At 44.8% G+C, this 142769-nt stretch overlaps 1 protein-coding gene across 1 annotated transcript; it reads left to right on the forward strand.

The window, feature by feature from the left end:
• The first annotated feature begins 17153 nt into the window (after window positions 1-17153).
• Window positions 17154-110613, forward strand: LOC309811463 (zinc finger protein-like). Its single transcript, XM_082634227.1, has 4 exons — window positions 17154-17184; window positions 19284-19329; window positions 21207-21333; window positions 110342-110613. The coding sequence occupies exons 2-4, from the start codon at window positions 19315-19317 to the stop codon at window positions 110425-110427; spliced, it is 228 nt and encodes a 75-aa protein (XP_082490353.1). The 5' UTR covers window positions 17154-17184; window positions 19284-19314; the 3' UTR covers window positions 110428-110613.
• Window positions 110614-142769: the final 32156 nt, after the last annotated feature.

Genomic DNA, 142769 nt, shown 5'->3' on the forward strand with positions numbered 1-142769 from the left:
GTGGGGAAGACCCGGCAGCAGGCCATGCACCTGAAGCCGGTCTGCATGGTCAGCATCCAGTCCGCTGTCTTGGCGCTGGGTCTCTCCTCGACGGCAGGTGGCCCTGATGGGCTGCCTGGCTCTGCTCTTTCCTCATACTCTTTCTCCTCCCCAGTGGGCTCACTGTCAGACAGGAGGCTTTCGGTGGACACATCAGAAGAGGGGTCAGTGGCTACTGCACACACATCCTCAGGAAGGGTCACTTCTTCTATCGTCAGCTGCTTTTCAGGCAACTCCAAGGGTTTCTTTGTCTTCCAGGAGACAGCGACACCCTTGTTCACTTGTACCTGCATGTAGTATATTTTCATGCCCCTTTCCTCTTTGTCTGGGTGCAGATAGTTCTTACAGGGTGAAGAGGGTGAGGAGGAGACACAGTGTGATGGGGAAGCGGTCTCTCCTTCTTCCTGATCCTGGGCTAGGGGTGGTCTAGGCTGGGCAGTGTCTCGATGAAATCTCCGGATTCCTGAAAAAGGAAATTAAAATCATAATAACATGCATGGGCCATGCCGGAAGCTGAGGGTGCAGGTGTGGGAGACGAGAGAGGGACATTGGCACGACATAGCTATGTCATGAGCTTGGTGTCTGTTGGCCGTAGGACGGAGTGGTGTATCTGGTGTCATCTGTGGGCTTTTCATGTGCATGGAGGGGGGATACTGGAACGGTGTCTGTATACAGGGGTGTGGAGTATGGTGGTGAGGGCTGTAGTATGTGAGGGATGCGGCTGGATGCGTGTATGACGAGGAGTGTGATTTTGGTAATATCGGTGGTGCATTACTTGTGGAATGGGGCTGTGGTGCTTGGGGTTTATGTGTGCTCTGAGAAGGGCGGTGCCTGGAGGGCAGATGTATGTGTGAGCTGTGTGGACCTGAGCTGGATGGTCCTGCTCTAAGGCTGGAGGTGTATGATGCAGAACTCTGTCCTTCTCTGGAAGCAAAGGCAAAGACAAAGCCTACATTTTCCTCTGAGGATGCTTAATCTGGTCCCTCTTCCCTCCACCTCAAGCCCAGACCTTTCCGGCCCCTCCTCCTTGACTTCCCCTCCATGGTAGTAGCAGTATTCACACCGCCCCCACAGACTCAGCTGGCATCCACACCCTCGGAACAGCTCAGCCATCCTGCCCAGGCTCCTCCACAGAGCCCTCATCACCTCTGATGACCCTGGATTTCCTCTCAGCCTCCCTGGGATCTGTGTGCCACCTGCCTCACAGCCAAGCACCCCCTCACCTGAGGAGCCCCACGCCCTTACCAGCGTAGCTGAGCTTGCGTGGAGTAGAAGTACAGAAGAAGTATTTAGAGGCAGAGGAGACCTCCCCTGCCCCTGGGCTGCAGCCTTGGGCCACCACAGTGGATCCAAGCCGAGGGGGATCCTCTTGTGACTTCGAGATTCCTGAGGGAGGAATGAAAGGCTCAGGGTGGGTTCATCAGTCCTCTGTCCACAAATATTTACTGAGTGTGTGACACGTGTCAGGTGCAGTGGATACACACAATTGAGGGTGTGGTTCCCAGTGGATCCTCCAGGATTTAATTCCAATCAATACTTATTCTCTCACTGTCTAGTTGGTAATGTAGGCCCCGGTGGTGACTGTGAGTGTGTGGGAAGAGTGAGTGATGTGTATCAGTTAAGTTTGTGGTAAGTGTGGGGTTGGCATGGGGAGCACAGTGCAGACGTGTCTATCTGTGTCTGTGGCCTTTGTGTGCATGGTTTCTGTTCACAAGTCAGCAATTCTGGGACATGTAACTTTTCCTCATTACATGGTGTGGCTTGTATTTATGGTGCGTGTTCATTCATTCATTCACCAAGATTCAGTAAGCAGCTACACCTGTGTATCCAGCACTCTTCCATTGTTGTAGTCTTTGGTAACGCTGCACATTCTAGTAGGGGAAGACACACACTAAACAAAACTACAATAAATATATAATACATCAGCTGGTGGTAAATATATAAGGGTTGCCAGACTTAGCGAACAAGAATACAAGGCACCCAGTTAAATTTCAGTTTCAGATAAACCCAGAATAATTTTTTAGTGTAAGTATTCCCATGCAGTATTTGTTCTTACTTAGTTTTATTGTAAGTATGGCCCATACAATATTTGGGACATACTGATACTGAAAAATTACTTGTTCTTTATCTGGAATTCAAATTGAACTGGATAGCCCATATTTTCTCTGGCAATCCTGACATGGGTTACTGAGACTGTGGTTTACTGTGGTTTGTACAAAGCGGGTGTGGCATTAATCAAGAATGTGTTACAAGTGTGGTGTGTATGACACGTGACTGGTTCTTACAGAGGTATTTGGTGATGGCTGAAGTTAGCTGAGTTTGTGCGAGAGTTGTGGAGATACATATATATATATATAGTGTGTGTGTGTGTGTCCTATATATATAGTGTGTGTGTCTATATACATATCTCATCTCCAGCGTTTAGTGTTGGAGGAGAGGATTGTGATACAGGTGGGTTGTATGAGAACGTAGTATAGGAGGGATGCGTGTATATACCTCCATGTGTCGTGTTTGGTTTACTAAGGGAGTTATATGTGGTGTGTGTGATATTTTTGCTGTATCAGAGTGTACATGGGTGTATGAGTTACTGTCTCATAAAACACCCCTAACAAGAATTCTGTATACACTCTTACATACACCGAGTGTCAGCTAGGTCAGGCAGGGTGACAAGAAATTTACCACGCAGACTTTATATCTGGTAAGCACTCTACCCCCATTCATCTCGCTCTTCTCTGCACTACCACACACACACACACACACACACACACTCACACACACACACACACACACAGGAACATAGAGCAAAATATTCTGAATGGTCAGGGGCAGTCATTGCCTTCCCCAGCCTGTCCCAGCCACTGCCTGAAAGTCTGCCTGCTGTCTAGAGCTCCATTCCCAGTGCCCATCCTACAGACTCCAGGGCCCTGGGCCTGGTAGGAGCTACTGGGCTCTAATCTGGGGCAGAGGCCTCTAGCTGGAGCTCTGGGGTGACCACCCACCTCCCAGGGCAAGCTACTCGCCTCCATTTAATGCACGCAGAAACCACGTGGCCCGTGGCTCTCAGAGCTCCCCGCAGGACCCTGAGGACATTTCTCACCCCTGCCCATGCGGTCTCAGTCTCTGGAAAACCCTTCCCATCCCTTGATCTCCTTTGGGAAATTCTTCCTGTTGAAGGAATAAATCCTACTTGCTTTCAATATGACACCATGCCTAGACAAACAATCTTCTTTCAAAGTGCATTCCACTTGTCAAGATATTTTTCAACAGGGCCTTCAACTCATGGGGCTTCTCTTTCCACTTTGGTAAAAGAGGCCAAGCAACTCATGGGTATCTCTCAGCATCCTTGCATCCTTCACATCCCCCACCTCATGACCCCAGGGAAAGATCCAAGAGAATAAGAGAGAAATCGGGGACTGAGAAAAGCTGCACCTCTAGGTCTGTGCAAGCAGGATGCAGCCTGCTGTGAGTTCGACAAAGCTCCAGGCCCGGCTGCCCCAGGAGAGAGTCCTCAGACCAGAGGAGCTGACCTCCCATCTCCCAGGGGACATCTGGCCGTCTGTGCCGTCTCACACCACAGGGACCCTCCGGATAGATACGGCAGCATCAGTGAGACAAGGTCTCTCGCTCCCTGCTTCACAGGTGACACGTTCTCAGTCCCCCGCTTCCTAGAGAAGGTTCAGTTTGGCAGTAACCCATGTGCCCCAGCCATGTTGCCCACCACATACCTCCTCCGTTCTCGGCAGTTTCCTGGGACTCTTCATTTTCCAGATGTTTCCTCTTTTGTCGCTGTTTCATGGTACCAACTAGAAGTCTCCCTTAGAAGATGCCTCAAGAGATGTCCAACTCCTCCTCTTCCCTACAGGTTGGCCCTTCTTGGCTCTTGGGCAATCCGTTGAAATGATTCAATACAAACAAAAATAGTCAAGTCTCCTATATGGCTGAAAAACTTGTACCACTTAGTGAACCAGCAGTACTGCCTAGTGCTCACCAGGGCTGTTATGTTTGCAAGGTTGCCAGGCACACAGTGGAATTCTGTGACCTCAGTGATGACATCAGAGCATTCGGTGGACCTAGGTTGAGCACAGTGTCTGCAGTAGCACAGGCCCCATTTTCAAGAACAATTCCTTTTTCCCAGCCGAACCTTTCCCGTGAAAGGGAAAGGTTCATACCATATCTGTTATAAATTGTATCATACCATGTCTATTATAAAGTTCACATTTTGTTTGCAGATCTTATAATGTCTTTTCTAGAGAGATTTAATATGAATATTTTAAATGGTCTCCAGTTTCCCTGTGGATTATTGACATTTTAAACTCTGCACTTCAATTTTCCCTCAATACGTGTAATTTTGTCACGGCTATTTCTGTACTTAAAGATGAGGAACTATATACTTGATTTCTTCATTTTTTCCCCATCTCTTTCCAAGGTACTGCATTTGATTGTGTCTTGCGACTGAGTCAAAAATGCTAGTCCTTGAGTCAGGACATTGGGCCCTTTAGCAAGTAACTCAACCTATCTGGGCTTCAGCTTCTGTATGTGCGATCAAGAGGCTTGGACTAGCTGACTTTTCAAATGCTGTGTTTCGTTGATTCAGTCTCACTTACTGATCTGCTCCTTAAGAAGAGGGTCTGTTCTCATAAAGTAACAACAGTCTTTTCCTAACCTTGGGTTGGGCGGAGTTTAACTGTTCGTACTCAGTTTGTTAGTTATATTGCCTTCTACGTATGCTTAGCTCTAAATAATTTATATGGCTCTTGTGACTATTTTTAGATCTTCTTTTTTTCTTATTTTCTTTTACAGTTTCTAATTTGTTATCACAAGTGTAGAGGAGCCTGATTGACTTTTAAAATTTATTGATCTTGTATGTGTGTGCCTTGTTGAACCGTCTTATTAGTTCCTGCTAGTTTATCTGTGGGTTCTTTTGGGTCTCCTAGATAAATGAGCATATTAAATGTAAATAATGTGTTCTTTGGATAAATTTTATTTTCTTGCATCTCTATATATAGAAGCAATATTTTGAATTGAATTAAATAGTTAAATACTTTCATACCTGTTATGACAATCTAACATTCTTTGTCTTATCTTATTTTCTTTCAATCAATGTTATGTTTTAAAGATTTATAAACGTGAATCCGTATAGATCTAGGTCTTTGATTTTTGACTGTTTGATATTATTTGATCACATGCATATAGCATCATTTATTTTCCATTCAAGCATTATTGGACAATTGGATTGTTTCCTTCCCTTCTCTAGAACAAACAACGTTTCCTAGAATATCCCTGAAGATGTCTGACAGTCGAGAAGGGCCAGGCTGCCCGAAGGATTGCTACTTGCCTTTAGCCACCTTCCAACAGGCCATCTCCAGCCAGCAATTTGAAGCACAGCTGAAAGGAAAACTCCCCCAAATGTGGAGATATTAGGAGCTTCCTAGAAGGTGGGAGGTTAATGATAGGCATCCTGCTGGGATCCCAGGGGAGTCTGAGCTGGCCTGAAGCTCATCTTCCTCCTCCACCTCTCAAGAGAAATGTGGAGGAAAGAAGACTTCAAAAACTCTGAGTAGGCAGATGGAGAGAGATTTGGGGCCGAAGCTGTAACTGAGGTCTTGGAGTGGGCTGTGAGGACACTGAGCCTCTAGAGAGCCAGGCTCTGCCTTCTGAGAACTTCTCCCCTAAGGCTGATCATAATTCAGGTGATACCAGCCATATAGATCCGACTTGGCCCACACTGTCACAGAAAGCCTTATCAGAATCTCTTCTTCTTCATACAATCTTGTGTCTGTTACTTGGTTATTGCCTTTGGTACTCCACTGATGTGAACCACAGTCGCCAGGTGATGGAGGACAGTAGTGATCCATCTTGTTCTGTGGCCCCAGTCCACAGCTTGAGGGTAAGGGAAGAGGCCAAATGAAGGTCAAGAAGGAAAGATGGAGTTTGAAGAGAAGACCTGAGTTAAGGGTGTCTTCTCAAGTCTTGATGTATGAAATGTAGCTCCAGTACCTGAAGTCCTGCTTGTTCTCAAGGCTGACCACGGGGCTGGGTGCACTCAGTGAAGGAACCGTATACACTTAGTATTTCCTTGCTTGCTCACACTTGCCCTCCTCTGATACACCCTCTGCAAGACTGATCTTCCCCTGAAACCACTTTCCACCTGCTACTGTCATCTCAGGATCATTTGCTTCCCCTTCCTAGTGCCCCCCTAGTATGCCATTGCAGCCAATTCATAATTTGATAATCATGCTGCTTACCATATTCTCAGCAATTTTGGATAAATTTTATTCGCTTTATTCCATAGTCTTCACCCATCAATAATCTTCCTTAACTTCCTAGCTGCAGGTTAACCCATTCGGAATCATTGCTATTTCTTTCTCTTCTTTGGCAAATCCTTTCTATCTTTTAATGTCTTTTTCTTGTCTCTCTACCATCCTGCCTTCCTGAACTTCTTTTTTTTCCGTTTAAGTAACCTTTCAATCTCCTTCCCCAGTTTCCTCATAAACATGGAGAGTTTATTCCTCACACGTTAGACAGCGGTTTATGAATGGCCTGGCATAATGGACTCAGAATGAGTTGGCACCCCCGAGGTACCTGTCTTGCTGGGGAGCCACAGGTGAAGGGCTGTCTGCTGGACATATGTTTGCATGGAGTCAGGCTGAGTGGCCTCAGGGTGTTTACTCTGCACTTGTGTGTGTTTCTCCCTAGTTGGTTTCCTTGTCCAGCCACCTGTGACCTCCCTCCATCCAGCCCAGGGAATCCTTCTCATCACAGGTTTAGGATGTTTGTCTCGTTTTCCATCACATCCTTTCCCCAAAGTTGGGTTGTGAGTTGTTCCCATTCCAAAGACCTTTCCTCTTTGAAGAGAAAAGAGAAAATCTTTTCTCTCCTTTCCTCTCACGTCACTTCTGCTCTATTATCTCCTCCATCCAGAATGGCCCACTGACTCAAATGGGTGTAGATCCGAAGATGGCAAGAAATGCCAGCAATTCTGAAATAATAATACGGATGTGTCAGGAGAACTTGAAAACCTTTATCCCGCCACATTAAAAAAAATTGCACTTCCAGTGTATTCAGAGTCTCAGTGTAGAAACACAAATGATAGAGAAATTGAATTACACACAAGTTTTTCTTTCCTCCTTTCCTGATTTATTCTAATCCTCAAAGTTAACATGATGAACTATTTGTTATGTAAACTTTCAGACATTTTCTACCCATGCACACTTTTCTTTTTTTCACATAAGAGTGTTAACTAGGTCACTTTCAACATGCTGTGATTCTGTGATTCACTGTCTCCCACCGAGTCATCCACTGATAAAGTCATCTGTTTCATGGAGAAAGATTTCCAATAGCTAATAGCCAATGTCTGTGGAGTGCTTACTCTGTGTCAGTTTCTTGTAACTACTTTACAGATCTTTTGTACAACGTACCCATGAAACAGGTACAATTATAACCCCCAAGTGACAGATAAGTGTAGATAAGTACAAATAAATACAGAGGCCAAGTGACTTGCCCAAGACACTGGGAAGGGCTTCATGTGGAGCCTGAACCTCGACATGCATCGGAAGGTCCCCACAGGAGAGAAACCATATACGTGTGGGGAGCGTGGTAAGCACTTCAGTCAGGCCTCAAGTCTTCAGCTTCATCAGAGCATCCACACTGGAGAGAAGCCGTACAGATGTGATGTGTGTGGTACAGTCTTTAGTCGGTGTTCACAGCTTCAGTATCACAGGCGAGTTCATACAGGGGAGAAACCTTACCAGTGTGAGACGTGTGGTAAAAGCTTCAGTTGGCGCTCCAATCTTATAAGTCATCACAAAATGCATACTGGGGATACATTTTATGAAAGCAGCGAGAGTGGTAAGAACATCAAGGAACTGTCAGAGGATAGAAGTTCTACAAAATGTTGTTTTCAAAAAACTCACGTGCAACGTGAATTCTTGCAAGCGTCAGGTCTCATAGGAGAGAAAGTATTTTAAATTAGTTGGTGTTGAAGCAGTAGCTAAACACATCCTAGTGTTCAGCAGAGCACACAGCAGAGATCCCTTCTGAGTGGTGCAGTAAGGGCTGCATTCAGAACTTTGACATTTATCAGATGTCACTTAGGAGATAGCACTTAGAAAGGAAAAGAGTTTGGTCTGGGCTTTAACAAAAGTGTAAGGATGAGCTAGTCAAAATTGATGTCCATGAGAATGTGCGCTCCATGAGGGCAGGGACTTGGCTGCTGAATCTACACAACCTTATCATTGACTAGTGCTTTTAGGTGTGCTCACCACTTGTGTTTTAAATAAACCAAAAGGGGGAAATGTATAATATATGAAAGTTGTATCCAGATGGGGAAACCTGCAAAATAAAATTAATTCAGGACATGAACTTTTGTTGAAATACTGAAAACCACTGCAGAAAACCAATCTGCAATATATATTTTTTAAATTTATTTTTGGCTGCCTTGGGTCTTTATTGCTGCACGCAGGCTTTCTCTAGTTGCAGTGAGTGGGGGCTACTTTTCATTGCAGTGTGTGAGCTTCTCATTGCAGTGGCTTCTCTTTGTGGAGCACGGGCTCTAGGTGTGCAGGCTTCAGTAGTTGTGGCACGCAGCTGAGCTGCTGTGCAGCATGTGGGATCTTCCTGGACCAGGGCTCAAACCCGTGTCCCCTGCATTGGCAGGCAGATTCTTAACCACTACGCCACCAGGGAAGGGAAGCCCCCCAGTCTTCAATATTAATATGCTATTAGCCTATCGCAACTGACTCCTTGCCTCCCGCAGCCTCTGTTCTCAAGTTGTGTGGTTATTTGAGAACCCGTCTAGTTTTCCAAGGACTGTGTTCAGTAGAAATTGAACTACCTTGTGATTTTTTTTCCTGATGGTACAGAGTGAAAAAACATGATTAACTTTGCAACAACAGTAACTGCATGGTATACAATTGATTTTTTGTCTGTCAATATTAAGGCAGGGTTTACTGTAACACTTTGAAAGTGTCACAAAAATTGTTTGTCCCTAGAAAAAAAATTTTTAGTTGACCTTGAACTTACTGATTTCTAATTCTCTGCATTTTCATCCAGACTTTGAAATGTTTGCCTTCTAATTATTGTAGCATTTCTTCTAAACTTCTCAGGTAGGGGCTATGCCATATTCTTCCCCCACATCCATGAGGCAAATACCCAGAAAACTTGTAGGAATTTGATAAAATTATCCAGTGTATTATTGAGACAAGACTGACATTTATGTGCTTTTCCCTATTGGTTGCAGTAAAGCATGGTTTCAGGAAAGGAGTATATATATCAGAATATATTAGATCTCTTTGATTTAGAAATCATAGAATTGGAAGTTATTGATTATGAGATTAAAATACCAAAAAGATGAACACCACATCAATGATGTCACTAAATTTTTTAATGGAAATTAGTGTACAGCTGTAAGAATTTGAGTTTTGATAGATTCCTATATTAATCTGAAGCCGGTAAAATGATGACAGGGACTTCCCTGGTGGTACAGTGGCTAAGAATTCGCCTGCCAATGCAGGGGACACGGGTTCGAGCCCTGGTCCAGGAAGATCCCACATGCTGTGGAGCAACTAAGCCCGTGTGCCACAACTACTGAGGCTGTGTGCCACAACAACTGAAGCCTACGTGCTTAGAGCCTGTGCTCCGCAACAAGAGAAGCCACTGCAATGAGAAGCCCACGCACCGCAACGAAGAGTAGCCCACACTCACTGCAACTAGAGAAAGCCCGCACGCAGCAACGAAGACCCAATGCAGCCAAAAATAAATAAATTAAATAAAAATTTATTTTAAAAATTTATGACATATCATAATCGCAGGAGATACACAATATGGGCTTTGAGAGGTCACAGATTGTAGCCTTCATAGTATAATCAACCATAAATCTTTGTTAGTGTTTGTGTATGTGTGCATGTGCACACATGTATGTGTACATGCATAAGATCATGTGTAAAGGGATACTCTTCCAGAGTGGTTTTCCTAGGCAAGGAGCATTTTGTGATATTTTTCCATTTTATAACTTCATGTTATATTTTTTTCATTGAATAGTGGGTATTGCCAAAGCAGGAAATTATTTTAATAGAATTTGAAAAAGTATTAAATAATTATCCCTTGCAGTTAAGACCTCATATGATTGTTCTATATTGTCATAAGGCATATAAGATCAAAATTATGGTATGAACTCTGGAAGCCAATTTCAAAAACAAAACAGTTCTCAGATTATTTTGCATACACAGAAAAATTCATGAGTTTCAACAGTTGAAGCTTTATTATTTATGCTGTGCTTTAACTACAGATCCATAATAGGGAGAGGGAAAATCCTGGAGCTAGAAACAAAAGTGGATATACCTACATTGTGGAGGTTTAAAAAAAAAAGTCTCTCTTGTTGAAAAGATGCACATGAGGAGAGAACTGAGCATAATAGCAGAGGACCCTCTGGATGTGGAACCAGTAAGGACAAAGCAGGTTTGGATGGCATTCCATACGCAGACCAATGGTGGTATTTTTAATATAGTTGGTTAAAGGGCTTTATTTAGCAAGTTACAGTTGACCCTTGAACAATATGGGTTTGAACTGGGCAGGTCCACTTATATGCAGGGTTTTTTTTAATAGTAATTACTACAGTACTACATGATCTGTGGTTGTTTGAACCCATGGTTGCAGAATTGCAGATACAGAGGAACCACGGATATGGAAGTCTGACCATAAGTTATTTATACAGATCTGTCTACCCATCCATCCATCCGTCCACCCATCTGTAGAGAGAGAGAGGGAGTGAGTGCACGTGCTAGGTATTTACAGAAGTAGATATGGAAGTGCGAGGATATACAAACACACACATGTGCATGTGATGTATATAAGCATGTATATCCACGTTTCTATTTCAGGGCTGGAGCAAGGAAAGTGTAGAATGATCCTGGAGAAAATTTACTGTGCCAGAAAGTAGGAAAGAGTGGTGGGACGTGTAAAAAGATCCAGCTTGAAGAGACTCACACTGGGTAAATCTGAGCAATTTGACCATAAAATAAATAATTATCATACAGAATATGAATAAAAAAAGAGGAAGGGAGGGAAGGAAGGGCTCTCATAATAGAATGCCAAACCATAAATATATAGAAGGAATGACGTAATGTAAAAATCATTATTTACAACCATCATAGTAATGATAGGTTCTGGCAAGAGTAATCAATGAATTATAAAACTACTGGTTGAAAGTTTACAAGGAGCAGGATGCTACAAAACCCAAAATATCTCTCCACAAAGTATTGATCACAACAAGAAATAGAGTAGGTATAAATTTGGTGAACACTACCTTAGCCAAGAGGTGAACATTATCAATAACAGAACAAACGAACGTTTTAGATCTCTGGGGTATGATATACTGAGAAGGACGCAACGTTGCTTCAGTATTATTTCTGACAGAAATAAACAACCCGATCTTATCACAAGGAAGCATCCACTTTGAGAGTCTCCTGTTTCACAGTTATGACCACAGGGAGCATAACTGGCCAAAGGTCCCAGCTGCTGCTCTTAAATCCATCACCACGTTTGCCTGGAGGCCGGCCTTGCCCCTGATTGCTCCTAGTCAGCACAGCAGGGATCCTAAGGCAGGCCATTTCTTGGAGACCAGGATTCCTCTGTCCAGTGACCTTTTTTCAAGGACTCTGACAGCCTTGAAGGATTTTACGTAGATGACAAGGCAGTCTCGGATGATTTACCAAATCTTTCTTCCAAATCTTCACTCAGGGTCAGACTTGCACTATGCGCTGATAGTTCTGCCAGCCTTCCAGAGCTCCCTGCCATTTTCTCTCCGATGTTTCCCCTAATGAAATATTTGTTCATTAAAGTCTTTCTCAGCACTTTGCCGTCTAGTTCTTGGAGGACCAGGACAAACCCCAAACCCTAGAAGCATCCCTTTTTGGCTCTTTCTAGTAACCTTCCTTTCCATATGGTAGCCACTAGTTTGTAATGGTGTAGATTCACTTAGCCTATTTTGTACTTGATATAAATGGAGTCATGTAATAGGTGCTATTTTGTGTTGGCTTCATTTGCTCCACAGTATATCCATGACATTTATCCATATTGATGGGAGTGGATACCGTTGATTCATTTTCATTGGTGGATATTATTGCAGTGTGTAAACATATCAAAATCTATTTATTAATCCCATTATTGGTGGGTATTGGGTACTTCCCCATTCTTGGCTATCACAGTTAGTGGTGATGTGAGCAATCTAGAATGTGCCTTGTGCACTTGTTTGAGGGATATTTCTATGGGTGGAACCAAAGGGTTATAGGGTATATGTTCAACTTTGGTAGATACAGTTGACCCTTGAAGAATGCATGGGCATGAGGGATGCATCTGAGTCTTTTATTCCATAGATGTTTTTAAAATCTCTCTCACTTTTGGCCCAAGAGTGCTGCGTTTGGGTTTACGGTGTTTCTTAACTTTGAAATAGTCCAATTTTTCAATTTTTTCTTTCACAGTTGGTGATTTTTTTGGTCTTAAGAAATTCTTCCTACTCCAAGGCAAAAAGGCTGTTATCTTACGTTTCTTTCCTAAAGCATCATTGTTTACTTTTCAAATTTAAGTCTGCAGATCTTCTGGAATTTATATTTTTATATCCTATGCAGTAATGATTAATATTTTTCCCATATGGATATCCAGCTGACTGAGAACCAAGAGTTGACCCTTGGACAACATGGGTTTAAACTACACAAGTGCACTTATACGAGGATTTTTTTTAATAGTAAATACTGCACTACTACACGATCCAAGGTTGGTTCAATCCTCAGATGCAGAATTGCCGATTATGGAGGAACCATGTACATACAGAGGACTGGCTATAAGTTATACTTGGATTTTCAACTTAGCAGAGGGTTGGCACCCCTAACCCCCTTGAACCCTAGTTCAAGGATCAACTGTATTAGCAAGAGTTCTTTCCCCTCTCTGCTGCAGTGTTTTCTTTTCTTTCTTTTTTCTTTTGGCCGTGCTGCGTGGCTTGCAGGATCTCAGTTCCCTGACCAGGGATTGAACCAGGGTCACCACAGTGAAAGCGCCAAATCCTTACCACTAGACCACCAGGGAGCTCCCTGCAGTGTTTTCTTTTTACACATTGTTATAATGTCTGTTTCAACATGGATTTTGATGTGTATTATCTTGTCTATCCTTGAGCAAACACCAGACTATCTTATATTGTAGATTTATAGTAAGATTTAATGTGACTCATATCTTTCTTTTCATTCTTCTTTCAGATTGTCCCAGCTCTTCTTTTATTTTTTATTTTTATGTTTTTGTAGATGTTGGGGGTAGGAGTTTATTTACTTATTTTTGCTGTGTTGGGTCTTCGTTTCTGTGCGAAGGCTTTCTTTAGTTGTGGCAAGCGGGGGCCACTCTTCATCGTGGGGGCCACTCTTCATCGTGGTGCGTGGGCCTCACTATCACGGCTTCTAGTTGGGGAGCACAGGCTCCAGACGCGCAGGCTCAGTACGTGGCTCACGGGCCTAGTTGCTCCGTGGCATGTGGGATCTTCCCAGACCAGGGCTCAAACCCGTGTCCCCTGCATTAGCAGGCAGATTCTCAACCACTGCGCCACCAGGGAAGCCCCCAGCTCTTCTTGTAGCTCTTTGCTTTCCCACATAATATTTGTAAACATCTCATCAATTTCCAAGGGAAAAAATGCTGATGTTTTTATTGGGGTTTGATTGAGCCTATAGATCATTTTGAGGATTACTGATATCTTTGTAATACTGAATCTTCAAGCCATGAATATCACTATTTTTAAGAATTTCTCTTGGAGAAAAATAAAAGTGGATCCCATGTAATAAAATGTACATAAATAGACTCCAAAATATTTAAAGGACCTACATGTGAAAGATAAGTCTAGAAAGTTAATTTTTAAAAGGTAGAAATATATTTTTTCACCTGAGGAGTTTCAGAAGCACAGATATGAAGAAATTATTGGTTGATTATCTTATAATTAAAGATTTCTATTCCATGAAGAACACAATAGAAAAATTTTAGAAACACGTGCCCAATTAGGAAAGGATACTTGTAATTGGTAAAACTGAAAAGGTATTAATAATCAGAATATGTAATAGAAATGAGGAAGAAAAAGATAGCATCCACATTAGAAAATGGGGCAAAAGTTGTAAGTAGACACTTATAGATGAAGCTACCAAGCATTTGAAAAAAGATCAAACTTATTAGAAATCAGAGAAATTTAACTAAAACAAGATACTACTATACATTTAATACACTAGCAAAATGGTGATGAGTCGTCCAAATGAAGGTAAGTGGTTGCACAAAAACCTGACGTGCAACTCTTTGGTAATCTGGACTGGTGTAGCCGTTCAGGAAGTCAATCTGGCTATATTATTAAGGTATACATATTTGCTATGAAATAATTTCCCTCGGGTATGTACTCCAAAGAAATTCTCAGATACGTCTATAAACAAATGTAAGAAGATGTTTATTTTATTATCATTGGCATGGCAGTTGGAAGAGTACAGGTAAAATGTGGGTGCAGAAAATGGAACTCTATGAAACAAATTAGATAGATGGGTGAATGTTTTTTTTGTTTGTTTGTTTTTCTGCGGTACGTGGGGCTCTCGCTGTTGTGGCCTCTCCCGCTGCGGAGCACAGGCTCCGGACGTGCAGGCTCAGCAGCCATGGCTCACGGGCCCAGCTGCTCCACAGCATGTGGGATTTTCCCAGACTGGGGCGTGAACCCGCATCCCCTGCATCGGCAGGCAGACTCTCAACCACTGTGCCACCAGGGAAGCCTGGATGGGTGAATCTTAAAAATATACTCCTGAATGAAGGAAATAAACACCAGAATGAATTTTATGACACAATATTATTTATATGAATTGAAACTATACACAAGTGCACATTTTGCACAAGAACACACCCAAAAGAAAACACATCAAACAAATTAGAATGGTAGCTTACGGGGTAGAGAAGGGAGTGGAGGGTGCCATAGGGAACAGGAGGTGAATAAATAAAACTTAATCATGTTACCGTATTTCATCATGCTATATCCAAGATTTCACTTTACTTGTAGTGGAAAGAAATCCTGTGTGCTATGTTGGCTTAAGTCAGGAATAGTTCTTGGAGGATATTTTCCTGAAAGAATTTGGAACACATTTTTGAAAAAATCTTTGTTTATACTATGGATGATCTTTTTTTGTTTGTTTTGTTTGTTTCTTTAATTTCTGTTTTGTGGGTGTGTGTGGGATCTACTTTATTTTGTATTTCATTCATCTGATCTTATATTTTTCCATCTGCCTTCTTCAGTTTTATTATTCATTTATTAATTTCCTGAAATGGATGTTTTCTGAATCAATTTTCAACTTCCTTTCTACTTTGTTTTGTTTTGTTTTGTTTCTGTTTTCCTTGCTGTACGCGGGCCTCTCACTGTTGTGGCCTCTCCCGTTGCGGAGCACAGGCTCCGGACGCCCAGGCTCAGCGGCCATGGCTCACGGGCCCAGCCGCTCCGTGGTATGTGGGATCTTCCCGGACCAGGGCACGAGCCCGTGTCCCCTGCATCGGCAGGCGGACTCTCAACCACTGCGCCACCAGGGAAGCCCCCCTTTCTACTTTAATATATGCTTTTAAGGCTCAACATTTCCCTCTATGTATGTGTTCAAATCTCCAGATCCAATTGTGAATTTGAATGTTTCTCTTCATGGTTCTGTCAATGTTTGCTTTATAAAGTATCAGCCGAAGTTATTAGTTTCTGAGAATTTGAAACTTTTATGACTGTGAAGTGTCCCTCCGTATGTCAAGTAATGCTTTTTCCTTCCCCTTAAAGTTCACTTGGTCAAATAGCAATGTCACAGATTTTATAATTACAGAAATAACTTGAGACCTAGGATGTTGATGTCTGTCTCTAGAAAGGATTTTCTCTTGCTTCTGCACGGGTTGTAAGATGCTAACAAAACACGTTCACCTTTACACAATTTCAGGGAATGAGGTGTTTTGGCGTTTGGCTTCAGTCCCTGCCAAAGAAAGCCCAGTTTCCTTCTCCCCTTATTCCAATGGTGAAACTCTTTGGGGTTTACCAGGAAGCCTTCGTGGCTGGTAATGCTTTTATGTCGCTTAGCCTCTGGAAGACGTCCAAAATTCTACTGAGTTTGTACGCCTTTCAATGAACAGAATCTACACTCTTCTGAGGCCTACACAGTAGAACGGCAAGACGGCCTGAGACCTTCTCAGGGATTCCGGAAAGTGAAAACCAGAATGAAAACATGTAGTCCAGAGCTCGTGCCGGTAGACACCCCCGCACCCACCCTTGCATTCTGGGACATGTAGTCCAGAGCTCGTAAACTCGTGTAGTCCCATATACTGCAGCTACAGTAACGCCTCGCTGTAAAGGTTTACCCGCGGAATTCTGGGAAATGTGGTCCAGGAGTTCCGGGTTAGTCGCAGGCACTTCCGCCCCAGGAGGACACGCAGCAGCCATGTTTTGCCTGATGACGGTGTTTCAGGTCCGCTCTTCACGACCCATTCAAGCTTCCCCTTTGCAGACCTTTCATTTGGGGAGAAAGAGGAGGAGCGGCTAAAAGCGGAGGTTTGAGGGCCTGGAGTGGTGATGTACGTCCCGCGGGCGGAGCTTCTTTGCGTTTGGTAACGTACCCGGGATGGGGTGGGCTCAGGTCGTGCCTCCTGGGGTTTGAGGGTCTCCCCGGTTTTCTTCACCCCTAACCTGACCCCGTCCCCCACCTATGAGCTAGCCCTACCGCTTCATACGGCGTCACACTGGGTGAGTTGCTTAACTCCTCTGTGCCTCCGTTGCTGTTCGGTAAAAGGGGGGAAAAAGGAATGCCTTGTTAATATAGTGTTGTGAGAAGAAACGAGATAGCACAAGTAAAAGGTCTACAACTGCCTGATACATTGTTGGTATTAATACTACGCTAATTCGGGAGGCACCCATTTCGCAGCGGGATTCTGTGAGCCCAGGAAGCTGAATTGTCCTGGACTCCTGGCCTGTTTTGGGAGGAGAGGACTTGTAGCTGGTACGGGGGCGGAAGGGGGTGCGGTATGAATTAGTGGGGATGGAAACACAGCCCTGGTATTTCACAGTCTCCTTTCCTTCCCCAGCCCTGGCTTCTCACAAAGCACTGCACGGAGGAAGAGGCAACAGAGCCCCACGTGAGTAGGACTTGGCATTCTTCTCCTTAAGGTATTCCTATAAATTGTAGAACGTATGAGACATGGGTAACGATGATAACTGAGCCTTGGTCACTAATTTCCATTCTAAAAGCTTTATGCAAATGAACACATTTCCATCAGGCGGTGGCTCTGTGAATTGGTACTGCTGTTTTCTCTACTTTAAGGCTGAGGAGCTGGGGGCAGGGAACACAGCCCTGTTGGCCCATCCTCACCCAGATGGTAGGAGGCAGAGCTGGGGTTGGGACCCAGGCAGTTTGAGTCCAGCAGCTGAGTTTGCTAATCCCTTTGGTATATTCTCTTTGAGCATAGGGTACTGGCTAGAATCATATCATGAAAGGAGGTCGGGACTTAATTGTGGGGACCTTGAGAGCAAGGTTTAGGCTATTCTATGAGTTTTTAAGATAGTTTTCTCAACTGGGTCATTTATTTTATTTCAAATAATATGTATATCATAGAAGTAGCATAATCATTATGGAAAAATGCAGATATATACATAAAGAAAAATTTTAATTATCTGTAACTTCAGGATGTAAAGATAACAGTTGTTAATGTTTTCGTGCCTTTTTGTCTGGTTACTCTTTGTGTATGTTTCTGTGTAGTGGAGGCTGTGTTTTGTGGGACTGATGTTACACTGCAGGGCTACTCAAATTGTGGTCCACAAACCAGCGGCATTGGCATCACTTGGATAGAAATGCCCAGCCTTGAGCCCCATTCGAGACCTTCTGATTTATAATTTCTGCGTAGGGGGTCCAGGAGGCTGCATTCCAACAAGATCCCGCAGTAATTCACATGCACGTGAAAATTCGAGAAGCTCAAGAGAGGGTCTTTTCTGGAAACTGAGGCCGAGGAAATTGACCCTGCTGGATGTCACAGATAAAACTGAGCTGGATTCACCAAAGGCCTACTTAGTCCAATGACTTTATTCCCTCACTAATTATTGTCAACTGTCAGGGCCCCTTTCAGAATCCTGAATTGAGCAGAAGACAGCTAGCAAGTGTAGAGTCAAAATGGAGGTCGTTAGAAGTTGTGAAGATATCTCTCTCCCAAGCTTTGGGGAGTGGAATCATTGCCATCTTTTGTACTAGATCGAACCCGGGCCCCCTGCATTGGGAATGTGGAGTCTTATCCACTGCACCACCAGGGAAGTCTCCCATTTATTTCTTAAACTTTCCTATATTTATAATGATATAATTACAATTCAGATTCCTGTCTTTTTTTCATTTGAATTAGGTATGGACTGTCAAACTATTTTTTACTGTTGTTGCAGAATCCTGGCTTTTATTAGTTCTCTTTACCTCTGTGCATAATTGTCAAAAGGGTACTTCCTGTTTAAAAAGAAACTTAACGTCTTTTTATACCTTTTGTAAAAAGTTGTCCATGTCAATTTAAATATTATTGTTGCAGTCACAAAATCTTTAGGAAGACAAGCAGAGATTTTCAGAAGTCTATAAAGACTCTCACATAACAGGGCAACAACGTAGGACCTCCACATGTCTGACAGTCTTCTGTTGGTAGAAATCACATCTCTAAGGATAATTTCTCACTAAAATATCATCTGCTTTACCGCAGTTGCTAAGAAATAAGAAACCCTGACAGTGGTGTTCTCAGAGCTTCCTACCTTATGACGATCTCACGAGGTGGATGCCCGTGTTCTCCCCTACTGGCAGAGGACAGAACTGAGGCGAAGAGATGTGAATAACTTGCCCAGGGTGACACTGCTCGTGAATGGCGTAGCCTGATCAGAGCCCATGCATATTGACTCCAAAACCTACTCTGACTTACATGGTCTCTGTTTACACCATACCCAGAATAAGAATGACCCCTGTGGAAGCTGCAGGCACCCTGTGAGGGGGCCACTGTGTATGGATGGGCAGGTCATTCCTCACACAGCCACTGAGGGGGTTCACGGGGGCATCTGGTATCTGCGTGGGGCTCTGCTCATCAAGCATAATCAGCTGTAGCCACCCCGAGGACTGGGAGCCTTGGTAATTCACAATGAGCACCACGTGGGTTAGTGACTTCTTTTTCTTTAAACCAGTTTCCAGTTTGACTTCTTCTTTCCCTGTCTGTCTTGCTAGGACTCTGCACTGCCCCAGAAGGAGAGAGAAAATGAGCACATTCCAGGTGAATAGAGCTTGCCTTTCTTGCTGTTAAAAACACCATTTTTGTACTCAGGTTGGACACAGGTTTTCCTCTTTTTTCTCTTTTTCTTTTTTTTTTTTTGATTGGAGTATAGTTGATTTACAATGTATTAATTTCAGGTGTACAGCAAAGTGATTCAGTTATACATATATGTACATGTATTTTCAGATTCTTCTCCCTTATAGGTTATTACAAAATATTGGGTATAGTTCCATATGGGTTTTCTCTTTCAAGGAGAGTCTAAGCATATGAGGACCTGACTGTGCCATGTGTGCTTTTTTTAAAATTCCTGTTAAATTTAATTGGTTTCGGTTTTAATTTTTGTTTTATTTCATCATTTTTTTATTTTACAAGTAAAAGAAAAATTAAGGGAAATGAAGGACATCTTCCAGTCTACCACTTACCTGCTTACAAATTAGCTGCTTTTATATTTCTGTAATCTCTTCATCATATGTATTCATGGATGTGTATTTGTATTTATAACATAGATACAGTTTTAAATTGTTTTTTTCATTTAATACTAGCTAACATTCACTTTTAATTGCTTTATCATGTTCCTGCAAACTTATGCACCTATTTTTTTTTTTCTGGTATGCGGGCCTCTCACTTTTGTGGCCTCTCCCGTTGCGGGGCACAGGCTCCGGACGTGCAGGCTCAGCGGCCGTGGCTCACGGGCCCAGCTGCTCCGCGGCATGTGGGATCTTCCCGGACCGGGGCCCGAACCCGTGCCCCCTGCATCGGCAGGCGGACTCTCAACCACTGCGCCACCAGGGGAGCCCTGCACCTATTTTTTAAACTATTCTTTATTCACAGACATTTAGTTTAAAGACTTCTCCTGTTTCAGGAGCACTACAGTGACGGTTTTCCTGATTTAACCTGTTTCTCAAAATATCTGTTCTGAAGAATATTGCCCCTTTTTGCCCTTAACATAGTAGGTTTAGGTATTCAGAATTTAAGAGGTATGTTTTACATGTGGTGCCTTGGATGTTTTTTGGTAGAATATCCAAATACGGCAGAGCACAGCAGGATCAAACTGCTGCTTCACGCAGAAAAAGTCATGTATTGTTAGAAGTTTTCTCACGACCAGAGTTAGATTCAGTCTTCCCCATGCTTGAGTCAGACCCTTTGTGTATTTTATTTACTGGTTTGTTTCTTTTTCCATCTTATATTTTTTTCTAATCAGAGTAATACATGACCTTAGTTGAAAAAGTCCAGTGGTACTTAAAGCACTTGTCACTGCATAGACAGCTCAGAACAATTGTATAAAGAGGTGCTTGGTTTCATCTTTCTTTTAAATATAAAGAATCGGAGTTGTGAGAAAAGGAGGAACCAACTCAGACTCACCCAGAAAACCAAGGGTCTGGAGTCAGAGTATTGCATTCAAGCGAAAGACAGGAACGGGGAAAGAGAGAGTTTTCATTCAGAGACCTGGCACGGCCTTTTGGTTAGTTTCCACATATAACACTCCTTCTCAGCTGGTTCCCACCTCAGTGAGAAAGCAGGTGCCATCAAATACTGCCAGGACTAAATTGGTAACTGTTTCTGGGGCACTTGGCAATAATAATTAAAGAGTGAAAGCTTTTTAGTTCAGGATCCAGTGGTTAGAATTCTAGGGAGTTTACTTATGAGTTGTCTGAGAGCCCCAGGTAAATACACAAAGCTTTCTCTTTCATAGCTGCACGTCCGGTGAGGCTGAGGAAAGTCAGTGTGTGGCATTGGCAGGATGGAAGGAGGGGGTGCTGGGAAGTCTGCACACCTCACAGGAGCCGGAGCAACTTCCCATCCTCCTCGTCTCCTCGGGGCTGCCCCTCTTCCACTGGCCACTGTGTATAAGATTGAGGTGGTGGTGTTTGTCGTAGGAGGCGGTGACCTTCAAGGACGTGGCCGTGGCCTTCACAGAGGAGGAGCTGGGGCTGCTGGACTCGGCCCAGAGGAAGCTGTACCAGGATGTGATGGTGGAAAACTTCCGGAACCTGGTCTCAGTGGGTGAGGACAGCCTTTCTCTGCGAGTGTCTTTGTGACCTTGGTGTTTCAAGGCTTTGGGCCTCTTGAGGTGGTTCCCTGAGTTTGGGGACCAGACTTTTGCAATTCCTGTGGGACACGAGAGGATGTCTCTGGTCTTTCCAAACAGTGTGTTTCAGGTCCTTTTCAATTATTTTGTAAAAGAACTGTAAATCGACAGTATCTTGCTGTACCTTGTGTATTCTTCTTCAGATTTCCCTCCCCGCCATTAGTGGATCATAAAGCCAATTTATTGAGCCCTACGTGTGATTTTTTAATGAAATAAAATAGTATAGAAAATATCAGAGTTTCTTAGGAAGAGTACAACACATTGCAGCAGAAACTCTGGGCGATGGCATGAGTGGTGTGAGAGCCAGTGGGAACAGATTTCATGAAAGGAGACATTGGTTAGATATAGGTCATTCAAGCTTCGTTTTAGTAATGTATACTTTTCTACCTGTGTATCTAGGTTGTGAAATAAATGCTGTTTCTTCAGGGGGTCGTGATACAAAGTTTGAAAAACACAGCTTTCAATACCTTGAATATGCAGTTGGAACTCAAATTTCTAGTAAACTTTCGCTCTAGCCCGTTCATGTGAACTTGTGACTTTGCATGTTCTCATTCTTCAAACGAGATACAAAACATATAGAAAGAGAAGAGAGGCTTTGGTTGATGAATTCAGCAACCCAGATAGAAATTTAGGTGAGAACCAAGCAGCCGTGAGTTCCTGTGGTTAGCTCTCTATCTGTTTTGCTTCTCACCAGCCCTGTGCTGTCCATCACCTGGTCCCAGTTGGAAATCTCTTTCCAGGATTATTGCATAGTCTTTGTACTGGTCACCTGTTGCCACCCTTCTCCTCCCACAGTTTGTTCTTTAGGTGGCAAAGTGATCTTTTGTAACTTTAAGTCAGGTTATGTTCTTGTTTCAAAATTCTCTTGTGGCTTCTTTTACTTAGAATAAAAACCACTTAAAGTGGCTTCTAGAGCCTTCTGTGGGCTGCTGTTCGTTCTCCACCACCTCCCTGAATACACCACCTCTCCTCCCTCTTACCCTATCTTTTCCAGACCTGCAGAGGATGCTTCTGCCACAGAGCCTTTTCCTGGTCCTTCTCTCTGCCTGGAATACTCTTTCACCTGTAATCTTTTAGGCCTCTACTTCTTTCAGTCAGTCACCTTAAAGATGAGGAGGTGGCTGTCCTCTGACCACCCTATGGAAAATACAGTCCTCTCTTTCTTACTCTCTCTGCCCTGCCTTGTTTTGTCTCTAAGCGTTTCACTCATGTACATTTTGTTCACCTGTTTCTCACCTCTCTGTCTTCCACTGGAGGGTAATCCAGGAGTGCAGGAGGAATTCGGGTTGTTATATGTTTATTGCTCACTAGCCTCAGTGCTTAGCATAGTCTTGGTACATGACAGGAACTCTTAAATATTTCTTGAATAAACGAATGAGTTAATGGATAGAGAAATTAGCCTTCCATGAAAATAGCTAGTAGGCGGTGAACAAATCCGAGTGAATAAGGGATATTGCTAAATGTTTTTTTGTCTTCAAATGAATTCCTAGCCTAATTCTAACTTCTCAGGTGCCCATGATGTGTGTATGTGTGTGTTTGCCTTTCTGTACAAGTTGGCCCTCATCAACTTGCACAAAAAATATGTATAGAACCTGTAATTATAACCAAACTGAGTAAAATGCTTTCCCTGTGACTTTCCTTGAGCTCTCAGTAGCAGAGCAAATTCATTTGGGGAGGAAATGCTGTTTTGAATGAGGATTCTTATGTCTACTTCTTAGGTAACCCTCCCATAGAAGGAAAGAAATTTCTATTTCCTTATCCCTTATACCAGGGGAGAACAGGTCTCAGAAAACAGCCAGCTGGTGAGTTAGCCTTTCCCTTAAAAGATTTGCCCCGTTGCGTCCCATTTGCCTCCTCCAAAGCCCACCTCACTAATAAGAAATCGATCTTTGTTAGCTCTACAAACATTTTGTGTGTGTGTGTGTGTGCATTTGTATGTACCTTGTAGAAGGCATTTTAGATAATGTCACCTTGAGTGCTTTGATCATTCTTTAATAGTTTCTAGTCTGTTTCTTCTCAATACTTATCACAGGCTATGGAATTTATTCCCAGCTCACTCATAAAGCCCATTCTTCACTTTGGAACTCATTCTTGTTAAAGACCAATGTATCTGTGTCCAAAAATTTTCCATGCTGTTTTTAAAGAGACAGCATTCTTCCCTAGCCTCTAAATTTTGACTCCTGCTTGGCAGGGGGAGTGGAGGAACATATTAGGCAGCACAAATGCCTGAGAAGGATCCAGTGCATAGGTCTTCATGCTCTTTTTTAACCCCACTGATTCTTAGACCCTTTTTTAAAATTAATTAATTGTTGGTTGCATTGGGTCTTCGTTGCTGCATATGGGCTTTTCTCTAGTTGTGGTGAGTGGGAGCAGCTCTTGGTTGTGGTGCGCAGGCTTCTCATTGCAGTGGCTTCTCTTGTTTCAGAGCACGGTCTCTAGGAACGTGGGCTTCAGTAGTTGTGGCACGTGGGCTCAGTAGTTGTGGCTCACGGGCTTAGTTGCTCTGCGGCATGTGGGATCTTCCCGGACCAGGGCTCGAACCTGTGTCCCCTGCACTGGCAGGCAGATTATTAACCACTGTGCCACCGGGGCAGTCCCGGTTTTTAGCCCCTTTCATATCCTCCTCAGCACTAACCCCCTTGGTGTGCTGCCGCCTCGGGTGCAGCCTTTCAACTTAAGCCAAACTGTACTTTCCAGTCCTTTTCCTGTATCTGATACCTGACTTGTAAAAGCTGTTTCGCTTCTCTGACTTGGTTCAAACTTAACCTGGGATTCAGAATTGTAGAGAATCCTAGAAATCAAACTGAGTTCACCTGTGCATGCATTTCTTGAGCCCTGACTAACTGCTAGGCACTGTTAAAGCTGTGAGCACAGCAAAATGCTTGTCTTTATTGATACTGTGTTATGGTAGGAATGACATGTAATTTTTGAAAGATGATTGAAATAGTATGTCAGAGTAGTCATTTGGTTTTAAATGGGTTTCATTAATGCTAAGTATTTGGGAGTTTAACAGACCATCTCTTGGTTTCTGTTAGTATATAAACCAGAGAACTTCATTTGTCGTGCGAAAGATGAGCTGAACCATCCTGAGGCTCATTAAAGTCTCATACTGTGTCTTAAGTGTAAAATCTTGAATCTTTGAACAAAGCTTTCACGTGTCCACATCTCTGAATTCTCTGTCCTTCTAGAAGAAAACAATCAAAGTGAGTTGAGGGCCGTTCAAGACAGAGGATCACGTGAAGAGCTTTCCTGCTGGCAAATCTGGCAACAAATTGCAAATGACTTAACCAGATGCCAAGACTCCATGATAAATAGTTGTCAGCTCCACAAACAAGGTGATTCCCCCTGCCAGATTGGGGCAGGACTCTATTCAAATTTCTGAAGGTGAGAACCGTATATGAAATGATAAAGCAGGTGATCCCTGTAGTACTGGAAATGCAAGGCTTGCAACTTTGAGAGCCCAGGATTCTTGGAGGAAAACTTCATTGGCTGAGTCACAGAATGATCAGCATAGACACCAGCAAATTTCCATGAAAAATAAACGGTGTCAGTGTAAAGAGGATGTTGACACCATCAGTTGGATTTCACATCACCTTGATGCTCATGGAGTACACAAGGGTCAAAAATCTTACGGCTACAGTGATTATAGAAAAGATAGCACGAGGGTTTCAACACTGGATCAGAATACCATGATTCACACAGGACAAAAACCTTACCAGTGTAATGAACGTAAAGAAACCTTCACCGATCGCTCCACCTTTGATCTTCACCAGCAATTGCACTCAAAAGAGAAGTCTCATACGTGCAGTGAGTGTGGAAAAGGCTTCCGTTACAGCTCGGTTCTTCATATTCATCAGAGAGTTCACGCGGGAGGAAAACACAGTGAGTGTGATGAGTGTGGCAAGGAGTTCAGTCAGAGCTCACAGCTGCAGACTCCTCAGAAAGTCCACACTGTAGAGAAACCATTCAAATGTGGGGAATGTGGGAAAGGCTTCAGCCGTAGGTCAGCACTTACCTATTCATTGTAAAGTCCACACGGGAGAGAAACCTTATAATTGTGAGGAGTGTGGGAGGGCCTTCAGTCAGGCCTCTCACCTTCAGGACCATCAGAGAGTCCACACTGGGGAGAAACCATTCAAATGTGACACATGTGATAAGAGCTTCAGTCGGAATTCACACCTTCAGTCCCATCAGAGAGTCCATACGGGAGAGAAACCGTACAAATGTGAGGAGTGTGGGAAGGGCTTCATTTGTAGCTCAAATCTATGCATTCATCAGAGGGTCCACACAGGAGAAAAACCCTACAAATGTGAGGAATGTGGGAAAGGCTTTAGTCGGCCTTCAAGTCTTCAGGCCCATCAGGGAGTCCACACTGGAGAGAAATCATACATACGTAATGTGTGTGGTAAAGGCTTTACTCTGAGTTCAAACCTTCAGGCACATCAAAGAGTCCATACAGGAGAGAAACCATACAAATGTAATGAGTGTGGGAAGAACTTCAGGAGGAATTCCCATTATCAAGTTCATCTGGTTGTCCACACAGGGGAGAAGCCCTATAAATGTGAGGTATGTGGGAAGGGCTTCCGTCAGAGTTCATATCTTCAAATCCATCAGAAGGCCCACAGTGTAGAGAAACCTTACAAGTGTGAGGAGTGTGGGCAGGGCTTCAATCAGAGTTCACGACTTCAGATCCACCAGCTGATCCATACCGGTGAGAAACCATACAAATGTGAAGAGTGTGGGAAGGGATTCAGTCGTAGAGCAGATCTTAAAATTCATTGCAGAATCCACACCGGAGAGAAACCGTATAATTGTGAGGAGTGTGGGAAAGTCTTCAGGCAGGCCTCAAATCTTCTGGCCCATGAGAGAGTCCACAGCAGAGAAAAACCATTCAAATGTGAAGAGTGTGGGAAGAGCTTTGGTCGGAGTTCACACCTTCAAGCCCATCAAAAAGTCCACACTGGAGAAAAGCCATACAAATGTGAGGAGTGTGGGAAGGGCTTCAAGTGGAGCCTGAACCTCGACATGCATCAGAGGGTCCACACAGGAGAGAAACCATATAAGTGTGGGGAGTGTGGGAAGCACTTCATTCAGGCCTCAAGTCTTCAGCTTCATCAAAGCGTCCACACTGGAGAGAAGCCGTACAGATGTGACAGATGCAGTAAGGTCTTCAGTCGGCCTTCACAGCTACAGTCTCATCAAAGAGTGCACACAGGGGAGAAGCCTTATAAGTGTGAGACCTGTGGTAAGAGCTTCAGTTGGCGCTCCAGTCTAACAGTTCATCACAGAATCCATGCTGCTGATAAATCCTATAAAAGTGAGAGGAGTGGTAAGACCATCAGAGAGCCCACACACGAGAAAAGTTCCATAAAATGAGTAAAACAAAAACAAAAACAACTCAGGTGTCATGTGAATTCTTCCAGTCATCAAGTTCAAAAGAAAAAAAAATCATTTGTTTCATTAAAGTCGGTGTTTCAGCCATAGCTCAACATGTCCCAGTAGTCAGGAGGCCACACGGCAGAGAACTCTGGTAAATGGTGTAGTAAGTTGGAACTTTGACCTCTATTAAATATTAGGGGAGAAGCCTTAGTGTGAGTTTTAGCAGGCCTTGTACAAAAGTATGATGAACATGCCAAAATGTATGCCCATTACAACGTAAATTCCACGAATGCAGCGACGTTTGTTCTGAATCTACAGTCTGAACATTGTCAGCTACTTTGTAGGTGCTCGATATTTGTTCAGTTAATGAATGAGGAAAAACTTTTTGAAAATTATGTTGCAATCCCCTCCAAAATTTCATAAAAATTTGTATTCAGAGCAGTTAACCTAAATCTGGCCTTAAAAGTAATTCAGGGAGACAAAACTTTGAAGTGTTAGAAAACCACTCAGTATTGCAATTTGTAATATTAATGTGGCATCGTCCTGTTATGATGAGCTCCATTTGTCTCCCCCCAGCCTCGCTTCAAGTTGGATCTTATCTTGGACTTTGTCTATCTAATATTCTGTGAATCTTATACAGTACAAACTTAGTTATCTTTTGTGACAGTATAGACTTACTGAAAATGGATTGTTCATCTTGCAATACAGAAAGCATACTGTTGACCCTTTTTTCAAGAATGTCAAGGCAGAGGTTTAAGTGTCAGAAAGAGTTACTAATGACAGTGACAGAGGACAAACATTTCTTAGTAAATGAACTGATCGTTGGTTTCTTATTCACCACATTTCCGTCTAGGTTTTGATGTGATTGTCTCCCAAGGGTTTTAGCATTACTTTCATCAAGACTTCTTAAGTAGAGAAAAGAGGCTGTTTGAAGTAGATTACTTTTGTCAAGTTCTCTATCTCCTTACTCCTCTCTGGCCTGAGATAAAAAGAAAAAAATTATTTGTTGAAATCTGGTAATTTCATCAAACATATTTATTCAACGACTGACTTGCACACTTTTTCCTAGCGGTGGATTGAAAAATTGATTTTCAAAGTGAAGTTGCTGAGTACATATCAAAACATAGAACGTGCGTCCCTTTGATATAGAAATCACAGAATAGGACCTTATAATTAGGAAATTCAAATAGAAAAGGTGAGTAGCATGTCAATGTTACTAAATTTTGTAAAAGTGAAATATTCAATAGGAATGTCTTTATATTTTAAGATAGTTATGTAATAACAGGTCTGTTAAAATGATGGCTTAAACTTAATGACAGAAGCATGTAACAGTTTAATGTATTTTAGGTAGGTACATCACATACCTTAATCAAACATGTATGTGTGTGTGTTAATGCATCCTATCATCTGTAAAGGGATATTCACCCTTAGGTAAACAGTGGCAAGGTTTTCAGGGATTTTTTCCACATGTAACTTCCATATTTTAAATTTTTCATTGAGCATCAATTTTCCAGTAAAATACTGTTACTTTTATAGTAACATAGGTAGTAAAATAATGTAAAATATAATATTAAAAATTACTAAGAACATATTAATCCCTCACAGTAAGAAATCCTATCATCATGAGGTATACATATATATGGCCAAAATTAAGGAATAGACCTCTAGAAATCAGTTATAAAAAGAAAAAATGTATATGGTTATTCAAAGATACAGAATAGTAGTCAGTGTAACGGTCTATTTATAATTAATGCATTTGAAGTTTAGGATAAATCCATGCAGCCCAGAATATTCTGTTTTAATTCCAACAGTAGAAATTTACACATCCTAGTTCTCCTCATCAGGCTTCCTTACTGGGTGAATGGATGGATAGCTCGGGGTACCGGCTTGTGCTTTCAAGTGCTTGGTCTGACTGGAGAAGTAGCTGGGTCGCTCCAGACACTATGACACAGAGAACCATTAGCTGTGGGGAAAAAGGAACTTACACCAAAAAAAACTTTTTAAAATTGTTTACAAAGTAACAGTTATTGGGCAAATCCTGAAGATAGAGAGTGGAAATAGGTAAGTTTTAGAGGTAAAATTTATCAACGATTCCCTAAGGAAAAATGTGCATAGGGAAGAAACCTAGAATGATGGGAACAAGTTGCTAAGGAGGAGGTTTGCATACCATTTCCTACTTCTTAGTCATTTCACTGATGTTTAACACTTACTTGGTTAAAGGGCTTTACTCAGCAAAAGATGTATTTAATGTGAGAGGCAGGTTTCCAAGATTGGTTTCCTAGACCACACCTTCACATGTGTATGTAAAGTCCATGCTACCTCAAATTGCATTGCATTAGATGTCAGAAATCCTAGGGCTTTCTTGTTTGGTTTGGTTTGGTAGCTATCAAACCACCAACTCTCAAGGTAATTTGTAGTTTAGTGAGTTAAGTCAAGGGCTGGAAAACTACCTCCTGTGAGCCCAACCTGGCTCATTGCCTTTAAAGCTTTATTGGAACATAAAAGCTCTTTATTGGCCCATCCATTTATTTACCATCTTTGAGTGTTTCCCATTGTGCTGACAGTGTTCAGTGGTTGTGACGAGCACTGATGGCCCACAAAACCTAAAATATTTACTTTCTGGCCCTTGAGAGAAAAAGTCTGTTGATCCCCTGTGGTAAGCCCAAAAGGTTTGTCTCTGTAAGTGAAAGACCACAAGTAGAGCAGAACTTAGACTTGGTTCAGTGAGGATTCCAGAGAGGTTTCCTTTTTGATTCTCATATCTGCCCTTCTGGTTGACCTTGTTCTTTAGTTTGGTTCAAAGACAGTGGTAGCAACTAGGGACTACCTGTTTCTTTCTTCACATTCAATGAAAGAGATGCTCTTCCATTCTTAGTGTTGAGTAGTTCACAACTCACTCCCAGTGCATGGCTTCCTCTAACCTTGACTCCCACCTATGCTAAAGACTAAATCTTTAGCTTTGTATCCAGTTCCATTGGCCTTTGTAGGGCCTTCAGTTTCAACTCCCAGTTGATAGCTTGAGCTCGAAATCTGTTTTTACCGTTGGGGATTTTCTGTCTTAGCTTTGAGCTTGGCTACATAGCAACGCTTTGGGGGACTTGTTATAATCAGCATTTCTATCTTTCTTTCCTTCCTTTTTATTTATTTATTTTTTTAAGGGGATCCAAAGTCAAATTCAGTCAGTGGCTGAATGACAACACATTGATTCACAACCTTGTAGATTCTCTTATGTCCTAGGGCATCAGTGGGAAGGAGTAGAATCCTGGAAATTTGAGGTGGAAATACATGGGCAGATTCCAACAAAGCTGAGGCCTGTGACCTCTGACCTGTGACCTCTTAGTTGAGCCTGCTGTGCTATTAGAAGGAAGTCTGCCTCTACTCTGAGATAGTTTCCTTGCAGGGGTCTGTGGATCCTCAAGACTTGCCTCCACTACCTCTCGTTTTTCCAGACCTAGTAATCAGACTAGAGTCCTTGAAATGGGGACGGGAGCAGGGAAGGGGTGGGTACCCACCGGGTATAAAGGATGACCATGAGGAGACACTCTCTGCTAAAATAAGGAATTGTATAATTTATATCAATAGAAACCTGAGAAATAATGTGTGTGGATTTTGTAGGTATTGAAGCAGGTGGGAGTAATGTAATATTGGGTTAGGCTGGATTTGTTGATACGAGTGCATTCAACACCCATTCCAGACTCAGCGTGTTAGCTTGGCTACCTGGGAATGCCTTCAACAGTTTGCTCAAATGACTGACACCTGTACCCAAAGTTAGCGTATGCTAAAGTCAAAATGCCAGGACTTTCTAAGTATGTTGTAGCAAAATTTCTTGACGTTGGCATGACTGACATTTTGAACTGGATAGCTCTTTGTTGTTGGGAGCTGTCCTGTGCAATGTAAGATGGGCCAGTGGCACATACTCTTCCCTGCCACCCTAGTTGTAACAATAAAAAGTGCCTTGAGGGCTTCCCTGGTGGCGCAGTGATGGAGAGTCCGCCTGCCGATGCAGGGGACACGGGTTTGTGCCCCGGTCCGGGAAGATCCCACATGCCGCGGGGCAGCTGGGCCCGTGAGCCATGGCCGCTGAGCCTGTGCGTCCGGAGCCTGTGCTTCGCAACGGGAGAGACCACAACAGTGAGAGGCCCACATACCAAAAAAAAAGTGCCTTGATACATCCGTGTGCACCAGCCACGTGGGGCTCATTCATAACACAGCTCCTTAAAGAAAAAAGTCTCAAGGGGCATCCCCGGTGGCGCAGTGGTTGAGAGTCCGCCTGCCGATGCAGGGGACATGGGTCCGTGCCAGGGCCCGGGAAGATCCCACATGCCGTGGAGCAGCTAGGCCCGTGAGCCACGGCCACTGAGCCTGTGCGTCCGGAGCTTGTGCTCCACAACAGGAGAGGCCACAACAGTGAGAGGCCTGCATACCACAAAAAAAAAAAAAAGTCTCAAGACACTGCCACATATTTCCTGGGAGGGGGGACCAAAAGTGTCCCCAGCTGAGAACCACCATTGTAGAAGGTTTACAAAGGCATAGGAATGCCAGACCACTGGAGTGGGTTTATCACATAAGATCTGCTCACCCAAACCCCCTATGTGCCCTGGGAGGGCTCAGAGGACACTTCCTTTGCCAGAGGTTTAAGAAACGTATTGGTGAGAGGAGCGTTAGCAGTCTTGGAATGCTCTGTAGCTGCTCTTCTCTGCAGGCCAGGAATGAGAGGGAAATTATGTCATCATAATGGGCTCCCTAAATTCAGTGAGGCTAATGGGATCGTGGGGCATCATGGGTCAAGTGGAAACACTTCATTGGCAGAGATAAAGTGAGCGTGTTTTTCACAATGAACAGCAAAATGAAAGGGCTTATTAGAATGCTTTGATACACAGAGATTTTTTATATTTGCTCATGTGCTATCTCTAGGGCTGAAATAAATGGGAAGTCTACTAATACCCTACTTGATTTGAATCAGGAGAAAAGCTCTAGGTCTGATGAACATGTCTGACCGGAATCAACATGGGAGTTGTGCTCCCTCAGCCAATTCGATAACATGAGTCAGTTCCCATTTCCAGAGCATCTTGAATGAAGGGCAGGCCGTGTCCCCTTGAGGGAGGATATACCCTGGTTTACTACCAACTATCCCGAGGGTGCTTTCTTCTCCCTGGAAGGGATAAAACAACTGAGGTAGAACAGGAAGAGACAAGAAGCTCTCCAAGATCTGCTGGTCAGGGTTACCCTCCAGCGTTGCCTTAATGCTCAGAGCCACACACACCACAGTGAGCTTGGCTCCAGATCAACTACCACGCCACGAAGGTTCTGGAACATTTCCATATCTCGGGGGACCTCATTTCCACGTGACTCTCTTTCCTATTCCCCTTTGTCACAGAAGGCTAGGTCCAGTGGTCCGGGTGAGATCTCAGCTCAGGCCCAAGGCTCTCAGACCTCAAAGTTCTGGTCCTGCAAGGGCCCCTGTTCTCTCTTGAGACCACTCCTGGCTCTCTCTGCCGAGAAGGAGCTGCTGGCAGTACGTCCTCTAAGAGTTGAGGTCCATCGTGCAGACCCTGAGAAAACTCCTAGGAAAAGGCTCCACCTTCTTGTTTAAGTCAACAGAGCTCAATTCCTTTGGAAGTGCTGGGTGTGTCCCATTTGATGCAACTTCAGAGCCATTAGGTAAACCAGCACATGTGTGTGGCCCCTTCCCTTAGACTCCTCTGGGCCCTCGTGACATAGGCTCAGAAGACTGCCAGCCTCAAGCCTTACCTCTTCCAAGACCACACCGTCTCCAGGATCTTCTGTCCCATGAATCTCAGTTGCTGTGTGGAAATCAAAAGAGAGGAAAGAGCCTGCCTACGGGGTCTCTTTGGGCTGGGGCCTTCTTGCTTCTCTTCCTCCTCCTCCTCGTCCTCCTCGTCCTCCTTGTCCTCCTCCTCGGGGTGATTTCGGATTCCACATTGCCCATCCAGTGGGCCATGTTGAGATGAAAGATACGGCAGCTGAAGCCCTCCAGGACGCCGCCCTTCACGTGCTGCTGGAGGACCTCCAAGGTGGGGAAGACCCGGCAGCAGGCCATGCACCTGAAGCCGGTCTCCATGGTCACCATCCAGTCCGGTGTCTTGGCCCTGGGTGTCTCCTCGACGGCAGGTGACCCTGATGGGCTGCCTGGCTCTGCCGTTTCCTCATACTCTTTGTCCTCCCCAGTGGGCTCACTGTCAGACAGGAGGTTTTCGGTGGACACATCAGAGGGGTAAGTGCCTACTGTGCACGCATCCTCAGGAAGGGTCACTTCTTCTATCGTCAGCTGCTTTTCAGGCAACTCCAAGGGTTTGTGTGTCTTCCAGGAGACAGCGACACCCTTGTTCACTTGTACCTGCATGTAGTATATTTTCATGCCCCTTTCCTCTTTGTCTGTGTGCAGATCGTTCTTACAGGGTGAAGAGGGTGAGGAGGAGACACAGTGTGATGGGGGAGCGGTCTCCCCTTTTTCCTGAACCTGGGCTAGTGGTGCGGTAGGCTGGGCAGTGTCTCGATGTGATCTCCGGATTCCTGAAAAAGGAAATTAAAAACATAATAACATGCATGGGCCATGCCAGAAGCTGAGGGAGCAGGTGTGGTAGACGAGAGAGGGACACTTGCATGACGTAGCTATGTCGTGAGCTTGGTGTCTGTTGGCCGTAGGAGGCAGTGGTGTATCTGGTGTCATCTGTGGGCTTTTTTCTGCGTGTTGGGGGATACTGGAGCGGTGTCTGTATACACGGGTGTGGAGTACAGTGGTGAGGACTGTGGTATGTGAGGGATGCGGATGGATGCGTGTATGATGAGGAGTGTGAGTTTGGGAATATCGGTGGTGCATTCCTTGTGGAATGGGCGGTGGTGCAGGAGGAGAGTACTGTGGATCACGTGCTTGGGGTTCATGTGTGCACTGAGAAGGGCTGTGCCTGGAGGGCGCATGTGTGTGTGAGCTGTGTGGACCTGAGCTGGATGGTGCTGCTCTCAGCCTGGAGGTCTATGATGCAGAACTCTGTCCTTCTCTGGAAGCAAAGGCAAAGAGAAACCCTACATTTTCCTCTGAAGATGCTTAATCTGGTCCCTCTTCCCTCCACCTCAAGTCCAGACCTTTCCGGCCCCTGCTCCTTGACTTCCCCACCATGGTAGTACCAGGATTGACACCCGCCCCCCACCCCTGACTCAGCTGGGATCCACGCCCTCGTAACAGCTCAGCCATCCTGCCCAGGCTCCTCCACAGAGCCCTCATCACCTCTGATGACCCTGGGTTTCCTCTCAGCCTCCCTGGGATCTGTGTGCCTCCTGCCTCACAGCCAAGCACCCCCTCACCTGAGGAGCCCCGCGCCCTCACCGGCGTAGATGAGCTTGCACAGAGTAGAAGTACAGAAGAAGTATTTAGAGGCAGAGGAGACCTCCCCTGCCCCTGGGCTGCAGCCTTGGGCCACCACAGTGGATCCAAGCCGAGGGGGATCCTCTTGTGACTTCGAGATTCCTGAGGGAGGAATGAAAGGCTCAGGGTGGGTTCATCAGTCCTCTGTCCACAGATATTTACTGAGTGTGTGACACGTGTCAGGTGCAGTGGATACACACAGTTGAGAGTGTGGTTCCCAGTGGATCCTCCAGGATTTAATTCCAATCAATACTTATTCTCTCACTGTCTAGTTGGTAATGTAGGCCTTGGTGGTGACTGTGAGTGTGTGGGAAGAGTGAGTGATGTGTATCAGTTAAGTCTGTGGTAAGTGTGGGGTTGGCATGGGGAGCACAGTGCAGACGTGTCTATCTGTGTCTGTGGCCTTTGTGTGCATGGTTTCTGTTCACAAGTCAGGAATTCTGGGACATGTAACTTTTCCTCATTACATGGTGGGGCTTGTATTTATGGTGCATGTTCATTCATTCATTCACCAAGATTCAGTAAGCAGCTACTCCTGTGTATCCGGCAATCTTCCATTGTTGTAGTCTTTGGTAACGCTGCACATTCTAGTAGGGGAAGACACACACTGAACAAAACTACAATAAATATATAATACATCAGCTGATGGTAAATATATAAGGGTTGCCAGACTTAGCGAACAAGAATACAAGGCACCCAGTTAAATTTCAGTTTCAGATAAACCCAGAATAATTTTTTCGTGTAAGTATTCCCATGCAGTATTTGGCCTGACTTAGTTTTAGTGTAAGTAGGGCCCATACAATATGTGGGACATACGGATACTGAAAAATTACTTGTTGTTTATCTGGAATTCAAATTGAACTGGATAGCCCATATTTTCTCTGACAATCCTGACATGGGTTACTGAGACTGTGGTTTCCTGTGGTTTGTACAAAGCGGGTCTGGCATTACTCAAGAATGTGTTATAAGGGTGGTGTGTATGACACGTGACTGGTTCTTACAGAGGTATTTAGAGATGGCTGAAGTTAGCTGTGTTTGTGCAAGAATTGAGGAGATACATGTATATATAGTGTGTGTGTGTGTGTGTGTGTCCTATATATATAGTGTGTGTGTCTATATACATATCTCATCTCCAGCGTTTGGGGTTGGAGGAGAGGATTGTGATACAGGTGGGTTGTATGAGAACGTAGTATAGGAGGGATGCGGGTATATACCTCCATGTGCTGTGTGTGGTTTAATAAGGAAGTTATTTGTGGGGTGTGTGATATTTTTGCTGTATCAGAGTGTACATGGGTGTATGAGTTACTGTCTCATAAAACACCCCTAACAAGAATTCTGTATACACTCCTAGGTACGCCGAGTGTCAGCCAGCTCCAGGCAGGGTGACAAGAACTTTACCAAACAGATGTTATATCTGGTAAGCACTCTACCCCCATTCATCTCGCTCTTCTCTGCACTACCACACACACACACGCACACACACACACACACACACTCACTCTCTCACACACACACACACAGGAACATAGAGCAAAATATTCTGAATTGTCAGGGGCAGTCATTGCCTTCCCCAGCCTGTCCCAGCCACTGCCTGGAAATCTGCCTGCTGTCTAGAGCTCCATTCCCAGGGCCCATCCTGCAGTCTCCAGGGCCCTGGGCCTGGTAGGAGCTACTGGGCTCTAATCTGGGGCAGAGCCCTCTAGCTGGAGCTCTGGGGTGACCACCCCTCTCCCAGGGCAAGCTACTCGCCTACATTTAATGCACGCAGGCACCACGTGGCCCGTGGCTCTCAGAGCTCCCCGCAGGACACTGAGGACATTTCTCACGCCCGCTCACGCGGTCTCAGCCTCTGGAAAACCCTTCCCTTCCCTTGATCTCCTTTGGGAAATTCTTCCTGTTGAAGGAATAAATCCTCCTTGCTTTCAATATGACACCATCCCTAGACAAACAATCTTCTTTCAAAGTGCATTCCACTTTTCAAGATATTTTTCAACAGGGCCTTCAACTCATGGGGCTTCTCTTTCCACTTTGGTAAAAGAGGCCAAGCAACTCATGGGTCTCTCTCAGCATCCTTGCATCCTTCACATCCCCCACCTCATGTCCCCAGGTAAAGATCCAAGAGAATAAGAGAGAAATCGGGGACTGAGAAAAGCTGCATCTCTAGGTCTGTGCAAGCAGGATGCAGCCTGCTGTGAGTCCGACAAAGCTCCAGGCCCGGCTGCCCCAGGAGAGAGTCCTCAGACCAGCGGAGCTGACCTCCCATCTCCCAGGGGGCATCTGGCCATTCTGTGCCATCTCACACCACAGGGACCCTCCGGATAGATACGGCAGCATCAGTGAGACAAGGTCTCTCGCTCCCTGCTTCACAGGTGACACGTTCTCAGTCCCCCGCTTCCTAGAGAAGCTTCAGTTTGGCAGAAACCCATGTGCCCCAGACAAGTTGCCCCCCACATACCTCCTCCGTTCTCAGCAGTTTCCTGGGACTCTTCATTTTCCAGATGTTTCCTCTTTTGTCGCCGTTCCATCGTACCAACTAGAAGTCTCCCTTAGAAGATGCCTCAAGAGATGTCCATCTCCTCCTCTTCCCTACAGGTTGGCCCTTCTTGGCTCTTGGGCAATCCGTTGAAATGATTCAATACAAATAAAAATGGTCAAGTCTCCTAAATGGCTGAAAAACTTGTACCACTTAGTGAACCAGCAGTACTGCCTAGTGCTCACCAGGGCTGTTATGTTTGCAAGGTTGCCAGGCGCACAGTGGAATTCTGTGACCTCAGTGATGACATCAGAGCATTCGGTGGACCTAGGTTGAGCACAGTGTCTGCAGTAGCACACGCCCCATTTTCAAGAACAATTCCTTTTTCCCAGCCGAAGCTTTCCCGTGAAATAGAAAGGTTCATACCATATCTATTATAAATTGTATCATACCATGTCTATTATAAAATTCACATTTTGATTGGAGATCTTTTAATGTCTTTCCTAGAGAAATTTAATACGAATATTTTAAATGGTCTCCAGTTTCCCTGTGGATTATTGATATTTTAAACTCTGCACTTCAATTTTCCCTCAATACGTGTAATTTTGTCACGGCTATTTCTGTACTTAAAGATGAGGAACTATATAATTGATTTATTCATTTTTTCCCCATCTCTTTCCAAGGTACTGCATTTGATTGTGTCTTGTGACTGAGTGAAAAATGCTAGTCCTTGAGTCAGGACATTGGGCCCTTTAGCAAATAACTCAACCTATCTGGGCTTCAGCTTCTGTATGTGCGATCAAGAGGCTTGGACTAGCTGACTTTTCAAATGCTGTGTTTCTTTGATTCACTCTCACTTACTGATCTGCTCCGTAAGAAGAGGGTCTGTTCTCATAAAGTAACAACAGTCTTTTCCTAACCTTGGGTTGGGCGGAGTTTATCTGTTCGTACTCAGTTTGTTAGTTATATTGCCTTCTACGTATGCTTAGCTCTAAATAATTTATATGGCTCTTGTGACAATTTTTAGATCTTCTTTTTTTCTTATTTTCTTTTACAGTTTCTAATTTGTTATCGCCGGTGTAGAAGAGCCTGATTGACTTTTAAAATTTATTGATCTTGTATGTGTGTGCCTTGTTGAACCGTCTTATTAGTTCCTGCTAGTTTATCTGTGGGTTCTTTTGGGTCTCCTAGATAAATGAGCATATTAAATGTAAATAATGTGTTCTTTGGATAAAGTTTATTTTCTTGCATCTCTATGTATAGAAGCAATATGTTGAATTGATTTAAATATTTAAATATTACATACCTGTTATCACAATCTAACATTCTTTATCTTATTTTCTTTCAATCAATATTATGTTTTCAAGATTTATCCACGTGAATCCATATAGATCTAGGTCTTTGATTTTTGACTGTTTGATATTATTTGATCACATGCATATAGCATCATTTATTTTCCATTCAAGCATTTTTGGACAATTGGATTGTTTCCCTCCCTTCTCTAGAACAAACAACATTTCCTAGAATATCCCTGAAGATGTCTGACAGTCGAGAAGGGCCAGGCTGCCCGAAGGACTGCTACTTGCTTTTTGCCACGTTCCAACAGGCCGTCTCCAGCCAGCAATTTGAAGCACAGCTGAAATGAGAACTGCCCCAAATGTGAAGATCTTAGGAGCTTCCTAGAAGGTGGGAGGTTAATGATAGGCATCCTGCTGGGATCCCAGGGGAGTCTGAGCTGGCCTGAAGCTCATCTTCCTCCTCCACCTCTCAAGAGAAATGTGGAGGAAAGAAGACTTCAAAAACTGTGAGCAGGCAGAGGGAGAGATATTGGGGGCCGAAGCTGTAACTGAGGTCTTGGAGTGGGCTGTGAGCACGCAGAGCCTCTAGAGAGCCAAGCTCTGCCTTCTGAGGACTTCTCCCCTAAGGCTGCTCATAATTCACGTGATACCAGCCATATAGAGCCGACTTGGCCCACACTGTCACAGAAAGCCTTATCAGAATCTCTTCTTCTTCATACACTCTTGTGTCTGTTACTTGGTTATTGCCTTTGGTGTTCCACTGATGTGAACCAGAGTCGCTGGGGGATGGAGGACACTAGTGACCCATCTTGCTCTGTGGCCTCAGTCCACAACTTGAGGGTAAGGGAAGAGGCCAAATGAAGGTCAAGAAGGAAAGATGGAGTTTGAAGAGAAGACCTGAGTTAAGGGTGTCTTCTCAAGTCCTGATGACTGAAATGTAGCTCCAGTACCTGAAGTCCTGCTTGTTCTCAAGGCTGACCGCGGGGCTGGGTGCACCAGTGAAGGAACCGTATACATTTAGTATTTCCTTGCTTGCTCACACTTGCCCTCCTCTGATACACACTCTGCAAGACTGATCTTCCCCTGAAACATCTTTCCACCTGCTACTGTCATCTCATGAACATTTGCTTCCCCTTCCTAGTGTCCCCCTAGAATGCCATTGCAGCCAATTCATAATTTGATAATCATGCTTCTTACCATAGTCTCAGCACCTTCTGATAAATTTTATTCACTTTATTCCATAGTCTTCACCCATCAATAATCTTCCTTAACTTCCTAGCTGCAGGTTAACCCATTTGGAATCATTTCTTTTTCTTTCTCTTCTTTGACAAATCCTTTCTATCTTTTAAGGTCTTTTTCTTGTCTCTGTTCCATCCTGCCTTCCTGAACTTCTTTTTTTTTTCCGTTTAAGTAACCTTTCAATCTCCTTCCCCAGTTTCCTCATAAACATTGAGAGTTTATTCCTCACACGTTAGACAGTGGTTTATGAATGGCCAGGCATAACGGACTCAGAATGAGTTGGCACCCCAGAGGTACCTGTCTTGCTGGGGAGCCACAGGTGAAGGGCTGTCTGCTGGACACATGTTTGCATGGAGTCAGGCTGAGTGGCCTCAGGGTGTTTGCCCTGCACTTGTGTGTGTTTCTCCCTAGTTGGTTTCCTTGTCCAGCCACCTGTGACCTCCCTCCATCCAGCCCAGGGAATCCTTCTCATCACAGGGGTAGGATGTTTGTCTCATTTTCCATCACATCCTTTCCCCAAAGTTTGGTTGTGAGTTGTTCCCATTCCAAAGACCTTTCCTCTTTGAAGAGAAAAGAGAAAATCTTTTCTCTCCTTTCCTCTCACTTCACTTCTGCTCTATTATCTCCTCCGTCCAGAATGGCTCACTGACTCACATGGGTGTAGATCCGAAGATGGCAAGAACTGCCAGCAATTCTGAGATAATAATACAGATGGATCAGGAAAACTTGAAAACCTTTATCCCGCCACATTAAAAAAAATTGCACTTCCAGTGTATTCAGAGTCTCAGTGTAGAAACACAAATGATAGAGAAATTGAATGACACTCAAGTTTTTCTTTCCTCCTTTCCTGATTTATTCTAATCCTCCATGCTAACATGATGAACTATTTGTTAGGTAAAGTTTCAGACATTTTCTACCCATGCACACTTTTCTTCTTTTCACATAAGAGTGTGAACTAGGTCACTTTCAACATGCTGTGATTCTGTGATGCACTGTCTCCCACCGAGTCATCCACTGATAAAGTCATCTGTTTCACGGAGAACTATTTCCAATAGCTAATAGCCAATGTCTGTGGAGTGCTTACTCTGTGTCGGTTTCTTGTAACTACTTTACAGATCATTTGTACAACGTACCCATGGACCAGGTACAATTATGACCCCCAAGAGACAGATAAGTGCAGATAAGTACAAATAAATACAGAGGCCAAGTGACTTGCCCAAGACACTGGAGCAAATCAAAATCCATGCCTCTGTAATCATTTTGCTCTATTGCCTCTGTCTGGGAGGCTTGATGATTTGGCAACTAAAACCTTAAATATCATGTTCCATTTTTATATCTGTGACACAAGCGTGGGGCTGTGATATGGGGTAACTAACCTGACTACTTTTGAAAACCCTTATGCACCTGGATGAAAGTAAGCCAGGGACTGCAAGCTATAGATTTAAGGTTTCCTACCAACTTTTAAAAATAGCTTCTTGAATGCAATTTACGTAGTGTCAAGTCTAGGATGTAGTCCAAATAGTAACAGAAAAATGGAGATATGTAGAAAAATACTTAAAGTTGACAAGTATTGGGAGTGTAGTATTTTGGGGGCCAGTGTGTAGACCACAGGAAAACTTGCTGTTTCCATCCCAAAGGGAAGAGCCCTACGTTGCAACTGCCAAGGTCCCTGGGGCAGCAAGTGTGCTCACTGCTTAGTAAAGAAGCATCCTCAGTTTGATAGAATCATATGGGAGCCTTACATTTGGTTAGCAGTTCTACATTCTTGATGTAATAATATTTTCAGGGTGTGGGAGGGTATCAAGCTCTGAAAATACCCTTGGAGAGATTTGCTTATTAAGTTTGGCTTTTTCAATCTCCCTACTACTTCTTGACTAAACACCAGGCGGTTTCCTTCACTTTTCAGAACCATGTTGTTTTTTCCCTTGTCTAATGAACTTTGAAATACTTTTGGATGAGCTATTAAGTTTGGGAAAAAACAAACATCTCTTTAAACTAAGGAAGATAATAACAATGACAAGTAGAAAAAGCTCTAAAACAGAGAATATCCTCCATTCTAGCCAATGACTGGGAGTGGAAGGTTCGTGCTCGCTGTCCAGGACATAGAAATAAAAGCTGAGGAGGCGCTGAGGCATCTCCTGGATCTCTATGAGCCTCCATCATTTCTGAAGGGTAGGGTTGACAGATAAAATATAGGCTGTTTAGATAAATATGAATGTCAGAAAAACAACAAGTATATTTTTAAGATAAGTATGCCCCAAATAGTTCATAGGATCTACATATACTAAAAATAATGACTTATTATTCATGTGAAGTTCAAGTTTAACTGGGTATCCTGTACTTTTATTTACTAAATCTGACAGCCCTACTGATGATCCACAATGGAGGCAGTTGAGGAGCGGTACATGCTGGCTCTCGGACAGTCAGAAATGGCTTCAGCAGATCCAGGTACAGTATGAACTTCTTTTTGGATGTAGCTCAGAAGCCATGGCCAGCCCTTGACTGCAAGTACTGCCTCGGGTTTCCCTGAGGTGGGGTAAACCTTCCTCTTAATGGCCTTTTGGTAAGTCTGGAAGACCATATCCAAGGGGAGCCCCAAAGTCAGTTTCATCCTCACAACCATGTTTCCAATTCCTGGAATTGGCTGCATGTGACTCACAAGAGCTGAGGAGGTTTGTGGAAATTGGGAGTGTCATAGCTTGAACCCTTTGTAGGTAAAGTTTTGCTGTTGTGAGAGTTTTAACAGGAGCAATGTGAAAGACTCCAGGTCCCCAGGTAGATAGAAATAATCCTGTTCTACCTGTGTGTATGTAACAAGTCTCTAATAGTTCAGAGAGCAAGTATCTGGTCTTAGAAAGACTGATCCAAGCTTGGATGTTTCTGGCGACAAGGCAAGGTCCTGAGTTTCAAGTTCACCTTTTATGGTTGAGGAGACAATAAGGTGGTCAGAAGGGAAATCATGGAGGAGACCTTGGCTTCATCCATTGTGCAGGCTTCTATATGTGGTTCTATGTAGATTGTGTTTCAAAGGTGGAGCTTGTTTACAACTATGAACATTCTCTGATGTGCTTTTTGGACCTTCATTCCAGAGCGAGAGCAGTGCCGAGGCTCTAGAAATGCCATGGATATTCTGAGCTGTCAGTGGCATTTCCCAGGTACTGTTCCCCTGGTGCCGCTCCTTGAAATGTCCAAAGGGATTATCATCTGTCTTGTGGCGGGTCCTAGCATTGTGAAATGAAGCTGCTGCACCTGGCTCAGAGGATTTCGGATGCGGTGGGAGGAGTAGTAGTACTACGACTATAAATTGTATCACAGCATATCTATTCCATCTTGAGAGTGGGGTTGGGGGGTTATGAAGGGGGGCTTTTATTGTACTTTTATACATTGTACCCTTGAAACTAATTCAATTTTTTTAAATTAATGAATTTATTTTGGGCTGCATTGGGTCTTTGTTGCTGCTAGCGGGCGTTCTCTAGTTGCAGTGCACCGGGGCTCCTCTTGGCTGTGGTGCACGGGCTTCTCATTGCAGTGGCTTCTCTTGTTGTGGAGCATGGGCTCTAGGCACGCAGGCTTCCGTAGTCGTGGCACGTGGGCTCGGTTGATGTGGCACACGGGCTCTAGAGCGCAGGGTCAGTAGTTGTGGCGCGCGGGCTTAGTTACTCCGTGGCACGTGGGATCTTCCCAGACCAGGGCTCGAACCCATGTCCCCTGCATTCGCAGGCATATTGTTAACTACCACTCCACCAGTGAAGCCCAATAATTCAGTTTTTTATAAAGAGAAGTTTCCTAATATTATTCCAAAATTTTAAAAATATGTAGGTGGATAACACTATGAAAAATTAACTGATATATTCTTTTATTATTTCTCTTTGCTCCCTGGACTTTTTTTCCTCATCCAGTCAGCTAGGCACTGTGAGCTCACTGCATTAGGAAGGTAAAGACTCAGAAGAAATGAGGGAGAAAAAAGAAAATTCTCAGCTTTGGAATGTTCACAATGGAGGCCACAGTAAAACAGGTGAGAATTCTGTGAACAAAAAATAAATGTCGTCTCAAATGCAAAAAAGTATTCTCTGCACTGGGAGGCAGGAGAGGGAGGGAGGGAAGGACTGAAGGAGAGAGATCAGTGTGGCCAGGGACATGGAAACTGTGCTTGAGGACGATAGGCCCAGGAAGAGAATCAGAATCTGGAGAAGGTTCAGCCTGCACGTGATCATTGCCTCCAGCCAGCACCCTCATCTCAGACGTTGGGAAATTCAGAGAGAGAGTGGGAGTACGTCAGGAGGGCCACGCGCAGAGTCTGTGTGGCAGGGGTTGTGGCCGTTCCCTATTTGTGAGGAGTCCCCAGCAATGTGCAGGCCTCTTCTGGAAAATGCTGGCGGACGTCTCTAGTGCTTATGTGAAAGCTTGTTCACAAACCTTGAAAGATACAGATGTAGCTGACAGATAGATGCATAGATAGAAAAATGTCATTAAATCAAAGCTCCAGGAAAGGTTTGGAAAATGCCCTTTATTGCATAGGACGTTCCTATTGTCATATGTTGTTAGACTGAGTGCCGGTCCCTGCATCCTCGTTCAGACCATGGCATTCTGTCTGCTACTCTCCCGAGGGTCCTTTCTTCTCCCTGGAAGGGATAAACAAATGAGGTAGAACAGGAAGAGACAAGAAGCACTCCAAGCTCTGCTGGTCAGGGTTACCCTCCAGCATTGCCTTAATGCTCAGAGCCACACACACCACAGTGAGCTTGGCTCCAGATCAACTACCACGCCACGAAGGTTCTGGAACATTTCCATATCTCGGGGGACCTCATTTCCACGTGACTCTCTTTCCTATTCCCCTTTGTCACAGAAGGCTAGGTACAGTGGTCAGGGTGAGATCTCGGCTCAGGCCCAAGGCTCTCAGACCTCAAAGTTCTGGTCCTGCAAGGGCCCCTGTCCTCTCTTGAGACCACTCCTGGCTCTCTGTGCCGAGAAGGAGCTGCTGGCAGTACGTCCTCTAAGAGTTGAGGTCCATCGTGCAGACCCTGAGAAAACTCCTAGGAAAAGGCTCCACCTTCTTGTTTACGTCAACAGAGGTCAATGCCTTTGTTAGTGCTGGGTGTGTCCCATTTGATGCAACTGCAGAGCCATTAGGTCAACCAGCACATGTGTGCGGCCCCTTCCCTTAGACTCCTCTGGGCCCTCGTGACATAGGCTCAGAAGACTGCCAGCCTCAAGCCTTACCTCTTCCAAGGGACGGCCACACCGTCTTCCAGGGTCTTCTGTCCCATGAATCTCAGTTGCTGTTTGGAACTCAAAGGAGAGAAAAGACCCTGCCTGCGGGGTCTCTTTGGGCTGGGGCCTTCCCCCGTGGGCTGCTCTCCCTCATTCTCCTTTTCTTCTTGCTTCTCTTCATCCTCCTCCTCCTCCTCCTCCTCGTTCTCCTCCTCCTCCTCCTCGTCTTCCTCCTCAGGGGTGCTCTCGGATTCCACATTGCCCATCCACTGGGCCATGTTGAGATGAAAGACACGGCAGCTGAAGCCCTGCAGGACGCCGAACTTCACGTGCTGCTGGAGGATCTCCAAGGTGGGGAAGACCCGGCAGCAGGCCATGCAACTGAAGCCGATCTCCATGGTCAGCATCCAGTCCGCTGTCTTGGCGCTGGGTCTCTCCTCGACGGTAGGTGGCCCTGATGGGCTGCCTGGCTCTGCTCTTTCCTCATACTCTTTCTCCTCCCCAGTGGGCTCACTGTCAGACAGGAGGCTTTCGGTGGACACATCAGAAGAGGGGTCAGTGGCTAGTGCGCACACATCCTCAGGAAGGGTCACTTCTTCTATCGTCAGCTGCTTTTCAGGCAACTCCGAGGGTTTCTTTGTCTTCCAGGAGACAGCGACACCCTTGTTCACTTGTACCTGCATGTAGTATATTTTCATGCCCCTTTCCTCTTTGTCTGGGTGCAGATAGTTCTTACAGGGTGAAGAGGGTGAGGAGGAGACACAGTGTGATGGGGAAGCGGTCTCTCCTTCTTCCTGATCCTGGGCTAGGTGTGGTCTAGGCTGGGCAGTGTCTCGATGAAATCTCCGGATTCCTGAAAAAGGAAATTAAAATCATAATAACATGCACGGGCCATGCCGGAAGTGAGGGAGCAGGTGTGGTAGACGAGAGAGGGACATTGGCACGACATAGCTATGTCGTGAGCTTGGTGTCTGTTGGCCGTAGGATGGAGTGGTGTATCTGGTGTCATCTGTGGGCTTTTCATGTGCTTGGGGGGGATACTGGAGCGGTGTCTGTATACAGGGGTGTGGAGTATGGTGGTGAGGGCTGCAGTATGTGAGGGATGCGGCTGGATGCGTGTACGACGAGGAGTGTGAGTTTGGGAATATCGGTGGTGCATCCCTTGTGGAATGGGGCTGTGGTGCAGGAGAGTACTGTGGAGCACGTGCTTGGGGTTGATGTGCACAGAGAAGGGCTGTGCCTGGAGGGCGCGTGTATGTGTGAGCTGTGTACAGCTGAGCTGGATGGTCCTGCTCTCAGGCTGGAGGTGTATGATGCAGAACTCTGTCCTTCTCTGGAAGCAAAGGCAAAGACAAAGCCTACATTTTCCTCTGAAGATGCTTAATCTGGTCCCTCTTCCCTCCACTTCAAGCCCAGACTTTTCCGCCCCTGCTCCTTGACTTCCCCACCATGGTAGTAGCAGTATTCACACACACACCCCCAGACTCAGCTGGCATCCATGCCCTCGGAACAGCTCAGCCATCCTGCCCAGGCTCCTCCACAGAGCCCTCATCACCTCTGATGACCCTGGATTTCCTCTCAGCCTCCCTGGGATCTGTGTGCCTCCGGCCTCACAGCCAAGCACCCCCTCACCTGAGGAGCCCCGCACCCTTACAAGCATAGCTGAGCTTGCACGGATTAGAAGTACAGAAGAAGTATTTAGAGGCAGAGGAGACCTCCCCTGCCCCTGGGCTTCAGCCTTGGGCCACCACAGTGGATCCAAGCCGAGGGGGATCCTCTTGTGACTTCGAGATTCCTGAGGGAGGAATGAAAGGCTCAGGGTGGGTTCATCAGTCCTCTGTCCACAGATATTTACTGAGTGTGTGACACGTGTCAGGTGCAGTGAATACACACAGTTGAGAGTGTGGTTCCCAGTGGATCCTCCAGGATTTAATTCCAATCAATACTTATTCTCTCACTGTCTAGTTGGTAATGTAGGCCTTGGTGGTGACTGTGAGTGTGTGGGAAGAGTGAGTGATGTGTATCAGTTAAGTCTGTGGTAAGTGTGGGGTTGGCATGGGGAGCACAGTGCAGACGTGTCTATCTGTGTCTGTGGCCTTTGTGTGCATGGTTTCTGTTCACAAGTCAGGAATTCTGGGACATATAACTTTTCCTCATTACATGGTGTGGCTTGTATTTATGGTGTGTGTTCATTCATTCATTCACCAAGATTCAGTAAGCAGCTACTCCTGTGTATCCGGCACTCTTCCATTGTTGTAGTCTTTGGTAACGCTGCACATTCTAGTAGGGGAAGACACACACTAAACAAAACTACAATAAATATATAATACATCAGCTGGTGGTAAGTATATAAGGGTTGCCAGACTTAGCGAACAAGAATACAAGGCACCCAGTTAAATTTCAGTTTCAGATAAACCCAGAATAATTTTTTCGTGTAAGTATTCCCATGCAGTATTTGGCCTGACTTAGTTTTAGTGTAAGTAGGGCCCATACAATATGTGGGACATACGGATACTGAAAAATTACTTGTTGTTTATCTGGAATTCAAATTGAACTGGATAGCCCATATTTTCTCTGGCAATCCTGACATGGGTTACTGAGACTGTGGTTTACTGTGGTTTGTACAAAGCGGGTCTGGCATTACTCAACAATGTGTTATAAGTGTGGTGTGTATGACACGTGACTGGTTCTTATAGAGGTATTTAGCGATGGCTGAAGTTAGCTGTGTTTGTGCGAGAGTTGAGCAGATACATATATATATATATAGTGTGTGTGTGTGTGTGTGTGTCCTATATATATAGTGTGTGTGTCTATATACATATCTCATCTCCAGCGTTTGGTGTTGGAGGAGAGGATTGTGATACAGGTGGGTTGTATGAGAACGTAGTATAGGAGTGATGCGTGTATATACCTCCATGTGCTGTGTGTGGTTTACTAAGGAAGTTATATGTGGGGTGTGTGATATTTTTGCTGCATCAGAGTGTACATGGGTGTATGAGTTACTGTCTCATAAAACACCCCTAACAAGAATTCTGTATACACTCTTACGTACACCGAGTGTCAGCCAGGTCCAGGCAGGGTGACAAGAACTTTACCATGCAGACTTTATATCTGGTAAGCACTCTAACCCCATTCATCTCGCTCTTCTCTGCACTACCACACACACACACACGCACACACACACACACACACACACACAAACACACAGGAACATAGAGCAAAATATTCTGAATGGTCAGGTGCAGTCATTGCCTTCCCCAGCCTGTCCCAGCCACTGCCTGGAAATCTGCCTGCTGTGTAGAGCTCCATTCCCAGGGCCCATCCTACAGTCTCCAGGGCCCTGGGCCTGGTAGGAGCTACTGGGCTCTAATCTGGGGCAGAGGCCTCTAGCTGGAGCTCTGGGGTGACCACCCCTCTCCCAGGGCAAGCTACTCGCCTACATTTAATGCACACAGGCACCACGTGGCCCGTGGCTCTCAGCTCCCCACAGGACCATGAGGACATTTCTCATCCCCGCTCACGCGGTCTCAGTCTCTGGAAAACCCTTCCCTTCCCTTGATCTCCTTTGGGAAATTCTTCCTGTTGAAGGAATAAATCCTCCTTGCTTTCAATATGACACCATCCCTAGACAAACAATCTTCTTTCAAAGTACATTCCACTTGTCAAGATATTTTTCAACAGGGCCTTCAACTCATGGGGCTTCTCTTTCCACTTTGGTAAAAGAGGCCAAGCAACTCATGGGTCTCTCTCAGCATCCTTGCATCCTTCACATCCCCCACCTCATGACCCCAGGGAAAGATCCAAGAGAATAAGAGAGAAATCGGGGACTGAGAAAAGCTGCACCTTTAGGTCTGTGCAAGCAGGATGCAGCCTGCTGTGAGTCCGACAAAGCTCCAGGCCTGGCTGCCCCAGGAGAGAGTCCTCAGACCAGCGGAGCTGACCTCCCATCTCCCAGGGGCATCTGGCCGTTCTGTGCCGTCTCACACCACAGGGGCCCTCCTAATAGATACGGCAGCATCAGTGAGACAAGGTCTCTCGCTCCCTGCTTCACAGGTGACACGTTCTCAGTCCCCCGCTTCCTAGAGAAGGTTCAGTTTGGCAGAAACCCATGTGCCCCAGACAAGTTGCCCCCCACATACCTCCTCCGTTCTCGGCAGTTTCCTGGGACTCTTCATTTTCCAGATGTTTCCTCTTTTGTCGCTGTTCCATCGTACCAACTAGAAGTCTCCCTTAGAAGATGCCTCAAGAGATGTCCAACTCCTCCTCTTCCCTACAGGTTGGCCCTTCTTGGCTCTTGGGCAATCCGTTGAAATGATTCAATACAAACAAAAATAGTCAAGTCTCCTAAATGGCTGAAAAACTTGTACCACTTAGTGAACCAGCAGTACTGCCTAGTGATCACCAGGGCTGTTATGTTTGCAAGGTTGCCAGGCACACAGTGGAATTCTGTGACCTCAGTGCTGACATCAGAGCATTCGGTGGACCTAGGTTGAGCACAGTGTCTGCAGTAGCACAGGCCCCATTTTCAAGAACAATTCCTTTTTCCCAGCCGAACCTTTCCCGTGAAAGGGAAAGGTTCATACCTTATCTATTATAAATTGTATCATACCATGTCTATTATAAAATTCACATTTTGATTGGAGATCTTTTAATGTCTTTTCTAGAGAGATTTAATATGAATATTTTAAATGGTCTCCAGTTTCCCTGTGGATTATTGACATTTTAAACTCTGCACTTCAATTTTCCCTCAATACGTGTAATTTTGTCACGGCTATTTCTGTACTTAAAGATGAGGAACTATATACTTGATTTCTTCATTTTTTCCCCATCTCTTTCCAAGGTACTGCATTTGATTGTGTCTTGCGACTGAGTGAAAAATGCTAGTCCTTGAGTCAGGACATTGGGCCATTTACCAAGTAACTCAACCTATCTGGGCTTCAGCTTCTGTATGTGTGATCAAGAGGCTTGGACTAGCTGACTTTTCAAATGCTGTGTTTCTTTGATTCACTCTCACTTACTGATCTGCTCCTTAAGAAGAGGGTCTGTTCTCATAAAGTAACAACAGCCTTTTCCTAACCTTGGGTTGGGCGGAGTTTAACTGTTCGTACTCAGTTTGTTAGTTATATTGCCTTCTATGTATGCTTAGCTCTAAATATTTTATATGGCTCTTGTGACAATTTTTAGATCTTCTTTTTTTCTTATTTTCTTTTACAGTTTCTAATTTGTTATCGCCAGTGTAGAGGAGCCTGATTGACTTTTAAAATTTATTGATCTTGTATGTGTGTGCCTTGTTGAACCGTCTTATTAGTTCCTGCTAGTTTATCTGTGGGTTCTTTTGGGTCTCCTAGATAAATGAGCATATTAAATGTAAATAATGTGTTCTTTGGATAAAGTTTATTTTCTTGCATCTCTCTATATAGAAGCAATATGTTGAATTGATTTAAATATTTAAATACTTACATACCTGTTATCACAATCTAACATTCTTTATCTTATTTTCTTTCAATCAATATTATGTTTTCAAGATTTATCCACGTGAATCCATATAGATCTAGGTCTTTGATTTTTGACTGTTTGATATTATTTGATCACATGCATATAGCATCATTTATTTTCCATTCAAGCATTATTGGACAATTGGATTGTTTCCCTCCCTTCTCTAGAACAAACAACATTTCCTAGAATATCCCTGAAGATGTCTGACAGTCGAGAAGGGCCAGGCTGCCCGAAGGATTGCTACTTGCTTTTAGCCACCTTCCAAAAGGCCGTCTCCAGCCAGCAATTTGAAGCACCGCTGAAATGAGAACTGCCCCAAATGTGAAGGTCTTAGGAGCTTTCTAGAAGGTGGGAGGTTAATGAAAGGCATCCTCCTGGGATCCCAGGGGAGTCTGAGCTGGCCTGAAGCTCATCTTCCTCCTCCACCTCTCAAGAGAAATGTGGAGGAAAGAAGACTTCAAAAACTGTGAGCAGGCAGAGGGAGAGAGATTGGGGGCCGAAGCTGTAACTGAGGTCTTGGTGTGGGCTGTGAGCACGCAGAGACTCTAGAGAGCCAGGCTCTGCCTTCTGAGAACTTCTCCCCTAAGGCTGCTCATAACTCACGTGATACCAGCCATATAGAGCCGACTTGGCCCACACTGTCACAGAAAGCCTTATCAGAATCTCTTCTTCTTCATACACTCTTGTGTCTGTTACTTGGTTATTGCCTTTGGTACTCCACTGATGTGAACCAGAGTTGCCGGGGGATGGAGGACACTAGTGACCCATCTTGCTCTGTGGCCTCAGTCCACAGCTTGAGGGTAAGGGAAGAGGCCAAATGAAGGTTAAGAAGGAAAGATGGAGTTTGAAGAGAAGACCTGAGTTAAGGGTGTCTTCTCAAGTCCTGATGACTGAAATGTAGCTCCAGTACCTGAAGTCCTGCTTGTTCTCAAGGCTGACCGCGGGGCTGGGTGCACTCAGTGAAGGAACTGTATACACTTAGTATTTCCTTGCTTGCTCACACTTGCCCTCCTCTGATACACCCTCTGAAAGACTGATCTTCCCCTGAAACAACTTTCCACCTGCCACTGTCATCTCATGAACATTTGCTTCCCCTTCCTAGTGTCCCCCTAGAATGCCATTGCAGCCAATTCATAATTTGATAATCATGCTGCTTACCATATTCTCAGCAACTTCTGATAAATATTATTCACTTTATTCCATAGTCTTCACCCATCAATAATCTTCCTTAACTTCCTAGCTGCAGGTTAACCCATTCGGAATCATTTCTTTTTCTTTCTCTTCTTTGGCAAATCCTTTCTATCTTTTAAGGTCTTTTTCTTGTCTCTCTACCATCTTGCCTTCCTGAACTCTTTTTTTTTTCGTTTATGTAACCTTTCAATCTCCTTCCCCAATTTCCTCATAAACTTTGAGAGTTTATTCCTCACACGTTAGACAGCGGTTTATGAATGGCCAGGCATAATGGACTCAGAATGAGTTGGCAACACCGAGGTACCTGACTTGCTGGGGAGCCACAGGTGAAGGGCTGTCTGCTGGACACATGTTTGCATGGAGTCAGGCTGAGTGGCCTCAGGGTGTTTGCCCTGCACTTGTGTGTGTTTCTCCCTAGTTGGTTTCCTTGTCCAGCCACCTGTGACCTCCCTCCATCCAGCCCAGGGAATCCTTCTCATCACAGGGGTAGGATGTTTGTCTCATTTTCCATCACATCCTTTCCCCAAAGTTTGGTTGTGAGTTGTTCCCATTCCAAAGACCTTTCCTCTTTGAAGAGAAAAGAGAAAATCTTTTCTCTCCTTTCTTCTCACTTCACTTCTGCTCTATTATCTCCTCCGTCCAGAATGGCCCACTGACTCACATGGGTGTAGATCCGAAGATGGCAAGAACTGCCAGCAATTCTGAGATAATAATATGGATGGATCAGGAAAACTTGAAAACCTTTATCCCGCCACATTAAAAAAAATTGCACTTCCAGTGTATTCAGAGTCTCAGTGTAGAAACACAAATGATAGAGAAATTGAATGACACTCAAGTTTTTCTTTCCTCCTTTCCTGATTTATTCTAATCCTCCATGCTAACATGATGAACTATTTGTTAGGTAAAGTTTCAGACATTTTCTACCCATGCACACTTTTCTTCTTTTCACATAAGAGTGTGAACTAGGTCACTTTCAACATGCTGTGATTCTGTGATTCACTGTCTCCCACCGTGTCATCCACTGATAAAGTCATCTGTTTCACGGAGAACTATTTCCAATAGCTAATAGCCAATGTCTGTGGAGTGCTTACTCTGTGTCGGTTTCTTGTAACTACTTTACAGATCATTGGTACAACGTACCCATGGACCAGGTACAATTATGACCCCCAAGTGACAGATAAGGGCAGATAAGTACAAATAAATACAGAGGCCAAGTGACTTGCCCAAGACACTGGAGCAAATCAAAATCCATGCCTCTGTAATCATTTTGCTCTATTGCCTCTGTCTGGGAGGCTTGATGATTTGGCAACTAAAACCTTAAATATCATGTTCCATTTTTATATCTGTGACACAAGCGTGGGGCTGTGATATGGGGTAACTAACCTGACTACTTTTGAAAACCCTTATGCACCTGGATGAAAGTAAGCCAGGGACTGCAAGCTATAGATTTAAGGTTTCCTACCAACTTTTAAAAATAGCTTCTTGAATGCAATTTACGTAGTGTCAAGTCTAGGATGTAGTCCAAATAGTAACAGAAAAATGGAGATATGTAGAAAAATACTTAAAGTTGACAAGTATTGGGAGTGTAGTATTTTGGGGGCCAGTGTGTAGACCACAGGAAAACTTGCTGTTTCCATCCCAAAGGGAAGAGCCCTACGTTGCAACTGCCAAGGTCCCTGGGGCAGCAAGTGTGCTCACTGCTTAGTAAAGAAGCATCCTCAGTTTGATAGAATCATATGGGAGCCTTACATTTGGTTAGCAGTTCTACATTCTTGATGTAATAATATTTTCAGGGTGTGGGAGGGTATCAAGCTCTGAAAATACCCTTGGAGAGATTTGCTTATTAAGTTTGGCTTTTTCAATCTCCCTACTACTTCTTGACTAAACACCAGGCGGTTTCCTTCACTTTTCAGAACCATGTTGTTTTTCCCTTGTCTAATGAACTTTGAAATACTTTTGGATGAGCTATTAAGTTTGGGAGAAAATAAACATCTCTTTAAAATAAGGAAGATAATAACAATGACAAGTAGAAAAAGCTCTAAAACAGAGAATATCCTCCATTCTAGCCAATGACTGGGAGTGGAAGGTACGTGCTCTCTGTCCAGGACGTAGAAATAAAAGCTGAGGAGGCGCTGAGGCGTCTCCTGGATCTCTATGAGCCTCCATCATTTCTGAAGGGTAGGGTTGACAGATAAAATATAGGCTGTTTAGATAAATATGAATGTCAGAAAAACAACAAGTATATTTTTAAGATAAGTATGCCCCAAATAGTTCATAGGATCTACTTATACTAAAAATAATGACTTATTATTCATGTGAAGTTCAAGTTTAACTGGGTATCCTGTACTTTTATTTACTAAATCTGACAGCCCTACTGATGATCCACAATGGAGGCAGTTGAGGAGCGGTACATGCTGGCTCTCGGACAGTCAGAAATGGCTTCAGCAGATCCATGTACAGTATGAAATTCTTTTTGGATGTAGCTCAGAAGCCATGGCCAGCCCTTGACTGCAAGTACTGCCTCGGGTTTCCCTGAGGTGGGGTAAACCTTCCTCTTAATGGCCTTTTGGTAAGTCTGGAAGACCATATCCAAGGGGAGCCCCAAAGTCAGTTTCATCCTCACAACCATGTTTCCAATTCCTGGAATTGGCTGCATGTGACTCACAAGAGCTGAGGAGGTTTGTGGAAATTGGGAGTGTCATAGCTTGAACCCTTTGTAGGTAAAGTTTTGCTGTTGTGAGAGTTTTAACAGGAGCAATGTGAAAGACTCCAGGTCCCCAGGTAGATAGAAATAATCCTGTTCTACTTCTGTGTATGTGACAAGTCTCTAATAGTTCAGAGAGCAAGTATCTGGTCTTAGAAAGACTGATCCAAGCTTGGATGTTTCTGGCGACAAGGCAAGGTCCTGAGTTTCAAGTTCACCTTTTATGGTTGAGGAGACAATAAGGTGGTCAGAAGGGAAATCATGGAGGAGACCTTGGCTTCATCCATTGTGCAGGCTTGTATATGTGGTTCTATGTAGATTGTGTTTCAAAGGTGGAGCTTGTTTACAACTATGAACATTCTCCGATGTGCTTTTTGGACTTTCATTCCCAGAGCGAGAGCAGTGCCGAGGCTCTAGAAATGCCATGGATATTCTGAGCTGTCAGTGGCATTTCCCAGGTACTGTTCCCCTGGTGCCGCTCTTAGAAATGTCCGAAGGGATTATCATCTGTCTTGTGGCGGATCCTAGCATTGTGAAATGAAGCTGCTGCACCTGGCTCAGAGGATTTCGGATGCGGTGGGAGGAGTAGTAGTACTACGACTATAAAGTGTATCACAGCATATCTATTCCATCTTGAGAGTGGGGTTGGGGGGTTATGAAGGGGGTCTTTTATTGTACTTTTTTACATTGTACCCTTGAAACTAATTCAATTTTTTAAAATTAATTAATTTATTTTGGGCTGCATTCGGTCTTTGTTGCTGCTAGAGGGCGTTCTCTAGTTGCAGTGCGCCAGGGCTCCTCTTGGCTGCGGTGCACGGGCTTCTCATTGCAGTGGCTTCTCTTGTTGCGGAGCATGGGCTCTAGGCACGCAGGCTTCCGTAGTCATGGCACGTGGGCTCGGTTGATGTGGCACACGGGCTCTAGAGCGCAGGCTCAGTAGTTGTGGCGCGCGGGCTTAGTTACTCCGTGGCCCGTGGGATCTTCCCAGGCCAGGGCTCGAACCCATGTCCCCTGCATTCGCAGGCATATTCTTAACTACCGCTCCACCAGGGAAGCCCAATAATTCAGTTTTTTATAAAGAGAAGTTTCCTAATATTATTCCAAAATTTAAAAATATGTAGTTGGATAACACTATGAAAAATTAACTGATATATTCTTTTATTATTTCTCTTTGCTCCCTGGATTTTTTTTCCTCATCCAGTCAGCTAGGCACTGTGAGCTCACTGCATTAGGAAGGTAAAGACTCAGCAGAAATGAGGGAGAAAAAAAGAAAATTCTCAGCTTTGGAATGCTCACAACGGAGGCCACAGTAAAACAGGTGAGAATTCTGTGAACAAAAAATAAATGTCGTCTCAAATGCAAAAAAGTATTCTCTGCACTGGGAGGCAGGAGAGGGAGGGAGGGAAGGACTGAAGGAGAGAGATCAGTGTGGCCAGGGACATGGAAACTGTGCTTGAGGACGATAGGCCCAGGAAGAGAATCAGAATCTGGAGAAGGTTCAGCCTGCACGTGATCATTGCCTCCAGCCAGCACCCTCATCTCAGACGTTGGGAAATTCAGAGAGAGAGTGGGAGTACGTCAGGAGGGCCACGCGCAGAGTCTGTGTGGCAGGGGTTGTGGCCGTTCCCTATTTGTGAGGAGTCCCCAGCAATTTGCAGGCCTCTTCTGGAAAATGCTGGCGGACGTCTCTAGTGCTTATGTGAAAGCTTGTTCACAAACCTTGAAAGATACAGATGTAGCTGACAGATAGATGCATAGATAGAAAAATGTCATTAAATCAAAGCTCCAGGAAAGGTTTGGAAAATGCCCTTTATTGCATAGGACGCTTCTATTGTCATATGATGTTAGACTGAGTGCCGGTCCCTTCATCCTCCTTCAGACCACGGCATTCTGTCTGCTACTCTCCCGAGGGTCCTTTCTTCTCCCTGGAAGGGATAAAGCAAATGAGGTAGAACAGGAAGAGACAAGAAGCACTCCAAGCTCTGCTGGTCAGGGTTACCCTCCAGCATTGCCTTAATGCTCAGAGCCACACACACCACAGTGAGCTTGGCTGCAGATCAACTACCACGCCACGAAGGTTCTGGAACATTTCCATATCTCGGGGGACCTCATTTCCACGTGACTCTCTTTCCTATTCCCCTTTGTCACAGAAGGCTAGGTCCAGTGGTCAGGGTGAGATCTCGGCTCAGGCCCAAGTCTCTCAGACCTCAAAGTTCTGGTCCTGCAAGGGCCCCTGTCCTCTCTTGAGACCACTCCTGGCTCTCTCTGCCGAGAAGGAGCTGCTGGCAGTACGTCCTCTAAGAGTTGAGGTCCATCGTGCAGACCCTGAGAAAACTCCTAGGAAAAGGCTCCACCTTCTTGTTTACGTCAACAGAGGTCAATGCCTTTGTTAGTGCTGGGTGTGTCCCATTTGATGCAACTGCAGAGCCATTAGGTCAACCAGCACATGTGTGCGGCCCCTTCCCTTAGACTCCTCTGGGCCCTCGTGACATAGGCTCAGAAGACTGCCAGCCTCAAGCCTTACCTCTTCCAAGGGACGGCCACACCGTCTTCCAGGATCTTCTGTCCCATGAATCTCAGTTGCTGTTTGGAACTCAAAGGAGAGAAAAGACCCTGCCTGCAGGGTCTCTTTGGGCTGGGGCCTTCCCCCGTGGGCTGCTCTCCCTCATTCTCCTTTTCTTCTTGCTTCTCTTCCTCCTCCTCCTCCTCCTCCTCCTCCTCCTCGTTCTCCTCCTCCTCCTCCTCGTCCTCCTCCTCATGCGTGCTCTCGGATTCCACATTGCCCATCCACTGGGCCATGTTGAGATGAAAGACACGGCAGCTGAAGCCCTGCAGCACGCCGAACTTCACGTGCTGCTGGAGGATCTCCAAGGTGCTGAACACCCGGCAGCAAGCCATGCACCTGAACCTGGTCTCCATGGTCAGCATCCAGTCTGCTGTCTTGGCGCTGGGTCTCTACTTGACGGCAGGTGGCCCTGATGGGCTGCCTGGCTCTGCACTTTCCTCATACTCTTTCTCCTCCCCAGTGGGCTCACTGTCAGACAGGAGGCTTTTGGTGGACACATCAGAAGAGGGGTCAGTGGCTACTGCGCACACATCCTCAGGAAGGGTCACTTCTTCTATCGTCAGCTGCTTTTCAGGCAACTCCAAGGGTTTCTTTGTCTTCCAGGAGACAGCGACACCCTTGTTCACTTGTACCTGCATGTAGTATATTTTCATGCCCCTTTCCTCTTTGTCTGGGTGCAGATAGTTCTTACAGGGTGAAGAGGGTGAGGAGGAGACACAGTGTGATGGGGAAGCGGTCTCTCCTTCTTCCTGATCCTGGGCTAGGGGTGGTCTAGGCTGGGCAGTGTCTCGATGAAATCTCCGGATTCCTGAAAAAGGAAATGAAAATCATAATAACATGCATGGGCCATGCCGGAAGCTGAGGGAGCAGGTGTGGTAGACGAGAGAGGGACATTGGCACGACATAGCTATGTCGTGAGCTTGGTGTCTGTTGGCTGTAGGACGGAGTGGTGTATCTGGTGTCATCTGTGGGCTTTTCATGTGCGTGGGGGGGGCTATACTGGAGCAGTGTCTGTATACAGGGCTGTGGAGTATGGTGGTGAGGGCTGTAGTATGTGAGGGATGCGGCTGGATGCGTGTACGACGAGGAGTGTGAGTTTGGGAATATCGGTGGTGCATTCCTTGTGGAATGGGGCTGTGGTGCAGGAGAGTACTGTGGAGCACGAGCTTGGGGTTGATGTGCACTGAGAAGGGCTGTGCCTGGAGGGTGCGTGTATGTGTGAGCTGTGTACACCTGAGCTGGATGGTCCTGCTCTCAGGCTGGAGGTGTATGATGCAGAACTCTGTCATTCTCTGGAAGCAAAGGCAAAGACAAAGCCTACATTTTCCTCTGAAGATGCTTAATCTGGTCCCTCTTCCCTCCACCTCAAGCCCAGATCTTTCCGGCCCCTGCTCCTTGACTTCCCCACCATGGTAGTAGCAGTATTCACACACACCCACCCAGACTCAGCTGGCATCCATGCCCTCAGAACAGCTCAGGCATCCTGCCCAGGCTCCTCCACAGAGCCCTCATCACCTCTGATGACCCTGGATTTCCTCTCAGCCTTCCTGGGATCTGTGTGCCTCCTGCCTCACAGCCAAGCACCCCCTCACCTGAGGAGCCCCGCGCCCTTACCAGCGTAGCTGAGCTTGTGCAGAGTAGAAGTACAGAAGAAGTATTTAGAGGCAGAGGAGACCTCCCCTGCCCCTGGGCTGCAGCCTTGGGCCACCACAGTGGATCCAAGCCGAGGGGGATCCTCTTGTGACTTCGAGATTCCTGAGGGAGGAATGAAAGGCTCAGGGTGGGTTCATCAGTCCTCTGTCCACAGATATTTACTGAATGTGTGACCCGTGTCAGGTGCAGTGGATACACACAGTTGAGAGTGTGGTTCCCAGTGGATCCTCCAGGATTTAATTCCAATCAATACTTATTCTCTCACTGTCTAGTTGGTAATGTAGGCCTCGGTGGTGACTGTGAGTGTGTGGGAAGAGTGAGTGATGTGTATCAGTTAAGTCTGTGGTAAGTGTGGGGTTGGCATGGGGAGCACAGTGCAGACGTGTCTATCTGTGTCTGTGGCCTTTGTGTGCATGGTTTCTGTTCACAAGTCAGGAATTCTGGGACATGTAACTTTTCCTCATTACATGGTGTGGCTTGTATTTATGGTGCGTGTTCATTCATTCATTCACCAAGATTCAGTAAGCAGCTACTCCTGTGTATCCGGCACTCTTCCATTGTTGTAGTCTTTGGTAACGCTGCACATTCTAGTAGGGGAAGACACACACTAAACAAAACTACAATAAATAGATAATACATCAGCTGGTGGTAAGTATATAAGGGTTGCCAGACTTAGCGAACAAGAATACAAGGCACCCAGTTAAATTTCAGTTTCAGATAAACCCAGAATAATTTTTTAGTGTAAGTATTCCCATGCAGTCTTTGGCCTGACTTAGTTTTAGTGTAAGTAGGGCCCATACAATATGTGGGACATACGGATACTGAAAAATTACTTGTTGTTTATCTGGAATTCAAATTGAACTGGATAGCCCATATTTTCTCTGGCAATCCTGACATGGGTTACTGAGACTGTGGTTTACTGTGGTTTGTACAAAGCGGGTCTGGCATTACTCAAGAATGTGTTATAAGTGTGGTGTGTATGACACGTGACTGGTTCTTATAGAGGTATTTAGCGATGGCTGAAGTTAGCTGTGTTTGTGCGAGAGTTGAGCAGATACATATATATATATATAGTGTGTGTGTGTGTGTGTGTCCTATATATATAGTGTGTGTGTCTATATACATATCTCATCTCCAGCGTTTGGTGTTGGAGGAGAGGATTGTGATACAGGTGGGTTGTATGAGAACGTAGTATAGGAGGGATGCGTGTATATACCTCCATGTGCTGTGTGTGGTTTAATAAGGAAGTTATATGTGGGGTGTGTGATATTTTTGCTGCATCAGAGTGTACATGGGTGTATGAGTTACTGTCTCATAAAACACCCCTAACAAGAATTCTGTATACACTCTTACGTACACCGAGTGTCAGCCAGGTCCAGGCAGGGTGACAAGAACTTTACCATGCAGACTTTATATCTGGTAAGCACTCTAACCCCATTCATCTCGCTCTTCTCTGCACTACCACACACACACACACACACACACACACACACACACACACACACACACAGAAACACCCAGGAACATAGAGCAAAATATTCTGAATGGTCAGGTGCAGTCATTGCCTTCCCCAGCCTGTCCCAGCCACTGCCTGGAAATCTGCCTGCTGTGTAGAGCTCCATTCCCAGGGCCCATCCTACAGTCTCCAGGGCCCTGGGCCTGGTAGGAGCTACTGGGCTCTAATCTGGGGCAGAGGCCTCTAGCTGGAGCTCTGGGGTGACCACCCCTCTCCCAGGGCAAGCTACTCGCCTACATTTAATGCACACAGGCACCACGTGGCCCGTGGCTCTCAGCTACCCACAGGACCCTGAGGACATTTCTCATCCCCGCTCACGCGGTCTCAGTCTCTGGAAAACCCTTCCCTTCCCTTGATCTCCTTTGGGAAATTCTTCCTGTTGAAGGAATAAATCCTCCTTGCTTTCAATATGACACCATCCCTAGACAAACAATCTTCTTTCAAAGTACATTCCACTTGTCAAGATATTTTTCAACAGGGCCTTCAACTCATGGGGCTTCTCTTTCCACTTTGGTAAAAGAGGCCAAGCAACTCATGGGTCTCTCTCAGCATCCTTGTATCCTTCACATCCCCCACCTCATGACCCCAGGGAAAGATCCAAGAGAATAAGAGAGAAATCGGGGACTGAGAAAAGCTGCACCTCTAGGTCTGTGCAAGCATGATTCAGCCTGCTGTGAGTCCGACAAAGCTCCAGGCCTGGCTGCCCCAGGAGAGAGTCCTCAGACCAGCGGAGCTGACCTCCCATCTCCCATGGGGCATCTGGCCGTTCTGTGCCGTCTCACACCACAGGGGCCCTCCTAATAGATACGGCAGCATCAGTGAGACAAAGTCTCTCGCTCCCTGCTTCACAGGTGACACGTTCTCAGTCCCCCGCTTCCTAGAGAAGGTTCAGTTTGGCAGAAACCCATGTGCCCCAGACAAGTTGCCCCCCACATACCTCCTCCATTCTCGGCAGTTTCCTGGGACTCTTCATTTTCCAGATGTTTCCTCTTTTGTCGCCGTTCCATCGTACCAACTAGAAGTCTCCCTTAGAAGATGCCTCAAGAGATGTCCAACTCCTCCTCTTCCCTACAGGTTGGCCCTTCTTGGCTCTTGGGCAATCCGTTGAAATGATTCAATACAAACAAAAATAGTCAAGTCTCCTAAATGGCTGAAAAACTTGTACCACTTAGTGAACCAGCAGTACTGCCTAGTGATCACCAGGGCTGTTATGTTTGCAAGGTTGCCAGGCACACAGTGGAATTCTGTGACCTCAGTGCTGACATCAGAGCATTCGGTGGACCTAGGTTGAGCACAGTGTCTGCAGTAGCACAGGCCCCATTTTCAAGAACAATTCCTTTTTCCCAGCCGAACCTTTCCCGTGAAAGGGAAAGGTTCATACCTTATCTATTATAAATTGTATCATACCATGTCTGTTATAAAATTCACATTTTGATTGGAGATCTTTTAATGTCTTTTCTAGAGAGATTTAATATGAATATTTTAAATGGTCTCCAGTTTCCCTGTGGATTATTGACATTTTAAACTCTGCACTTCAATTTTCCCTCAATACGTGTAATTTTGTCACGGCTATTTCTGTACTTAAAGATGAGGAACTATATACTTGATTTCTTCATTTTTTCCCCATCTCTTTCCAAGGTACTGCATTTGATTGTGTCTTGCGACTGAGTGAAAAATGCTAGTCCTTGAGTCAGGACATTGGGCCATTTACCAAGTAACTCAACCTATCTGGGCTTCAGCTTCTGTATGTGCGATCAAGAGGCTTGGACTAGCTGACTTTTCAAATGCTGTGTTTCTTTGATTCACTCTCACTTACTGATCTGCTCCTTAAGAAGAGGGTCTGTTCTCATAAAGTAACAACAGCCTTTTCCTAACCTTGGGTTGGGCGGAGTTTAACTGTTCGTACTCAGTTTGTTAGTTATATTGCCTTCTATGTATGCTTAGCTCTAAATAATTTATATGGCTCTTGTGACAATTTTTAGATCTTCTTTTTTTCTTATTTTCTTTTACAGTTTCTAATTTGTTATCGCCAGTGTAGAGGAGCCTGATTGACTTTTAAAATTTATTGATCTTGTATGTGTGTGCCTTGTTGAACCGTCTTATTAGTTCCTGCTAGTTTATCTGTGGGTTCTTTTGGGTCTCCTAAATAAATGAGCATATTAAATGTAAATAATGTGTTCTTTGCAGGCACTAGTCCCCTCCACCAGGAAGCCTACACAACCCACTAAACCAATCTTAGCCACTGGGGACAGACACCAAAAACAACATGAACTACGAACCTGCAGCCTGCAAAAAGGAGACCCCAAACACAGTAACATAAGCAAAATGAGAAGACATAAAAACACACAGCAGGAGAAGGAGCAAGATAAAAACCCACCAGACCTAACAAATCAAGAGGTAATAGGCACTCTACCTGAAAAAGAATTCAGAATAATGATGGTAAAGATGATCCAAGATTCTATTTCCCAGATCCAAAATCTTGGAAATAGAATAGACAAAATGCAAGAAACAGTTAACAAGGACCTAGAAGAACTAAAGATGAATCAAACATCGATTAAAAACACAATACATGAAATAAAAAATACTCTAGATGGGATCAATAGCAGAATAACTGAGGCAGAAGAACGGATAAGTGAGGTGGAAGATAAAATAGTGGAAATAACTGCTGCAGAGCAAAATAAAGAAAAAAGAATGAAAAGAACAGAGGACAGTCTCAGAGACCTCTGGGACAACATTAAACGCACCAACATTCGAATTATAGGGGTTCCAGAAGAAGAAGAGAAAAAGAAAGTGACTGAGAAAATATCTTATTTTCTTTCAATCAATATTATGTTTTCAAGATTTATCCACGTGAATCCATATAGATCTAGGTCTTTGGTTTTTGACTGTTTGATATTATTTGATCACATGCATATAGCATCATTTATTTTCCATTCAAGCATTATTGGACAATTGGATTGTTTCCCTCCCTTCTCTAGAACAAACAACATTTCCTAGAATATCCCTGAAGATGTCTGACAGTCGAGAAGGGCCAGGCTGCCCGAAGGACTGCTACTTGCTTTTTGCCACGTTCCAACAGGCCGTCTCCAGCCAGCAATTTGAAGCACAGCTGAAATGAGAACTGCCCCAAATGTGAAGATCTTAGGAGCTTCCTAGAAGGTGGGAGGTTAATGATAGGCATCCTGCTGGGATCCCAGGGGAGTCTGAGCTGGCCTGAAGCTCATCTTCCTCCTCCACCTCTCAAGAGAAATGTGGAGGAAAGAAGACTTCAAAAACTGTGAGCAGGCAGAGGGAGAGATATTGGGGGCCGAAGCTGTAACTGAGGTCTTGGAGTGGGCTGTGAGCACGCAGAGCCTCTAGAGAGCCAGGCTCTGCCTTCTGAGGACTTCTCCCCTAAGGCTGCTCATAATTCACGTGATACCAGCCATATAGAGCCGACTTGGCGCACACTGTCACAGAAAGCCTTATCAGAATCTCTTCTTCTTCATACACTCTTGTGTCTGTTACTTGGTTATTGCCTTTGGTACTCCACTGATGTGAACCACAGTCGCCGGGGGATGGAGGACACTAGTGACCCATCTTGCTCTGTGGCCTCAGTCCACAGCTTGAGGGTAAGGGAAGAGGCCAAATGAAGGTCAAGAAGGAAAGATGGAGTTTGAAGAGAAGACCTGAGTTAAGGGTGTCTTCTCAAGTCCTGATGACTGAAATGTAGCTCCAGTACCTGAAGTCCTGCTTGTTCTCAAGGCTGACCGCGGGGCTGGGTGCACTCAGTGAAGGAACCGTATACACTTAGTATTTCCTTGCTTGCTCACACTTGCCCTCCTCTGATACACACTCTGCAAGACTGATCTTCCCCTGAAACATCTTTCCACCTGCTACTGTCATCTCATGAACATTTGCTTCCCCTTCCTAGTGTCCCCCTAGAATGCCATTGCAGCCAATTCATAATTTGATATTCATGCTTCTTACCATAGTCTCAGCAACTTCTGATAAATTTTATTCACTTTATTCCATAGTCTTCACCCATCAATAATCTTCCTTAACTTCCTAGCTGCAGGTTAACCCATTTGGAATCATTTCTTTTTCTTTCTCTTCTTTGACAAATCCTTTCTATCTTTTAAGGTCTTTTTCTTGTCTCTGTACCATCCTGCCTTCCTGAACTTCTTTTTTTTTCCGTTTAAGTAACCTTTCAATCTCCTTCCCCAGTTTCCTCATAATCATTGAGAGTTTATTCCTCACACGTTAGACAGAGGTTTATGAATGCCCAGGCATAACGGACTCAGAATGAGTTGGCACCCCAGAGGTACCTGTCTTGCTGGGGAGCCACAGGTGAAGGGCTGTCTGCTGGACACATGTTTGCATGGAGTCAGGCTGAGTGGCCTCAGGGTGTTTGCCCTGCACTTGTGTGTGTTTCTCCCTAGTTGGTTTCCTTGTCCAGCCACCTGTGACCTCCCTCCATCCAGCCCAGGGAATCCTTCTCATCACAGGGGTAGGATGTTTGTCTCATTTTCCATCACATCCTTTCCCCAAAGTTTGGTTGTGAGTTGTTCCCATTCCAAAGACCTTTCCTCTTTGAAGAGAAAAGGGAAAATCTTTTCTCTCCTTTCCTCTCACTTCACTTCTGCTCTATTATCTCCTCCGTCCAGAATGGCTCACTGACTCACATGGGTGTAGATCCGAAGATGGCAAGAACTGCCAGCAATTCTGAGATAATAATACAGATGGATCAGGAAAACTTGAAAACCTTTATCCCGCCACATTAAAAAAAATTGCACTTCCAGTGTATTCAGAGTCTCAGTGTAGAAACACAAATGATAGAGGAATTGAATGACACTCAAGTTTTTCTTTCCTCCTTTCCTGATTTATTCTAATCCTCCATGCTAACATGATGAACTATTTGTTAGGTAAAGTTTCAGACATTTTCTACCCATGCACACTTTTCTTCTTTTCACATAAGAGTGTGAACTAGGTCACTTTCAACATGCTGTGATTCTGTGATGCACTGTCTCCCACCGAGTCATCCACTGATAAAGTCATCTGTTTCACGGAGAACTTTTTCCAATAGCTAATAGCCAATGTCTGTGGAGTGCTTACTCTGTGTCGGTTTCTTGTAACTACTTTACAGATCATTTGTACAACGTACCCATGGACCAGGTACAATTATGACCCCCAAGAGACAGATAAGTGCAGATAAGTACAAATAAATAGAGAGGCCAAGTGACTTGCCCAAGACACTGGAGCAAATCAAAATCCATGCGTCTGTAATCATTTTGCTCTATTGCCTCTGTCTGGGAGGCTTGATGATTTGGCAACTAAAACCTTAAATATCATGTTCCATTTTTATATCTGTGACACAAGCGTGGGGCTGTGATATGGGGTAACTAACCTGACTACTTTTGAAAACCCTTATGCACCTGGATGAAAGTAAGCCAGGGACTGCAAGCTATAGATTTAAGGTTTCCTACCAACTTTTAAAAATAGCTTCTTGAATGCAATTTACGTAGTGTCAAGTCTAGGATGTAGTCCAAATAGTAACAGAAAAATGGAGATATGTAGAAAAATACTTAAAGTTGACAAGTATTGGGAGTGTAGTATTTTGGGGGCCAGTGTGTAGACCACAGGAAAACTTGCTGTTTCCATCCCAAAGGGAAGAGCCCTACGTTGCAACTGCCAAGGTCCCTGGGGCAGCAAGTGTGCTCACTGCTTAGTAAAGAAGCATCCTCAGTTTGATAGAATCATAAGGGAGCCTTACATTTGGTTAGCAGTTCTACATTCTTGATGTAATAATATTTTCAGGGTGTGGGAGGGTATCAAGCTCTGAAAATACCCTTGGAGAGATTTGCTTATTAAGTTTGGCTTTTTCAATCACCCTACTACTTCTTGACTAAACACCAGGCGGTTTCCTTCACTTTTCAGAACCATGTTGTTTTTTCCCTTGTCTAATGAACTTTGAAATACTTTTGGATGAGCTATTAAGTTTGGGAAAAAACAAACATCTCTTTAAACTAACGAAGATAATAACAATGACAAGTAGAAAAAGCTCTAAAACAGAGAATATCCTCCATTCTAGCCAATGACTGGGAGTGGAAGGTGCGTGCTCGCTGTCCAGGACATAGAAATAAAAGCTGAGGAGGCGCTGAGGCATCTCCTGGATCTCTATGAGCCTCCATCATTTCTGAAGGGTAGGGTTGACAGATAAAATAGAGGCTGTTTAGTTAAATATGAATGTCAGAAAAACAACAAGTATATTTTTAAGATAAGTATGCCCCAAATAGTTCATAGGATCTACTTATACTAAAAATAATGACTTATTATTCATGTGAAGTTCAAGTTTAACTGAGTATCCTGTACTTTTATTTACTAAATCTGACAGCCCTACTGATGATCCACAATGGAGGCAGTTGAGGAGCGGTACATGCTGGCTCTCGGACAGTCAGAAATGGCTTCAGCAGATCCAGGTACAGTATGAAATTCTTTTTGGATGTAGCTCAGAAGCCATGGCCAGCCCTTAACTGCAAGTACTGCCTCGGGTTTCCCTGAGGTGGGGTAAACCTTCCTCTTAATGGCCTTTTGGTAAGTCTGGAAGACCATATCCAAGGGGAGCCCCAAAGTCAGTTTCATCCTCACAACCATGTTTCCAATTCCTGGAATTGGCTGCATGTGACTCACAAGAGCTGAGGAGGTTTGTGGAAATTGGGAGTGTCATAGCTTGAACCCTTTGTAGGTAAAGTTTTGCTGTTGTGAGAGTTTTAACAGGAGCAATGTGAAAGACTCCAGGTCCCCAGGTAGATAGAAATAATCCTGTTCTACCTGTGTGTATGTGACAAGTCTCTAATAGTTCAGAGAGCAAGTATCTGGTCTTAGAAAGACTGATCCAAGCTTGGATGTTTCTGGTGACAAGGCAAGGTCCTGAGTTTCAAGTTCACCTTTTATGGTTGAGGAGACAATAAGGTGGTCAGAAGGGAAATCATGGAGGAGACCTTGGCTTCATCCATTGTGCAGGCTTGTATATGTGGTTCTATGTAAATTGTGTTTCAAAGGTGGAGCTTGTTTACAACTATGAACATTCTCCGATGTGCTTTTTGGACCCTCATTCCCAGAGCGTGAGCAGTACCGAGGCTCTAGAAATGCCATGGATATTCTGAGCTGTCAGTGGCATTTCCCAGGTACTGTTGCCTTGTGCCGCTCCTTGAAATGTCCAAAGGGATTATCATCTGTCTTGTGGCGGGTCCTAGCATTGTGAAAGGTAGTTGCTGCACCTGGCTCAGAGGATTTCGGATGTGGTGGGAGGAGTAGTAGTACTATGACTATAAATTGTATCACAGCATATCTATTCCATCTTGAGAGTGGGGTTGGGGGGTTATGAAGGGGGGCTTTTATTGTACTTTTATACATTGTACCCTTGAAACTAATTCAATTTTTTTAAATTAATTAATTTATTTTGGGCTGCATTGGGTCTTTGTTGCTGCTAGCGGGCGTTCTCTAGTTGCAGTGAGCGGGGGCTACTCTTGGCTGTGGTGCACGGGCTTCTCATTGCAGTGGCTTCTCTTGTTGCGGAGCATGGGCTCTAGGCACGCAGGCTTCCGTAGTTGTGGCACGTGGGCTCAGTAGTTGTGACAAATGGGCTCTAGAGCGCAGGCTCAGTAGTTGTGGCGTGCGGGCTTAGTTACTCCGTGGCACCTGGGATCTTCCCAGACCAGGGCTCGCACCCATGTCCCCTGCATTCGCAGGCATATTCTTAACCACTGCCCCACCAGGGAGGCCCGATAATTCAGTTTTTTATAAAGAGAATATTCCTAATATTATTCCAAAATTTTAAAAATATGTAGTTGGATAACACTATGAAAAATTAACTGATATATTTTTTATTATTTCTCTTTGCTCCCTGGAACTTTTTCCCCATCCAGTCAGCTAGGCACTCTGAGTTCACTGCATTAGCAAGGTAAAGACACAGCAGAAATGAGGGAGATAAAAAGAAAAGTCTCAGCTTTGGAATGTTCACAACGGACGCCACAGTAGAAGAGGTGAGAATTCTGTGAACAAAATATAAATGTCGTCTCAAATGCAAAAAAGTATTCTCTGCACTGGGAGGCAGGAGAGGGAGGGAGGGAAGGACTGAAGGAGAGAGATCAGTGTGGCCAGGGACATGGAGACTGTGCTTGAGGACGATATGCCCAGGAAGAGAATCAGAATCTGGAGAAGATTCAGCCTGCATGTGATCATTGCCTCCAGCCAGCACCCTCATCTCAGACGTTGGGAAATTCAGAGAGAGAGTGGGAGTACGTCAGGAGGGCCACGCGCAGAGTCTGTGTGGCAGGGTTTGTGGCCGTTCCCTATTTGTGAGGAGTCCCCAGCAATTTGCAGGCCTCTTCTGGAAAATGCTGGCGGACGTCTCTAGTGCTTATGTGAAAGCTTGTTCACAAACCTTGAAAGATACAGATGTAGCTGACAGATAGATGCATAGATAGAAAAATGTCATTAAATAAAAGCTCCAGGAAAGGTTTGGAAAATGCCCTGTATTGCATAGGACGCTTCTATTGTCATATGATGTTAGACTGAGTGCCGGTCCCTTCATCCTCCTTCAGACCACGGCATTCTGTCTGCTACTCTCCCGAGGGTCCTTTCTTCTCCCTGGAAGGGATAAAGCAAATGAGGTAGAACAGGAAGAGACAAGAATCACTCCAAGCTCTGCTGGTCAGAGTTACCCTCCAGCATTGCCTTAATGCTCAGAGCCACACACACCACAGTGAGCTTGGCTCCAGATCAACTACCACGCCACGAAGGTTCTGGAACATTTACATATCTCGGGGGACCTCATTTCCACGTGACTCTCTTTCCTATTCCCCTTTGTCACAGAAGGCTAGGTCCAGTGGTCAGGGTGAGATCTCGGCTCAGGCCCAAGGCTCTCAGACCTCAAAGTTCTGGTCCTGCAAGGGCCCCTGTCCTCTCTTGAGACCACTCCTGGCTCTCTCTGCCGAGAAGGAGCTGCTGGCAGTACGTCCTCTAAGAGTTGAGGTCCATCGTGCAGACCCTGAGAAAACCCCTAGGAAAAGGCTCCACCTTCTTGTTTACGTCAACAGAGGTCAATGCCTTTGTTAGTGCTGGGTGTGTCCCATTTGATGCAACTGCAGAGCCATTAGGTCAACCAGCACATGTGTGCGGCCCCTTCCCTTAGACTCCTCTGGGCCCTCGTGACATAGGCTCAGAAGACTGCCAGCCTCAAGCCTTACCTCTTCCAAGGGACGGCCACACCGTCTTCCAGGATCTTCTGTCCCATGAATCTCAGTTGCTGTTTGGAACTCAAAGGAGAGAAAAGACCCTGCCTGCGGGGTCTCTTTGGGCTGGGGCCTTCCCCCGTGGGCTGCTCTCCCTCATTCTCCTTTTCTTCTTGCTTCTCTTCATCCTCCTCCTCCTCCTCCTCCTCCTCCTCCTCGTTCTCCTCCTCGTCCTCCTCCTCCTCCTCCTCGTCCTCCTCCTCATGCGTGCTCTCGGATTCCACATTGCCCATCCACTGGACCATGTTGAGATGAAAGACACGGCAGCTGAAGCCCTGCAGGACACTGAAATTCACGTGCTGCTGGAGGATCTCCAAGGTGGGGAAGACCCGGCAGCAGGCCATGCACCTGAAGCCGGTCTCCATGGTCAGCATCCAGTCCGCTGTCTTGGCGCTGGGTCTCACCTCGACGACAGGTGGCCCTGATGGGCTGCCTGGCTCTGCCCTTTCCTCATACTCTTTCTCCTCCCCAGTGGGCTCACTGTCAGACAGGAGGCTTTCGGTGGACACATCAGAAGAGGGGTCAGTGGCTACTGCACACACATCCTCAGGAAGGGTCACTTCTTCTATCGTCAGCTGCTTTTCAGGCAACTCCAAGGGTTTCTTTGTCTTCCAGGAGACAGCGACACCCTTGTTCACTTGTACCTGCATGTAGTATATTTTCATGCCCCTTTCCTCTTTGTCTGGGTGCAGATAGTTCTTACAGGGTGAAGAGGGTGAGGAGGAGACACAGTGTGATGGGGAAGCGGTCTCTCCTTCTTCCTGATCCTGGGCTAGGGGTGGTCTAGGCTGGGCAGTGTCTCGATGAAATCTCCGGATTCCTGAAAAAGGAAATGAAAATCATAATAACATGCATGGGCCATGCCGGAAGCTGAGGGAGCAGGTGTGGTAGACGAGAGAGGGACATTGGCATGACATAGCTATGTCGTGAGCTTGGTGTCTGTTGGCCGTAGGACGGAGTGGTGTATCTGGTGTGATCTGTGGGCTTTTCATGTGCGTGGGGGGGGATACTGGAGCGGTGTCTGTATACAGGTGTGTGGAGTATGGTGGTGAGGGCTGTAGCATGTGAGGGATGCGGCTGGATGCGTGTACGACGAGGAGTGTGAGTTTGGGAATATCGGTGGTGCATTCCTTGTGGAATGGGGCTGTGGTGCAGGAGAGTACTGTGGAGCACGTGCTTGGGGTTGATGTGCACTGAGAAGGGCTGTGCCTGGAGGGCGCGTGTATGTGTGAGCTGTGTGGACCTGAGCTGGATGGTCCTGCTCTCAGGCTGGAGGTGTATGATGCAGAACTCTGTCCTTCTCTGGAAGCAAAGGCAAAGACAAAGCCTACATTTTCCTCTGAAGATGCTTAATCTGGTCCCTCTTCCCTCCACCTCAAGCCCAGACCTTTCCGGCCCCTGCTCCTTGACTTCCCCACCATGGTAGTAGCAGTATTCACACACAGACACCCAGATTCAGCTGGCATCCATGCCCTCGGAACAGCTCAGCCATCCTGCCCAGGCTCCTCCACAGAGCCCTCATCACCTCTGATGACCCTGGATTTCCTCTCAGCCTCCCTGGGATCTGTGTGCCTCCTGCCTCACAGCCAAGCACCCCCTCACCTGAGGAGCCCCGCGCCCTTACCAGCGTAGCTGAGCTTGTGCAGAGTAGAAGTACAGAAGAAGTATTTAGAGGCAGAGGAGACCTCCCCTGCCCCTGGGCTGCAGCCTTGGGCCACCACAGTGGATCCAAGCCGAGGGGGATCCTCTCGTGACTTCGAGATTCCTGAGGGAGGAATGAAAGGCTCAGGGTGGGTTCATCAGTCCTCTGTCCACAAATATTTATTGAGTGTGTGACACGTGTCAGGTGCAGTGAATACACACAGTTGAGAGTGTGGTTCCCAGTGGATCCTCCAGGATTTAATTCCAATCAATACTTATTCTCTCACTGTCTAGTTGGTAATGAAGGCCTCGGTGGTGACTGTGAGTGTGTGGGAAGAGTGAGTGATGTGTATCAGTTAAGTCTGTGGTAAGTGTGGGGTTGGCATGGGGAGCACAGTGCAGACGTGTCTATCTGTGTCTGTGGCCTTTGTGTGCATTTTTTCTTTTCACAAGTCAGGAATTCTGGGACATGTAACTTTTCCTCATTACATGGTGTGGCTTGTATTTATGGTGCGTGTTCATTCATTCATTCACCAAGATTCAGTAAGCAGCTACTCCTGTGTATCCGGCACTCTTCCATTGTTGTAGTCTTTGGTAACGCTGCACATTCTAGTAGGGGAAGACACACACTAAACAAAACTACAATAAATATATAATACATCAGCTGGTGGTAAGTATATAAGGGTTGCCAGACTTAGCGAACAAGAATACAAGGCACCCAGTTAAATTTCAGTTTCAGATAAACCCAGAATAATTTTTAGTGTAAGTATTCCCATGCAGTATTTGTTCTTACTTAGTTTTAGTGTAAGTATGACCCATACAATATGTGGGACATACGGATACTGAAAAATTACTTGTTGTTTATCTGGAATTCAAATTGAACTGGATAGCCCATATTTTCTCTGGCAATCCTGACATGGGTTACTGAGACTGTGGTTTACTGTGGTTTGTACAAAGCGGGTCTGGCATTACTCAAGAATGTGTTACAAGTGTGGTGTGTATGACACGTGACTGGATCTTACAGAGGTATTTAGCGATGGCTGAAGTTAGCTGTGTTTGTGCAAGAGTTGAGGAGATACATGTATATATAGTGTGTGTGTGTGTGTGTGTGTGTCCTATATATATAGTGTGTGTTTCTATATACATATCTCATCTCCAGCGTTTGGTGTTGGAGGAGAGGATTGTGATACAGGTGGGTTGTATGAGAACGTAGTACAGGAGGGATCCGTGTATATACCTCCATGTGCTGTGTGTGGTTTACTAAGGAAGTTATATGTGGGGTGTGTGATATTTTTGCTGCATCAGAGTGTACATGGGTGTATGAGTTACTGTCTCATAAAACACCCCTAACAAGAATTCTGTATACACTCTTACGTACACCGATTGTCAGCCAGGTCCAGGCAGGGTGACAAGAACTTTACCATGCAGACTTTATATCTGGTAAGCACTCTAACCCCATTCATCTCGCTCTTCCCTGCACTACCACACACACACACACAGACACACACACACACAGGAACATAGAGCAAAATATTCTGAATGGTCAGGTGCAGTCATTGCCTTCCCCAGCCTGTCCCAGCCACTGCCTGGAAATCTGCCTGCTGTGTAGAGCTCCATTCCCAGGGCCCATCCTACAGTCTCCAGGGCCCTGGGCCTGGTAGGAGCTACTGGGCTCTAATCTGGGGCAGAGGCCTCTAGCTGGAGCTCTGGGGTGACCACCCCTCTCCCAGGGCAAGCTACTCGCCTACATTTAATGCACACAGGCACCACGTGTCCCGTGGCTCTCAGCTCCCCACAGGACCCTGAGGACATTTCTCACCCCCGCTCATGCGGTCTCAGTCTCTGGAAAACCCTTCCCTTCCCTTGATCTCCTTTGGGAAATTCTTCCTGTTGAAGGAATAAATCCTCCTTGCTTTCAATATGACACCATCCCTAGACAAACAATCTTCTTTCAAAGTACATTCCACTTGTCAAGATATTTTTCAACAGGGCCTTCAACTCATGGGGCTTCTCTTTCCACTTTGGTAAAAGAGGCCAAGCAACTCATGGGTCTCTCTCAGCATCCTTGCATCCTTCACATCCCCCACCTCATGACCCCAGGGAAAGATCCAAGAGAATAAGAGAGAAATCGGGGACTGAGAAAAGCTGCACCTCTAGGTCTGTGCAAGCAGGATGCAGCCTGCTGTGAGTCCGACAAAGCTCCAGGCCTGGCTGCCCCAGGAGAGAGTCCTCAGACCAGCGGAGCTGACCTCCCATCTCCCATGGGGCATCTGGCCGTTCTGTGCCGTCTCACACCACAGGGGCCCTCCGGATAGATACAAAAGCATCAGTGAGACAAGGTCTCTCGCTCCCTGCTTCACAGGTGACACGTTCTCAGTCCCCCGCTTCCTAGAGAAGGTTCAGTTTGGCAGAAACCCATGTGCCCCAGACAAGTTGCCCCCCACATACCTCCTCCGTTCTCGGCAGTTTCCTGGGACTCTTCATTTTCCAGATGTTTCCTCTTTTGTCGCCGTTCCATCGTACCAACTAGAAGTCTCCCTTAGAAGATGCCTCAAGAGATGTCCAACTCCTCCTCTTCCCTACAGGTTGGCCCTTCTTGGCTCTTGGGCAATCCGTTGAAATGATTCAATACAAACAAAAATAGTCAAGTCTCCTAAATGGCTGAAAAACTTGTACCACTTAGTGAACCAGCAGTACTGCCTAGTGCTCACCAGGGCTGTTATGTTTGCAAGGTTGCCAGGCGCACAGTGGAATTCTGTGACCTCAGTGCTGACATCAGAGCATTCGGTGGACCTAGGTTGAGCACAGTGTCTGCAGTAGCACAGGCCCCATTTTCAAGAACAATTCCTTTTTCCCAGCCGAACCTTTCCCGTGAAAGGGAAAGGTTCATACCTTATCTATTATAAATTGTATCATACCATGTCTATTATAAAATTCACATTTTGATTGGAGATCTTTTAATGTCTTTTCTAGAGAGATTTAATATGAATATTTTAAATGGTCTCCAGTTTCCCTGTGGATTATTGAAATTTTAAACTCTGCACTTCAATTTTCCCTCAATACGTGTAATTTTGTCACGGCTCTTTCTGTACTTAAAGATGAGGAACTATATACTTGATTTCTTCATTTTTTCCCCATCTCTTTCCAAGGTACTGCATTTGATTGTGTCTTGCGACTGAGTGAAAAATGCTAGTCCTTGAGTCAGGACATTGGGCCCTTTAGCAAGTAACTCAACCAATCTGGGCTTCAGCTTCTGTATGTGCGATCAAGAGGCTTGGACTAGCTGACTTTTCAAATGCTGTGTTTCTTTGATTCACTCTCACTTACTGATCTGCTCCTTAAGAAGAGGGTCTGTTCTCATAAAGTAACAACAGTCTTTTCCTAACCTTGGGTTGGGCGGAGTTTAACTGTTCGTACTCAGTTTGTTAGTTATATTGCCTTCTATGTATGCCTAGCTCTAAATAATTTATATGGCTCTTGTGACAATTTTTAGATCTTCTTTTTTTCTTATTTTCTTTTACAGTTTCTAATTTGTTATCGCCAGTGTAGAGGAGCCTGATTGAGTTTTAAAATTTATTGATCTTGTATGTGTGTGCCTTGTTGAACCGTCTTATTAGTTCCTGCTAGTTTATCTGTGGGTTCTTTTGGGTCTCCTAAATAAATGAGCATATTAAATGTAAATAATGTGTTCTTTGGATAAAGTTTATTTTCTTGCATCTCTCTATATAGAAGCAATATGTTGAATTGATTTAAATATTTAAATACTTACATACCTGTTATCACAATCTCACATTCTTTTTTTTTTTTTTTTTTTTTTTTTTTTTTTTTTTTTTTTTTGCTGTACGCGGGCCTCTCACTGTTGCGGCCTCTCCCGTTGCGGAGCACAGGCTCCGGACACACAGGCTCCGCGGCCATGGCTCGCGGGCCCAGCCGCTCCGCGGCATGTGGGATCTTCCGGGATCGGGGCACGAACCCGTGTCCCCTGCATCGGCAGGCGGACTCTCAACCACTGCGCCACCAGGGAAGCCCTCACATTCTTTATCTTATTTTCTTTCAATCAATATTATGTTTTCAAGATTTATCCACGTGAATCCATATAGATCTAGGTCTTTGATTTTTGACTGTTTGATATTATTTGATCACATGCATATAGCATCATTTATTTTCCATTCAAGCATTATTGGACAATTGGATTGTTTCCCTCCCTTCTCTAGAACAAACAATATTTCCTAGAATATCCCTGAAGATGTCTGACAGTCGAGAAGGGCCAGGCTGCCCGAAGGATTGCTACTTGCTTTTAGCCACCTTCCAACAGGCCGTCTCCAGCCAGCAATTTGAAGCACAGCTGAAATGAGAACTGCCCCAAATGTGAAGATCTTAGGAGCTTCCTAGAAGGTGGGAGGTTAATGATAGGCATCCTGCTGGGATCCCAGGGGAGTCTGAGCTGGCCTGAAGCTCATCTTCCTCCTCCACCTCTCAAGAGAAATGTGGAGGAAAGGAGACTTCAAAAACTGTGAGCAGGCAGAGGGAGAGATATTGGGGGCCAAAGCTGTAACTGAGGTCTTGGAGTGGGCTGTGAGCACGCAGAGCCTCTAGAGAGCCAGGCTCTGCCTTCTGAGGACTTCTCCCCTAAGGCTGCTCATAATTCACGTGATACCAGCCATAGAGAGCCGACTTGGCCCACACTGTCACAGAAAGCCTTATCAGAATCTCTTCTTCTTCATACACTCTTGTGTCTGTTACTTGGTTATTGCCTTTGGTACTCCACTGATGTGAACCAGAGTCGACGGGGGATGGAGGACACTAGTGACCCATCTTGCTCTGTGGCCTCAGTCCACAGCTTGAGGGTAAGGGAAGAGGCCAAATGAAGGTTAAGAAGGAAAGATGGAGTTTGAAGAGAAGACCTGAGTTAAGGGTGTCTTCTCAAGTCCTGATGACTGAAATGTAGCTCCAGTACCTGAAGTCCTGCTTGTTCTCAAGGCTGACCGCGGGGCTGGGTGCACTCAGTGAAGGAACCGTATACACTTAGTATTTCCTTGCTTGCTCACACTTGCCCTCCTCTGATACACCCTCTGCAAGACTGATCTTCCCCTGAAAGAACTTTCCACCTGCTACTGTCATCTCATGAACATTTGCTTCCCCTTCCTAGTGTCCCCCTAGAATGCCATTGCAGCCAATTCATAATTTGATAATCATGCTTCTTACCATAGTCTCAGCAACTTCTGATAAATTTTATTCACTTTATTCCATAGTCTTCACCCATCAATAATCTTCCTTAACTTCCTAGCTGCAGGTTAACCCATTTGGAATCTTTTCTTTTTCTTTCTCTTCTTTGACAAATCCTTTCTATTTTTTAAGGTCTTTTTCTTGTCTCTCTACCATCCTGCCTTCCTGAACTTCTTTTTTTTCCGTTTAAGTAACCTTTCAATCTCCTTCCCCAGTTTCCTCATAAACATTGAGAGTTTATTCCTCACACGTTAGACAGCGGTTTATGAATGGCCAGGCATAACGGACTCAGAATGAGTTGGCAACCCCGAGGTACCTGTCTTGCTGGGGAGCCACAGGTGAAGGGCTGGCTGCTGGACACATGTTTGCATGGAGTCAGGCTGAGTGGCCTCAGGGTGTTTGCCCTGCACTTGTGTGTGTTTCTCCCTAGTTGGTTTCCTTGTCCAGCCACCTGTGACCTCCCTCCATCCAGCCCAGGGAATCCTTCTCATCACAGGGGTAGGATGTTTGTCTCATTTTCCATCACATCCTTTCCCCAAAGTTTGGTTGTGAGTTGTTCCCATTCCAAAGACCTTTCCTCTTTGAAGAGAAAAGAGAAAATCTTTTCTCTCCTTTCCTCTCACTTCACTTCTGCTCTATTATCTCCTCCGTCCAGAATGGCCCACTGACTCACATGGGTGTAGATCCGAAGATGGCAAGAACTGCCAGCAATTCTGAGATAATAATATGGATGGATCAGGAAAACTTGAAAACCTTTATCCCGCCACATTAAAAAAAATTGCACTTCCAGTGTATTCAGAGTCTCAGTGTAGAAACACAAATGATAGAGAAATTGAATGACACTCAAGTTTTTCTTTCCTCCTTTCCTGATTTATTCTAATCCTCCATGCTAACATGATGAACTATTTGTTAGGTAAAGTTTCAGACATTTTCTACCCATGCACACTTTTCTTCTTTTCACATAAGAGTGTGAACTAGGTCACTTTCAACATGCTGTGATTCTGTGATTCACTGTCTCCCACCGTGTCATCCACTGATAAAGTCATCTGTTTCACGGAGAACTATTTCCAATAGCTAATAGCCAATGTCTGTGGAGTGCTTACTCTGTGTCGGTTTCTTGTAACTACCTTACAGATCATTTGTACAACGTACCCAAGGACCAGGTACAATTATGACCCCCAAGTGACAGATAAGTGCAGATAAGTACAAATAAATACAGAGGCCAAGTGACTTGCCCAAGACACTGGAGCAAATCAAAATCCATGCCTCTGTAAACATTTTGCTCTATTGCGTCTGTCTGGGAGGCTTGATGAGTTGGCAACTAAAACCTTAAATAGCATGTTCCATTTTTATACCTGTGACACAAGCGTGGGGCTGTGATATGGGGTAACTAACCTGACTACTTTTGAAAACCCTTATGCACCTGGATGAAAGTAAGCCAGGGACTGCAAGCTATAGATTTAAGGTTTCCTACCAACTTTTAAAAATAGCTTCTTGAATACAATTTACGTAGTGTCAAGTCTAGGATGTAGTCCAAATAGTAACAGAAAAATGGAGATATGTAGAAAAATACTTAAAGTTGACAAGTATTGGGAGTGTAGTATTTTGGGGGCCAGTGTGTAGACCACAGGAAAACTTGCTGTTTCCATCCCAAAGGGAAGAGCCCTACGTTGCAACTGCCAAGGTCCCTGGGGCAGCAAGTGTGCTCACTGCTTAGTAAAGAAGCATCCTCAGTTTGATAGAATCATATGGGAGCCTTACATTTGGTTAGCAGTTCTACATTCTTGATGTAATAATATTTTCAGGGTGTGGGAGGGTATCAAGCTCTGAAAATACCCTTGGAGAGATTTGCTTATTAAGTTTGGCTTTTTCAATCTCCCTACTACTTCTTGACTAAACACCAGGCGGTTTCCTTCACTTTTCAGAACCATGTTGTTTTTCCCTTGTCTAATGAACTTTGAAATACTTTTGGATGAGCTCTTAAGTTTGGGAGAAAATAAACATCTCTTTAAACTAAGGAAGATAATAACAATGACAAGTAGAAAAAGCTCTAAAACAGAGAATATCCTCCATTCTAGCCAATGACTGGGAGTGGAAGGTGCGTGCTCGCTGTCCAGGACGTAGAAATAAAAGCTGAGGAGGCGCTGAGGCGTCTCCTGGATCTCTATGAGCCTCCATCATTTCTGAAGGGTAGGGTTGACAGATAAAATATAGACTGTTTAGTTAAATATGAATGTCAGAAAAACAACAAGTATATTTTTAAGATAAGTATGCCCCAAATAGTTCATAGGATCTACTTATACTAAAAATTATGACTTATTATTCATGTGAAGTTCAAGTTTAACTGGGTATCCTGTACTTTTAGTTACTAAATCTGACAGCCCTACTGATGATCCACAATGGAGGCAGTTGAGGAGCGGTACATGCTGGCTCTCGGACAGTCAGAAATGGCTTCAGCAGATCCAGGTACAGTATGAAATTCTTTTTGGATGTAGCTCAGAAGCCATGGCCAGCCCTTGACTGCAAGTACTGCCTCGGGTTTCCCTGAGGTGGGGTAAACCTTCCTCTTAATGGCCTTTTGGTATGTCTGGAAGACCATATCCAAGGGGAGCCCCAAAGTCAGTTTCATCCTCACAACCATGTTTCCAATTCCTGGAATTGGCTGCATGTGACTCACAAGAGCTGAGGAGGTTTGTGGAAATTGGGAGTGTCATAGCTTGAACCCTTTGTAGGTAAAGTTTTGCTGTTGTGAGAGTTTTAACAGGAGCAATGTGAAAGACTCCAGGTCCCCAGGTAGATAGAAATAATCCTGTTCTACCTGTGTGTATGTGACAAGTCTCTAATAGTTCAGAGAGCAAGTATCTGGTCTTAGAAAGACTGATCCAAGCTTGGATGTTTCTGGCGACAAGGCAAGGTCCTGAGTTTCAAGTTCACCTTTTATGGTTGAGGAGACAATAAGGTGGTCAGAAGGGAAATCATGGAGGAGACCTTGGCTTCATCCATTGTGCAGGCTTCTATATGTGGTTCTATGTAGATTGTGTTTCAAAGGTGGAGCTTGTTTACAACTATGAACATTCTCCGATGTGCTTTTTGGACCTTCATTCCCAGAGCGAGAGCAGTGCCGAGGCTCTAGAAATGCCATGGATATTCTGAGCTGTCAGTGGCATTTCCCAGGTACTGTTCCCCTGGTGCCGCTCCTTGAAATGTCCAAAGGGATTATCATCTGTCTTGTGGCGGGTCCTAGCATTGTGAAATGAAGCTGCTGCACCTGGCTCAGAGGATTTCGGATGCGGTGGGAGGAGTAGTAGTACTACGACTATAAATTGTATCACAGCATATCTATTCCATCTTGAGAGTGGGGTTGGGGTGTTATGAAGGGGGGCTTTTATTGTACTTTTATACATTGTACCCTTGAAACTAATTCAATTTTTTTAAATTAATTAAATTATTTTGGGCTGCATTGGGTCTTTGTTGCTGCTAGCGGGCGTTCTCTAGTTGCAGTGCGCCGGGGCTCCTCTTGGCTGTGGTGCACGGGCTTCTCATTGCAGTGGCTTCTCTTGTTGCGGAGCATGGGCTCTAGGCACGCAGGCTTCCGTAGTCGTGGCACGTGGGCTCGGTTGATGTGGTACACGAGCTCTAGAGCGCAGGCTCAGTAGTTGTGGTGCGCGGGCTTAGTTACTCCGTGGCACGTGGGATCTTCCCAGACCAGGGCTCGAACCCATGTCCCCTGCATTCGCAGGCATATTCTTAACTACCGCTCCACCAGGGAAGCCCAATAATTCAGTTTTTTATAAAGAGAAGTTTCCTAATATTATTCCAAAATTTTAAAAATATGTAGTTGGATAACACTATGAAAAATTAACTGATATATTATTTTATTATTTCTCTTTGCTCCCTGGATTTTTTTTCCTCATCCAGTCAGCTAGGCACTGTGAGCTCACTGCATTAGGAAGGTAAAGACTCAGCAGAAATGAGGGAGAAAAAAAGAAAATTCTCAGCTTTGGAATGTTCACAACGGAGGCCACAGTAAAACAGGTGAGAATTCTGTGAACAAAAAATAAATGTCGTCTCAAATGCAAAAATGTATTCTCTGCACTGGGAGGCAGGAGAGGGAGGGAGCGAAGGACTGAAGGAGAGAGATCAGTGTGGCCAGAGACATGGAAACTGTGCTTGAGGACGAAATGCCCAGGAAGAGAATCAGAATCTGGAGAAGATTCAGCCTGCATGTGATCATTGCCTCCAGCCAGCACCCTCATCTCAGACGTTGGGAAATTCAGAGAGAGAGTGGGAGTACGTCAGGAGGGCCACGCGCAGAGTCTGTGTGGCAGGGGTTGTGGCCGTTCCCTATTTGTGAGGAGTCCCCAGCAATTTGCAGGCCTCTTCTGGAAAATGCTGGCGGACGTCTCTAGTGCTTATGTGAAAGCTTGTTCACAAACCTTGAAAGATACAGATGTAGCTGACAGATAGATGCATAGATAGAAAAATGTCATTAAATAAAAGCTCCAGGAAAGGTTTGGAAAATGCCCTTTATTGCATAGGACGCTTCTATTGTCATATGATGTTAGACTGAGTGCCGGTCCCTTCATCCTCCTTCATACCACGGCATTCTCTCTGCTACTCTCCCGAGGGTCCTTTCTTCTCCCTGGAAGGGATAAAGCAAATGAGGTAGAACAGGAAGAGACAAGAAGCACTCCAAGCTCTGCTGGTCAGGGTTACCCTCCAGCATTGCCTTAATGCTCAGAGCCACACACACCACAGTGAGCTTGGCTGCAGATCAACTACCACGCCACGAAGGTTCTGGAACATTTCCATATCTCGGGGGACCTCATTTCCACGTGACTCTCTTTCCTATTCCCCTTTGTCACAGAAGGCTAGGTCCAGTGGTCAGGGTGAGATCTCGGCTCAGGCCCAAGGCTCTCAGACCTCAAAGTTCTGGTCCTGCAAGGGCCCCTGTCCTCTCTTGAGACCACTCCTGGCTCTCTCTACCGAGAAGGAGCTGCTGGCAGTACGTCCTCTAAGAGTTGAGGTCCATCGTGCAGACCCTGAGAAAACTCCTAGGAAAAGGCTCCACCTTCTTGTTTACGTCAACAGAGGTCAATGCCTTTGTTAGTGCTGGGTGTGTCCCATTTGATGCAACTGCAGAGCCATTAGGTCAACCAGCACATGTGTGCGGCCCCTTCCCTTAGACTCCTCTGGGCCCTCGTGACATAGGCTCAGAAGACTGCCAGCCTCAAGCCTTACCTCTTCCAAGGGACGGCCACACCGTCTTCCAGGATCTTCTGTCCCATGAATCTCAGTTGCTGTTTGGAACTCAAAGGAGAGAAAAGACCCTGCCTGCGGGGTCTCTTTGGGCTGGGGCCTTCCCCCGTGGGCTGCTCTCCCTCATTCTCCTTTTCTTCTTGCTTCTCTTCATCCTCCTCCTCCTCCTCCTCCTCCTCCTCCTCCTCGTCCTCCTCCTCCTCCTCCTCGTCCTCCTCCTCATGCGTGCTCTCGGATTCCACATTGCCCATCCACTGGGCCATGTTGAGATGAAAGACACGGCAGCTGAAGCCCTGCAGGACACTGAACTTCACGTGCTGCTGGAGGATCTCCAAGGTGGGGAAGACCCGGCAGCAGGCCATGCACCTGAAGCCGGTCTCCATGGTCAGCATCCAGTCCGCTGTCTTGGCGCTGGGTCTCTCCTCGACGGCAGGTGGCCCTGATGGGCTGCCTGGCTCTGCCCTTTCCTCATACTCTTTCTCCTCCCCAGTGGGCTCACTGTCAGACAGGAGGCTTTCGGTGGACACATCAGAAGAGGGGTCAGTGGCTACTGCACACACATCCTCAGGAAGGGTCACTTCTTCTATCGTCAGCTGCTTTTCAGGCAACTCCAAGGGTTTCTTTGTCTTCCAGGAGACAGCGACACCCTTGTTCACTTGTACCTGCATGTAGTATATTTTCATGCCCCTTTCCTCTTTGTCTGGGTGCAGATAGTTCTTACAGGGTGAAGAGGGTGAGGAGGAGACACAGTGTGATGGGGAAGCGGTCTCTCCTTCTTCCTGATCCTGGGCTAGGGGTGGTCTAGGCTGGGCAGTGTCTCGATGAAATCTCCGGATTCCTGAAAAAGGAAATGAAAATCATAATAACATGCATGGGCCATGCCTGAAGCTGAGGGAGCAGGTGTGGTAGACGAGAGAGGGACATTGGCACAACATAGCTATGTCGTGAGCTTGGTGTCTGCTGGCCGTAGGACGGAGTGGTGTATCGGGTGTCATCTGTGGGCTTTTCATGTGCGTGGGTGGGGATACTGGAGCGGTGTCTGTATACAGGGGTGTGGAGTATGGTGGTGAGGGCTGTAGTATGTGAGGGATGCGGCTGGATGCGTGTACGACGAGGAGTGTGTTTGGGAATATCGGTGGTGCATTCCTTGTGGAATGGGGCTGTGGTGCAGGAGAGTACTGTGGAGCACGTGCTTGGGGTTGATGTGCACTGAGAAGGGCTGTGCCTGGAGGGCGCGTGTATGTGTGAGCTGTGTGCACCTGAGCTGGATGGTCCTGCTCTCAGGCTGGAGGTGTATGATGCAGAACTCTGTCCTTCTCTGGAAGCAAAGGCAAAGACAAAGCCTACATTTTCCTCTGAAGATGCTTAATCTGGTCCCTCTTCCCTCCACCTCAAGCCCAGACATTTCCGGCCCCTGCTCCTTGACTTCCCCACCATGGTAGTAGCAGTATTCACACACACACACCCAGACTCAGCTGGCATCCACGCCCTCGGAACAGCTCAGCCATCCTGCCCAGGCTCCTCCACAGAGCCCTCATCACCTCTGATGACCCTGCATTTCCTCTCAGCCTCCCTGGGATCTGTGTGCCTCCTGCCTCACAGCCAAGCACCCCCTCACCTGAGGAGCCCCGCGCCCTTACCAGCGTAGCTGAGCTTGCGCAGAGTAGAAGTACAGAAGAAGTATTTAGAGGCAGAGGAGACCTCCCCTGCCCCTGGGCTGCAGCCTTGGGCCACCACAGTGGATCCAAGCCGAGGGGGATCCTCTTGTGACTTCGAGAGTCCTGAGGGAGGAATGAAAAGCTCAGGGTGGGTTCATCAGTCCTCTGTCCACAAATATTTACTGAGTGTGTGACACGTGTCAAGTGCAGTGAATACACACAGTTGAGAGTGTGGTTCCCAGTGGATCCTCCAGGATTTAATTCCAATCAATACTTATTCTCTCACTGTCTAGTTGGTAATGTAGGCCTCGGTGGTGACTGTGAGTGTGTGGGAAGAGTGAGTGATGTGTATCAGTTAAGTCTGTGGTAAGTGTGGGGTTGGCATGGGGAACACAGTGCAGACGTGTCTATCTGTGTCTGTGGCCTTTGTGTGCATGGTTTCTGTTCACAAGTCAGGAATTCTGGGACATGTAACTTTTCCTCATTACATGGTGTGGCTTGTATTTATGGTGCGTGTTCATTCATTCATTCACCAAGATTCAGTAAGCAGCTTCTCCTGTGTATCCGGCACTCTTCCATTGTTGTAGTCTTTGGTAACGCTGCACATTCTAGTAGGGGAAGACACACACTGAACAAAACTACAATAAATATATAATACATCAGCTGGTGGTAAGTATATAAGGGTTGCCAGACTTAGCGAACAAGAATACAAGGCACCCAGTTAAATTTCAGTTTCAGATAAACCCAGAATAATTTTTTAGTGTAAGTATTCCGATGCAGTATTTGGCCTGACTTAGTTTTAGTGTAAGTAGGGCCCATACAATATGTGGGACATACGGATACTGAAAAATTACTTGTTGTTTATCTGGAATTCAAACTGAACTGGATAGCCCATATTTTCTCTGGCAATCCTGACATGGGTTACTGAGACTGTGGTTTACTATGGTTTGTACAAAGCGGTTCTGGCATTACTCAAGAATGTGTTATAAGTGTGGTGTGTATGACACGTGACTGGTTCTTATAGAGGTATTTAGAGATGGCTGAAGTTAGCTGTGTTTGTGCAAGAGTTGAGGAGATACATTTATATATAGTGTGTGTGTGTGTGTGTGTCCTATATATATATAGTGTGTGTGTCTATATATATATCTCATCTCCAGCGTTTGGTGTTGGAGGAGAGGATTGTGATACAGGTGGGTTGTATGAGAACGTAGTACAGGAGGTATGCGTGTATATACTTCCATGTGCTGTGTGTGGTTTACTAAGGAAGTTATATGTGGGGTGTGTGATATTTTTGCTGTATCAGGGTGTACATGGGTGTATGATTTACTGTCTCATAAAACACCCCTAACAAGAATTCTGTATACACTGTTACGTACACCGAGTGTCAGCCAGGTCCAGGCAGGGTGACAAGAACTTTACCACGCAGACTTTATATCTGGTAAGCACTCTAACCCCATTCATCTCGCTCTTCTCTGCACTACCACACACACACACACACACACACACACACACACACACAAACTCACACACCCACACACACACAGGAACATAGAGCAAAATATTCTGAATGGTCAGGGGCAGTCATTGCCTTCCCCAGCCTGTCCCAGCCACTGCCTGGAAATCTGCCTGCTGTCTAGAGCTCCATTCCCAGGGCCCATCCTACAGTCTCCAGGGCCCTGGGCCTGGTAGGAGCTACTGGGCTCTAATCTGGGGCAGAGGCCTCTAGCTGGAGCTCTGGGGTGACCACCCCTCTCCCAGGGCAGGCTACTCGCCTACATTTAATGCACGCAGGCACCACGAGGCCCGTGGCTCTCAGAGCTCCCCGCAGGACCCTGAGGACATTTCTCACCCCCGCTCATGCGGTCTCAGTCTCTGGAAAACCCTTCCCTTCCCTTGATCTCCTTTGGGAAATTCTTCCTGTTGAAGGAATAAATCCTCCTTGCTTTCAATATGACACCATCCCTAGACAAACAATCTTCTTTCAAAGTACATTCCACTTGTCAAGATATTTTTCAACAGGGCCTTCAACTCATGGGGCTTCTCTTTCCACTTTGGTAAAAGAGGCCAAGCAACTCATGGGTCTCTCTCAGCATCCTTGCATCCTTCACATCCCCCACCTCATGACCCCAGGGAAAGATCCAAGAGAATAAGAGAGAAATCGGGGTCTGAGAAAAGCTGCACCTCTAGGTCTGTGCAAGCAGGATGCAGCCTGCTATGAGTCCGACAAAGCTCCAGGCCCGGCTGCCCCAGGAGAGAGTCCTCAGACCAGCGGAGCTGACCTCCCATCTCCCAGGGGGCATCTGGCCTTTCTGTGCCGTCTCACACCACAGGGACCCTCCGGATAGATACGGCAGCATCAGTGAGACAAGGTCTCTCGCTCCCTGCTTCACAGGTGACAAGTTCTCAGTCCCCCGCTTCCTAGAGAAGGTTCAGTTTGGCAGAAACCCATGTGCCCCAGACAAGTTGCCCACCACATACCTCCTCCGTTCTCGGCAGTTTCCTGGGACTCTTCATTTTCCAGATGTTTCCTCTTTTGTCGCCGTTCCATCGTACCAACTAGAAGTCTCCCTTAGAAGATGCCTCAAGAGATGTCCAACTCCTCCTCTTCCCTACAGGTTGGCCATTCTTGGCTCTTGGGCAATCCGTTCAAATGATTCAATACAAATAATGGTCAAGTCTCCTAAATGGCTGAAAAACTTGTACCACTTAGTGAACCAGCAGTACTGCCTAGTGCTCACCAGGGCTGTTATGTTTGCAAGGTTGCCAGGCACACAGTGGAATTCTGTGACCTCAGTGCTGACATCAGAGCATTCGGTGGACCTAGGTTGAGCACAGTGTCTGCAGTAGCACAGGCCCCATTTTCAAGAACAATTCCTTTTTCCCAGCCGAAGCTTTCCCGTGAAAGGGAAAGGTTTATACCATATCTATTATAAATTGTATCATACCATGTCTATTATAAAATTCACATTTTGATTGGAGATCTTTTAAAGTCTTTTCTAGAGAGATTTAATATGAATATTTTAAATGGTCTCCAGTTTCCCTGTGGATTATTGACATTTTAAACTCTGCACTTCAATTTTCCCTCAATACGTGTAATTTTGTCACGGCTCTTTCTGTACTTAAAGATGAGGAACTATATAATTGATTGCTTCATTTTTTCCCCATCTCTTTCCAAGGTACTGCATTTGATTGTGTCTTGCGACTGAGTGAAAAATGCTAGTCCTTGAGTCAGGACTTTGGGCCCTTTAGCAAGTAACTCAACCTATCTGGGCTTCAGCTTCTGTATGTGCGATCAAGAGGCTTGGACTAGCTGACTTTTCAAATGCTGTGTTTCTTTGATTCACTCTCACTTACTGATCTGCTCCGTAAGAAGAGGGTCTGTTCTCATAAAGTAACAACAGTCTTTTCCTAACCTTGGGTTGGGCGGAGTTTATCTGTTCGTACTCAGTTTGTTAGTTATATTGCCTTCTACGTATGCTTAGCTCTAAATAATTTATATGGCTCTTGTGACTATTTTTAGATCTTCTTTTTTTCTTATTTTTCTTTTACAGATTCTAATTTGTTATCGCCAGTGTAGAGGAGCCTGATTGACTTTTAAAATTTATTGATCTTGTATGTGTGTGCCTTGTTGAACCGTCTTATTAGTTCCTGCTAGTTTATCTGTGGGTTCTTTTGGGTCTCCTAGATAAATGAGCATATTAAATGTAAATAATGTGTTCTTTGGATAAAGTTTATTTTCTTGCATCTCTATGTATAGAAGCAATATGTTGAATTGATTTAAATATTTAAATATTACATACCTGTTATCACAATCTAACATTCTTTATCTTATTTTCTTGCAATCAGTATTATGTTTTCAAGATTTATCCACGTGAATCCATATAGATCTAGGTCTTTGATTTTTGACTGTTTGATATTATTTGATCACATGCATATAGCATCATTTATTTTCCATTCAAGCATTATTGGACAATTGGATTGTTTCCCTCCCTTCTCTAGAACAAACAACATTTCCTAGAATATCCGTGAAGATGTCTGATAGTCGAGAAGGGTCAGGCTGCCCGAAGGATTGCTACTTGCTTTTAGCCACCTTCCAAAAGGCCGTGTCCAGCCAGCAATTTGAAGCACAGCTGAAATGAGAACTGCCCCAAATGTGAAGATCTTAGGAGCTTCCTAGAAGGTGGGAGGTTAATGATAGGCATCCTGCTGGGATCCCAGGGGAGTCTGAGCTGGCCTGAAGCTCATCTTCCTCCTCCACCTCTCAAGAGAAATGTGGAGGAAAGAAGACTTCAAAAACTGTGAGCAGGCAGAGGGAGAGATATTGGGGGCCGAAGCTGTAACTGAGGTCTTGGAGTGGGCTGTGAGCACGCAGAGCCTCTAGAGAGCCAGGCTCAGCCTTCTGAGAACTTCTCCCCTAAGGCTGCTCATAATTCACGTGATACCAGCCATATAGAGCCGACTTGGCCCACACTGTCACAGAAAGCCTTATCAGAATCTCTTCTTCTTCATACACTCTTGTGTCTGTTACTTGGTTATTGCCTTTGGTACTCCACTGATGTGAACCACAGTCGCCAGGGGATGGAGGACACTAGTGACCCATCTTGCTCTGTGGCCTCCGTCCACAGCTTGAGGGTAAGGGAAGAGGCCAAATGAAGGTCAAGAAGGAAAGATGGTGTTTGAAGAGAAGACCTGAGTTAAGGGTGTCTTCTCAAGTCTTGATGACTGAAATGTAGCTCCAGTACCTGAAGTCCTGCTTGTTCTCAAGGCTGACCACGGGGCTGGGGGCACTCAGTGAAGGAACCGTATACACTTAGTATTTCCTTGCTTGCTCACACTTGCCCTCCTCTGATACACCCTCTGCAAGACTGATCTTCCCCTGAAACAACTTTCTACCTGCCACTGTCATCTCATGAACATTTGCTTCCCCATCCTAGTGTCTGCCTAGAATGCCATTGCAGCCAATTCATAATTTGATAATCATGCTGCTTACCATATTCTCAGCAACTTCTGATAAATTTTATTCACTTTATTCCATAGTCTTCACCCATCAATAATCTTCCTTAACTTCCTAGCTGCAGGTTAACCCATTCGGATTCATTTCTTTTTCTTTCTCTTCTTTGGCAAATCCTTTCTATCTTTTAAGGTCTTTTTCTTGTCTCTCTACAATCCTGCCCTCCTGAAATTCTTTTTTTTCCATTTAAGTAACCTTTCAATCTCCTTCCCCAGTTTCCTCATAAACATTGAGAGTTTATTCCTCACACGTTAGACAGTGGTTTATGAATGGCCAGGCATAACGGACTCAGAATGAGTTGGCACCCCCGAAGTACCTGTCTTGCTGGGGAGCCACAGGTGAAGGGCTGGCTGCTGGACACATGTTTGCATGGAGTCAGGCTGAGTGGCCTCAGGGTGTTTGCCCTGCACTTGTGTGTGTTTCTCCCTAGTTGGTTTCCTTGTCCAGCCACCTGTGACCTCCCTCCATCCAGCCCAGGGAATCCTTCTCATCACAGGGGTAGGATGTTTGTCTCATTTTCCATCACATCCTTTCCCCAAAGTTTGGTTGTGAGTTGTTCCCATTCCAAAGACCTTTCCTCTTTGAAGAGAAAAGAGAAAATATTTTCTCACCTTTCCTCTCACTTCACTTCTGCTCTATTATCTCCTCCGTCCAGAATGGCACACTGACTCACATGGGTGAAGATCCGAAGATGGCAAGAACTGCCAGCAATTCTGAGATAATAATACGGATGGATCAGGAAAACTTGAAAACCTTTATCCCGCCACATTAAAAAAAATTGCACTTCCAGTGTATTCAGAGTCTCAGTGTAGAAACACAAATGATAGAGAAATTGAATGACACTCAAGTTTTTCTTTCCTCCTTTCCTGATTTATTCTAATCCTCCATGCTAACATGATGAACTATTTGTTAGGTAAAGTTTCAGACATTTTCTACCCATGAACACTTTTCTTCTTTTCACATGAGAGTGTGAACTAGGTCACTTTCAACATGCTGTGATTCTGTGATTCACTGTCTCCCACCGAGTCATCCACTGATAAAGTCTTCTGTTTCACGGAGAACTATTTCCAATAGCTAATAGCCAATGTCTGTGGAGTGCTTACTCTGTGTCAGTTTCTTGTAACTACTTTACAGATCATTTGTACAACGTACCCATGGACCAGGTACAATTATGACCCCCAAGTGACAGATAAGTGCAGATAAGTACAAATAAATACAGAGGCCAAGTGACTTGCCCAAGACACTGGAGCAAATCAAAATCCATGCCTCTGTAATCATTTTGCTCTATTGCCTCTGTCTGGGAGGCTTGATGATTTGGCAACTAAAACCTTAAATATCATGTTCCATTTTTATATCTGTGACACAAGCGTGGGGCTGTGATATGGGGTAACTAACCTGACTACTTTTGAAAACCCTTATGCACCTGGATGAAAGTAAGCCAGGGACTGCAAGCTATAGATTTAAGGTTTCCTACCAACTTTTAAAAATAGCTTCTTGAATGCAATTTACGTAGTGTCAAGTCTAGGATGTAGTCCAAATAGTAACAGAAAAATGGAGATATGTAGAAAAATACTTAAAGTTGACAAGTATTGGGAGTGTAGTATTTTGGGGGCCAGTGTGTAGACCACAGGAAAACTTGCTGTTTCCATCCCAAAGGGAAGAGCCCTACGTTGCAACTGCCAAGGTCCCTGGGGCAGCAAGTGTGCTCACTGCTTAGTAAAGAAGCATCCTCAGTTTGATAGAATCATATGGGAGCCTTACATTTGGTTAGCAGTTCTACATTCTTGATGTAATAATATTTTCAGGGTGTGGGAGGGTATCAAGCTCTGAAAATACCCTTGGAGAGATTTGCTTATTAAGTTTGGCTTTTTCAATCTCCCTACTACTTCTTGACTAAACACCAGGCGGTTTCCTTCACTTTTCAGAACCATGTTGTTTTTCCCTTGTCTAATGAACTTTGAAATACTTTTCGATGAGCTATTAAGTTTGGGAGAAAAGAAACATCTCTTTAAAATAAGGAAGATAATAACAATGACAAGTAGAAAAAGCTCTAAAACAAAGAATATCCTCCATTCTAGCCAATGACTGGGAGTGGAAGGTGCGTGCTCGCTGTCCAGGACGTAGAAATAAAAGCTGAGGAGGCGCTGAGGCGTCTCCTGGATCTCTATGAGCCTCCATCATTTCTGAAGGGTAGGGTTGACAGATAAAATAGAGGCTGTTTAGTTAAATATGAATGTCAGAAAAACAACAAGTATATTTTTAAGATAAGTATGCCCCAAATAGTTCATAGGATCTACTTATACTAAAAATAATGACTTATTATTCATGTGAAGTTCAAGTTTAACTGGGTATCCTGTACTTTTATTTACTAAATCTGACAGCCCTACTGATGATCCACAATGGAGGCAGTTGAGGAGCGGCACATGCTGGCTCTCGGATAGTCAGAAATGGCTTCAGCAGATCCAGGTACAGTATGAAATACTTTTTGGATGTAGCTCAGAAGCCATGGCCAGCCCTTGACTGCAAGTACTGCCTCGGGTTTCCCTGAGGTGGGGTAAACCTTCCTCTTAATGGCCTTTTGGTAAGTCTGGAAGACCATATCCAAGGGGAGCCCCAAAGTCAGTTTCATCCTCACAACCATGTTTCCAATTCCTGGAATTGGCTGCATGTGACTCACAAGAGCTGAGGAGGTTTGTGGAAATTGGGAGTGTCATAGCTTGAACCCTTTGTAGGTAAAGTTTTGCTGTTGTGAGAGTTTTAACAGGAGCAATGTGAAAGACTCCAGGTCCCCAGGTAGATAGAAATAATCCTGTTCTACCTGTGTGTATGGGACAAGTCTCTAATAGTTCAGAGAGCAAGTATCTGGTCTTAGAAAGACTGATCCAAGCTTGGATGTTTCTGGCGACAAGGCAAGGTCCTGAGTTTCAAGTTCACCTTTTATGGTTGAGGAGACAATAAGGTGGTCAGAAGGGAAATCATGGAGGAGACCTTGGCTTCATCCATTGTGCAGGCTTGTATATGTGGTTCTATGTAGATTGTGTTTCAAAGGTGGAGCTTGTTTACGACTATGAACATTCTCCGATGTGCTTTTTGGACCTTCATTCCCAGAGCGAGAGCAGTGCCGAGGCTCTAGAAATGCCATGGATATTCTGAGCTGTCAGTGGCATTTCCCAGGTACTGTTGCCTTGTGCCGCTCCTTGAAATGTCCAAAGGGATTTTCATCGGTCTTGTGGCGGGTCCTAGCATTGTGAAAGGAAGCTGCTGCACCTGGCTCAGAGGATTTCGGATGTGGTGGGAGGAGTAGTAGTACTACGACTATAAATTGTATCACAGCATATCTATTCCATCTTGAGAGTGGGGTTGGGGGGTTATGAAGGGGGGCTTTTATTGTACTTTTATACATTGTACCCTTGAAACTAATTCAATTTTTTTAAATTAATTAATTTATTTTGGGCTGCATTCGGTCTTTGTTGCTGCTAGCGCGCGTTCTCTAGTTGCAGTGAGCGGGGGCTCCTCTTGGCTGTGGTGCACGGGCTTCTCATTGCAGTGGCTTCTCTTGTTGCGGAGCATGGGCTCTAGGCACGCAGGCTTCCGTAGTCGTGGCACGTGGGCTCGGTTGATGTGGCACACGGGCTCTAGAGCGCAGGATCAGTAGTTGTGGCGCGCGGGCTTAGTTACTCCGTGGCACGTGGGATCTTCCCAGACCAGGGCTCGAACCCATGTCCCCTGCATTCGCAGGCATATTCTTAACTACTGCTCCACCAGGGAAGCCCAATAATTCAGTTTTTTATAAAGAGAAGATTCCTAATATTATTCCAAAATTTTAAAAATATATAGTTGGATAACACTATGAAAAATTAACTGATATATTCTTTTATTATTTCCCTTTGCTCCCTGGATCTTTTTCCCCATCCAGTCAGCTAGGCACTCTGAGTTCACTGCATTAGGAAGGTAAAGACTCAGCAGAAATGAGGGAGAAAAAAAGAAAATTCTCAGCTTTGGAATGTTCACAACGGGGGCCACAGTAAAACAGGTGAGAATTCTGTGAACAAAAAATAAATGTCGTCTCAAATGCAAAAAAGTATTCTCTGCACTGGGAGGCAGGAGAGGGAGGGAGGGAAGGACTGAAGGAGAGAGATCAGTGTGGCCAGGGACATGGAAACTGTGCTTGAGGACGATATGCCCAGGAAGAGAATCAGAATCTGGAGAAGATTCAGCCTGCACGTGATCATTGCCTCCAGCCAGCACCCTCATCTCAGACGTTGGGAAATTCAGAGAGAGAGTGGGAGTACGTCAGGAGGGCCACGCGCAGAGTCTGTGTGGCAGGGGTTGTGGCCGTTCCCTATTTGTGAGGAGTCCCCAGCAATTTGCAGGCCTCTTCTGGAAAATGCTGGCGGACGTCTCTAGTGCTTATGTGAAAGCTTGTTCACAAACCTTGAAAGATACAGATGTAGCTGACAGATAGATGCATAGATAGAAAAATGTCATTAAATAAAAGCTCCAGGAAAGGTTTGGAAAATGCCCTTTATTGCATAGGACGCTTGTATTGTCATATGATGTTAGACTGAGTGCCGGTCCCTTCATCCTCCTTCAGACCACGGCATTCTGTCTGCTACTCTCCCGAGGGTCCTTTCTTCTCCCTGGAAGGGATAAAGCAAATGAGGTAGAACAGGAAGAGACAAGAAGCACTCCAAGCTCTGCTGGTCAGGGTTACCCTCCAGCATTGCCTTAATGCTCAGAGCCACACACACCACAGTGAGCTTGGCTCCAGATCAACTACCACGCCACGAAGGTTCTGGAACATTTCCATATCTTGGGGGACCTCATTTCCACCTGACTCTCTTTCCTATTCCCCTTTGTCACAGAAGGCTAGGTACAGTGGTCAGGGTGAGATCTCGGCTCAGGCCCAAGGCTCTCAGACCTCAAAGTTCTGGTCCTGCAAGGGCCCCTGTCCTCTCTTGAGACCACTCCTGGCTCTCTCTGCCGAGAAGGAGCTGCTGGCAGTACGTCCTCTAAGAGTTGAGGTCCATCGTGTAGACCCTGAGAAAACTCCTAGGAAAAGGCTCCACGTTCTTGTTTATGTCAACAGAGGTCAATGCCTTTGGAAGTGCTGGGTGTGTCCCATTTGATGCAACTGCAGAGCCATTAGGTAAACCAGCACATGTGTGCGACCCCTTCCCTTAGACTCCTCTGGGCCCTCGTGACATAGGCTCAGAAGACTGCCAGCCTCAAGCCTTACCTCTTCCAAGGGACGGCCACACCGTCTTCCAGGATCTTCGGTCCCATGAATCTCAGTTGCTGTTTGGAACTCAAAGGAGAGAAAAGACCCTGCCTGCGGTGTCTCTTTGGGCTGGGGCCTTCCCCCGTGGGCTGCTCTCCCTCATTCTCCTTTTCTTCTTGCTTCTCTTCATCCTCCTCCTCCTCGTCCTCCTCCTCAGGGGTGCTCTCAGATTCCACATTGCCCATCCACTGGGCCATGTTGAGATGAAAGACACGGCAGCTGAAGCCCTGCAGGACGCCGAACTTCATGTGCTCCTGGCGGATCTCCAAGGTGGGGAAGACCCGGCAGCAGGCCATGCACCTGAAGCCGGTCTCCATGGTCAGCATCCAGTCCGCTGTCTTGGCGCTTGGTCCCTCCTCGACGGCATGTGACCCTGATGGTCTGCCTGGCTCTGCCCTTTCCTCATACTCTTTCTCCTCCCCAGTGGGCTCACTGTCAGACAGGAGGCTTTCGGTGAACACATCAGAGGGGCAAGTGCCTACTGTGCACGCATCCTCAGGAAGGGTCACTTCTTCTATCGTCAGCTGCTTTTCAGGCCACTCCAAGGGTTTCTTTGTCTTCCAGGAGACAGCGACACCCTTGTTCACTTGTACCTGCATGTAGTATATTTTCATGCCCCTTTCCTCTTTGTCTGGGTGCAGATAGTCCTTACAGGGTGAAGAGAGTGAGGAGGAGACACAGTGTGATGGGGGAGCGGTCTCCCCTTCTTCCTGAACGTGGGCTAGGTGTGCTGTAGGCCAGGCAGTGTCTCGAAATCTCCGAATTCCTGAAAAAGGAAATTAAAACCATAATAACATGCATGGGCCATGCCGGAAGCTGAGGGAGCAGGTGTGGTAGACGAGAGAGGGACATTTGCATGACGTAGCTATGTCGTGAGCTTGGTGTCTGTTGGCTGTAGGATGGAGCGGTGTATCTGCTGTCATCTGTGGGCATTTCATGTGCGTGGGGGGGATACTGGAGCGGTGTCTGTATACAGGGTTGTGGAGTATGGTGGTGAGGGCTGTGGTATGTGAGGGATGCGGCTGGATGCGTGTACGACGAGGAGTGTGATTTTGGTAATATCGGTGGTGCATTACTTGTGGAATGGGGCTGTGATGCTTGGGGTTTATGTGTGCTCTGAGAAGGGCTGTGCCTGGAGGGCAGATGTATGTGTGAGCTGTGTGGACCTGAGCTGGATGGTCCTGCTCTAAGGCTGGATGTGTATGATGCAGAACTCTGTCCTTCTCTGGAAGCAAAGGCAAAGACAAAGCCTACATTTTCCTCTGAGGATGCTTAATCTGGTCCCTCTTCCCTCCACCTCAAGCCCAGACCATTCCGGCCCCTGCTCCTTGACTTCCCCTCCATGGTAGTAGCAGTATTCACACCGCCCCCACAGACTCAGCTGTCATCCACACCCTCGGAACAGCTCAGCCATCCTGCCCAGGCTCCTCCACAGAGCCCTCATCACCTCTGATGACCCTGGATTTCCTCTCAGCCTCCCTGGGATCTGTGTGCCACCTGCCTCACAGCCAAGCACCCCCTCACCTGAGGAGCCCCGCGCCCTTACCAGCGTAGCTGAGCTTGCACAGAGTAGAAGTACAGAAGAAGTATTTAGAGGCAGAGGAGACCTCCCCTGCCCCTGGGCTGCAGCCTTGGGCCACCACAGTGGATCCAAGCCGAGGGGGATCCTCTTGTGAATTCGAGAGTCCTGAGGGAGGAATGAAAGGCTCAGGGTGGGTTCATCAGTCCTCTGTCCACAAATATTTACTGAGTGTGTGACACGTGTCAGGTGCAGTGAATACACACAGTTGAGAGTGTGGTTCCCAGTGGATCCTCCAGGATTTAATTCCAATCAATACTTATTCTCTCACTGCCTAGTTGGTAATGTAGGCCTCGGTGGTGACTGTGAGTGTGTGGGAAGAGTGAGTGATGTGTATCAGTTAAGTCTGTGGTAAGTGTGGGGTTGGCATGGGGAGCACAGTGCAGACGTGTCTATCTGTGTCTGTGGCCTTTGTGTGCATGGTTTCTGTTCACAAGTCAGGAATTCTGGGACATGTAACTTTTCCTCATTACATGGTGTGGCTTGTATTTATGGTGCGTGTTCATTCATTCATTCACCAAGATTCAGTAAGCAGCTACTCCTGTGTATCCGGCACTCTTCCATTGTTGTAGTCTTTGGTAACGCTGCACATTCTAGTAGGGGAAGACACACACTAAACAAAACTACAATAAATATATAATACATCAGCTGGTGGTAAGTATATAAGGGTTGCCAGACTTAGCGAACAAGAATACAAGGCACCCAGTTAAATTTCAGTTTCAGATAAACCCAGAATAATTTTTTAGTGTAAGTATTCCCATGCAGTATTTGTTCTTACTTAGTTTTAGTGTAAGTAGGGCCCATACAATATTTGGGACATACTGATACTGAAAAATTACTTGTTCTTTATCTGGAATTCAAATTGAACTGGATAGCCCATATTTTCTCTGGCAATCCTGACATGGGTTACTGAGACTGTGGTTTACTGTGGTTTGTACAAACGGGTGTGGCATTAATCAAGAATGTGTTACAAGTGTGGTGTGTATGACACGTGACTGGTTCTTACAGAGGTATTTGGTGATGGCTGAAGTTAGCTGAGTTTGTGCGAGAGTTGTGGAGATACATATATATATATATAGTGTGTGTGTGTGTGTGTGTCCTATATATATAGTGTGTGTGTCTATATACATATCTCATCTCCAGCGTTTGGTGTTGGAGGAGAGGATTGTGATACAGGTGGGTTGTATGAGAACGTAGTATAGGAGTGATGCGTGTATATACTTCCATGTGTCGTGTTTGGTTTACTAAGGGAGTTATATGTGGTGTGTGTGATATTTTTGCTGTATCAGAGTGTACATGAGTGTATGAGTTACTGTCTCATAAAACACCCCTAACAAGAATTCTGTATACACTCTTACGTACACCGAGTGTCAGCCAGGTCAGGCAGGGTGACAAGAAATTTACCACGCAGACTTTATATCTGGTAAGCACTCTACCCCCATTCATCTCGCTCTTCTCTGCACTACCACACACACACACACACACACACACACACTCACACACACACACACACACAGGAACATAGAGCCAAATATTCTGAATGGTCTGGGGCAGTCATTGCCTTCCCCAGCCTGTCCCAGCCACTGCCTGAAAGTCTGCCTGCTGTCTAGAGCTCCATTCCCAGGGCCCATCCTACAGACTCCAGGGCCCTGGGCCTGGTAGGAGCTACTGGGCTCTAATCTGGGGCAGAGGCCTCTAGCTGGAGCTCTGGGGTGACCACCCATCTCCCAGGGCAAGCTACTCGCCTCCATTTAATGCACGCAGAAACCACGTGGGCCGTGGCTCTCAGAGCTCCCCGCAGGACACTGAGGACATTTCTCACCCCTGCCCATGCGGTCTCAGTCTCTGGAAAACTCTTCCCTTCCCTTGATCTCCTTTGGGAAATTCTTCCTGTTGTAGGAATAAAACCTCCTTGCTTTCAATATGACACCATCCCTAGACAAACAATCTTCTTTCAAAGTGCATTCCATTGTCAAGATATTTTTCAACAGGGCCTTCAACTCATGGGGCTTCTCTTTCCACTTTGGTAAAAGAGGCCAAGCAACTCATGGGTCTCTCTCAGCATCCTTGCATCCTTCACATCCCCCACCTCATGACCCCAGGGAAAGATCCAAGAGAATAAGAGAGAAATCGGGGACTGAGAAAAGCTGCACCTCTAGGTCTGTGCAAGCAGGATGCAGCCTGCTGTGAGTTCGACAAAGCTCCAGGCCCGACTGCCCCAGGAGACAGTCCTCAGACCAGAGGAGCTGACCTCCCATCTCCCAGGGGACATCTGGCCGTCTGTGCCATCTCACACCACAGGGACCCTCCGGATAGATATGGCAGCATCAGTGAGACAAGGTCTCTCGCTCCCTGCTTCACAGGTGACACGTTCTCAGTCCCCCGCTTCCTAGAGAAGGTTCAATTTGGCAGTAACCCATGTGCCCCAGCCATGTTGCCCCCCACATACCTCCTCCGTTCTCGGCAGTTTCCTGGGACTCTTCATTTTCCAGATGTTTCCTCTTTTGTCGCCGTTTCATCGTACCAACTAGAAGTCTCCCTTAGAAGATGCCTCAAGAGATGTCCAACTCCTCCTCTTCCCTACAGGTTGGCCCTTCTTGGCTCTTGGGCAATCCGTTGAAATGATTCAATACAAATAAAAATGGTCAAGTCTCCTAAATGGCTGAAAAACTTGTACCACTTAGTGAACCAGCAGTACTGCCTAGTGCTCACCAGGGCTGTTATGTTTGCAAGGTTGCCAGGCGCACAGTGGAATTCTGTGACCTCAGTGATGACATCAGAGCATTCGGTGGACCTAGGTTGAGCACAGTGTCTGCAATAGCACAGGCCCCATTTTCAAGAACAATTCCTTTTTCCCAGCCGAAGCTTTCCCGTGAAAGGGAAAGGTTCATAACATATCTATTATAAATTGTATCATACCATGTCTATTATAAAGTTCACATTTTATTTGTAGATCTTATAATGTCTTTTCTAGAGAGATTTAATATGAATATTTTAAATGGTCTCCAGTTTCCCTGTGGATTATTGACATTTTAAACTCTGCACTTCAATTTTCCCTCAATACGTGTAATTTTGTCACGGCTCTTTCTGTACTTAAAGATGAGGGACTATATACTTGATTTCTTCATTTTTGCCCCATCTCTTTCCAAGGTACTGCATTTGATTGTGTCTTGCGATTGAGTGAAAAATGCTAGTCCTTGAGTCAGGACATTGGGCCCTTTACCAAGTAACTCAACCTATCTGGGCTTCAGCTTCTGTATGTGCGATCAAGAGGCTTGGACTAGCTGACTTTTCAAATGCTGTGTTTCTTTGATTCAGTCTCACTTACTGATCTGCTCCGTAAGAAGAGGGTCTGTTCTCATAAAGTAACAACAGTCTTTTCCTAACCTTGGGTTGGGCGGAGTTTATCTGTTCGTACTCAGTTTGTTAGTTATATTGCCTTCTACGTATGCTTAGCTCTAAATAATTTATATGGCTCTTGTGACTATATTTAGATCTTCTTTTTTTCTTATTTTCTTTTACAGTTTCTAATTTGTTATCGCAAGTGTAGAGGAGCCTGATTGACTTTTAAAATTTATTGATCTTGTATGTGTGTGCCTTGTTGAACCATCTTATTAGTTCCTGCTAGTTTATCTGTGGGTTCTTTTGGGTCTCCTAGATAAATGAGCATATTAAATGTAAATAATGTGTTCTTTGGATAAAGTTTAATTTCTTGCATGTCTATATATAGAAGCAATATGTTGAATTGATTTAAATATTTAAATACTTACATACCTGTTATCACAATCTAACATTCTTTATCTTATTTTCTTGCAATCAATATTATGTTTTCAAGATTTATCCACGTGAATCCATATAGATCTAGGTCTTTGATTTTTGACTGTTTGATATTATTTGATCACATGCATATAGCATCATTTATTTTCCATTCAAGCATTATTGGACAATTGGATTGTTTCCCTCCCTTCTCTAAAACAAACAACATTTCCTAGAATATCCCTGAAGATGTCTGACAGTCGAGAAGAGCCAGGCTGCCCGAAGGATTGCTACTTGCTTTTAGCCACCTTCCAAAAGGCCGTCTCCAGCCAGCAATTTGAAGCACAGCTGAAATGAGAACTGCCCCAAATGTGAAGATCTTAGGAGCTTCCTAGAAGGTGGGAGGTTAATGATAGGCATCCTGCTGGGATCCCAGGGGAGTCTGAGCTGGCCTGAAGCTCATCTTCCTCCTCCACCTCTCAAGAGAAATGTGGAGGAAAGAAGACATCAAAAACTGTGAGCAGGCAGAGGGAGAGATATTGGGGGCCGAAGCTGTAACTGAGGTCTTGGAGTGGGCTGTGAGCACGCAGAGCCTCTAGAGAGCCAGGCTCTGCCTTCTGAGGACTTCTCCCCTAAGGCTGCTCATAATTCACGTGATACCAGCCATATAGAGCCGACTTGGCCCACACTGTCACAGAAAGCCTTATCAGAATCTCTTCTTCTTCATACACTCTTGTGTCTGTTACTTGGTTATTGCCTTTGGTACTCCACTGATGTGAACCACAGTCTCCGTGGGATGGAGGACACTAGTGACCCATCTTGCTCTGTGGCCTCCGTCCACAGCTTGAGGGTAAGGGAAGAGGCCAAATGAAGGTCAAGAAGGAAAGATGGAGTTTGAAGAGAAGACCTGAGTTAAGGGTGTCTTCTCAAGTCTTGATGACTGAAATGTAGCTCCAGTACCTGAAGTCCTGCTTGTTCTCAAGGCTGACCACGGGGCTGGGTGCACTCAGTGAAGGAACAGTATACACTTAGTATTTCCTTGCTTGCTCACACTTGCCCTCCTCTGATACACCCTCTGCAAGACTGATCTTCCCCTGAAACAACTTTCCACCTGCCACTGTCATCTCATGAACATTTGCTTCCCCTTCCTAGTGTCCCCCTAGAGTGCCATTGCAGCCAATTCATAATTTGATAATCATGCTGCTTACCATATTCTCAGCAACTTCTGATAAATTTTATTCACTTTATTCCATAGTCTTCACCCATCAATAATCTTCCTTAACTTCCTAGCTGCAGGTTAACCCATTCGGAATCATTTCTTTTTCTTTCTCTTCTTTGGCAAATCCTTTCTATCTTTTAAGGTCTTTTTCTTGTCTCTCTACCATCCTGCCTTCCTGAACTTCTTTTTTTTCCGTTTAAGTAACCTTTCAATCTCCTTCCCCAGTTTCCTCATAAACATTGAGAGTTTATTCCTCACACGTTAGACAGCGGTTTATGAATGGCCAGGCATAACGGACTCAGAATGAGTTGGCACCCCCGAGGTACCTGTCTTGCTGGGGAGCCACAGGTGAAGGGCTGTCTGCTGGAAACATGTTTGCATGGAGTCAGGCTGAGTGGCCTCAGGGTGTTTGCCCTGCACTTGTGTGTGTTTCTCCCTAGTTGGTTTCCTTGTCCAGCCACCTGTGACCTCCCTCCATCCAGCCCAGGGAATCCTTCTCATCACAGGGGTAGGATGTTTGTCTCATTTTCCATCACATCCTTTCCCCAAAGTTTGGTTGTGAGTTGTTCCCATTCCAAAGACCTTTCCTCTTTGAAGAGAAAAGAGAAAATATTTTCTCACCTTTCCTCTCACTTCACTTCTGCTCTATTATCTCCTCCGTCCAGAATGGCCCACTGACTCACATGGGTGTAGATCCGAAGATGGCAAGAACCGCCAGCAATTCTGAGATAATAATACGGATGGATCAGGAAAACTTGAAAACCTTTATCCCGCTACATTAAAAAAAATTGCACTTCCAGTGTATTCAGAGTCTCAGTGTAGAAACACAAATGATAGAGAAATTGAATGACACTCAAGTATTTCTTTGCTCCTTTCCTGATTTATTCTAATCCTCCATGCTAACATGATGAACTATTTGTTAGGTAAAGTTTCAGACATTTTCTACCCATGCACACTTTTCTTCTTTTCACATAAGAGTGTGGACTAGGTCACTTTCCACATGCTGTGATTCTGTGATTCACTGTCTTCCACCGAGTCATCCACTGATAAAGTCATCTGTTTCACGGAGAACTATTTCCAATAGCTAATAGCCAATGTCTGTGGAGTGCTTACCCTGTGTCGGTTTCTTGTAACTACTTTACAGATCATTTGTACAACGTACCCATGGACCAGGTACAATTATGACCCCCAAGTGACAGATAAGTGTTGATAAGTCCAAATAAATACAGAGGCCAAGTGACTTGCCCAAGACACTGGAGCAAATCAAAATCCATGCCTCTGTAATCGTTTTGCTCTATTGCCTCTGTCTGGGAGGCTTGTTGATTTGGCAACTAAAACCTTAAATATCATGTTCCATTTTTATATCTGTGACACAAGCGTGGGGCTGTGATATGGGGTAACTAACCTGACTACTTTTGAAAACCCTTATGCACCTGGATGAAAGTAAGCCAGGGACTGCAAGCTATAGATTTAAGGTTTCCTACCAACTTTTAAAAATAGCTTCTTGAATGCAATTTACGTAGTGTCAAGTCTAGGATGTAGTCCAAATAGTAACAGAAAAATGGAGATATGTAGAAAAATACTTAAAGTTGACAAGTATTGGGAGTGTAGTATTTTGGGGGCCAGTGTGTAGACCACAGGAAAACTTGCTGTTTCCATCCCAAAGGGAAGAGCCCTACGTTGCAACTGCCAAGGTCCCTGGGGCAGCAAGTGTGCTCACTGCTTAGTAAAGAAGCATCCTCAGTTTGATAGAATCATATGGGAGCCTTACATTTGGTTAGCAGTTCTACATTCTTGATGTAATAATATTTTCAGGGTGTGGGAGGGTATCAAGCTCTGAAAATACCCTTGGAGAGATTTGCTTATTAAGTTTGGCTTTTTCAATCTCCCTACTACTTCTTGACTAAACACCAGGCGGTTTCCTTCACTTTTCAGAACCATGTTGTTTTTCCCTTGTCTAATGAACTTTGAAATACTTTTGGATGAGCTATTAAGTTTGGGAGAAAATAAACATCTCTTTAAAATAAGGAAGATAATAACAATGACAAGTAGAAAAAGCTCTAAAACAGAGAATATCCTCCATTCTAGCCAATGACTGGGAGTGGAAGGTGCGTGCTCGCTGTCCAGGACGTAGAAATAAAAGCTGAGGAGGCGCTGAGGCGTCTCCTGGATCTCTATGAGCCTCCATCATTTCTGAAGGGTAGGGTTGACAGATAAAATAGAGGCTGTTTAGTTAAATATGAATGTCAGAAAAACAACAAGTATATTTTTAAATAAGTATGCCCCAAATAGTTCATAGGATCTACTTATACTAAAAATAATGACTTATTATTCATGTGAAGTTCAAGTTTAACTGGGTATCCTGTACTTTTATTTACTAAATCTGACAGCCCTACTGATGATCCACAATGGAGGCAGTTGAGGAGCGGTACATGCTGGCTCTCGGACAGTCAGAAATGGCTTCAGCAGATCCAGGTACAGTATGAAATTCTTTTTGGATGTAGCTCAGAAGCCATGGCCAGCCCTTGACTGCAAGTACTGCCTCGGGTTTCCCTGAGGTGGGGTAAACCTTCCTCTTTATGGCCTTTTGGTAAGTGTGGAAGACCATATCCAAGGGGAGCCCCAAAGTCAGTTTCATCCTCACAACCATGTTTCCAATTCCTGGAATTGGCTGCATGTGACTCACAAGAGCTGAGGAGGTTTGTGGAAATTGGGAGTGTCATAGCTTGAACCCTTTGTAGGTAAAGTTTTGCTGTTGTGAGAGATTTAACAGGAGCAATGTGAAAGACTCCAGGTCCCCAGGTAGAGAGAAATAATCCTGTTCTACCTGTGTGTATGTGACAAGTCTCTAATAGTTCAGAGAGCAAGTATCTGGTCTTAGAAAGACTGATCCAAGCTTGGATGTTTCTGGTGACAAGGCAAGGTCGTGAGTTTGAAGTTCACATTTTATGGTTGAGGAGACAATAAGGTGGTCAGAAGGGAAATCATGGAGGAGACCTTGGCTTCATCCATTGTGCAGGCTTGTATATGTGGTTCTATGTAGATTGTGTTTCAAAGGTGGAGCTTGTTTACAACTATGGACATTCTCCGATGTGATTTTGGACCTTCATTCTCAGAGCGAGAGCAGTGCCGAGGCTCTAGAAATGCCATGGATATTCTGAGCTGTCAGTGGCATTTCCCAGGTACTGTTGCCTTGTGCCGCTCCTTGAAATGTCCAAAGGGATTATCATCTGTCTTGTGGCTGGTCCTAGAATTGTGAAAGGAAGCTGCTGCACCTGGCTCAGAGGATTTCGGATGTGGTGGGAGGAGTAGTAGTACTACGACTATAAATTGTATCACAGCATATCTATTCCATCTTGAGAGTGGGGTTGGGGGGTTATGAAGGGGGGCTTTTATTGTACTTTTATACATTGTACCCTTGAAACTAATTCAATTTTTTAAATTTAATTAATTTATTTTGGGCTGCATTGGGTCTTTGTTGCTGCTAGTGGGCGTTCTCTAGTTGCAGTGAGCCGGGGTTCCTCTTGGCTGTGGTGCACGGGCTTCTCATTGCAGTGGCTTCTCTTGTTGAGGAGCATGGGCTCTAGGCACGCAGGCTTCCGTAGTCGTGGCACGTGGGCTCGGTTGATGTGGCACACGGGCTGTAGAGCGCAGGCTCAGTAGTTGTGGCGTGCGGGTTTAGTTACTCCGTGGCACCAGGGATCTTCCCAGACCAGGGCTCGAACCCATGTCCCCTGCATTCGCAGGCATATTCTTAACTACTGCTCCACCAGGGAAGCCTAATAATTCAGTTTTTTACAAAGAGAAGATTCCTAATATTATTCCAGAATTTTAAAAATATATAGTTGGATAACACTATGAAAAATTAACTGATATATTCTTTTATTATTTCTCTTTGCTCCCTGGATTTCGTTTCCTCATCCAGTCAGCTAGGCACTGTGAGCTCACTGCATTAGGAAGGTAAAGTCTCAGCAGAAATGAGGGAGAAAAAAAGAAAATTCTCAGCTTTGGAATGTTCACAACGGAGGACACAGTAAAACAGGTGAGAATTCTGTGAACAAAAAATAAATGTCTCAAATGCAAAAAAGTATTCTCTGCACTGGGAGGCAGGAGAGGGAGGGAGGGAAGGACTGAAGGAGAGAGATCAGTGTGGCCAGGGACTTGGAAACTGTGCTTGAGGACGATATGCCCAGGAAGAGAATCAGAATCTGGAGAAGATTCAGCCTGCACGTGATCATTGCCTCCAGCCAGCACCCTCATCTCCGACGTTGTGAAATTCAGAGAGAGAGTGGGAGTACGTCAGGAGGGCCACGCGCAGAGTCTGTGTGGCAGGGGTTGTGGCCGTTCCCTATTTGTGAGGAGTCCCCAGCAATTTGCAGGCCTCTTCTGGAAAATGCTGGCGGACGTCTCTAGTGCTTATGTGAAAGCTTGTTCACAAACCTTGAAAGACACAGATGTAGATGACAGATAGATGCATAGATAGAAAAATGTCATTGAATAAAAGCTCCAGGAAAGGTTTGGAAAATGCCCTTTATTGCATAGGACGCTTCTATTGTCATATGATGTTAGACTGAGTGCCGGTCCCTTCATCCTCCTTCAGACCACGGCATTCTGTCTGCTACTCTCCCGAGGGTCCTTTCTTCTCCCTGGAAGGGATAAAGCAAATGAGGTAGAACAGGAAGAGACAAGAAGCACTCCAAGCTCTGCTGGTCAGGGTTACCCTCCAGCATTGCCTTAATGCTCAGAGCCACACACACCACAGTGAGCTTGGCTCCAGATCAACTACCACACCACGAAGGTTCTGGAACATTTCCATATCTCGGGGGACCTCATTTCCACCTGACTCTCTTTCCTATTCCCCTTTGTCACAGAAGGCTAGGTACAGTGGTCAGGGTGAGATCTCGGCTCAGGCCCAAGGCTCTCAGACCTCAAAGTTCTGGTCCTGCAAGGGCCCCTGTCCTCTCTTGAGACCACTCCTGGCTCTCTCTGCCGAGAAGGAGCTGCTGGCAGTACGTCCTCTAAGAGTTGAGGTCCATCGTGCAGACCCTGAGAAAACTCCTAGGAAAAGGCTCCACGTTCTTGTTTATGTCAACAGAGGTCAATGCCTTTGGAAGTGCTGGGTGTGTCCCATTTGATGCAAGTGCAGAGCCATTAGGTAAACCAGCACATGTGTGCGGCCCCTTCCCTTAGACTCCTCTGGGCCCTCATGACATAGGCCCAGAAGACTGCCAGCCTCAAGCCTTACCTCTTCCAAGGGACGGCCACACCATCTTCCAGGATCTTCTGTCCCATGAATCTCAGTTGCTGTTTGGAATTCAAAGGAGAGAAAAGACCCTGCCTGCGGGGTCTCTTTGGGCTGGGGCCTTCCCCCGTGGTCTGCTCTCCCTCATTCTCCTTTTCTTCTTGCTTCTCTTCATCCTCCTCCTCCTCCTCTTCCTCCTCCTCCTCCTCCTCCTCGTTCTCCTCCTCCTCCTCCTCGTTCTCATCCTCAGGGTTGCTCTCGGATTCCACATTGCCCATCCACTGGGCCATGGTGAGATGAAAGACACGGCAGCTGAAGCCCTGCAGGGCGCTGAACTTAAGGTGCTGCTGGAGGATCTCCAAGGTGGGGAAGACCTGGCAGCAGGCCATGCACCTGAAGCCGGTCTCCATGGTCAGCATCCAGTCCGCTGTCTTTGTGCTGGGTCTCTCCTGGACGGCAGGTGGCCCTGATGGGCTGTCTGGCTCTGCTCTTTCCTCATACTCTTTCTCCTCCCCAGTGGGCTCACTGTCAGACAGGAGGCTTTCGGTGGACACATCAGAAGAGGGGTCAGTGGCTACTGCACACACATCCTCAGGAAGGGTCACTTCTTCTATCGTCAGCTGCTTTTCAGGCAACTCCAAGGGTTTCTTTGTGTTCCAGGAGACAGCGACACCCTTGTTCACTTGTACCTGCATGTAGTATATTTTCATGCCCCTTTCCTCTTTGTCTGGGTCCAGATAGTTCTTACAGGGTGAAGAGGGTGAGGAGGAGACACAGTGTGATGGGGAAGCGGTCTCTCCTTCTTCCTGATCCTGGGATAGGGGTGGTCTAGGCTGGGCAGTGTCTCGATGAAATCTCCGGATTCCTGAAAAAGGAAATGAAAATCATAATAACATGCATGGGCGATGCCGGAAGCTAAGGGAGCAGGTGTGGTAGATGAGAGAGGGACATTGGCACGACATAGCTATGTCGTGAGCTTGGTGTCTGTTTCCGTAGGACGGAGTGGTGTATCTGGTGTCATCTGTGGGCTTTTCATGTGCGTGGTGGGGGATACTGGAGCGGTGTCTGTATACAGGTGTGTGGAGTATGGTGGTGAGGGCTGTAGTATGTGAGGGATGCGGCTGGATGCGTGTACGACGAGGAGTGTGAGTTTGGGAATATCGGTGGTGCATTCCTTGTGGAATGGGGCTGTGGTGCAGGAGAGTACTGTGGAGCACGTGCTTGGGGTTGATGTGCACTGAGAAGGGCTGTGCCTGGAGGGCGCGTGTATGTGTGAGCTGTGTACACCTGAGCTGGATGGTCCTGCTCTCAGGCTGGAGGTGTATGATGCAGAACTCTGTCCCTCTCTGGAAGCAAAGGCAAAGACAAAGCCTACATTTTCCTCTGAAGATGCTTAATCTGGTCCCTCTTCCCTCCACCTCAAGCCCAGACCTTTCCGGCCCCTGCTCCTTGACTTCCCCAACATGGTAGTAGCAGTATTCACACACACACACCCAGACTCAGCTGGCATCCATGCCCTCGGAACAGCTCAGGCATCCTGCCCAGGCTCTTCCACAGAGCCCTCATCACCTCTGATGACCCTGGATTTCCTCTCAGCCTCCCTGGGATCTGTGTGCCTCCTGCCTCACAGCCAAGCACCCCCTCACCTGAGGAGCCCCGCGCCCTTACCAGCGTAGTTGAGCTTGCGCAGAGTAGAAGTACAGAAGAAGTATTTAGAGGCAGAGGAGACCTCCCCTGCCCCTGGGCTGCAGCCTTGGGTCACCACAGTGGATCCAAGCCGAAGGGGGGATCCTCTCGTGACTTCGAGATTCCTGAGGGAGGAATGAAAGGCTCAGGGTGGGTTCATCAGTCCTCTGTCCACAGATATTTACTGAGTGTGTGACACATGTCAGGTGCAGTGAATACACACAGTTGAGAGTGTGGTTCCCAGTGGATCCTCCAGGATTTAATTCCAATCAATACTTATTCTCTCACTGTCTAGTTGGTAATGTAGGCCTCGGTGGTGACTGTGAGTGTGTGGGAAGAGTGAGTGATGTGTATCAGTTAAGTCTGTGGTAAGTGTGGGGTTGACATGGGGAGCACAGTGCAGACGTGTCTATCTGTGTCTGTGGCCTTTGTGTGCATGATTTCTGTTCACAAGTCAGGAATTCTGGGACATGTAACTTTTCCTCATTACATGGTGTGGCTTGTATTTATGGTGCGTGTTCATTCATTCATTCACCAAGATTCAGTAAGCAGCTACTCCTGTGTATCCGGCACTCTTCCATTGTTGTAGTCTTTGGTAACGCTGCACATTCTAGTAGGGGAAGACACACACTAAACAAAACTACAATAAATATATAATACATCAGCTGGTGGTAAGTATATAAGGGTTGCCAGACTTAGCGAACAAGAATACAAGGCACCCAGATAAATTTCAGTTTCAGATAAACCCAGAATAATTTTTTAGTGTAAGTATTCCCATGCAGTCTTTGGCCTGACTTAGTTTTATTGTAAGTATGGCCCATACAATATTTGGGACATACGGATACTGAAAAATTACTTGTTGTTTATCTGGAATTCAAATTGAACTGGATAGCCCATATTTTCTCTGGCAATCCTGACATGGGTTACTGAGACTGTGGTTTCCTGTGGTTTGTACAAAGCGGGTCTGGCATTACTCAAGAATGTGTTATAAGTGTGGTGTGTATGACACGTGACTGGTTTTTACAGAGGTATTTAGAGATGGCTGAAGTTAGCTGTGTTTGTGCAAGAGTTGAGGAGATAGATGTATATATAGTGTGTGTGTGTGTGTGTTTGTCCTATATATATAGTGTGTGTGTCTATATACATATCTCATCTCCAGCGTTTGGTGTTGGAGGAGAGGATTGTGATACAGGTGGGTTGTATGAGAACGTAGTATAGGAGGGATGCGTGTATATACCTCCATGTGCTGTGTGTGGTTTACTAAGGAAGTTATATGTGGGGTGTGTGATATTTTTGCTGTATCAGAGTGTACATGGCTGTATGAGTTACTGTCTCATAAAACACCCCCAACAAGAATTCTGTATACACTCCTAGGTACGCCGAGTGTCATCCAGGTCCAGGCAGGGTGACAAGAACTTTACCACACAGATGTTATATCTGGTAAGCACTCTACCCCCATTCATCTCGCTCTTCTCTGCACTACCACACACACACACACACACACTCACACCCACACCCACACAGGAACATAGAGCAAAATATTCTGATTGGTCAGGGGCAGTCATTGCCTTCCCCAGCCTGTCCCAGCCACTGCCTGGAAATCTGCCTGCTGTCTAGAGCTCCATTCCCAGGGCCCATCCTACAGTCTCCAGGGCCCTGGGCCTGGTAGGAGCTACTGGGCTCTAATCTGGGGCAGAGGCCTCTAGCTGGAGCTCTGGGGTGACCACCCCTCTCCCAGGGCAAGCTACCCGCCTACATTTAATGCACGCAGGCACCACGTGGCCCGTGGCTCTCAGAGCTCCCCGCAGGACCCTGAGGACATTTCTCACCCCCGCTCACGCGGTCTCAGTCTCTGGAAAACCCTTCCCTTCCCTTGATCTCCTTTGGGAAATTCTTCCTGTTGAAGGAATAAAACCTCCTTGCTTTCAATATGACACCATCCCTAGACAAACAATCTTCTTTCAAAGTACATTCCACTTGTCAAGATATTTTTCACCAGGGCCTTCAACTCATGGGGCTTCTCTTTCCACTTTGGTAAAAGAGGCCAAGCAACTCATGGGTCTCTCTCAGCATCCTTGCATCCTTCACATCCCCCACCTCATGACCCCAGGGAAAGATCCAAGGGAATAAGAGAGAAATCGGGGACTGAGAAAAGCTGCACCTCTAGGTCTGCGCAAGCAGGATGCAGCCTGCTGTGAGTCCGACAAACCTCCAGGCCCGGCTGCCCCAGGAGAGAGTCCTCAGACCAGCGGAGCTGACCTCCCCTCTCCCAGGGGGCATCTGGCCTTTCTGTGCCATCTCACACCACAGGGACCCTCCGGATAGATACGGCAGCATCAGTGAGACAAGGTCTCTCGCTCCCTGCTTCACAGGTGACACGTTCTCAGTCCTCTGCTTCCTAGAGAAGGTTCAGTTTGGCAGAAATCCATGTGCCCCAGACAAGTTGCCCCCCACATACCTCCTCCGTTCTCGGCAGTTTCCTGGGACTCTTCATTTTCCAGATGTTTCCTCTTTTGTCGCCATTCCATCGTACCAACTAGAAGTCTCCCTTAGAAGATGCCTCAAGAGATGTCCAACTCCTCCTCTTCCCTACAGGTTGGCCCTTCTTGGCTCTTGGGCAATCCATTGAAATGATTCAATACAAATAAAATGGTCAAGTCTCCTAAATGGCTGAAAAACTTGTACCACTTAGTGAACCAGCAGTACTGCCTAGTGCTCACCAGGGCTGTTATGTTTGCAAGGTTGCCAGGCGCACAGTGGAATTCTGTGACCTCAGTGATGACATCAGAGCATTCGGTGGACCTAGGTTGAGCACAGTGTCTGCAGTAGCACAGGCCCCATTTTCAAGAACAATTCCTTTTCCCCAGCCGAACCTTTCCGTGAAAGGGAAAGGTTCATACCTTATCTACTATAAATTGTATCATACCATGTCTATTATAAAATTCACATTTTGATTGGAGATCTTTTAATGTCTTTTCTAGAGAGATTTAATATGAATATTTTAAATGGTCTCCAGTTTCCCTGTGGATTATTGACATTTTAAACTCTGCACTTCAATTTTCCCTCAATACGTGTAATTTTGTCACGGCTATTTCTGTACTTAAAGATGAGGAACTATATACTTGATTTCTTCATTTTTTCCCCATCTCTTTCCAAGGTACTGCATTTGATTGTGTCTTGCGACTGAGTCAAAAATGCTAGTCCTTGAGTCAGGACATTGGGCCCTTTAGCAAGTAACTCAACCTATCTGGGCTTCAGCTTCTGTCTGTGCGATCGAGAGGCTTGGCCCAGCTGACTTTTCAAATGCTGTGTTTCTTTGATTCACTCTCACTTACTGATCTGCTCCTTAAGAAGAGGGTCTGTTCTCATAAAGTAACAACAGTCTTTTCCTAACCTTGGGTTGGGCGGAGTTTATCTGTTCGTACTCAGTTTGTTAGTTATATTGCCTTCTACGTATGCTTAGCTCTAAATAATTTATATGGCTCTTGTGACAATTTTTAGATCTTCTTTTTTTCTTATTTTCTTTTACAGTTTCTAATTTATTATCGCCAGTGTAGAGGAGCCTGATTGATTTTTAAAATTTATTGATCTTGTATGTGTGTGCCTTGTTGAACTGTCTTATTAGTTCCTGCTAGTTTATCTGTGGGTTCTCTTGGGTCTCCTAAATAAATGAACATATTAAATGTAAATAATGTGTTCTTTGGATAAAGTTTATTTTCTTGCATCTCTATATATAGAAGCAATATGTTGAATTGATTTAAATATTTAAATACTTACATACCTGTTATCATAATCTAAGATTCTTTATCTTATTTTCTTTCAATCAATATTATCTTTTCAAGATTTATCCACATCAGTCCATATAGATCTAGGTCTTTGATTTTTGACTGTTTGATATTATTTCATCAAATGCGTATAGCATCATTTATTTTCCATTCAAGCATTATTGGACAATTGGATTGTTTCCCTCCCTTCTCTAGAACAAACAACGTTTCCTAGAATATCCGTGAAGATGTCCGACAGTCGAGAAAGTCCAGGCTACCCGAAGATTCCTACTTGCTTTTAGCCACCTTCCAACAGGCCATCTCCAGCCAGCAATTTGAAGCACAGATGAAATGAAACCTCCCCCAAGTGTGGAGATTTTAGGAGCTTCCTAGAAGGTGGGAGGTTCATGATAGGCATCCTGCTGGGATCCCAGGGGAGTCTGAGCTGGCCTGAACCTCATCTTCCTCCCCCACCTCTCAAGAGAAATGTGGAGGAAAGAAGACTTCAAAAACTCTGAGTAGGCAGAGGGAGAGAGATTGGTGGCCGAAGCTGCAACTGAGGTCTTGGAGGGGGCTGTGAGGACGCAGAGCCTGTAGAGAGCCAGGCTCTGCCTTCTGAGCACTTCTCCCCTAAGGCTGCTCATCCTTCAGGTGATAGCAGGCATATACAGCCGACTTGGCCCACACTGTCACGGAAAGCCTTATCAGAATCTCTTCGTCTTCATACACTCTTGTGTCTGTTACTTGGTTATTGCCTTCGGTACTCCACTGATGTGAAGCACAGTCGCTAGGGGATGGAGGACACTAGTGACCCATCTTGCCCTTGTGTCCTTAGTCCAAAGCTTGAGGGTAAGGGAAGAGGCCAAATGAAGGTCAAGAAGGAAAGATGGAGTTTGAAGAGAAGACCTGAGTTAAGGGTGTCTTCTCAAGTCTTGATGAATGAAATGTAAATGAATGTAAATGAACTGATCGTTGGTTTCTTATTCACCACATTTCCGTCTAGGTTTTGATGTGATTGTCTCCCAAGGGTTTTAGCATTACTTTCATCAAGACTTTTTAAGTAGAGAAAAGAGGCTGTTTGAAGTAGATTACTTTTGTCAAGTTCTCTATCTCCTTACTCCTCTCTGGCCTGAGATAAAAAGAAAAAAATTATTTGTTGAAATCTGGTAATTTCATCAAACATATTTATTCAACGACTGACTTGCACACTTTTTCCTAGCGGTGGATTGAAAAATTGATTTTCAAAATGAAGTTGCTGAGTACATATCAAAACATAGAACGTGCGTCCCTTTGATATAGAAATCACAGAATAGGACCTTATAATTAGGAAATTCAAATAGAAAAGGTGAGTAGCCTGTCAATGTTACTAAATTTTGTAAAAGTGAAATATTCAATAGGAATGTCTTTATATTTTAAGATAGTTATGTAATAACAGGTCTGTTAAAATGATGGCTTAAACTTAATGACAGAAGCATGTAACAGTTTAATGTATTTTAGGTAGGTACATCACATACCTTAATCAAACATGTATGTGTGTGTGTTAATGTGTCCTATCATCTGTAAAGGGATATTCACCCTTAGGTAAACAGTGGCAAGATTTTCAGGGATTTCTTCCACATGTAACTTCCATATTTTAAATTTTTCATTGAGCATCAATTTTCCAGTAAAATACTGTTACTTTTATAGTAACATAGGTAGTAAAATAATGTAAAATATAATATTAAAAATTACTAAGAACATATTAATCCCTCACAGTAAGAAATCCTATCATCATGAGGTATACATATATATGGCCAAAATTAAGGAATAGACCTCTAGAAATCAGTTATAAAAAGAAAAAATGTATATGGTTATTCAAAGATACAGAATAGTAGTCAGTGTAACGGTCTATTTATAATTAATGCATTTGAAGTTTAGGATAAATCCATGCAGCCCAGAATATTCTGTTTTAATTCCAACAGTAGAAATTTACACATCCTAGTTATCCTCATCAGGCTTCCTTACTGGGTGAATGGATGGATAGCTCGGGGTACCGGCTTGTCCTTTCAAGTGCTTGGTCTGACTGGAGAAGTAGCTGGGTCGTTCCAGACACTATGACACACAGAACCATTAGCTGTGGGAAAAAAGGAATTTACCCCCCAAAAAAACTTTTTTAAATTGTTTACAAAGTAACAGTGATTGGGCAAATCCTGAAGATAGAGAGTGGAAATAGGTAAGTTTTAGAGGTAAAATTTATCAACGATTCCCTAAGGAAAAATGTGCATAGGGAAGAAACCTAGAATGATGGGAACAAGTTGTTAAGGAGGAGGTTTGCATACCATTTCCTACTTCTTAGTCATTTCACTGATGTTTAACACTTACTTGGTTAAAGGGCTTTACTCAGCAAAAGATGTATTTAATGTGAGAGGCAGGTTTCCAAGATTGGTTTCCTAGACCACACCTTCACATGTGTATGTAAAGTCCATGCTACCTCAAATTGCATTGTATTAGATGTCAAAAATCCTAGGGCTTTCTTGTTTGGTTTGGTTTGGTAGCTATCAAACCACCAACTCTCAAGGTAATTTGTAGTTTAGTGAGTTAAGTCAAGGGCTGGAAAACTACCTCCTGTGAGCCCAACCTGGCTCATTGCCTTTAAAGCTTTATTGGAACATAAAAGCTCTTTATTGGCCCATCCATTTATTTACCATCTTTGAGTGTTTCCCATTGTGCTGACAGTGTTCAGTGGTTGTGACGAGCACTGATGGCCCACAAAACCTAAACTATTTACTTTCTGGCCCTTGAGAGAAAAAGTCTGTTGATCCCCTGTGGTAAGCCCAAAAGGTTTGTCTCTGTAAGTGAAAGACCACAAGTAGAGCAGAACTTAGACTTGGTTCAGTGAGGATTCCAGAGAGGTTTCCTTTTTGATTCTCATATCTGCCCTTCTGGTTGACCTTGTTCTTTAGTTTGGTTCAAAGACAGTGGTAGCAACTAGGGACTACCTGTTTCTTTCTTCACATTCAATGAAAGAGCTGCTCTTCCATTCTTAGTGTTGAGTAGTTCACAACTCACTCCCAGTGCATGGCTTCCTCTAACCTTGACTCCCACCTATGCTAAAGACTAAATCTTTAGCTTTGTATCCAGTTCCATTGGCCTTTGTAGGGCCTTCAGTTTCAACTCCCAGTTGATAGCTTGAGCTCGAAATCTGTTTTTACCGTTGGGGATTTTCTGTCTTAGCTTTGAGCTTGGCTACATAGCAACGCTTTGGGGGACTTGTTATAATCAGCATTTCTATCTTTCTTTCCTTCCTTTTTATTTATTTATTTTTTTAAGGGGATCCAAAGTCAAATTCAGTCAGTGGCTGAATGACAACACATTGATTCACAACCTTGTAGATTCTCTTATGTCCTAGGGCATCAGTGGGAAGGAGTAGAATCCTGTAAATTTGAGGTGGAAATACATGGGCAGATTCCAACAAAGCTGAGGCCTGTGACCTCTGACCTGTGACCTCTTAGATGAGCCTGCTGAGCTATTAGAAGGAAGTCTGCCTCTACTCTGAGATAGTTTCCTTGCAGGGGTCTGTGGATCCTCAAGACTTGCCTCCACTACCTCTCGTTTTTCCAGACCTAGTAATCAGACTAGAGTCCTTGAAATGGGGACGGGAGCAGGGAAGGGGTGGGTACCCACCAGGTATAAAGGATGACCATGAGGAGACACTATCTGCTAAAATAAGGAATTGTATAATTTATATCAATAGAAACCTGAGAAATAATGTGTGTGGATTTTGTAGGTATTGAAGCAGGTGGGAGTAATGTAATATTGGGTTAGGCTGGATTTGTTGATACGAGTGCATTCAACACCCATTCCAGACTCAGCGTGTTAGCTTGGCTACCTGGGAATGCCTTCAACAGTTTGCTCAAATGACTGACACCTGTACCCAAAGTTAGCGTATGCTAAGGTCAAAATGCCAGGACTTTCTAAGTATGTTGTAGCAAAATTTCTTGACGTTGGCATGACTGACATTTTGAACTGGATAGCTCTTTGTTGTTGGGAGCTGTCCTGTGCAATGTAAGATGGGCCAGTGGCACATACTCTTCCCTGCCACCCTAGTTGTAACAATAAAAAGTGCCTTGAGGGCTTCCCTGGTGGCGCAGTGATGGAGAGTCCGCCTGCCGATGCAGGGGACACGGGTTTGTGCCCCGGTCCGGGAAGATCCCACATGCCGCGGGGCAGCTGGGCCCGTGAGCCATGGCTGCTGAGCCTGCGCGTCCAGAGCCTGTGCTCTGCAATGGGAGAGAGCACAACAGTGAGAGGCCTGCGTACCAAAAAAAAAAAAAAAAAAGTGCCTTGATACATCCGTGTGCACCAGCCACGTGGGGCTCATTCATAACACAGCTCCTTAAAGAAAAAAGTCTCAAGGGGCATCCCTGGTGGCGCAGTGGTTGAGAGTCCGCCTGCTGATGCAGGGGACATGGGTCCGTGCCAGGGCCCGGGAAGATCCCACATGCCGTGGAGCAGCTAGGCCCGTGAGCCACGGCCACTGAGCCTGTGCGCCCGGAGCTTGTGCTCCACAACAGGAGAGGCCACAACAGTGAGAGGCCCGTGTACCACAAAAAAAAAAAAAATGTCTCAAGACACTGCCACATATTTCCTGGGAGGGGGGACCAAAACTGTCCCCAGCTGAGAACCACCACTGTAGAAGGTTTACAAAGGCATAGGAATGCCAGACCACTGGAGTGGATTTATCACATAAGATCTGCTCACCCAAACCCCCTATGTGCCCTGGGAGGGCTCAGAGGACACTTCCTTTGCCAGAGGTTTAAGAAACGTATTGGTGAGGGGAGCGTTAGCAGTCTTGGAATGCTCTGTAGCTGCTCTTCTCTGCAGGCCAGGAATGAGAGGGAAATTATGTCATCATAATGGGCTCCCTAAATTCAGTGAGGCTAATGGGATCGTGGGGCATCATGGGTCAAGTGGAAACACTTCATTGGCAGAGATAAAGTGAGCGTGTTTTTCACAATGAACAGCAAAATGAAAGGGCTCATTAGAATGCTTTGATACACAGAGATTTTTTATATTTGCTCATGTGCTATCTCTAGGGCTGAAATAAATGGGAAGTCTACTAATACCCTACTTGATTTGAATCAGGAGAAAAGCTCTAGGTCTGATGAACATGTCTGACCGGAATCAACATGGGAGTTGTGCTCCCTCAGCCAATTCGATAACATGAGTCAGTTCCCATTTCCAGAGCATCTTGAATGAAGGGCAGGCCGGGTCCCCTTGAGGGAGAATATACCCTGGTTTACTACCAACTATCCCGAGGGTGCTTTCTTCTCCCTGGAAGGGATAAAACAACTGAGGTAGAACAGGAAGAGACAAGAAGCACTCCAAGCTCTGCTGGTCAGGGTTACCCTCCAGCGTTGCCTTAATGCTCAGAGCCACACACACCACAGTGAGCTTGGCTCCAGATCAACTACCACGCAACGAAGGTTCTGGAACACTTCCATATCTCGGGGGACCTCATTTCCACGTGACTCTCTTTCATATTCCCCTTTGTCACAGAAGGCTAGGTCCAGTGGTCCGGGTGAGATCTCAGCTCAGGCGCAAGGCTCTCAGACCTCAAAGTTCTGGTCCTGCAAGGGCCCCTGTCCTCTCTTGAGACCACTCCTGGCTCTCTCTCCCAACAAGGAGCTGCTGGTGGTACGTCCTCTAAGAGTTGAGGTCCATCGTGCAGACCCTGAGAAAACTCCTAGGAAAAGGCTCCACCTTCTTGTTTAAGTCAACAGAGCTCAATTCCTTTGGAAGTGCTGGGTGTGTCCCAAGTTGATGCAACTTCACAGCCATTAGATCAACCACCACATGTGTGCGGCTCCTTCCCTTAGACTCCTCTGGGCCCTCGTGACATAGGCGCAGAAGACTGCCAGCCTCAAGCCTTACCTCTTCCAAGACCACACCGTCTCCAGGATCTTCTGTCCCATGAATCTCAGTTGCTGTGTGGAAATCAAAAGAGAGGAAAGAGCCTGCCTACGGGGTCTCATTGGGCTGGGGCCTTCTTGTTTCTCTTCCTCCTCCTCCTCGTCCTCCTCGTCCTCCTTGTCCTCCTCCTCGGGGTGATTTCGGATTCCACATTGCCCATCCACTGGGCCATGTTGAGATGAAAGATACGACAGCTGAAGCCCTCCAGGACGCCGCCCTTCACATGCTGCTGGAGGACCTCCAAGGTGGGGAAGACACGGCAGCAGGCCATGCACCTGAAGCCGCTCTCCATGGTCACCATCCAGTCCGGTGTCTTGGCCCTGGGTGTCTCCTCGACGGCAGGTGACCCTGATGGGCTGCCTGGCTCTGCCGTTTCCTCATACTCTTTCTCCTCCCCAGTGGGCTCACTGTCAGACAGGAGGTTTTCGGTGGACACATCAGAGGGGTAAGTGCCTACTGTGCACGCATCCTCAGGAAGGGTCACTTCTTCTATCCTCAGCTGCTTTTCAGGCAACTCCAAGGGTTTCTTTGTCTTCCAGGAGACAGCGACACCCTTGTTCACTTGTACCTGCATGTAGTATATTTTCATGCCCCTTTCCTCTTTGTCTGTGTGCAGATCGTTCTTACAGGGTGAAGAGGGTGAGGAGGAGACACAGTGTGATTGGGGAGCGGTCTCCCCTTTTTCCTGAACCTGGGCTAGGGGTGCGGTAGGCTGGGCAGTGTCTCGATGTGATATCCGGATTCCTGAAAAAGGAAATTAAAATCATAATAACATGCATGGGCCATACCTGAAGCTGAGGGAGCAGGTGTGGTAGACGGGAGAGGGACATTTGCATGACGTAGCTATGTCGTGAGCTTGGTGTCTGTTGGCCGTAGGAGGCAGTGGTGTATCTGGTGTCATCTGTGGGCTTTTTTCTGCATGTTGGGGGATACTGGAGCTGTGTCTGTATACACGGGTGTGGAGTACGGTGGTGAGGACTGTGGTATGTGAGGGATGCGGATGGATGCGTGTATGACGAGGAGTGTGAGTTTGGGAATATCGGTGGTGCATTCCTTGTGGAATGGGGCGGTGGTGCAGGAGGAGAGTACTGTGTATCATGTGCTTGGGGTTCATGTGTGCACTGAGAAGGGCTGTACCTGGAGGGCACATGTGTGTGTGAGCTGTGTGGACCTGAGCTGGATGGTGCTGCTCTCAGGCTGGAGGTCTATGATGCAGAACTCTGTCCTTCTCTGGAAGCAAAGGCAAAGACAAAGCCTACATTTTCCTCTGAAGATGCTTAATCTGGTCCCTCTTCCCTCCACCTCAAGCCCAGACCTTTCCGGCCCCTGCTCCTTGACTTCCCCACCATGGTAGTACCAGGATTGACACCCGCCCCCCACCCCTGACTCAGCTGGGATCCACGCCGTCGTAACAGCTCAGCCATCCTGCCCAGGCTCCTCTACAGAGCCCTCATCACCTCTGATGACCCTGGGTTTCCTCTCCGCCTCCCTGGGATCTGTGTGCCTCCTGCCTCACAGCCAAGCACCCCCTCACCTGAGGAGCCCCGTGCCCTTACCGGCGTACATGAGATTGCACGGAGAAGAAGCACAGGAGAAGTGTTTAGGGGCAGAGGAGACCTCCCCTGCCCCTGGGCTGCAGCCTTGGGCCACCACAGTGGATCCAAGGTGAGGGGGATCCTCTTGTGACTTCGAGATTCCTGAGGGAGGAATGAAAGGCTCAGGGTGGGTTCATCAGTCCTCTGTCCACAAATATTTACTGAGTGTGTGACACGTGTCAGGTGCAGTGAATACACACAGTTGAGAGTGTGGTTCCCAGTGGATCCTCCAGGATTTAATTCCAATCAATACTTATTCTCTCACTGTCTAGTTGGTAATGTAGGCCTCGGTGGTGACTGTGAGTGTGTGGGAAGAGTGAGTGATGTGTATCAGTTAAGTCTGTGGTAAGTGTGGGGTTGGCATGGGGAGCACAGTGCAGACGTGTCTATCTGTGTCTGTGGCCTTTGTGTGCATGGTTTCTGTTCACAAGTCAGGAATTCTGGGACATGTAACTTTTCCTCATTACATGGTGTGGCTTGTATTTATGGTGTGTGTTCATTCATTCATTCACCAAGATTCAGTAAGCAGCTACTCCTGAGTATCTGGCACTCTTCCATTGTTCTAGTCTCTGGTAATGCTGCACATTCTAGTAGTGGAAGACACAGACTAAACAAAAATACAATAAATATATAATACCTGAGCTGCTGGTAAGTATATAAGGGTTGCCAAACTAAGCGAAGAAAAATACAGGGCACCCAGTTAAATTTCAGTTTCAGATAAACCCAGCATAATTTTTTAGTGTAAGTATTCCCATGCAGTATTTGGTCTTACTTACTTTTAGTGTAAGTATGGCCCATACAATATATGGGACATACGGATACAGAAAAAATACTTGTTGTTTATCTGGAATTCAAATTGAACTGGATAGCCCATATTTTATCTGGCAACCCTGACATGGGTTACTGAGACTGTGGTTTACTGTGGTTTGTACAAAGCGGGTCTGGCATTACTCAAGAATGTGTTATAAGTGTGGTGTGTATGACACGTGACTGGCTCTTATAGAGGTACTTAGCGATGGCTGAAGTTAGCTGTTTTTGTGCAAGAGTAGAGCAGATACATATGTATATATACTGTGTGTGTGTGTGTGTCCTATATATATAGTGTGTGTGTCTATATACATATCTCATATCCAGCGTTTGGTGTTGGAGGAGAGGATTGTGGTACAGATGGGTTGTATGAGAACGTAGTATAGGAGGGATGCGTGTATATACCTCCATGTGCTGTGTGTGGTTTACTAAGGAAGTTATATGTGGGGTGTGTGATATTTTTGCTGTATCAGAGTGTACATGGGTGTATGAGTTTCTGTCTCATAAAACACCCCTAACAAGAATTCTGTATTCACTCTTACGTACACCGAGTGTCACCCACGTCCAGGCAGCGTGACAAGAACTTTACCACGCAGACTTTATATCTGATAAGCACTCTAACCCCATTCATCCTGCTCATCTCTGCACTATGACACACACACACACACAGACACAGTCACACACACACACACACAGAAACATAGAGAAAAATATTCTGAATGGTTAGGGGCAGTCATTGTCTTCCCCCGCCTGTCCCAGCCACTGCCTGAAAATCTGCCTGCTGTCTAGACCTCCATTGCCAGGGCCACCCTATAGTCTCCAGTGTCCTGGGCCTGGTAGGAGCTACTGGGCTCTAATCTGGGGCAGAGACCTCTAGCTGGAACTCTCGTGTGAGCACACCCGCCCAGGGCAAGCTACTCGCCTACATTTAATGCACGCAGGCACCACGTGGCCCGTGGCTCTCAGAGCTCCCCGCAGGACCATGAGGACATTTCTCACCCCCGCCCACATGGTCTCAGTCTCTGGAAAACCCTTCCCTTCCCTTGATCTCCTTTGGGCAATTCTTCCTGTTGAAGGAATAAAACCTCCTTGCTTTCAATATGACACCATCCCTAGACAAACAATCTTCTTTCGAACTGCATTCCTTTTGTCAAGATACTTTTCCACAGGGCCTTCAACTCATGGGGCTTCTCTTTCCACTTTGGTAAAAGAGGCCAAGCAACTCATGGGTCTCTCTCAGCATCCTTGCATCCTTCACATCCCCCACCTCATGACCCCAGGGAAAGATCCAAGAGAATAAGAGAGAAATCGGGGACTGAGAAAAGCTGCACCTCTAGGTCTGTGCAAGCAGGATGCAGCCTGCTGTGAGTCCGACAAAGCTCCAGGCCCCGCAGCCCCAGGAGAGAGTGTCCAGACCAGCGGAGCTGACATCCCATCTCCCAGGGGCATCTGGCCGTTCTGTGCCGTCTCACACCACAGGGACGATCCGGATGGCTACGGCAGCATCAGTGAGATGAGGTCTTTCGCTCCCTGCTTCACAGGTGACACGTTCTCTGTCCCCCCCATCCTAGAGTAGGTTTAGTTTGGCAGAAACCCATGTGCCCCAGCAAGTTGCCCCCCACATACCTCCTCCGTTCTCGGCAGTTTCCTGGGACTCTTCATTTTCCAGATGTTTCCTCTTTTGTCGCCGTTTCATGGTACCAACTAGAAGTCTCCCTTAGAAGATGTCTCAAGAGATGTCCAACTCCTCCTCTTCCCTACAGGTTGGCCCTTGTTGGCTCTTGGGCAATCCGTTGAAATGATTCAATACAAACAAAAATAGTCAAGTCTCCTAAAAGGCTGAAAAACTTGTACCGCTTAGTGAACCAGCAGTACTGCCTAGTGCTCACCAGGGCTGTTATGTTTGCAAGGTTGCCAGGCGCACAGTAGGATTCTGTGACCTCAATGATGACATCAGAGCATTCTGTGGACCTAGGTTGAGCACAGTGTCTGCAATAGCACAGGCCCCGTTTTCAAGAACAATTCCTGTTTCCCAGCCGAAGCTTTCCCGTGAAAGGGAAAGGTTCATACCATATCTATTATAAGTTGTATCATACCATATCTATTATAAAATGAACATTTTAATTGGAGATCTTTTAATGTCTTTTATAGAGAGATTTAATATGAATATTTTAAATGGTCTCCACTTTCCCTGTGGATTATTGACATTTTAAACACTGCACTTCAATTTTCCCTCAATACGTGTAATTTTGTCACAGCTGTTTCTGTACTTAAAGATGAGTAAGTATATAATTGATTTCTTCATTTTTTCCCATCTCTTTCCAAGGTACTGAATTTGATTGTGTATTATGAATGAGTGAAAAATGCTAGTCCTTCAGTCAGGACATTGCGCCCTTTACCAAGTAACTCAACCTGTCTGGGCTTCAGCTTCTGTCTGTGCGATCGAGAGGCTTGGCCTAGTTGACTTTTCAAATGCTGTGTTTCTTTGATTCACTCTCACGGACTGATCTGCTACTTAGGAAGAGGGCGTGTTCTCATAAAGTAAGAACAGTCGTTTTCTAATCCTTGGGTTGGGCGGAGTTTAAGTGGTCGTACTCAGTTTGTCAGTTTTATTTACTTTTATGTATGCTTAGTTCTAAGTAATTTATATGGCTCTTGTGACAATTTTTAGATCTTATTTTTTTCTTACTTTCTTTTACAGTTTCTAATTTGCTATCGCCAGTATAGAGGAGCGTGATTGACTTTTAAAATTTATTGATCTTGTATGTGTGTTCCTTGTTGAACCGTCTTATTAGTTCCTGCTAGTTTATCTGTGGGTTCTTTTGGGTTTCCTAGATAAATGAACATATTAAATGTAAATAATGTGTTCATTGGATAAAGTTTATTTTCTTGCATCTATATATATAGAAGCAATATGTTGAATTGATTTAAATATTTAAATACTTATATACCTGTTATCATAATCTAAGATTCTTTATCTTATTTTCTTTCAATCAATATTATGTTTTCAAGATTTATTCACATCAGTCCATATAGATCTAGGTCTTTTATTTTTGACTGTTTGGTATTATTTCATCACATTCGTATAGCATCATTTATTTTCCATTCAAGCATTATTGAACAATTGGATTGTTTCCCTCCCTTCTCTAAAACAAGCAATGTTTCCTAGAATATCCCTGAAGATGTCTGACAGTCGAGAAGGGCCAGGCTGCCCGAAGGACTGCTACTTGCTTTTTGCCACGTTCCAACAGGCCGTCTCCAGCCAGCAATTTGAAGCACAGCTGAAATGAGAACTGCCCCAAATGTGAAGATCTTAGGAGCTTCCTAGAAGGTGGGAGGTTAATGATAGGCATCCCGCTGGGATCCCAGGGGAGTCTGAGCTGGCCTGAAGCTCATCTTCCTCCTCCACCTCTCAAGAGAAATGTGGAGGAAAGAAGACTTCAAAAACTGTGAGCAGGCAGAGGGAGAGAGATTGGGGGCCGAAGCTGCAACTGAGGTCTTCGAGTGGCCTGTGAGGACGCAGAGCCTCTAGAGAGCCAGGCTCTGCCTTCTGAGCACTTCTCCCCTAAGGCTGCTCATCATTCAGGTGATAGCAGGCATATACAGCCAACTCGGCCCACAGAAAGCCTTATCAGAATCTCTTCTTCTTCATACACTCTTGTGTCTGTTACTTGGTTATTGCCTTTGGTACTCCACTGATGTGAACCACAGTCGCCATGGGATGGAAGACACTAGTGACCCATCTTGCTCTGTGGCCTCAGTCCACAGCTTGAGGGTAAGGGAAGAGGCCAAATGAAGGTCAAGAAGGAAAGATGGAGTTTGAAGAGAAGACCTGAGTTAAGGGTGTCTTCTCAAGTCTTGATGACTGAAATGTAGCTCCAGTACCTGAAGTCCTGCTTGTTCTCAAGGCTGACCACGGGGCTGGGTGCACTCAGTGAAGGAATCATATACAATTAGTATTTCCTTGCTTGCTCACACTTGCCCTCCTCTGATACACCCTCTGCAAGACTGATCTTCCCCTGAAACAACTTTCCACCTGCCACTGTCATCTCATGAACATTTGTTTTCCCTTCCTAGTGCCCCCCTAGAATGCCATTGCAGCCAATTCGTAATTTGATAATCATGCTGCTTACCATAGTCTCAGCAACTTCTGATAAATTTTATTCACTTTATTCCATAGTCTTCACCCATCAATAATCTTCCTTAACTTCCTAGCTGCTGGTTAACCCATTCGGAATCATTTCTTTTTCTTTCTCTTCTTTGGCAAATCCTTTCTATCTTTTAAGGTCTTTTTCTTGTCTCTCTACCATCCTGCCTTCCTGAACTTCTTTTTTTTCCGTTTAAGTAACCTTTCAATCTCCTTCCCCAACTTCCTCATAAACATTTAGAGTTTATTCCTCACAAGTTAGACAGCGGTTTATGAATGGGCAGGCATAATGGACTCAGAATGAGTTGGCACCACCGTGGTACCTGTCTTGCTGGGGAGCCACAGGTGAAGGGCCCGCGTCAAAATAGCAGCTTTCAAACTTTTTTCCCCCCAGTGATTGATTCCTTTTACAAATATAATTTTCTCTAGAACTCCAAAGTATAAACTATATTATGAAAATACTGATTTGACAGGCAGGTAGCTGAAAATGGTAATGGACTGCTGTGTGCTCTCAGGACACTCTGCAGTTATTATTTACCCAGAAACCCATGGGAGGTATAGTAAGAAATCCCATTTCAAAATTGCATCACCAACAATGCCTAACTACTGCCTGTATTTTTTTTTTTTCATTTTTATATTTTGCGGTACTCGGGCCTCTCACTGCTGTGGCCTCTCCCTTTGCGGAGCACAGGCTCCGGACGCGCAGGCTCAGTGGCCATGGCTCACGGGCCTAGCCGCTCTGCGGCATGTGGGATCTTCCCAGACCGGGGCACAAATGCGCATCCCCTGCATCGGCAGGCGGACTCTCAACCACTGCGCCACCAGGGAAGCCCTTGTATTTCTTATCATAAGCATCAAAGTCAGGGAAGAAGCACACAAAACTTCTAATAAGTACTAAAAGATTTATAACTAAGTAATATTAAAACATTATCTGTTAGAAATTAGTTATTGAGTAATTGACTATTATGTGATAAGACTGGGTTCCAGGTAGATGAGTCTGAATTTTACATGGTATAGAAATTGGAGGGGCATGTTATTGTAGAAGTGGGTTACTGATAGGGGAAAACGGAATTCTCTTATTATATAAATCTTAGAGAAGGGACAGTTTACCGTGATAAACTTAGATGATATGTACTTAGCCAATTGTACCAATAGGCCAGTCTGTGCGATGTTCAAGGAACATGGATGTTCCATTCTCTGAGGTCCTATCCAGTTGCATGAAACCCAGAATGGTGTCTCATCTAACCCTTTATGATCCTGAAAACTGTTTGTCACCCTGAAAATCCAGCATGATTCCCCAACATGATTGCAAAATCTGCCATTAATCAAGCAGCCCTTGTAACCTGGCTCTAGCAGTTTCTCACTATACCACTAGCACCATCTTGCCTCATTGCCCAAAGGTTGCATGATAAGACTAGGTACTGCACATGCCCCATATGGACTGGTTTAGCATGTAGGCTTTGACAAAGGCTTTCACAGACATGAGGACTTGATTACACATCTTTAGAAATGAGAGCAAACCAGGTACTGCTGTTTTAAAAAAATGACCAGGGCCAATCTACACACTTACTAATCAATAACATATTTAAAGTAAGGTCATTTATATACACACATTTGGTAGGAGTCTTACACTGAGATTTGCAGACAAGAATGAGTTAACCAGACATGCCTTGCAAGGGGGTTCACCAAAATGTGTTAAAACCTAATATATATCACTTGTGAGTCAGTGACTCCTAGAATATTCCCACAGTGTTAAAATATACATTAAAAATAAAAAATTTGGACTAAATTATTTGTATGTAACACCTGAAACAACTATGCAGAATTTTAGGGCTTCTAGAAACATAGCTTAAAAATAAATCCTAAAATGAGGTCCCTGGCTTGGAGAATTTGGATTATTGCCATTTTACCAATGGAGAAAAAGCAAACAAATCAAAAAATGACTTAGGCATGATTACATAGTAACTCAATGGCAGGCCTGAAGAGTGGAACTCAGGGTTTCTGTGCTGAAATCCAGGAATCCAATGAGCTAAACTTCCAGGAAGTAGAGTATAGCACTGAAGTTCCAGACGACAGCTATATCATTGAGTTTGGTGTAAAATAAAATTCATTTCATTCAAGTGAGAACTGTTAGTTGCTCAAAAATAATATTGGGATATAACTTCCTATTACTTTGACTTTGCTCCTAATCCATGTCTGATGGCTTGGTAATGATAAAAAATCAAAGTGTAAAGTTATGTGCAGGAATACTCATTAGACTTGGAGGACAGAACCAGTAATGGGAAGGAATTGTAGGCTACTGTCTTAGGCTGTGAAGTCATTCATAATAAGCTTCTTATTAGCTTTTGGGCCACCATGTTGTACTGAATATCAAGCGTTAATCAACTCAGCTTGTAGACTGTAAAGTGTCTATAGGAAACAGTGTCATTTGATTTTCCCTAAAGTGATGCTGAAGCACATTGGCAATAGATTAACATTTTAAAGGACCATCATTTAAAGAAATGCTTTTCCTCAAAGAGTGAAATTCAGAACAACCTATTCTAGCCTTAAAGTTCGGATGGCTCTTTGTTTGCATCCAACTTCATTCTGATGGAAAATTTTAGACAGTCCCCTTCCCTCATTGTGGAGAGTCAGGGGGAGCTCAGATAAGGTGTTTGCCTTGAAAATGCATGATGAAGTTTGTGTAGTGAAGGAAGATGTAGGGGTGAGTATTCACTAAAGGCATTTAGTTTTCTCATTCAGAAGATAAGTTCAGATTTTCCCAAAAGGTAGGAAAAGACCTAGAAATGGAAGACAAAGCTGAGAGTAGAAGTAGGACAATGTGAGATCAGGTGGGCATGGAGCATGGAAGGATCTCTTTTTCTCTTTGTTGATTTTCAACTGGTTTATTGGCTTTATTGGTGTATTAGTTTTGGAGAGAAGGTGTGAATGTAGGCTTTGTGTATGTACAATCTTCTCATTTCCTTTTACTGAGAATCTCTGGTACAGGGTGGGATTAGGATCAGTGATAGTGGGTATGAGTCAGCAGAGGAACAGATCTCAAGAAATAGTTCAATTGAAGCATTTTAATAACGAACTAATAATTTCATAAGAAGATAGGGCATGTTTCAGCCCACAAAGGGAATATTTTACTGAAAAATACACTCTCTCCATAGTATGTGCTTGTACCCACTGGGGTAATTCTGGGAGTTAGATAATGCTTTGAAGTTAGTTGGGTGGTTTGAAGGTTTCTACCACTCTGTTCCTGAAAAGGTGTTTTTCATCTTTCTTTTGGATAATAATGCTTACAGGCTTTGTAGAGTAGATACAATGATGCAGAATAAACTCAATAGATAGAACAAATAGGTAGCTAAAATACCTCTCAATGGAAGGGGACCAAATGCATTGTGAATAACCAAGTGTTCGTTTTATTCCAAGGAGGGGGTTGGGTAAATGACCCTGGTTCTGTGCCAGATGTTGTTTCAAAACTGGAGCTAGTGGCGATGGAGTCTTGCTGTGTCACTTCAGAAAGGACGTGTTGACTACCATTGTCAGTCTATCTGGTGACAGTCTTTGTCGTCATTCGCCACAGCCGAGAAGGCAGGCGTCTCACACAAAGTTGTTTAGTTGACAGATGTTTCTTGCGTGGAAGCTCCGAGTTAGCTACCTTTGTAGAGTTTCCTATCCAGCTCAAGCTGGGACTATAGGAACCATTCAGCAAATGAACACTGACTCTACCAGCTGTTCCATCTACAGCACACGGAGGCTTTTCAGCTTGTCTGAAGCCTGGTACAATTTGTCTGCACAGGTGCTGCAGGTGGAAAGGTATTTTAGACTCTCATTAATGCTGGCATTTCACTAGAGGCATTCAAGCCTCCCAGAGCTGGAAAGGGTTGCACTCTTAAATGTTAGGATTCAAAGGACATTCAGATCTTAAGGAGAGAAGCAGGGACATGTAGGCAATGGCCCTCTTTGTTTATAATGTCTCCTTGGTTTCTGAACTCATTCAGTGTTTTGTCCTCCCCTGCCGCTCTGGATGCTGCCGTGCCAGATTCATTAACTGATTAACCCCCCTTTTCATTTTCATGTGAAATGATTCTAACGTTTAAGTAATGAACCCTGGTCTCACTGGTGTGCTGCTGACCTTGGGCTTGTTTTGAATTTGCTAGCTGGCTGCAGTTTACTCTTCAAGCCTTGCCTAAAGTTATCATTCTGTGATGAGCTTTGAAGAAAATCGGTTAGAAATGGTCCAAAAGACTGAACCAATACAGGAATGGATGATTTTTTTTCACCCAAACAGAGACGGAAGAGAGGGAAGTAGGATAACTGCATCTTGGTGGGACATGGCATGTCTGAAGTGAGTGGGAAAGGGAGACGAATATGGAAATTCTTTAGCCCTTGCAGTAGAGACTGGGGGTAGAGGGATAGCTTTAAGTTCCCTTTAGTTTATTTAAGAAATGATTTTATCCTCACATCTGAATGGTCTGAGTACAAATCCAAGTTAATTACAGTGGAACCCGTTGGACTCCTGATGTTATGGTGGGAGTCCTATACCTGCTTTATGAGTTGGCTGCATAAGATGGGTCTTCGATTCTATTCTGTGTTTCTGTTAGAAAGGATGTTAGGATAGTGACGTATCTTAGGGGTATCAGTGCATTGTGCTGTGATACTCCTTCTTTTCTTTCCTTCTCTCCCCACCTTCTTCCTTCTCCTCAGCACATATAGAAGCCAGAAATGTCCTAACCTCTTTTTACCTTCAATTTTTAAAACATTGGCCCTGTCCCTGGCTCTGTGCCAGGTAATGTTGATTCATTACCCCATTTAATATCCTCAGCAAGCAGCAGAAGTAAGCATTATCAGCACCATGTTACAGACAGAAAATTGAGGCTCAGAGAGGTAACGACACTAATGTCAGGTCATGTAACTAATAAGTGATAAGGCTGAGATTCAGATCCATATCTCACTACAAAAGCCACCTTTCCCCCACATGACTGATGTGCATTGACTTTCAATCCGTGTTTTCTTTAAAAAACTTTGGAGAGAGACCAAGTCCTTGACTTGGGTTAGAAAGGAGTTTCATAGACCTGAATCTCAAAATGCTTAAATTACTGAAATAACAAACAGTATGAAGTCCAGACCTTCTCCACATTTGGAATCGTTGTTCTTCCCATAGTCTTGTGTCTGTTTCATCAAATATGAGTTGATTATGTTTCAATAAGAAAGGCCACTGAAACATAAAGCTGGGTGATTTAAAGTCATCTTTCGAGGCTTGACAGTCAGTGAATGTTTTATTCTCCTCTGTTGCTATGTCACAAGGACAAACGTAGATCTGATTATAAAATGCAATTGTGTTCCTCTCCGTATTCTACACAGAAAGTGTTATTAAGCCGTGGTGACCTTTACTCACAAGAAACGTGGTTGGCGAGTCACAGAAAGTGTGAGCAATTGCTCCCCCATGAAGCCCTGCTCCTGTGAATGGAGAGACGTCTTTTGGTAAAATGTAGCCATCTGGGAGGATTTAGGAAGGTTGAATACTGAGAAGTAAAGTGATGTGGGTCTTACCGATGGTTGTTGTGAAGTAGATCATTTGTCTAAATCCCAAACCCTGAAATGGCTATCTCTATGAAATGGAACATAGCTTTTATGATATGAATATTCAGTGACCTGACATCAATAAAAAGAGGAATAAAAAGAAGAAAAGCACATAGGTCAATTACATTTTTCCCACCTGGAGAGGTCTTTGCCGCTGAAGCTTGGCATGTCTCTGGACGCAGAGCATCCTTCTGGTGTGTGCTTCAGGCATTGTGCGCAGGTGTCTGGTTCCCATTGTGCTGCCAGTGGGCTGGGGGGCCACTTGCTGATGGAGCTCATTGGCAGCTCTTTGTGTATCTTCCTGCTCCCACGAAGCATCATGTCTTTGTCTTCTTCCCTCACTGCCTACCTCAGGCACAGCAGGGGGATTGGATCCTCTAGCACCACCATGAACTTGAGAGCTTTGCCTCTGCTCTTAAATCTTGCCAAAAGCTTAATTGACACGTTTTCTTGAAAATTCTTTTTTACGTTATAACTAAATCTTTTGGAGCTTTTTCCAGGTTCCTTTGTTGGAGCTTTCTCTTACTTGCTGTGAATTTGCTCTTAGTTCTCAATTCGTGGAAGTATCAAATTTGGTCTGTCTTTTATTCATGGTTAATTTTACGTTATTCATTATCCGTTGATATTGTAACTCCTTTAAGCATATTTAATGGTGGTACACGTCATGCCAAACACGTCTGAGTTTCTCAGATCCATCTGAAGCAGAGAGGATGAAAAAAAAATCAGCATCTTCACTTTTCCAGAGGAAGGGGGGCCAGACCTTCTAATATTGTAAAATGTGTGAAATCATTGCTGTCTCCAACCGCAAGATTGTTTCAGCATCCATGAGGCAATTTTATGTGTTTTTGGAATGAGATCCTTTAGTTTCTCTCTGTATTACATTTAGTGTCTGATAAACAGTCCCTACTGTCTACACTTTTGTCCTGTTAGTAGTCTAAAGACTTCATTCTCACAAACTGTACCAGTTGACTTTTATCTCCCCTGTTATAATAAGTAGTTTGATGTCTGTTATAAGTAGCCTTGCCAGTAATGTTCGAGAATCATCAGGTTCACTAAAATCCCTTTGGGCTGAAATGTTTTCAGTATTCCTGCTCACCTCATTGTGTTCAACCAGCCCTTCTAAGCTTTCTTTAATGTTTCCATTGATTTCCTTCCTAAGTCACAGTCCCTATGACCAGTCCTGCCATTGCAGGTGCACTCAGAGTTCACCCTGGTGGATCACAGGTTCTCATGTCTATCAAATGAAGTGGGATGATATTGTAAAGAAGAAATACGTTAAGTCCGTATGGCTGGCATCTCATGAAACTCACTTGGCATGTGGGCTAACATGCTTTCATGATTTTATAGTCTTTGTTTTTAAAAAATGTTTGAAAACATTGTGGTAAAATATACATAACATGTAATTTACCATTTTAACCATTTTATAAAAAGGTATACACTTCAGTGGCATTCACACTGTTGTGCAACCATCACTACTATCCACTTCGAGGACTTTTTTCATCTCGTAAGATGGGAACCCGGTACTCATTAAACAATAACTCCTCTTTCCTCCCTTCCCCCAGCCCCTGGCAACTAGCATTCTACTTTCTGTCTCTATGAATTTGACTATTCTAGGTATCGTGTATAGGTGAGGTAATATACAGTATTTGTCCTTTTGGGACTGGCTTATTTCACTTCACATACTATCTTCAAGGTTCATCCATGTTGTAGCATGTGTCAGAATTTCTTTCCTTTTTAAGGTTGCATAATACTTCACGCTAGGTGTATACCACATTTTCTTTATCCATGCATGCGTTGGTGCACAATTGGGTTGTTTCCTCCTTTTGGCTATTGTGAATACTACTGCTATGAATGTGGGTGGGCAAATATCTTTTCACATCCTTGCTTTCAATTCTTTTGGGTATATATCCAAAAGTGGAATTGTTGGATCAGATAGTAATCCTATTTTTAATTTTTTGAGGAACTGCCATACTACTTTCCACAGTGTTGCACTGTTTTATATTCCCACCAGCAGCGCACAAGAGTTCCGATTTCTCCGCATCTTCACCAATAGTTATTTTCCGTTTTTTTGATAATAACCATTCTGACGAATGGGAAGTGGTGTCTCACTGTGGTTTTGATTTGTATTTCCCTAATATTAGAGATGTAAAGCCATCTCTTCATGCACTTATTAGATATTTGTATATTTTCTTGGAAGAAATTCCTATTCAAGTCCTTTGCCCATTTTTAAATTGAGTTGTTTGTTTGTTTTGTTGTTGAGTTGTAGGAGTTCTGTTTATATTCTTGATATTAACCCTTTGTCAGACATATAATTTGCAAATATTTTGTTTCATTCCAAGAGCTGCCTTTTCACTTTGTTGATAGTACAAAAGTTGGATGCATAAAAGTTTTAAATTTTGATATAGTCCAATTTACCTATTTTTTTCTTTGGCTGCTTCTGCAGCCTTTGTCTTTTTAGATTCAATCTTTTATAGTGTTTTTATCTTGAAAGAATAATCTTGGTTATTTTACTCTTTCCTCAAGATTCATGTTATAGACCTTTACTTAACCTCACTGCTAAGCATGCTTTTCATTCTCACAGACACTAAAATCTAGCCTGGAGTGATGCTCCACGTGGAAGGTGAGTGGGCAGGCTGCAAGGGACCTTACATCCCCATGCTTTTACTTAGGCTTTCTCTAGGTTGAAGTTGTGTTATAAACAATAACGTATGATTTGGTTTGTTGGATAGCCTCAGAATTCCACTTTCTTTTCCATCCATGTATTCACTGTTCATTGGTGCTTGTATTTTCTATTTGTGCAGTTACTTTTCTATTAGTGTTATCTGAAAAATTAATGAGTATTCTAGATACCCTCATCTAGGTCAGGGTTTTTTTAACTTCTTTCTTTAAAGCACTTGAACCCCTTTTCTAACAAAAGCTTAAGTAGAAGCTCAATACAGTGGGTAAGAGCAGTGGTTACTCAGGAGCAGGGAATGAAGATGTTCAGCTCACTGCTTTCCCTCCTCCAGCCCTTGAACCTTTCCCTTTGAACCTGGATGGAGGCTCTGTGGAGCCGAGTTTGCTCAGGACAGAAAAGCCTGTTGATAAGGCAGGAGATGAATTACAGTCATTCACTTCCCACTTCTCCAGTCCTACTTACATCAAAGCAATTCAACTTTTGTATGGTAAATGTATTTAGGAATCCATGTACTATTCAGCTTAAACTACAGGGTTCTCTCAAACTGGAAATCAAATAAACAAACATCCCCCCACCCCCTCAAAACAACCAGGTTTCTCTGCCTGAAATTGTTGTTCAGAAACCTCCAATCGACTTTACTGACCAAAACGATAACCCACACATGCCAAGGACTTGTAACCATGATACATGATGCACTTCTTGGGACACCCCATTGTGCATAGTGACCCATTTTATTGATGAGTATTTCACATAGGAAGATTCAAAAGCCAGAGGAGAGTCCCCTGGTAAGGAGGCCACCTACTGAGACACAGGAAACTTAATTTTGATCCACAGACATTTTAAACTAGAAAGGAACTTGGAGATCGGTAGCCCAAGAGGCAGCAAGAGTGGTGTGTTTGGTTTGCACAGAATTTAAAAAATTAGTTGCCAGCATTAAAAAAAAACCCAGCAGTGTTTATATAAACATTACAAATAAAGATAAAAATCTTGATTTTAGCCTGTCTTGGAAAAATCATAACATGTGACACTAGGCCCATGGTCCTGTATGGCACTGATGAATTACAGGAGGCCTTTAAAAACTCCCAGTGTCGGGCTTCCTTGGTGGCGCAGTGGTTGAGAGTCCGCCTGCCGATGCAGGGGACACGGGTTCGTGCCCCGGTCTGGGAAGATCCCACATGCCATGGAGCGGCTAGGCCCGTGAGCCATGGCCGCTGAGCCTGCGCCTCTGGAGCCTGTGCTCCGCAACGGGAGAGGCCACAACAGCGAGAGGCCCGCGTACCGCAAAAAAAAATTTAATAAAATAAAATAAAATCCCAGTGTCCAGTCTGCATCCCAGACAAATTAAATGATATTCTCTGTGGTTAGCACTCAGACGTCAGTATATATTTAAAAAATTGTACTAAAAACACATGACAGTGATTATCATCTAAGTCATTTTAAGCGTACAGTTTAGTGTTTTAAGTGTATTCACATTGTTGTGCAACAGACTTCTAGAACTTTTTCATCTTGCAGAACTGAAGCTCGATACCCATTAAACACTAATTCCCCCACCCTCCTTCTTCCAGCCCTTCCTTGGCAACCACTTTTCTACTTTCTGTTTCTATGATTTTGAGTACTCTACATACTTCATATGAGAGGAATCATACAGTATTTGTCCTTTTGTGACTGGCTTATTTTGCTTAGCATCATGTCCTCAGGATTCATCCATGTTGTAGCATTTGACAGGATTCCCTTCTTTTTTTTTAAGGCTGTATAATATTTCATTGTTTGTATGTCCATTCATCTGTGAAGGAATATTTTGTTTGCTTCCACCTCCTGACTATTGTGGATAATGTTGCAGAGTGTGCAGATTTATTTCTGAGATCCTGCTTTGAATTATTTTGCATATAAACCCAGAAGTGGGATTGCTGGATCATATGGTAATTTTATTTTTAATTTTTTGAGGAACTTCTGTACTATTTTCTATAGTGGCTGCACCATTTCTCATTCCCAGCAAGAGGGCACAGGGTTCTAACCTCTCCGTGTCCTCTCCAACACTTGTTATTTCTGTTCTTTTGACAGTGGCCATCCCAATGGGTGTGAGATAATGTCTCATTGTGGCCTTGATTTGCATTTCTCTTAAGTTTAGTGATGTTGAGCATCTTTTCATATGCTTGTTGGCCATTTGTATATCTTCACTGGAGACTTGTCTATTCAAGTTCTTTGCACTTAAAAAATCAGTTATTTGTGGGTTTTTTTGTTGAGTTGTGGAAGTTCCTCAGATATTTTGGATATTAATCCCACATTAGATATAAGATTTTCAAATATTTTTTCCCATTCCAATAGGTTGCCTTGTCATTCTGTTGATTGTTTCCTTACCTGCATGGAAGTTTTAAAATTTGATGTAGTCCTATTTGTCTACTTTTGCATTGTTGTATGTGCTTTTAGTATCGTATCCCAGAAATTATTGCCAAATGTAATGTCCTAAAATTTTTACCCTATGCTTGCTTCTAGGAGTTTTATAGTTTTGGTCCTGTACTTCTTTCTTTCTTTTTTTTTTTGCGGTATGCGGGCCTCTCATTGTTGTGGCCTGTCCTGTTGTGGAGCACAGGCTCCACATGCGCAGGCTCAGCAGCCATGGCTCATGGGCCTAGCCGCTCCACGGCATGTGGGATCGTCCTGGACCAGGGGAACGAACCCATGTCCCCTGCATCAGCAGGTGGACTCTCAACCACTGCGCCACAGGGAACCCCTGTACTTTGTTCTTTAATTTATTCTTTTGCAAGTAGATATCCAGTTTTCCAATATCATTTGTTGAAGAGATTGTGTTTTCCCCATTGTGTATTTTTGGCACCTTTGTCAAAAATCGTTTGGCCATATAAGCAAGGGTTAATTTCTAGGCTCTCTACTCTGTTAAACTGGTCTAAATGTTTTTCTACAAGTACCATACCACGTTGATTGCTGTTGCTTTGTACTGTGTTTTGAAATCAGGAAGTGTGAGGCTTCTAACTTTGTTCTTTTACAAGATTGTTATGGCTACTTGAGGCTCCATAAGAATCATAAGATATTTTTCTGCTACTGGGATTTTGATCGGAATTGCATTCAATTTGTAGATTTCTTTGGGTAGCGTGGCCATTTTAACGATATTCCAATCCTTGAGCATGGGATGTCTTTCCATTTATATACAAATACAATCTTCCTTGATATCTTTAAGCAGTGTGTTGTAGTTTTCAATGTACAAGTTCTTCCCCTTCTTGGCTAATTTTATACCTAAGCATTTTCTCCTTCTTGATGCTGCTGTAAGTGAGATTATTTTCTTAATTCTCTTTCAGATTGATCATTGTTAATGTATAAAAATGCAACTGCATTGTGTTTGTTAATTTTGTATTCTGCAACTTTACTAAAATTATTTCTTGGGTTCAGCAGGTTTGTTTGTGTGTGTGTGTGTGTGTGTAATCTTTAGGAATTTTTGTGCCTAATATGTCATCTGTAAACAGAGGTCATTTTACTTCTTCCTTTCAAATTTGGATGCCTTTTATTTTTTTGTGTGTCTGATTTCTCTGGCTAGGACATTTAGTACTATGTTGAATAGTAGTGATGAGAGTGGGTATCTTTTCCGTCTTCCTGGTCTTAGAGGAAAAGCTTTAAGTCTTTCACTGCCGAGTATGACGTTAGCTGTTGGTTTTTCATATATGGCTTTTATTATGTTGAAGTACTTTCCTTCTATTAATAGTTCACTGTGTTTTTATCAGGAAAGGGTATTAAACCTTTGTCAAATGTTTTTTCTACATCAGTTGATATAATCACGTGGTTTTGTCTTTCCTTCTGTTAATTTGCTGTATTACAATGATTGATTTTCATATGTTTCATCATCACTGCATTTCATTTGGGCATGGTATATAGTACTTTTGTTTTTTTTTTTTTTTTTGCAGTATGTGGGCCTCTCACTGTTGTGGCCTCTCCCGTTGCGGAGCACAGGCTCCGGACGCACAGGCCCAGCGGCCATGGCTCACGGGCCCAGCCGCTCCGCGGCACGTGGGATCCTCCCAGACCGGGGCACGAACCCGCCTCCCCTGCATCGGCAGGCGGACGCTCAACCACCACGCCACCAGGGAAGCCCGTATAGTACTTTTAATGTGCTGTTAAATTCAGTTCTCAAACTTTTTGGGGTTGTGAATCCCATTGAGAATCTATGAAAGACATAGACTCTCTCTCGGGTAAATGAATTTCAGCACATAGAGTATTTTAGAAATAACTTGGAAGGCTTCGTAGAGTGCCCGGAAGTTCTTCTTGGGGTCCTCTAAGGACAACTAACCTTTGTTGTCTGATTACCATGCTAAGAACTATGTGATGCATGTTACCTGAGTCATCTCAATTAATTCCAGCAATGACCTGATGAGACAGGTTCTATGTTATACTCATTCTATAAGATGAGGAAATGGAGGAAGTAAGCAGAGGAGCTGAGATGAAAACCTAGACAGTCTGGTGCCAGAGCTGGAGACCCATGGAGTTCAGTTTGAGACCCCTTGGTTTGGAGAATTTGATTTGATTCTAGGCTGAATTCTAATCTGAAGGAGCATCAAGAGTATTGGACAATTATGGGGGTTCTGAGTCACCAAGGGACTCAACGGTGTGATCCATAGATCAGCAGCTTTTGACATCACCTGAGTGCTTGTTACAAATGCAAGCACTCAGTTAACACCCCAGAACTCTAGAATTTTAACAAGATCCTTCAGGAGATTTGTGTGCACATTAAAGTTTGAGAAGCATTGGCTTAGGCCCTGCAGCATTAACAATTTTGACACCCTCTGAGACCATTTCGAACTTAAAATTAAATTTTTGGTAGCTTTGGGTGATGTTGCTTATTGGTTCCTGGTGAACTGACTGATAGTGATGGTTGTGGGGAAGGTGATATCGGGAGAGGTGGAGTCAGCCCTAAATGAGCGTGTGTGACAGCAACATACTTGCACCCAGTATGTCCCCCTTCTCCGAGGTCACTGTAAGATCTCTTTCGAATATTCTTTTAAAATGATAGCATTCTAGAATCGAGAAACAAATGGATGAAAGTGCCATTCTCACTTGTTAGCTGCATGCCTTCCAGCAGCACAGGCTGATTCTGGGTAGTACTAGGCTATGGAGAGCCATCAAAGCTTCAAAAGGAAAAGCTTTCATCTCTCGTGAATATTTCCTGCCAGGCACCATTGCTGTGGTGGGTCTTTAAGGACCAGTGGGGGTGTGTCACTCCTGGGGAGCAGGTGTCCTCTGAGCTGATTGCCTGCGGCCCCCTCCTGATACCCTTACTCTATGACCCGATTTCTGACCTCCAATGTTGGCTATTGTCTTAGAGCCCTGCTCAGCTTTGGCGTCAGTGCCTCCCTTGGAATCAATTGCCTCTTGGATTGTTAGCATCTTCAGTTGGATTCTGCAAGTAATCCCTTTCTTGTTTTTGAACTATAATAAGTTGAACTTCCTATGGCTAAGTGATGGCATATCCCTAAGCCAGAGCTTTTACCAAGCAGTAGTTCTTACACTCAGATCTCTCCTCATGTGGGACCTTCTTTGTCATCGAGAGCAGTCATTATGATTAATTCAGAGGATCACAGGAAAGGACTTTTTTTAACCCTTTCAGGTACATTCTGGAATGTAGGAACATCCTGTAGAATAGTGAGGTTAAATGAGTACAGTGTCCTCACAGACAGGCTTTTTTGATGAGACCTCGAGTCCAGCAAAGAGTTTGTAGTTAATTTAATAGGTTCTGGGATAGAGATTGGACCTTTGTGATGATGAGTGAAGAGATTATCATTTGGGTACTAGGAGAGCTGTGTGTGCTTTTCTTTCTCTGAGCGTGGAGCGTGAAATCTATTTAGAGGTGCAACCATGAGCCCCAAATGAGAAGTCTCTTAGAACAAGAAACAAAAAAGGCACCGCTAATCATTGTGATTCCTGTACCGAGAGTGCTCTGTGAAAGTGGTGCTAAGAATTCCCCTTTACAAGCATCATATGTCAGTAGATTTTAAAGTTCAGTACAACTTCCTCAACTGATACAGCTGGAGGACACACTGTTTCAGAATGTTTAAGATGGGGTTCTATATTTGAGGTAACTAGACGGGGAACACAGAGAGAAAATTGAAATTATAGACATCGATATGATTACCACTGAAGTATATTGATATTTGGCATGGAAATATTATCCCCTAAAGTGCAAGGAAATGCACATCCTGGACATGAGACAAACACAGATACCATTGAATATGTGGGTCCTGAGAATTTTGCTTTTCCTTTAATTACTCATTTGAAACAAGTGATGACTGAAAGAGTAGGCAATATGTAGTCAGCTCTTCAGCTGGGGGAATATTTCAGTGTGAGATGTGGATCCATTAAGGTCTTTTGATGTGTAGATTAATTTTTTTTATTAATTAACCATTGTGTAGAAGTCAGAGCAAATGGCTGTTTTCCACAGGAATAGAGGAACCAGTGCAAACCTTGGAAATGTCAATGTGCCAACCACCTTGAAAAGGTTGTTCAATGGAAGGTCTTTTTTAAAAGAAATTTCGGTATAGTTGATGTACAATATTATATAAGTTATGATGTAGTGTTTCACGATTTTTAAAGGTTATCCTCATTGACACTTATCATAAAATATTGGCTATATCAATGGGAGATCCTAAATTGCAAGTTTACTTACAGTGCCTGGGAATGTTTCTTCATTGGGAAACACCTAATATAATTAAACTAAACTAAATTAATTCATACTCGGCTTAGTTCCAAAGAAGAGTCAAGCTGTTACAGATGTTGCTTTCCTAAAACATAGGATAATTCAAGGTTGCCTAAGGAGACAAAGTGCATCAGTTGTGGAATCATCTATGTGTCATCTGCTGATGTTTCACTAGTGATCATTGAATCATTCAGAATTCTATAAACAATATTCTTCCACCAGGGTAAAGAAGTCCGCACTGCAGTTCACTGTTTCTTGGCAGTTGTGAAAAATGCAATCGGAGAAGTTGTCAGGGACCTTAATTAAAGCTCCCTGAGTGAATCTTTTGCATATGCAAATTATCCTCACTGGAGAAGCCTCTGTTTACATACTGAAGGGTCTGACAAATACTGATTGCAACTGTCCATGTATTTTGGGGTGTTTGTCTCAAGTACCACAAACACGTTTATTCTGGTGATATTCTGAAGGGAATGGTATGAAAATAAACTCTCTAATGTTTCACAAGCTGATGTGTCAGCAGCCTTGAAATTGAGAAAAATGAGCTTTGAAAGGAAGAAATGGGTGTAGTTGGAGCAGGTGATTGGGGACCAGGAACAAGGGAAAGATAAAACATCAGTGAGTCACAGTGGTGGAAGGGCACTGACATTTTAATGGAAGAGAGTCCAAGAAAAAAGGAAATTAGAGAAACAAAGATAAATGAACAGAGAAGAAGTATTTGTCAACTTTTTCATCAGGATTTAAACTTTTTAAAAAGTATTTTTCTTTCCTTTTTGCGTTAATGTTCATAAGCACTTGTTGATGCAACTGGCACTGTGCTAGATGCTTTATTTTAAATTTTATTATTACAGCCCTGTGAGGAGGCTAATAGTGTTTAAATGTGTTTAATAATGATTAAATGTGTGAGCCCTAGAGTTTGATCGTCTGGGGTTGGAATACCTGAGGTGTCACCTATTGGCTCTATGATCTTGGGCATAGTAAGCTTTTTGTACCCCAGTTTCTTCATCTGCAGAATAGTGGCAATAATAATAATATATAATAATTATTATTATTAATAATAGAATACCAACATTATCATAGTATTATGATATACTATATAACTATATATTATTATTAACCTAATCTCTTAATATTATTATATTAGTAATACTATTATTATTATGAATATTATTATTACTATATCTCGCTTTCCGGGCGGCTGGGACGCAGGTGGGCCTGGCGGGTCCGCGCGGCCTCGGGGCCGGAACCCGGGGTCCCCGCCCACCCCAGCGTCCGCCGCGCGCCCGCCGCGCGCCGAGCCCCACGCCCCGCGCTTCCGTCCTGGGTCGCGGTGGCCGGAGGCGCATCCGGGTCCGCGGGACAGGCAGGCGCCGAGGTCGCTTGTGTTGGGGGTAGTGGTGCGGCGAGGATCCGGCGCCTCCGCGGAGCATGGCGGGTCGGGGGCTGGGGGCGCCGCGCCTTGCTCTGCCCTCCGCACTTTCCCGGCTCTGAAGCCTCGAGAATACGGCCAGGCAGCGGTAGTTGAACGGGGAGTTTGCCTGCTGGGAACTAGGGGCCTGCTGGGGTCTCAGTTCTTGGCTGGCCCCGAACACGAGGTTGCCAAGCGTGTGACGGCAGCAGGTAGGAGTGAGCCGCTGGTGCAGTGATGAGCAGGGAAGGAAGGACACTGGCTGTTGGCCTGTGAACCTAGACAAGAATGACCAGCCAACACAATCCAGACCAAGGTCCGTGGGCCCAGCTCGGTCCTGTGCGGCTGGTCAGTGGAATAGACCTGCAGGTGTGGCTCTTGTCACTCTAGGGCTGGCTTCAGGACAGATGAGGCCAGGGAACCGTCCTGGATTCTCCAGGAGGGTGCTCCGGAGAGGAGCCGGGGGGGGTGTGTTTGCCCGGCTCAGCACGGTGGCCACGCACGTCCAGTCTGCCGGCAAGGGCAGTGGGGAGCCGGGGGAAGTCATGGCCTTGGGAGTCTCCTCCTGCTGTAAAAGAACCCGCAGGCTTATAAAATAACTTTTGTGTGGAACGTTGGTGGGTTGAAAAGCAGTTCTGTGTGCTTTTCCCCCTTGGTGTGGATCAGCAGTGCTGAGGCAGCAGGCGTGACACAGAAGTGTGAGCGGAGAGCGTCTGGAATCCCCGAGCTCCGGGAAACTAGAGGCGACAGCCAGCCTAGTGAAGAGGACAGGAGCTGGGGGCGGGGGCGCTGGCAGCAGCCCAGCAGGCGCCCCTCGTCTCAGGGCCCTAGTCCTGGATCCAGCCGGGTGGTCAGGGGAGCTGCAAGGTCTTCTGGGTGAGCAGAGCCCACAGTCCTGAGCTGTTCTTCGCTGTGTTTGCGTCGTCTCCCCCCATCCAAGGGGAGAAATCTAGATGAGGTTTAAGAATCAGTGCTTTAAGAATGTGGATCTCATAGGTGAAACCTCGGAACACATGTTTTCAGCACAAGGTGTTAAAGTGAATGGAAGGATTCAATGCCTTTTCCAGGAGAGTGTCTCCATGTGGGCAGAATTAGAGAATAAATGGGTCTTGAATTAAATATATATATATATATATATATATATATATATATATATATATATATATATATATATATATATATATCTCATAAGGTTACGGTGAGGATTAGAAGGTTAACATATGCAAAGAGTGTACACATGGAAGCACTCAATAATGACTGGCCATTGTTATTACCATTTATATTAATATTCCAGTTAAGTGGTTGAGCATCAGAAGAATCAAGTCACATTCTTAAGGTACACCAGTTAGTTTGAGACCCAGTTGAATGTGACTTTAGTGCCTGTGCTTTTAATCACATCCCATAAGGAGACAGCAGAGCTATTTTCTAACTGCAACGTTAACTGACTCTTTTTTAAGTTACTTAAACTCTCTGATTTTGTTTGGGTTCCCCCCTAAAGCAGATTCTATGACAAGGGCTTGATGAATGGTCCCTAGGGAATGTGATTTTTCTTGAAGTGTATATTAACGATTTATTAATTAACGACTGTAGCCAAATCTGATAAAGCAGGATAAGCACAGCAGATTGGGAAGAGTGGAACAGGGAAGAAAGGAAGCCAATCCAAGGATGCAGTTTTAAGAGGGTGGCCGGGTGCAGCTGGGGCTCAATGCTAGCAGGGCCGCACTGGAGTTATACAGAATATGCCTCAGAATCGTCCACCAGGGATGGGGAAAGGTGAGTGTTTATTTCCCAGTTCCTATCCTATGTTAATCAAGCGTTGCTCCAGGGGTGTTAATTTCCTTGTACTTACAGTTTTGCACATGACCCATCACAGCCCAGAATCTCAGTGGACAGAGAAGCTTGGGCCAGAAAGCAAGTGACGGGCAGTGCAGCAGAGGTGTGTCATTTTGTCAAAGGTTATATCTGCGGCACAGATGGTTGCCACAGCCATTTGAGCAAAGCCGTGCGCCAAGGGGTTATAAAGGTGTTTAGCACCTTCTGCCTACAGGAATACACATATTGATTCCATGAGATATTTGCTTCACGTTTGCATAGGTAAATTTTCTGTCATTCACACTCAGTTATTGAGGTGATTCAATGAGATGTGTGTACAAGTGCTCTGAAAGCTATGTCATGTAGACTATTACACTACCCATGTGATATTGAGATCTCCAAAGCTGAAGGTCAAGCAGTGGTTGAACAATTTTTTTAACCCATTAGTCTGTAGGTACTTTTGAACTCAATACCTCTCATTTCATGTAAGTAATAAACCTTTCATACCTTCTTGTTGTGTGTCATCAGTCTTGACTTTCCAACCAGATTTTGGGTGGGGGGTTTATTCTGTTTCTTCAGAGTGGTTACAACACAGAGAAATCTGGATTTCAGCCGAAAAAAAATCACCTCAAGACCGCAACAGGGCATACTTCACTGAATTCCAAACTGATTGCTGATGTGATCCTTTGGATTGGAAAAGTCCAAACAGTTCATCTGCCCCATCCCTGGTCATTTGGCTACTGGCTGTCTTGGATGCTGGACCCTAATATTCTAAGGTAAAAATAGAAGAGCAGAGAATAAAAGTTTATGCTGACTAGGTTAAAATCTGAGCCAGTCTGGTACTTTCTGTCTTGAGTGGAAATCAATCTGTGTTCTAGTTTCAGAGCTAAAATACAGTTATGAAATGTTGAATTTTCTTTTTTAAAAAAATATCTGTCTGTCTATTTATTTGGCTGTGCCAGGTCTTAGTTGTGACCTGCAGAGTCTTTGTTGCAGCGTGTGGGATCTTTTAATTGCGGCATGCGGGATCTAGTTCCCTGACCAGGGATTGAACCTGGGGCCCCCGCACTGGGAGCAAAGAATCTCAACCGCTGGACCACCAGGGAAGTCCCGAAATGTTGAATTTTCATTGTTATTTTTCTGCTTTGTGTTTGAATTCTCACTTCTTCACTTACCTGCTGTGGGATGTTGGTCACATTACTTCACCTCTTTGGGCTTCAATTTCCTCATTGCAAACTTGAGATAATAGTAAATCCAAAGAACTGTTACGAGGATGACTGTAATGTGTTTGGAACATAAAGACATTCAATTCATGTTAGCTGCTAATATTATTGTTATTATCATTATATGTTTTGACAAAGATCTGTAGGTTTATTTTTTGAGTGTTTAAATGTAATGGTTATTTCTATTAATTGAATTTAGTGATGAGCTGCTCTAATCTGACATTTTTATGAAATACAGAGGCTCTTAGAATTATCTTGATGTCTTGACTGAGAGAGAAGTTTAAATGCTTTTGACCCTCTGGGGAGCCCTCTGACATCATGAAATCACATATCCTTTCTAAAGTTGATTTTCTAAACAGAAAATTGATAGCCCGGTCCATAACTGATTTAGAAACAATTGGAAAATGTCAGGTAACTTGCAAAGGAATAATGATTTTGCTGCTGCTACTGTGTATTAATAGAGGTTGTTTCCCACTTAAAGAGCTGGAAGTGCCTTGTGTTCTTATTCCAGGTACTTGACATGTACCCTGTGAAGGTGATTTGGGCACACATGGTACCTATGTAACAGATCTCTATCTCATAGACTTATGTAAAAGAATGTAAGTGTAGCCCAGTGTAATAGTCTGACCGCATTTGTAAAGCATTTTAATTAATTTATTTTGATTTTTTAAAATTAAAAATACTTTTAAAAATTTAAAATTTTTTCTATTTTTAACGATTTTTAAATTAAACAAATTTTAAAAATATTTTAGATTTTATTT

This window comes from Mesoplodon mirus (assembly GCF_964341445.2).
Source record: "Mesoplodon mirus genome assembly, chromosome: 10".
In the NCBI taxonomy this organism is placed as follows: domain Eukaryota; kingdom Metazoa; phylum Chordata; class Mammalia; order Artiodactyla; family Ziphiidae; genus Mesoplodon; species Mesoplodon mirus.

Excerpts from the sequence above, each read along its gene's own strand:
- LOC309811463 (XM_082634227.1), top strand. Across the intron at positions 21,334-110,341 it reads CCGGAACCTGGTCTCAGTGG|AACAAACAACGTTTCCTAGA; the intron begins GTGAGGACAGCC and ends TCCCTTCTCTAG.